The 144,179-nt window shown below is 42.3% G+C and overlaps 2 protein-coding genes across 3 annotated transcripts; one reads left to right on the top strand and one right to left on the bottom strand.

Moving 5' to 3' along the window:
• Nucleotides 7,004-34,131, top strand: SRPX2 (sushi repeat containing protein, X-linked 2). Its single transcript, XM_001924519.5, has 11 exons — nucleotides 7,004-7,353; nucleotides 9,034-9,265; nucleotides 14,340-14,420; nucleotides 24,460-24,651; nucleotides 25,370-25,546; nucleotides 25,799-25,925; nucleotides 26,087-26,208; nucleotides 28,214-28,393; nucleotides 28,733-28,866; nucleotides 31,932-32,053; nucleotides 33,610-34,131. Exons 2-11 carry the CDS (start codon nucleotides 9,184-9,186, stop codon nucleotides 33,788-33,790), a joined length of 1,398 nt encoding a protein of 465 aa, XP_001924554.3. The 5' UTR covers nucleotides 7,004-7,353; nucleotides 9,034-9,183; the 3' UTR covers nucleotides 33,791-34,131.
• SYTL4 (synaptotagmin like 4) lies at nucleotides 37,809-107,702 on the bottom strand. Of its 2 annotated transcripts, none has more exons than XM_021079898.1 (17): nucleotides 107,548-107,702; nucleotides 75,361-75,539; nucleotides 74,895-75,110; nucleotides 73,630-73,739; nucleotides 73,322-73,424; nucleotides 55,135-55,236; nucleotides 54,271-54,346; nucleotides 53,859-53,949; nucleotides 53,645-53,748; nucleotides 52,525-52,617; nucleotides 50,770-50,948; nucleotides 50,370-50,472; nucleotides 49,689-49,850; nucleotides 44,716-44,824; nucleotides 42,567-42,666; nucleotides 41,602-41,810; nucleotides 37,809-39,453 (listed from the first exon to the last, which is right to left on the bottom strand). In XM_021079898.1, the coding sequence occupies exons 2-17, from the start codon at nucleotides 75,468-75,470 to the stop codon at nucleotides 39,305-39,307; spliced, it is 2,016 nt and encodes a 671-aa protein (XP_020935557.1). In that variant the 5' UTR covers nucleotides 75,471-75,539; nucleotides 107,548-107,702; the 3' UTR covers nucleotides 37,809-39,304. The 2 variants fall into 2 exon arrangements, with proteins under 2 accessions (XP_020935557.1, XP_020935558.1); XM_021079899.1 differs by lacking the exon at nucleotides 107,548-107,702 and adding an exon at nucleotides 106,969-107,221.

Below are 144,179 nucleotides of genomic sequence, written 5' to 3' on the forward strand. Positions count from 1 at the left end.
ATGTGACCCCCTTTTAAATGCTAAAACTGAAAGGTACTGTTGTATTTCAACCCCCCTGGTTTTTCAGATCAAGAACCAGCTGATCACAAAGAGGCTGAAATCTGATGTCACAGATAATACTTGAGTTCACACAACTAACAGCAAAGCCAAAACTAGAGATAACTGTGTTTTCCAATCCCTTCTCCTATTATACAAGCTGTATGGGCTATTTGGTATCTGCTCATCCCCAAGAAATTCTCCCAATTGCTTAGATCTTCCTAGAACTTGAGGCGTGTTCCTAAGGAGTTCAACTGCTTACAGGATGGGAATGAATCATCAAGAAGTTTCCTGTCCCCTGTGTCCACAGACAGCCCTGAGTCAAGCTTTGGGGTAAAGTGGAATCAAAAACAAAAAAACAAAGAACAAACAAATAAAAAACCTAGCCCTCTTCACCTGGTCTCCGAAACAATGAATAAAAGCTTATCTTTGTTCAAGGCTTGACTTTAGGAATGATTAAATGGAAAGACAAGTCTCCAGAGAATGGAAAGGCCTTAGAAAATGGATTATGCAAATCAGCAGAGCCTGATTTTTTTCCTAGGCTTTTTTTAGGCTTCAAGAGTGACCAAATGACTTGGAGTTCCCGGCATGGCACAGCGGAACGAATCTGACTAAGAACCATGAGTTTGCAGGTTCTATCCCTGGCCTCGCTCAGTGAGTTAAGGACCTGGCGTTGCCGTGAGCTGTGGTGTAGGTCGCAGACTCAACTCAATCCCAAGTTGCTGTGGCTCTAGCTCCAATTAGATTCCCTAGCCTGGGAACCTCCATAGGCTGCGGGAGCGGCCCTAGAAAAGGCAAAAAGACCAAAAAAGACCAAAAAAAAAAAAAAAGTGACCAAATGAGCCATTTCAATTGTCCTTAATTTAAATAGGTGATTTCACTTCTCAGGGAAACCTCAAGAAAGGAATGTCTTTTTCATTTATTAAGGTCTGGTTTCTCAAAGTGTAAGCTCTTTGAGGGGAGAGACTGTGTCGTGTGTGTGTGTGTGTGTGTGTGTGTGTGTGTGTGTGATATTTCTAGAGGGATAGGATTAGAAGGCAGCATCAAGTTCCCTCTCCAACCCGTTACATCATCAGCTGACATCATCACTGACACAGAGTAATGTCACAAATGGGCATCTGCTGCATTGCTATGGCAATAAGTCCTGCATTAGTGAAGAAGTGGATGCCTAAAACTTTTTTGCCTGAAACCTTGCTTTAAGCATATACCACAGAACCAGAAAACAGGAAAGTTCCATTGACTTGGTTACACAGAGCTTCCCTGTGCTTCAAATATTGACCTAGGACCAGCTCCTACAGCATCATGCCAGATGTCTCAGGTCCAAGAGAGCAACTATTAGAGAATGAATTATTGCCCTGCCACGCTTTAGACTAAAATTTTACCCTAAAATTAGAAAAACCTAACACATAAGTACCTGGGGAGAATGGGTAAATGATACATCTATACACCTTGTAAACACTAAGGCAAAGGTCAAGGTCATCAGGAAATACAGCAGACACCAATTTATATGCCACATATGCCATTGCTAGAGGAAATGAGGTTAAGGGGTGCTCTGAGTTACACAAGGCTTTCTCCCTGGACTGAATAGCACTATCTAAGAGGTTCTCATATTAAAACAAAAAAAGTATAAAAGGAGGTCTTGCTAACTTATTTTCATTTAAATGGAAGGTTCCTCTGAAGCTTAGGTTTGTACCATATCCTCAAAGGGATTTTCGTTGTGAGCCTGAGAGCAAATAAATATTTCTCTGACTGAAGCAAAAAAAAAAAAAAAAAAAAAAATGTAAAAAGCCACATCTTATTTCCAAGAATGTGTTGATTTTCCTCCTCTCCCTTCCTCTGCCACTCACAACGCTGCTTTGTTTGAATAATAGTTGGTGCCAAATTAAACCAAAAGCTAACATGGAATTTAATATTCCTAAGGCCACAACACCTTGCACCAGTGCCTTCCACCCTGCTAGCCCCACCCCGCCCTCGGTTGCCATGCCAACAAACCCAGAAATTCCGTTTAGTTCAAATCTAAGCCTAGGTCTGGGTCCAAACCCAGACAAAGGGGCATCTAATTCCATCTAAGCAATGTAGAAAGTCATTCTCTAGGTCATAAGGTAAATTTAGTCTTTAAAATATTAATAATGACTGCAATATTAAGCATTGACTCTGTACTAACCACCGTTGCTAAGCGCTCCACGGGACACGTGTTACCTCATGCATACATCACAAAAGCCTTTATTGTGAGGTCAAGACTACCACTGCCCACATTTTACAGATGGGAAGACAGGTTCAGAGAGGCTCAGTAACTTGCCTAGGACTAAGTTCTGGCAATTTCTGTTTCCCTCATCAGCAGTGAGGCCCCGCTCTGTGATGAGACATGGCTGCCATTGTACAAACAGCTGTCTTGGCTGGGAGTAACCCAAGCCAAGACAGCTGTACTCAAATGTTTAACTACAAACAAGGTCTCCTCGGAGCCCCTGAAGCACAAGAACCTCAGTGGTTTCCCCAATTCTGCCTCATACTTGGGGTTTTTGTTGAATTTTATTTTTGCCTTCTCTCAATAGCCCAAGCACCTAGAAGAGTAACCCTGCCTGTCCCAGAAAGTGGAGAGTTCAACATAGTTTTTCAGATTCAACGTCTTAATTTCTCCCCCTTTCTGATCACAAAAACACATGCCAGATGCTGAAAATGTAAGAAAAAAGGAAGATACTTTCCTTTTTCCTTATGTATTGCTGTTCCTTGTTTCACATTCAATATTTAGTATAGAATAATGTCCCTTCCCCATTACCTCTTGAACCCTCAAGATTAGTTTTAAATGTTTTCCTTTGGCATTTAAACAAGTCCTTCCCCAACACACGTATCAACTTATTTCCTACAGCTTTTCGCAAGTGAATTTTCTGTACAATAAGCCAGTATGATTATCTCCCCAATAAAAATCTTCCCTACTCCCCTCCCACTCTCCAAACTCAAAATCCCTGCCCCCAGCTTAAGGTTCAGCTCAACCCCAACTCAATGAGATCACCCTCCCCCAACCCCCACCCCCCCACCCCCCTGGCCACACATATACCTCTTTAACATCAGGGCTTATAGTCTGACCACTCACATTAACCCCTACCTTAAGTCAATTACTATGGTACCTGCTTGTAGTACCCACTTGCTTCACTACTTACCTGTCCTACATCCTGTTGTCTACATGTTCAGAAACTACTGAAGAGCCAGTTTGGCAGGGCTCCTGCACCCCCTTTTATACTCTCCAGTACCCTAGGACACAATGCTCAATTGATGAGTTCATCTGGTGCTCAGCCAATCCCTGTCCAGCTCATTGGTCGTGGTCATAGCTGGTCTCTGAGGCTAACCACTTAGTGGTGACTTAAGGTTTGATTAATTCAATGAAATGAAAAACTAAATAGCTAAGCCATCCCAGTATCACATCGACATAAAACAGAAAAATTAAGTTGAGCTGCTAGCTAATGTCTAGGGACATTGCTGCTCCCTGTCTTAGGAAACAATAAAAAGACATGAAGCATTTCACACAGAATACATCTTATCTCTTATTCACATAATGATCTTACCCTTTTCATTTGCTAATACCTTTTTGAGACTCCCTCCAATTACCTTTGGCTAAGTGCTTCTCATAAAATTTAAAAGCACCTTCCACTTATTTTCTTAAAATCTCATGTTTTACATTACAACCATTAGATAAACATCATTTAAACAGATAATTTAAACATCATCATTTAAACATAATTCACAGGTACAGTTTTACAAATCAGTTTCCTAACAAGGAATATTTTTTATTCTTCTTGTCTCTTGTGTATCCTCATTATTCCTCCTCTGGAATTCTCTTCTGTGTCTTTTTTATTCAGTTTTTTTTCCATCTACTCTTTTCAGGTTTTCCAAGAATCCTTTTCCAGCCCTGCTATTGCCTTTTCTGAAAAGGCTCATAATATACAACATGGGACACATAGAAATGAGAAATACTCCTAAATGGTATTAAAATTCACATTTCCATGTCAAATTGCCTCAGTCCATTTTCTAAGAAAGATGTTTCTAGTCTAGGCTTGTTAAGCTTTGCTGAGACCTCAGCTAGGCAAGTCAGTTTCCATAGCTAATATTTCTTAAAATAATATCTCATTGAGGGCTGAGGGGCTTCATACTAAAAGTCTTGAACTTGAAAATGATACCGAACTTTAAGAATTTAAAAAAATCTATATTTGTCCTGCTGCGTAGCACTGGGAACTATGTCTGGTCACTTATGATGGAGCATAATAATGTGAGAAAAAAGAATGTATACATGTATGTTTAACTGGGTCACCATACTGTACAGTAGGAAATTGATGGAACACTGTAAACCAGCTATAACAGAAAAAAAATAAAAATCATTACATAAAAATAAAATAAAAACCTAGATTTGTATGAATGCAGTCAATCTTTTTGTTTCCCTCATCTTCGCAACTAAATCATACAGAGGTGTTTTATTTAACTTTATATCCCCACAGTGTTTAATACAGTGTTATCCACACATAGTAGGTGCTGAAGAAATGTTGGTTTTTTAAAATGACCCCACCTATTTTGGGTAAGGACTTCATATTATTGACCCCAGTGCTTCATAGGAAAGATATCCTTCTCATCTCATTAATCCCTTACTCTGATCTTCCTATGATTTCCATAATCTTCCCTTTCACTTTCTTCTTCAGCATCTCTGCCACCCCTCTGTCCTGCTCCTTCCATCTCTATGCAGTTCCTCATCTTAGCACATGCTGGGCTTTGTGTTTGGTGCTGGAGGAATGAAGAAGACTAAGGCAAGTTCCCTGACCTCTAGGCATTCACAGTCTAGTAGGGGACAGGCATGAATCTGAGATGGAATAGACTAGTATAGTAGGGGACAGAGATTGTCATGGATCAAGAGTGAAAATTAGTGTGAGAAATCCTGTAATTGAGACATGCACAGAGTGATATGACAGGAAGGAAGGTGAAGTAAACCAGCTCCGGCTGGGGTGGGCTGAGGGGAGCTTCTCAGCAGCAAAGATGAATAATGTCTCAACAGTCCAGGAAAGAAAGGAAAGGGATACAAGATAGAGTAAACATATCTATTCTAGCCCACCAGGGTGTGAAAGGAAGAGCAAGAAGTTCAGTGTTTTCAGAATGAAGAGTAATGGAGTGAACGTTTAAAACTAGGCTGAGGATATAGGTGAGGTTTGTTTGTGCGGGGTATGTTATGCCCTCCTAAAGGCTTGTTCTGTACTCTTTGGCAAGAGGGAGCCAGTGAGGGGTTTTTTTTTTAAAAAAGCAAACAACCCTGGTAGAATTCATTCCTTAGCTTACTCACTCACTCTCAATCTCTCTTTCTCAATTTCTCTGTCTCTCTGTCTCTCCCTCTCTCTCTCTGTCTCTGTCTCTCTCTGTCTCTGTGTCACACACACACACACACACACACACACGCGCACACACACACACACACACACACTTAATAGATTCATTATTCCCTACCACATAAATTTAATATAAACTCCTATATCTGATTTCGAGGGCCCCAAAACTGGCTCTACCATATTTATTCAATGTTGTTTCTTACTGCTCCCATGAACCTGCTTACCGGTTAGCCCATCCCCTGCTGACCTAACAAGGAGCTCTTGTTTATGTCATTTCCCTGGCCTGAGAGCAGATTAAGGCCCATATCTTCCCACTAAGTCCTCACAGTGTATATCATAGCTTTTGGAAATGTATATAGTGTTATATAATTTGTGTCCCCTTTCTCTCCCCTAGTAAATATCAACCCTTTGGGAGCTGGAGAGTAAGTGCCACAAGATCAAAAATCACACATTTCTTATTCACCACGCCTCCCGGTCCTTAGCTTATAGGAGATACCCAATGAAGCTCAGTCTGCTAAACACACATAATTGTCATTAAGATCACTTTTTGTTTAATGTCTATCTCCTTCAGTACATGAGGGCAAGGGTTTACATCTATTTTGCTCACTGATGTCTCTCAAGTACCTCGATGTGTGGCACATAATAGATGCTCAGCAAGTAGTTGTTGAATTAATTATGGATTAGGATGTCAGGGATTTTTGTCCACCATCCTTAATCCAGTAAATGCCTGATAAATGTATTGAATGAATGAGGCCAAAACCATGTCTTTGGCTTTTTTTACATAACGATCACACTGTCGAACACATGTTAAGCACTCAATACATATTTGTGATTGATGGATGGGAAAATGAAACAGACTTGCTACTGAACATTTTATTATCGTAAGCACAATTCTCCCCTTCATAACTGAGAAGGGGTTACCAACTTTCTTGCACACACAGGAAGAAATCTTTACTACAGCAGCTAAAAATTTTCTTCTACAAGCACTGCATTTTCAAGGATGGAAATGCAACGCCGAGGGGAGGGAAACTACCAGGAGCTGGTCTGTATCATGGTAGAACAGTCTCATTATCAGATACTAAAATGAAGAAAGCTGGCTTAGTGAAGAGAAACACAGCCCTCCATCAGAAACCACTGACAAACAGCTTAGCAATGGCTGTAACCTTGCCACACACAGATAGATCATCTAGATTCACTTAAACAGCCACCATCTAAAGCCACTCTAAGCATGCTTTCCCTCCACGCTTATTACAGGAAATCAGTTTTGATTCTGCAGGCTAGAAGCATATGGTATTTTTTTTGGCAACAACAAAATTTTATCAGTAACTGAAGTCCGAAGAAGTTAGGTCATCAGAGAGTGTTTCCAAGTGGGTTTGACCCTGTGCATAGAAATGTCAGGGCAACTTGGAAATGGGGAGTACAAAGAAACTACAGGGGAAATCTCCAGGGAATGTCAAAATCAGCTCTACTCTCCCCCTTTCCCAGGAGTTTGTGGAATTGTTTTCATTCAATCCTGATGTCGTGCTGAGTCATTAAAAAAAAAAAAAAAAAAAAAAAGTGTTCTTCGGTGCGCCACATCTCTGGAGGCCCTTTAGCCAGCCTGTTAGTCATTACTATACTCATGGGCTCGGGGCCAGCACCATTCACACTTTCCTCTGCTCTGCAGCAGACGAACTGAGCTCCTCTCATCCTTGTGTTCCTTCTCCCCCACCTCTCAAAAACTCTTCTCCGAGGGAGGAACTGCTATATCTTGGGGATAGTATAGCTTTAAGGAAACTTCTGGCAGATGTTGATGTCCTAACATCTGGGCAGTGTTAACAGAATCCTGGAGTCCTGGACAGACCGGGAGCCACTCGTTCTAGGAATGTTAAAGTAGATGTTTTTCTGACTAATGAGAGGAGCAGAGAGGAAGGAGAAAGAGAAAGAGAAGGAGAGCACAGAAAAACCCCAACAACAGGTAAGATCTGCTGCTTTACCCCTCCACACCATGCTACTCCATTTCACAACCCCTGGGCAGTAACAAGACCCAGGACTTGGGTGAAGTGGCTTGGGAGGGGTAGTGGGGGGAGGTCGAAGTTCTTTTATGAAACTGGACTATATGCTGCTTTCCATTTGAGCCGTGACCTGGCTGCAGACACAAGTTCCCCCTACATTCCCAGCCCGGAGCAGAGGGATGGCCGACTCCGGTAGTGAGACAACTTTTCAGTCTGAGATTGGGGACAAGGTGGGCAGGGAAGGGGTCACTGACTCAGAACTCTGGATCTGCAAAGGAAAGCCTCCCTCGATCCCAAATCAAGGAACTGGATGGGAACTGCATGTAGGAGAGGAGTCAATGACTAGTGCCTCTAGCAGTTCATTTTCCTAACTCTCTATTTCATATCCTGTCTCATCCTTTCATTCCCTCTTTCTGCTTTTATCTCTTGCTTTCAGCTCTGGCATATTTTTTCCTTTCATTCTTTTTTTTTAAATTTTCTTTTCTTTTTGCTGAGCTTCCTTCCTGCAACTTTCCTTCTATGCTGCTTCCTTGCCACTCTCTAGACAAATCTGAAGCCAGGTAGCAATGAATTGGAAGATGAATTTTTGCCATTTTTGGATTTCTCACGTCCCTTAGGGATGCTAGCCAGAATCTGCCATCTTTTTGTTCCTCCGTTCCTGGGACTGACTCCTCCCCTGAGCATGGCATTTCATTGAAAGCCTGTGGGTGAATGGGTGCTTGCTGAGAAGTAGCCAGTTTATACCAATGGACAGCAAGTTTTAATACTGTCATTTACAAAGTATTTGCCTACTGGGAACCACAAAACTCTCATCCCATTAGAGTGAGGATAGGACTGGAAGTAAGAGGGCAGCTGGAGCTTGCTTACCCTCTCCTCACGTACCTCAGTAGGCTCTTTCCAACCTCACTGACTTCCTGCTGGCTCAGCGGGGTAAAACCAGAAGGTTAGGCTGGACTCGAAAGCCAGAAGCCACTACCAAACCACTAAGCCTCAAAACCCAAAGCTAAGAACAGAGCCAGGGTGTAGTTACTGCCTGAGAGACCAGAGAAAGGAGACATCCAGTCCTGTTCAAGACAGAGTTGGCAATGATATCTAATATATATGGATCACTTCCCTATGTGCCAGACAATAATCTATTCTATAAGGTTGATACTATTATTATTCCCATTTTATAGGTGAGGAAACTGAGGCTCAGAGAAGACCCCATAGTAATAGGGACAGAATTGGATACACATCCTGATCTGTGGGACTTCAGAGTTCCAGCTCTTAGTCCATATACTCTAACACTTTCCCAGATTAGTGATTAGGAAGTACTAGCTAGACTTCCTAACTAGTAAGTCTAGGTTAAACTTACTAGTCTAAGATTTAGATTGCATGATTCCCTCTTGGTTCTATATGACTTTATGTTGGCCCTTTCTCGGTATTTCAGTGTCCCTCTCTGTAACTTAGGCCATGGGAACATTGGCGTCAGGTATCACCAAGGCCAATTGAGAATGGGTTGTTTTAGGTCCTCCTCCTCCTGGGAGGAAAAGAGACCATGAATAAGAAATAGGGTCTTGTTATCCTATAGAGTGGAAGATCCTTACAAGGGGGACCATGTAACAGGCATTCATTAATGTCGGAATCTCTCTTCTTCCTCGCAGATCCTGCATTTCTGCTCCCTCTCACTTTTGGAAGTTCATTGACAGCTGATTTCTAGAAGTCATTTTCCTTTGCCCGGGTACTTCTGGCCACATCCCTCTATTTCTCTCACCCTACCTCCACCACCGCCCCAACTTCCCCACTTTTCAAGGATGGCCCTTCAACTAACTCAAAGAGGAGCTCTCTCTCTGCTGCTCTTCCTCACTCCAGCCGTGACGCCAACGTGGTATGCAGGTAAGTTCTAGGAGCTGTTGTTCACTATTTCCAGGAAGAGCAGGGCCTAGACCAAGTCTTGGAGAAGCGAGGAGTTAGACTGCAGTAGGAGGCACTTCAATGAGATACAGAGAACTATGCTCAACAACAAAGGTGGTTAAACAGGCTAAGCCAAAGCAGGCTTTTGAGGCACACTAATAAGAAATATTTGAAAATAGACTGCACCAGCATAAAAATGAGGTCAGTCAGTGTATCCTTGTAGCTTATTTGTACAACACAGGAAATATAGCAAATATTTTATAACAACTATAAATTGTGAATCACTGTATTGTACACTGTAATTTATATAACATTATACGTCAACTATACTTCAATAAAAAATAAACTTTAAAAATGAGGTTGGTTATCGTGGCTTTTGAGGCCATTATCTTACCTGCTTCTGCACTTAGGTTTCTCTCTCTCTCTCTCTCTCTCCATCTCCCTCTCTCTTTTTCCCTCACAGACTTATTTATAGGGTGAGATCTATATAGCCCCTTCCTGCTAAAGATTGTTAATGACAATTCAGATCACATTCTCTTAAACAGGAATTCTTCAGTTTCTTCTGACTTACTTCTTACTTCAGAAGGGATGGAGATTTCTTGATCCATGAATGTTTCATTCTTTGCCCCTGGAGACATAGGGAGCTCAAGAGAACAGACTCAGCAAGGAGAGGGGAAAGAGGAGGGGAGGAATGAAGGAACGGTAATGAAGTGGCAGACAGAGGTTCTCGATGGGCCCCAGCTGGCATTCCAAGTGCTAAGAATATTCTGTGGGCTGCAGTGTCTGACTTCATGGGGGCTGGGGGGAGTAGGGGAAGGAGACAGGCCCAACTAATGGAGTTAGAAAAACATCCAGAGATGAGTAAATAACAAATTGCTTCCATCACAGCTGCAGTCCTTGTAGCTAAAATTTTCCACATGCCCTTAGCTCCTGGTGGAGGCCTCTGGCAGTAGCTCTGTTTGCAACAGCTGCATTAAGCTTTCAAACAAATATGCGAACTTCTTCCCCTCTTTGGCTTAACCTAGCTTTGTAGGGGGTGAAGCACAAGGGCTGACATTGAGATGGAGAAATTCAAGTCTAGCCCTTGGCAGAGTACACACTCTTTGGGGTTAGAGGAGCCCCAAGTCCCCAGGAGATAATATGTGCAGCCATCCTCCCTAGCCTCCGCCTAGCTTCAGTTCAAGTACATGAGCCCAAATCCAGCCAAAGTCCACAAGACTATGGAGTGGAGGTTAGATGGCTCAAGCGAGATTTTGAATACCTGTAAGAAACGTCATAGCATGCAAGGGACTTTACCTTCCCCAGGGGGGCAAGCCTGAGCTATTGGAGTCTTGAGGACAGTGCAGTTTGAAAAAAAAAAAAAAAAAGCAACCTAGATTTACTCAAAGCTCTCAAAGGGTTTGCAATGGTGGCCACTGCCCATTTTCCACAAGAATCACCATGCTCGCCACTCCTTCTCAGGGGTCCAGGTTGGGGAATTCTCTGACAGGCCTGCAGACACACTCGTTCTGCCCTCTTCTGTTCTTAGGAGGCTATGTGATGAGAAAAAAATTGTAATTTCCCAGTACTCCTCCCCACATCACTAGCTCATCTGTTCATTTCTTCATTCAGTAGCTATTTTGTCATAACTCCCTACGTATCCAGCACTGTTTTCTTCATGGCTAGAGCCTTGTCCTCCAGGGAATAGTACAAGAAAGTGGCCAAATGTGGATTCGGGGCTAATTAGAAAAAAAGGACCCAGGGAGTTCCCGTCATAGCTCAGCAGAAACGAATCTGACTAGTATCTGAGAGGATGCAGGTTCTATCCCTGGCCTCACTCAGTGGGTAAAGGATCTGGCGTTGCTGTGAGCTGTGGTGTAGGTCACAGACACAGCTCGGATCTGGTGTTGCTGGGACTGCGGTGTAGGCCAGAGGCTACAGCTTTAATTCCATCCCCTAGCCTGAGAACCTGCATATGCCACAGGTGCGGCCCTAAAGAGAAAGGACCCAGGAATAATCAGCTGGGGGTGGGAAGGGTTAAGAATATAAATCATGCCAATAGTGGGTTAAAAGTGTGCATTGGCATATCTGTGCCTTTCAGGAAGTCAGACAGTATTTCTTACAATCTAAGCATTAGTGTGGATCTTAAAATAGTCGTCAAGTATCAGTTACATTTCCAACCACACCTTTGTGAAGGGTAGTGCTTAGAGGGTCTGACTATGCAATGAAGTTGGAGGAACCCAGTAACAGACCACATAGTAACCACTGATTGGTCTAAAGAAATCATGGCCCGCTGCCCAAATTTCTCCCCACCAGGGCTGAAGAGGGACAAAAGCAGATAGAACAAGTTGAGAAAGGGGCCACCTCTGGTTTCTTAGATCTCATATCTGTATCCTAATAGTTGCAACAACAACAACAAATACCCCAAAACTGGCAAAGAGGGAAAACAGAAAGGCTTAAACTGGTAAGGTGAATCTAAATTATTCCCATCACAAAGCAGACTTGGCACTGGACCAGCCACCTCTGTCCCCTGCTGGAGACTGTAATTATCTGACTGAGTCTCCCCCTCAGCTTTCCCACATCCCCTGTAATGCTGGAATGATGTGAAATGCTCGGTGGCCTTCGATCCCACACACGCAGAATAAAAAAAAAAAAAACTGAATTGCAAGAAAGATTTTGGATTTTTATTTCTGCTGAACATTGTCCAAAGCTCTCCCCTACCACCATCTTTGATGGAGAGTCAGGGTTTGGTATCCAGGGGCTCAAACAGCCCTGGGCTGGAATGCCCCCTCTGCTCCTTAGTAGCTGGGAGACTTGGGCTGTTCCTTTAACTCCTCTGAGACTGTTTATTCATCTACATATTAGAGAGCGATGAGGATGTCTCCCTTACTGAGATGTCAGGATGATCTAATGCCACAACATATGCAATGGGCTGAACACAGCATAGGTCTGAGTAAGGTTAGCAGTCGTTGTTGTTATTATAGTTGTTGTCCAGCCCTAGCCCTCAGACACTGCTGTCTGCTCCTCTGGTAAACAGAGGCTTGCTCCCTGCTAGGCATTTCTTCACAAGCGAGCTCTGGAAGAAGAGTGCGGGGACTAAATCCTTTAGAAAAACATGCACATCTGGCCTCCCGTTTCCAGGAGCTGCAAGGCTTTAAGGCTGATACTAAATTGAAAATTGAAACAGCTGACAAGAATTCGGTTTCTGGGAGCTCCCTGGTAGCCTGGTGGGTTAAGGATTTGGCATTTTTCACTGCTGTGGCCAGGGTTCAATACCTGGCCCAGGAACTTCTGCCTGCCGTGGGTGCAGCCAAAAAAAAAAATTAATTAATTAATAAAGTCCTTTTAAAAAAAGAATTCTGTTTCTCCCACAAAGAGACCTTTCAGGTGGGAAAGGGGCGAGAAGGGAGAGGACGCCTGAGGAGAAATAGAGGAAAGCCAGGAGAAGCACTGAAGTGGAAAAATGGAAAAATAAATAAATAAATAAATAAAGGGAAGGAGAAAAAATGAACTCTTTCCTCTGGAATGAGGGCAAACCAACAAGGACATGATTTCATAAGGCAAACTTTCAGTTTGATTCATTCCCTTGTTCATCAAGTCCCTGGTTTCCCAATACAACCCCTCCCCCAGTCTGGGGCCTGTGGGGAATGGTGGAGCCTCATCATCTACCCTCTGCTCCACCCTTTAGTGCAAGGGGCCCCCCCACCCCCGACGTGCCTCTTCCCAGAGAGGAGGCAGGCAAGCTTGTGGTTGGAGTGTTTACACAGGCCAAAGGGCTTCGGCACTAAAACCCAGCCCTGTCCTGGTAGCACACCCCTCTCCTGGAAATGAGGAATTGTCTTCTGACTCCAGCAGGACTAGCTGCTCTATTCCCGTGCGTGCTTTAAGGCTCCAGGAGGCTGGAAAGAGAGCTTCCGGAAACTTCCCTCCGGAAAGAACCGAGTTGTATTCCAATTAGTTCAGATTCATGACCCATTTCCTGCCGTCTGGTGGAACACACTGTTTAGTCTCCCAGACAGCCGCAGACCCGCCTCCACCAGGACGGTGCCGCTAAATGGGATGGGGGTGGATTCAGAATGTTCTCTAGCTCAACAGCTCCCTACTAAAGCTGCTGCCCATTGGAGGAACTGGATATTTCCCCAAAGGACTCTGCCTTCTTTTTTGCTTCAAACCAGGACAAACTGCCCAAGATGTGAAACTCTTTTCATGCCCTCTCACATTTTGAGCCCTCCCTCTTGCAAAACCTTGGCGAGCCTGGTTTTGCAGTGGCAACCAGGTGGCAAAAGGCTGGTGTCCTGCAGGCTGGTGGGAGCTTTAGTTATTATTTCCCTTTGAGGACTGTGAGAAGGCCTGTCACTAACAGAAAGACTTCTTGCCCTCAGGCTCTGTCTTTCCCTCCTATCTTGGACAATGGTCCATCCTTAGAAGTTGGTCAGCAGTGTCTCACTAAGACTCATGTGCTGCATCAAGTAAATGGGTCATGATACATTGGCAGGACTGATGGGTGGTTTTAAAAAGTTTGGGGATTTTTTTTTTTTTTTTTTTTTTTTTTTTTGCTTTTTAGGGCTGCACCTGTGGCATATGAAAGTTCCCAGGCTAGGGGTCAAATCAGAGCTGCAGCTGCCAGCCTACACCACAGCCACAGCAACTCGGGATCCCAGCCATGTCTGCAACCTACACCACAGCTCACAGCAACACCAGATCCCTGACCCACTGAGTGGGGCCAGGGATCAAACCCGCATTCTCATGGGTACTAGTGGAGTTTGTAAACCTCTGAGCCACAAATGGAACTCCCTGGAACTTTTTTTTTTCTTTTGAATGGAGGCTTCTAGTGCTACCAGTAAACTCTCACCCCTCCCCCATCAGGAGCTCACACTCCATGCACCTGAGGTGTTGAGGTTTGCCCACGATAGTTCTGTTGCTTTCAGGACAGGATTTTCCCCACTAAAGAGCCAGCTGGCTCCCCACCCACGGAACGCCTTGTCTTCAGAAAGGGACCAAGTTGGAAAGGGGAAAAGGTGGGGAAGGACTTCCGTGGGAAACCAATGTCCTGTTAATATTGTCTTCTTTGTTCTAGGTTCAGGCTACTACCCAGATGAAAGCTACAATGAAGTATATGCTGAAGAAGTCCCCCAGGCCCCCGCCCTGGACTACCGAGGTAATCCTCACTGCTTCTCAAGCTCAGGCAAGGCCTTTTCTGGCCTAAGGCCTAGGCCCTCCTTGAAGCATCCTCACCTGGCTTGGCTCATTCGTGTCAAAGCTGAAGCCCAGAAGGGATGTTCTGTTGTGGCTCAGTGGGATAAGGACCTGATGTTGTCTCTTTGAGGATGCAGGTTCAATCCCTGGGCTCGCTCAGTGGGTTAAGGATCCGGCATTACCGTGAGCTGTGGTGTAGGTTGCAGATGCAGCTCGGATCCCAAGTTGCTGTAGCTGTGGCGTAGGATGGCAGCTGTAGCTCTGATTGAACCCCTAGCCTGGGAATTTCCATAGGCCACAGGTACAGTCATAAATAAATAAATAAATAAATAATAAAAATTTAAAAAGCTGAAGCTCAGGAAATCAGGGGTGTGGTTTCCAGTCATGAACATGATTACCACTTGCTGTGTGATCTCACCTCTCTAGCAGTAAGATTGTCATTAAGTATTGCCTGAGTACCTACTGAATGCCTAATCCTGTGTAAAGTAAGCCTTGGGCGATACAAAATCTAAGATAGGGTTTTTTCTGCCTCAAGAAGCTTACATTCGGCTGGAGGATGTGGGTGAAGGGGCAATCAAATTAGCAAGGAAATGTGAAACCCTGTGGTAGCAGTAAATCCAGTAGGAGTTAAGAAAAAGAAGTGCAGTTCCCATCGTGGTTCAGTGATTTAACAAACCCGACTGGTATCCATGAGGATGTGGGTTTGATCTCTGGCCTCCCTCAGTGGGTTAAGAATCCAGCATTGCCATGAGCTGTGGTATAGGCCATAGACACAGCTTGGATCTGGTGTGGCTGTGGCTGTGGCTGTGGCTGGCAACTGCAGGTCCGATTCGACCCCTAGCTTGGGAGCCTCCATATGCTGCGGGTGCAACCCTAAAAAGACAAAAAAAAAAAAAATTCATAAATTCAGGGTTTTTTTAAAAAAAGAAAATAAAAGAAAAAGAAGTCAAGGGAGGGGTCATGAAAGATGACATTTAGACTAGCCCTTAGATGATGGGTAGATTTCAAGAACTGGAAGGGGTGTGGCATTCAGCAGAGCAGATGGCCACAGATTTTAGGGGTAAGATTAAACCTGTTAGAGGAAGGAAATAGGAAGAATCCAGTCTGACCAGAGGCGATGGGATGTGGAGGGAGTAGCAGGAAATAAAGTTGAATATAAAGAGTGAGACCAGGAGTTCCCGTCGTGGCGCAGTGGTTAACGAATCCGACTAGGAACCATGAGGTTGCGGGTTCGGTCCCCGCACTTGCTCAGTGGGTTAACGATCCGGCGTTGCCGTGAGCTGTGGTGTAGGTTGCAGACGTGGCTCGGATCTCGTGTTGCTGTGGCTCTGGCGTAGGCCGGAGACTACAGCTCCGATTAGACCCCTAGCCTGGGAACCTCCATATGCCGCGGGAGCGGCCCAAGAAATAGCAAAAAAAGACCAAAAAAAAAAAAAAAAAAAAAAAAAGAGTGAGACCAGGAGTTCCCGTCATGGCTCAGTGGTTAAGGAATCCAACTAGGAACCATGAGGTTGTGGGTTCAATCCCTGGCCTTGCTCAGTGGGTTAAGGATCCAGTGTTGCTGTGAGCTGTGGTGTAAGTTGCAGACGCGGCTCAGATCCCGCGTTGCTGTGGCTCTGGCGTAGGCCGGTGGCTACAGCTCCAATTCGACCCCTAGCCTGGGAACCTCCATATGCCACAGGAGTGGCCTAAGAAATGGCAAAAAGACAAAGTAAAATAAAATAGTGAGACCAGATTAGAAAGGGCTCCATGATCTAGGGACCCTTCTAAGGAAAGGCAGAAGGAATATCTATGAAAAATGCTGAATAGCGATTCCTGCGTTAGAAGCAAAGTTAGACCAGTTGATGTCTACCATCCCTGTCATTGCTAAGGTTCTTTGTTTCTGTGCTTTGCAAGCCATGCTGAAGAGTTTAGCGGTTGTGCTAGGAGTTATAAGGAGCCATCATATGTTTTGGCACAGGTAGTGTACTTTCAGAACATCAACTTCATTATTGAGGACAGAAAGTGGGAGTTTGGGAGGGGTAAAACCAGAGTCAGAGAGATTCTCCAAGAATCGGTAATAGTAATGTTTAGGTTAAAAATGATGGAGGGTAGTGAATAAGAAATGAAGAGTAAGAATGAGCCCTGGAGAGGTTTCAAAGAAAGATGGCATGACCTGGTACAGATTTAATGTACCAAGAGGTTAAGAAACAAATGACTCTCTGAAAGCATCCAGTCTTAACACCTGGGAGAACTGTAAGACCCCTCTCAGAGATCCAAGGTTAGAAAAGAAAAGCGGTTTGCACCCTATAGGCAGCAGGAAGTAGAATGATGGAGGCTTGCTAGTCATTAGCGTAGATGGCTGAGCTGTCTGAGGGAGCAGGGGAAGAGTACCAACAAGGAAAAAGGCGATTGTCAGAGGCCAGTTGTGTAGGAGGAGATCGGGGTAGCATCTGTCACATTACAGAAGCCCTGGGAGAAGAGAATTTTAAGGAAGGGGAAGGGATAAAAGATCTACTGTGTCAAATATTGGAAAGAAACAAATGGAAGGTGTTGCAAACAGTATATTTGGCAACAAGAAGGTAAATGGTGACTTTTGAGAAAACAGTTTCAACAGAGAATTGATCAGAGTTTGGGGTCCCTCTATGCTTCTCTCTAGCTACCTTCTACCTATCTTCTCACTGCCAAATGGTCCACACACTGCCTATCAGTCCCAGCATCTGCCAACTCCCAAATTCCTCTCCATCCCAGCATCTGCCAACTCCCAAACTCATTATATACTGCCTGTTTGGTTCATTTTTCCTTACCATCAACAAAACAGTTACCTGTTTAACAGAAAGAGCCATGTCTGACACCCCATAAAGCTATGTCAAAAGTAGATGGCTCAAGAAATGTTTACTAACCTAAATGTCCATTGACAGAGGAGTGGATAAAGAAGATGTAGTACATATACAAATGGAATATTACTCAGCCATTAAAAGGAAAGAAATAACGGCATTTGTAGCAATGTGGATGGAACTAGAAATTATCATGCTAAGTGAAGTCAGTCAGACAGTGAGACACCAACATCATATGCTATCACTGACACGTGGAATCTAAAAAAAAGGACACGATGAACTTTGCTGAACAGATACTGACTCACAAACTTTGAAAAACGTATGTTTTCTAAATGAGACAAGTTGGGGGTTGGGGAATGCACTGGGGATTTAGGATGGAAATGCTATAAAATTGGGTTGTGATGATCGTTGTACAACTATAAATGTAATAAAATTCATTGAGTAATTTTAAAAAAGAAATGTTTACTGGCTGGTGGGCATTCTGGGAGCAGAAGCCAGATTGTAGGAGACTGTAAATGGGAAAAGTAGAATGGAAAAAGAGCAGCTCCAAAAGGTATTTTCAAGGGGTCCAGAAGCCGTGTGATTAATATTAACCTGCCTCATTGGTTTATTTTTAAATGTTTATAAAACCATTTAGAAAAATGTAAGTCACATGGCGGCCTTTGGCCTTGAGGTCAGGTATTTCATGGCTCATTTGGGACTTAAGTCTCAGAGCGTAAAACTAATTCAGTAAGGTTATCTATGTTGAGGGAGGAGGGGTGGCCAGAAAAGTACAAGCAGAGGTCCCAGCATTCCTTATAAGACCTTGTGACTTCATAATCAACTCTGCAACTGCAGTGCTTAAGAGAGTTTCTGTAATTTGGGGATGGCATCTCCAGATGGCAGCAGCGTGTTTTTGCTTGAAGCAACATGGGCCAGGGGCTCAAATCCAGAAACTGATCCAGGGAATATTACTCCCATTCCCAGAGCTATATATATTTACACATTCATTTTCATTTGATCCTCAAAACAGTCCCGTGAAACTGGTTTTATTATCCCCATTTTACAGATCAGTAAACTAAGCTCAGGTAAGTTCAATTTCGAGAGTCACAGAGCTAAAGAGTGGCAGAGCAGGAATTTAAACCCAGGTCTGTCTGACTTTAAAGCCACGGTCATTCCATCTCTTTCAGTAAAAATGTAACTCATTGGGGTTTTTTTAAGTTTTTTTTTTTTTTTTAAAAAAGTGTTAACCAGTAAAAACCAGATCATTATTTTAGAGAAAAATGTCCATGTACTTTGGTGCCATTTTCACTAAGCTTGCACTTTCCTTCATCTCCTTAAACTGACTCCTAGTTTGGAGTCAGAAACCCTTCTCTGGGGTATGTCTCAGTCCTCTGAGCCACCACTTGCCCCTCCCCCCACCCCAGATTGCCAGAGCTCTTGAGCAAGCTGGTAATTCTGCCTGAGTTATCTGAAGATAATCACAAAGAAGGTGCTTTCAACCCTGTTATCAGCACATTGTTTCCTATACAATCTCTAGAAGGAGATAGGTGGAGAGCAGAGGCCACAGGCCTAAATTCATTGTTTTTTTATCTTTTTAGGGCCATACACCTGCAGCATATGGAGGTTCCCAGGCTAGGGGTTGAATCGGTGCTACAGCTGCCGGCCTACGCCACAGCCACAGCCACACCAATGCAGGATACAAGCCACGACTGTGACCTACACCACAGCTCACAGTAACGCTGGATCCCTAACCCACTCAGGGATCGAACCCACAACCTCATGGTTCCTAGTCAGATTCGTTTCCACTGCACCACAATGCAAACTCCATGCAAGCCTAAATTCAAACCCAAGCTCCTCCACTTTCCAGCAATTTTGACCCTGGACAAATACAAATTATGTGCCAGTCACTGTGCTTTGTATTTTATAAATGTTATTTAATTTCAATAAATGTCATGCTTGCTATGGAGAGATGGGGAAGACCCCTAAAATACATTAAGTTTACTTTTAAAAGCATTGATGGGAACAGTGGACATAATATGCTACTCTGTGTAATAAAGCAGAAGGGAAAGTGAGATTTGCTTTATGTGTGTAAAGAAACTATTCACAGTGGTCCTGATGAGGCAGGACTAAGTGAGGGTAGGCATGGGAGCTGGCTGGGAAGGAGAATTATACTGTATAACTTTTTTTTTTTTTTTTTGCTTTTTAGGGCCACCCACACAGCACATGGAGGTTCCCAAGCTAGGGCTCGAATGGGAGCTGCAGCTTCTGGCCAACACCACAGCCACAGCAATGCTAGATCCAAGCTGTATCTGTGACCTACACCCCAGCTCACAGCAATGCCGGATCCTTAACCCACTGAGCGAGGCCAGGGATTGAACCCTCGTCCTCCTGGATACTGGTCAGGTTCATTACTGCTGAGCCACAATGGGAACTCCCTGTATAACTTTTTATATTTGGGTTTTGAACCATGTAGCTGTATTACCTATACAAAAATGTTAATGTATACTTCAAAATAGTAGCTTAACATGCTGCAATAACAGATATTGTGGTTAGAAAAAAATGGGTTTGAGATCCAGACCAAGCTTGGGTTCAAATCCCAGATCTGCCCCTTATTTGCTGAGGGATCCTGGGCAAGTTACTTCCTCATCTGCAAAATAAGGGATAAACACTTATGTACCTTATGGGGCTGTTGGGGGAACTATATGCGATGCTGGATGGGCAAATGAGAATATAAAGCATGAAGTCTAGCACACTATAGCTACTCCATAATGACTAACACATTTCTTATCATGTTCTCGGTTTCAATTTCCCATCAGCATTCTTTGGGTACATTGGTTCAACCAGTTATGAATCTCCCTAACTGTACTGTCACCTCTCCTATATTTCTTCATCTCATCCACATCCATGGCATGACAGGCATTGTCACATGCCTCATTTACTTCCATGGACTGCACCCACCATGTTCCATGCTCTCCCAGTCCGGTGAACATACCTCAAAAGGAAATGAGGTCAGCCTGGAATTACTTGTTCTCGAGGTCACTTGGAGATCATCACTTCTCTATCTAACTGCTCGTAAGCCTATGTTTAACTGTTCTAGAACACTTTGCTATCAGTGCTGTCAGTCTCACGAGGCTGTAATTCCCAGAGGCTGCCTTCTTCCTTCTGGGGATCTAATGTACAGCATGGTGACTACAGTTAATAGTTCTATGTTGCATACTTGAAATTTACGAGGAAAGCACATCTCAAATGTCCTCACTACCCCCAAAACGGTAACTATGTGAGGTGAGGGATGTGTTAATGAACTTGGTTGCAACCATTTCACAATGTATTCGTATATTAAAACATCACGTTGTTCACCTTAAATATATACAATTTTATTTGTTGATTATACCTCAATAAATCTGGGAAAAAAAGAAAATTGGGATAGTGTTTTTGCTCTTTCCAGCCTTCCAACATGTTTTTTTTTTTCCCCCTTTGGTAAACTTCCATGCCTGTAGTTAAGTCTATTTTTTCCCTTCCAGTTTTGTTGAGAGTAAATGCTAAGCGTTCTCATCACAAGGAAAATGTTTTTCCTCTTTCATTAATGTTGTATCTGTATGAGACGATGGATGCTCATTAAACTTGTGCTGTACACCTTAAATTGATAGAGTTTAATGTTTATTGTGTCATACGTTACATCCCTAGTACTTATTTATCTTATTTCTGGGAGGTTGTACCTTTGACCACCTTCATCCAATCCCCCCTCCCCTCACTCCCTGCCTCCGGTAACCACAAAATTTCAATGTTCTCTTTATGCCGGTATTCCTCCAGGCCAGCAAATTTCAACTTATTTACAAAATAGCTAGATCCTCTATTACTGTCTCAGCATTTATCCTGAGGTTTGTATTTCCCTTTACTACAGTTCCTTGTTCTATCCATTCCAATTTTATGGACATTTTCCTTGGCAGAATGTGGGTGAAAAATAGGACGGGAGTGATTGTTGGGGTCCCAGCCTTGAATGTAACGTCTTGATATGTGCTGTGACCACATAATCAACAGATCTGTAACAGTCATGCTTAAGAGACTTTCTGTCATTTGGAGATGGTGTCTCCAGATGGCATCTGTGTGTCACAGCCACAGGCTCAAAACTGATGCTGGAAGCCACAAGCCTGTTGAGACTTAAAGGATAGTTTTCTCACTGTCATCTGTCTTCATTCTCCAGCTGCCCTCAAACTGAGGCTCTAGCCTTTCTTTGTTCCTTTAGCTCCTGAAGGTTTTTTTCAAAGCCCCCCCCCTTTGTTGTCTTAAATTATTTGGGAACTAAATGAGCTCCTATGGGGCTTTAGGCTTCCTGACCCCAGGCTATGAAATCTATTTCATCCTGTGTATGCATCCTTGAGCAGGTGGCCCTCTGCTTGTTTAAAGTGTTTTTATTTATTTTTATTTATTTATTTTCTGACCACAGCATGCAGCAGTTTGATGTGGGATCTCAGTGCCTAAACCAGGGATTGAGCCTGGGGCAACAGTGCTGAAGAGCCAAGTCTTAACAACTAGGCCACCAGGGAACTCCCTGACCTCTGCTTGTTTATTTGTACCCCTTTAAAGTCTTAACCCATGCAGACGCGGCTTGGATCCCACGTTGCTGTGGCTCTGGCGGAGGCCGGTGGCTACAGCTCCGATTAGACCCCTAGCCTGGGAATCTCCATATGCCGCGGGAGCGGCCCAAGAAATAGCAAAAAGACCAAAAAAAAAAAAAAAAACCAAAAATAAAATAAAATCTTAACCCACTGAAGAGTTGTTTATTTTGTGTAGCCTATGAGGCATCTTTATGAGGCCTTTATAATTTAATGGCCCTGTTACCTTTTGTGCTTGATACTGAAGTGGGATCAGACTTTTCTTCCTAAGGAGCCTTTGATAATTGCATTCCCTTCCTCTCTCTAGCTTACATCTTTGTGTTATTTTTTAAATTATTGTAAATGCATGCACTGTAAAGTTCACTCTTCTTGGCATACAGTTCTATGAGTTTTGACATACATGTAGAATCAGGTCACTAGCACCACAGTGCCAAAATAGTTCCATCACCTCAAAAATTGCCCCTTTGACGTTATCCCTGCCTAGAATCCCTGATCTTTGGCAATCACTGATCTCTATCTCAATATTTTTTGGCCATGCCCAGGGCATATGGAAGTTCCCAGGCCAGGAATGGAACCCACGCCACAACAGTGACTCAAGCCACAGCAGATAACGCTGGATTCTTAACCCACTGAACCACCAGGGAGCTCCCTATCCCAATGTTTTTTGCCTTATCCAGAATGTCACATACATGGAATCTGCAGCCTTTTGAGTCTGACTTCTTTCATTTTACAAACCACAATGGAGATTTGTGCAAGTTGTTGCATGTATCAGCATTGCCTTCTTTTGTATGGATAAACCACAGTTCGTTTAACTGTTCACCCACAGAAGGGCATTTTAGTTGTTTCTGGTATTTGGCAATTATGAATAGAGATACTTTAAACATTTGTGTACAGGGTTTTGTATAAACACGGGTTTTTGTTTCACTTGAGTAAATATGTAAAGTGAGACTGCTGAGTCACCTGGCAATTGTATATTTACCTTTATAAGAAATGACCAAATAATTTCCCAAGGTAGCTGCATCATTCTGTATTTCCCCAGCAATGAAAGAGAGTTCCAGTTTCTCTCCATCCTCATTAACACTTAGTATTGCCGGTTTTTGGCCATGCTCATGGCATGTGGAAGTTCCCAGGCCAGGGATTGAACCTGAGCCACAGCAGTGACAGAGCTGGATCCTTAACTCCCTGTGCCACCAGGGAACTCTCTTACCAGTTATTTTTTAAGTTTAGTCATCCCCATGGGTATATAATAGTATCTTTTTGTAGGTGTTGTTTTGTTTTGTTTTGTTTTGTTTTGTTTTTTGTTTTTTGTTTTTTGTTTTTTGTCTTTTCTAGGTCCACACCTGTGGCATATGGAGTTTCCCAGGCTGGGGTCAAATCGGAGCTACAGCTGCTGGCCTGCACCAGAGCCACAGCCACACCAGATCCGAGCCACGTCTGCGACCCACACCACAGTTCATGGCAACATCGGATCCTTAACCCACTGAGTGAGGCCAGGGATCGAACCTGCAACCTCATGGTTCCTAGTCGAATTCGTTAACCACTGAGCCACAACGGGAACTCCTCTTTTTGTAGTTTTAATTTTCATTTCTCTATTAGCTAATGATGCTGAACATCTCTTCATGTGCTTATTTGTCATCACCTCTTCAGTGACATGTCTGTTCATATATTTTGCTCATGTTCTAACTGGATTGTTTTACCTTTTGACTGTAGAGTTTTCCCAGTTCTTTATATATTCTAGATACTAATCCTTTGGCTGATATGTGGTTTGCAAAGATTTTCCCCCAGTTTGTGATTTGTCTTTCATCTATTAACAGTGCTTTCTACAGAACAAAAGTTTTTAGTTTTAACAAGGTTCAATTTCTTTCTTTCTTCCTTCTTCCTTCCTTCCTTCCTTCCTTTCTTTTTTTTCTAGGGCCGCCCCTGCAGCATATGGAGGTTTCCAAGGCTAGGGGTCTAATCGGAGCTGTGGCCACAGTCCTACGCCACAGCCACAGCAATGCCAGATCTGAGCTGCGTCTTCGACCTACACCACAGCTCACAGCAATGCTGGACCCTTAACCCACTGAGTGAGGCCAGGGACCAAATCTACAACCTCATGGTTCCTAGTCAGATTCGTTTCTGCTGTGCCATGATGGGAACTCCACAAGGTTCAATTTCTTGATTCTTTTCTTTGGTGAATTATGCTTTTGTTATCATGTCTAAGACCTCTTTGCCTAAGCCCTAAATCCTAGAGATTTAAAAGTTTTATAATTTGATTTTTTTCACTCAAGTCCATGATCCATTTTGAGTTAATTTTTGTTTAAGATATAAAACTCTTAGGTCAAAGATCTTTGCTTTGCTTTTCCTTTTTATTTACTTATTTATTTTTTGCCTAAGGAAGTTCAATTGCTCCAGCATCATTTGTTCAAAAGGCTATCTTCCGTCCCCTGAATTGCTTTTGCACCTTTGTCAAAAATCATTTCAGCGTATTTGTGTGAGTCTGTTTCTGGGTTCTTTATTCTGTTCCATTGATCTATGTGTCTGTCCTTTCACCAATACCATGCTGTCTTGATTACTGTACTTCTAGCTTAATTTTCTTCTATTGCTACAGTCCCCCGATGGTGTTATACATTAAATATCCAGGATGGAGAAGCCACATGCTACTCACCGAGAGGAGGAAATTATCACAGCAGCCTGGGCACTCGTTGTGAGCTCTCCTGCGATCGGGGCTTTCGGCTGATTGGACGGAGGTCGGTGCAATGCCTGCCAAGCCGCCGTTGGTCTGGAACTGCCTACTGCAGGCGTAAGTGGTGTGTGTGCATATGCTGACATGTGCATGTGAGAGAGGCTAGATGACCAGCCAGCACGCCACCCAGGATATATGCCTGGAGGTGTTACTATGCCCTCTGTCAAGTGCAAATTGAAAATTATCCATGGGCTCCCAATAGGGCTTTTCTCCATCCTAACATTCTAGCTCATTTTCTCTCCTTGTGGTTATTGCTTAAGCAACATGGGTATTTAAGTAGCAACCAGCCCTCCTGGCTCAGGGGACCAGGGAGTGCCCAGAAGGCTTACCCCTAGAGTCTGCAGTTAAGGATTTGGCATTCTCACTGCTGTGGCTTGGTTCGAGCCCTGGCCTGGGAACTTCTGTATGCCAAGGGCCCGGCCAAAAAAAAATAATAATAAAATAAAAAATAAGAAGGCAATTAGGGTGCTTGCTTTGGCAGCACATATACTAAAATTGGAACAATACAGAGAAGATTAGCATGGCCCCTGCACAAGGATGACACGCAAATTCATGAAGCGTTCCATATTTTCTGTACTTTCCTTCACAAAAAAAAAAAAAAAAGAAGGCAATTAGGGAAAAGAGGCAATTAGACACAAAAATGTCAGGGCAGTTTGGTGTAGGGTTTTCTGTATTTTCTGCTGTCTCCAATTCAGTTCTCCATGTGCTACATGCCCAGGCCTCACTTTCATGTCATCCCACAGGCAACTGAGCTTGCTACTTGATTCTTTCTTAGAGATGAGATGCCACGCCTTGCCGATCATCACAAGTGGCACCTACACGTGCACAAATGGGGTGCTTCTTGACTCCCGCTGTGACTACAGCTGTTCCAGCGGCTACCACCTGGAAGGTGACCGCAGCCGAATCTGCATGGAAGACGGGCAATGGAGTGGAGGCGAGCCTGTATGTGTAGGTAAATGCTCCCGGTTGTCCTGATGCAAAGAGCCAGCCGGGCATTATGTCCATTGCAGAAGGCATTCCTGCTCACTGTGAGGGTGGCACCCTGGGTGCAGGCAATCGCTTTCCTGGGAGCTGGGCCTCCTCAGTTCTGCTGAGCATCTTGAACTGAGAGGCACCTTCTACCTACACAGTGTTGCTTCTCTGAGTTCACCCCAGGGAAGGCAGAGGGAACTCCAAGTCAGCACTTGATTTCTGATCTTGGCAGACATAGACCCCCCCAAGATCCGTTGTCCCCACTCACGTGAGAAGATGGCAGAGCCAGAGAAACTGACTGCTCGAGTGTACTGGGACCCACCCCTGGTGAAAGATTCTGCAGATGGGACCATCACGAGGTGAGTAGGGGATGCCTCCTGTGCCCGCCACCAGCTTCTCCCAGGTGCTCAGGCTCTGCCCACATCGACCCACAAAGGCTGAGAGTACAGTGATGACATGCCACAGGCCCCAGTTCTAGGAGTCACTTTCCTCAGTGGCTCTCTCACCCTGTCCCATGCAGGGTGACACTTCGGGGCCCTGAGCCTGGCTCTCAATTTCCCGAAGGAGAGCACGTGATTCGTTACACTGCCTACGACCGAGCCTACAACCGGGCCAGCTGCAAGTTCATTATAAAAGTACAAGGTCAGAAAGAAGCCTTCCTTTTCTCATTGTTTATTATTCCTGCTCTTCCCTGACCCTCTAGATGCCCATCAAAACCCTCTCTTCTCTGTCCCTGAAACAGACACCTCATGTATATTGGGATTGGGGAAAAAAACAAGTTCACTACACAGTTCATTCAAGAAGCCTGCATTACATGCACAGACACATGTTCCAGAAACTCAACTCTCCATCAAGATTTTTCATTCTCCTAAATCTAGATAAAATCCACAAGGATTGGAGTTCCCGTCGTGGCGCAGTGGTTAACGAATCCAACTAGGAACCATGAGGTTGCGGGTTCGATTCCTGGCCTTGCTCAGTGGGTTAAGGATCCAGTGTTGCCGTGAGCTGTGGTGTAGGTCACAGACGTGGCTTGGTTCCTGCATTGCTGTGGCTCTGGCGTAGGCCGGCAGCTGCAGCTCTGATTGGACCCCTAGCCTGGGAACTTCCATATGCCGCGGGAGCGGCCCTAGAAAAGCAAAAAGACACAAAAAAATCCACAAGGATAGTCTGCATCCATTTCTTTTCTTGGCCTTCTGATGAGCAAAGCTAATCAGCCTTCATTCTTCAGCCTTTCTCCTCTGCTGAAATTGGTGGTATTGGCTGCCTGATTCTTGCTCTTTGTTTTGTTTTGTTTTCATCATAAAATTAATTTATGCTCATTATGGGAGCATGAATACATATGGGAAATTAAGAAATATACAAAGGGGAAAAAAAAAACTATTACCCTGTCATCCAGAGGCAATTGTGAATCTTTTGGTATTTTCCTTCCAGTCTTTGATTCACACATATTTAAAAAATATACAGTTGAGGTCATACTGCATATCCAGTCTTAGGTCACCTGTGTTTCATTATAACACAAGTCACTTTCTCACATCCTTTAAAGTTTCTTCAGAAATATTTTAATGACAGTATGATAATCTACTTCTAAGAATATATCATACTCTGCTTAACACTTCTCCCACTGATGGATATTTAAATCTCTTCCAGTTTATTTTTGATATTAAAAAGTCATTTGGGGAGTTCCCTGGTGCCTCAGCAGGTTAAGGATCTGGCATTGTCACTGCTGTGGTGCAGGTTCAATCCCTGGCCCAGAACCTCTGTATGCCATGGGTATGGCAAAAAAATAATAATTTTGTAAGATGGTCCTCTTTATTCAGGGTGTCCCCAAAGTATAAATACAAAAAAACAGCAATTTTTTTTAAAAGATTGGTCATCTTTGATAGCAATCCTTCCACGTTTTATGAACATCTTTGTCTAATTTCAGATTTAATTCTGTAGGAAAGGAAACTTATGGTTCCATCCCTGGCCATTAAAAACACAGAGAAGTCATTCATCCTGATCATCCTGGGTCTGCTAATCTAGGAAACCCAGCATGGGCACCCTCTTAGCCTTTTTTTCTTTGTTTTTCTTTTTTTATTTTTTATTAAAGTATAGTTGATTTACAGTGTTGTGTCCATTTCTGCTGTATAGCATAGTAACCCAGTCATACATACATATATATATATATATGCATTCTTTTTCTCATACTATCTTCTATCATGTTCTATCCCAAAAGGTTGGACATAGTTCCCTGTACTGTACAGTAGGACCTCATTGCTTATCCATTCTAAATGTAATAGTTTGCATTTACCAACCCCAAACTCCCCATACATCCCACTCCCTCCCCACTGGCAAACACATCAGCTCTCCATGTCCATTTTGCAGGTAGGATCATTTGTGTCATATTTTAGATTCTACATATAAGTGATATCATATGGTATTTGTCTTTCTCTTTCTGACTTATTTCACTTAGTATGGGCATCTCTAGCTGCGGCCATGTTGCTGCAAATGGCATTATTTGTCCTTTTTATGGCTGAGTAGTATTCCATTGTATGTATATATACATATGTCACATCCTCTTAATCCAGTCATCTTTCAGTGGACACATTTAGCCTTTTTTTTTTTTAAAGAGATGCAATAGCCCCTAATTTGAACTCCTCCCTGACAGTGAGACGCTGCCCAACTCTGAAACCACCGCAGCACGGCTATCTCACCTGCACCTCAGCAGGGGACAACTATGGTGCCACCTGTGAATACCACTGTGATGGAGGTTATGAGCGCCAAGGGACTCCCTCCCGAGTCTGCCAATCCAGCCGCCAGTGGTCAGGGTCACCACCCGTCTGTGCTCGTGAGTGAAACTAGGGCATGGGGAGAGTAGACATAGTGACCAGGGCTACTTTGGGGGATCTCCCAATGTCTATGGCACAAGGGCCAATAGCAGTGTGTATGGTGTGGGAATGGGGGTTCTGAGATGGTTAAGGGCCAGTGTTCCCCTTAGAACACTCCATCTCTAAGAAAAAAAAGTTTTAAAATCTCTAAGTGCTCTTTCAGGATTTACCCCCAAGAGAAGAGAGAAACAACCAAAAAAGTTTAACCTGAAAGCCTGGAACACCTCAGGCTGTGGTGACCCACCCTGTGATAAAACAGCAGACCATTCTCTGACCCCAGCCATGTGCTTCTACCCTAGCTATGAAGATTAATGTCAATGTCAACTCAGCTGCTGGCCTTCTGGATCAGTTCTATGAGAAACGGCGACTCCTCATCATCTCAGCCCCTGATCCCTCCAACCGATACTATAAAATGCAGATCTCTATGTTACAGGTGAGAACCAGTCCCCCAATCAGGGCTCAGCTCCTTCACATACCCCCCAACCCCGCTCCATTGCTCCCTGACCTCTTGTCAATCAAAGACTTTTGGTGGACAGCATTTAATCAGTTGTACTGTGGACCTGTTTAGCTCATCTTAAAACTGCTACATTTTACTGAAAAGGCAGTGAGGCCACTGGAATGGTGGGTTGCAGTGGGGCCTGGTGAAGGATAAGGCAGTGTGGCAAAGCTCTCTGGAGATATTTCTAGGATGTATGATCAAATGTAAATGGGTGGGGTGGAGTTCCCATTGTGGCTCAGTGGGTTAAGAACCCAACTAGTATCCATGAGGTTGTGGGTTCGATCCCTGGTCTTACTTGGTGGGTTAAGGATCCAGCGTTGCTGTGAGCTGTGGTGTTGGTTGCAGACATAGCTCAGATCTGGCATTGTTGTGGCTGCCGTGTAGGCTGGCAGCTGCAGCTCCAATTTGACCCCTAGCTTGGGAACTTCCATATGCTGCAGGTGCAGCTGCAAAAAGGGAAAAAAAAAAAGTATATGTGAGGGATTATGCTTCTGTTTTTCTTTTTTTTTTTTGTCTTTTTTTTTTTTTTGGTCTTTTTTTAGGGCTGCACCTGCAGCATATGTAAGTTCCCAGGCTAGGGGTTAAATTGGAGCTACAGCTGCTGGCCTATGCCACAGCCACAGCAACACTGGATCTGAGTGGTGTCTGCAACCTACACCATAGCTCACGGGAATGCCAGATCCTTAACCCACTGAGCGAGGCCAGGGATCGAACCTGCAACCTCATGTTTCCTAGTTGGATTCGTTAACCACTGTGCAATGATGGGAACTCCCAGGATCTGTGCTCTTAACCATTACTAGTGGCAGACAGAAGTGTCATAATATTTCAAAGTAAAAGGAGGGAGGTGAGTGATATATATTTTTTTCTCTTCGGCCACACCTGGGCATGCAGAAGTTCCTGGGCCAGGGATCAAACCCACGCCACAGCTGTGACCCACGCCACAGCAGTGACAATGCCAGATTCTTAACCCACTGAGCCACAAGGGAACTCCATGTGATGATTTTTAACTTTCTACCAGATCCCTAGTTATAAAGCTACATGTGGGGGAAGGAGAAGTGAAAAGGACAGAATAGATATGACCAGTGGGACTTATAAAAAGAATAGACTAGGTTCTATCCTTATCCTATCACTATGTTGTACACCTGAAACTTATAAAGTATTATAAATCAACTATACCTCAATAAAAAAATAAATAAGTATAATAATAATAATAAATATGGAAGTTCCTCACCTAGTGGTTAAGGACATGGCATTGTCACTGCCGTGGCTTAGGTTACTACTGTGGATTGGGTTCGATCCCTGGCCTGGGAACTTCTGTATGCCCCAGGTTCAGAAAAAAAAAAATAGACTAGGTTCTTGAAGAGAATTCAAGGTTTGCTGACAAGACTCCAAGAACCAGCTCTGATGAGCCACAAAGGGCTAGATACCCAGATAAAAGAAGAAGCTATTTAGGGGGTTTCTAGAGGTTGAGTCTTATAAGTTACCAAGTCAATATTCAGAGGCCCATGATGAAAGCACCTACATCAAAATAATGACCCTGATTATCTAGACCAGAAAGGACCTCGTTCCTCCAGGGATCCAAAGTAGGAACAGCAGTAAGTACCTCAGCTTGAAGAGAAAACAAGAACAGGAACAGGAATCAGCCAGGAGGGACTGTGACTTTGAGGGCCAGATCTAGAGGAATAGCCCAGATATTAAAGAAGGGATTGGGGAGTGCCTGTTGTGGCTCAGCAAGTTAAGAATCCGACATAGTATCCATGAGGATGCTGTTTAAATCCCTGGCCTCGCTCAGTAGGTTAAGGATCTGATGTTGCTGTGAGCTGCGGTGTAGGTCGCAGAGGTGGCTCGGATCCAGCATTGCTGTAGCTGTGGCGTAGGTCACAGCTGCAGCTCCAATTCAACTCCTAGCCCAGGAACTTCATATGCCACAGGTGTGGCCATAAAAAGGAAAAAAGGGGGGGGGGCACCAGGCAGTGTTCACTGATGCTTTAAACTCCACCCTAGGTAACTGGCTAAAACCTTGTCCCTGCTGGATGAGGCAGGACAAAGAGCCAGAATAGAGTTATGGGGTGTTTTGCTCAGTTAGGAGGCAACAAGGGGTAAGGAAAAGAGCACTGACACTATTTTGTAGAAATTTTGGAGACTGAGAGAAGACTGTGGCCACCTAGCCTAATGGTGAGGAGCACACACTTGGACAGGCAGCTTCTGCCCTCATTTTGAATTTTGCCTGGGCATCTTATTGTCATGCAAATGTGAGCAAGTTACTTTCTCTTCTACAGAATAAGAATGTACTACCTACCTTGTTAGGGGTGTTGTGAGGATTAAGTTAGATTATTCTGGCAAAGCATTATGCACGTGTGTTCAGTAAACAATAGGCATTATTATCCTAGCACATTAGCTATCCATCAAGAACCTATGTAGCTTCCAGTTATAAAATAAATAAGTCCTGGGGATGTGATATATAGCATGGTGACTATAGTTATATTGTATATTTGAAAGTTGTTAAGAAAGTAGATCTTCAAAGTTCTCAGTGCAAGAAAAAAAATTGTGACTGTGTGATGATGGTTGTTAACTAGACTTATTGTGGTGATCATAATATAGACAAATATCAAATCATGAAACTGTACACCTGAAGCTAATATAATGCTATATGTCCATTAGTATCTCATTTTTTAAAAAAGAAGTTATGTAGTTTAAAACCTATGCAAAACTAAGCGAGAGAGATGATGTTTCTGCAATTTGTCATTTACATTTCTCTTTTCTACCCCACATGGTGTAACCAGTTTCCACACTTTGTTAGCGTAAGGGAAATATTGTTAGGACAAGTGCTTTAGGAATGACAGAGGGAAGAGGTCCTAGATCCCCTGGTGTGATGGTTGGTGGGGGAAGAAACCCCTCCTTCCCCACCTTGCCTCCACATGGTCCCTGGAGAAATCGGCTAAGTAGCCTTAGGTTTGAGCCTGACAGCCTATTGCAAAAAACCTTCTATCCCCTCCTAGCAATCCACGTGTGGACTGGATCTGCGGCACGTGACCATCATCGAGCTGGTGGGGCAGCCACCTCAAGAGGTGGGACGCATCCGGGAGCAACAGCTGTCAGCCAACATCATCGAGGAGCTCAGGTCCAGGCCGGGCAGCGACCGGGAAGGGGTGGGCAGAAACCGTAGGCAGGACACTGGCTCCAGGAGGGTTGTGGGACAATCAGCAGACACTAGTCTCTTGGGGCGCTCCTCGTACTTGAACTCTTTGGGTGTGTTAGGTAAGACCAGAAAGTGGCAGGGCATCAGAATCAAATGGGGGGGGGGAGCACTTAAAATACAGATGACCATGCCAAATCACCCGAAGAATGTGCCTTTTTTTTTTTTTTTTGCCTTTTTGCCTTTTTGCCATTTCTTGGGCCACTCCTGCGGCATATGGAGGCACCCAGGCTAGGGGTCGAATCAGAGCTGTAGCTGCTGGCCTACGCCAGAGCCACAGCAACGTGGGATCCAAGCTGCATCTGCAACCTACACCATAGCTCACGGCAACACCAGATCTTTAACCCACTGAGCAAGGCCAGGGATCAAACCCGCAACCTCATGGTTCTTAGTCGGATTCGTTAACCACTGACGGGAATTCCCAGAATGTGCTTTTTTTTTTTTTTTGGCTGCCCCATGGCATAGAGAGTTCCATATGCCAGGGATCAGATCCAAGCCGCAGTTCCGACCTATGCCACAGCTGTGGCAAAGCTAGATCCTTAACCCACTGTGCTGGGCTGGGGATCAAACCTGCGTTCCAGTGCTCTGGAGATGAGGCGGATCTCACTGCACCACAGTGGGAACTCCCAGGACTGTGCTTTTATAAGACACCTCAGATGACTCTGAAGCAGAGCCAGAGCTGAGACACAGACCCAAACATGACTAGATAAGCCCCAGATCCCGTTGCCTTAACAACCTTTTCCCTTCTCCTCCAATCTCCAAAGGAGCAAAAGGCATCTTTAGGCACTGAAGTCTGAATCATAGCCATCTTCCTACAAGGGAAGAGAAGACTTGAGGGGACAGGTGGTAGAAGCTGACCTTTCTCATGATCTATCCATTATCACCCTTCCAATACCTCCACATATACTCAGAGCAGTAAAGCCATCACTGCTCTGTGTTCTACAAAACAACACCTGCCCCTAGAACTCAATCTCAGTAGGGCCAGATTCAGTCCGCAGTAGAGCAGATGCTGGGAACCACTCAGAGGAAGGAAACTGCAGACTTGGTGATATTGATCAACCTCAGAGCTGTCATGTATGGTTGTGTGGGCTATGCCCAGCCCAGCTCTAGGAAACACTAGTCATGTCATAGTGCGTGGGACTGGTGCTCCCCGGAGTTATTCTCTGTGGCCTGCATTGCTGTGTGTGATAGACCTGCTTAAGAGGGCCTGCAAGGACAGCACAGCCTGGTAATAACAAAGCTGCTCCATCGGGGCTGAGGAAAGGCCAGCTGAGCAAAGCTGGACAGGTAGGGACAGCAAGACTTGGGTCTGAGCAGAGAAAAACAAAGGGTCTTGAGATATGCAGTGGAGGGAATGGGGCCAAGGGATTGGGTGGGGGAAGGAATCAGTCCATCATTGGAGCTGTGTAAGGTCAGAGGTCAGAGCCTGGCAGGATGACACCCAGACAAGGTCTCACATCTCCCTGGGCTCCTCTCTCTAGGCAATTTCAGCACCTCACTCGCTCCTACTTCAACATGGTGTTGATTGACAAGCAGGGAATTGACCGCGAACGCTACATGGAACCTGTCACCCCCGAGGAAATCTTCACATTCATTGATGACTATCTACTGAGTGACCAGGAGCTGACCCAGCGCCGGGAGCAAAGGGACATGTGCGAGTGAACTTGAGCCGGGGCATGGTTGAGGTTCAAGAGAAAAATCCCCCCCCCCAATCAGCCAAAACTGGGGCCTAATAAAAGGGGAAAAGGACTCTTAGGGACTCTTGAGGTGGGTAAGTTTCCTTGATCCTGGGACATTTCCAGGCACTTTTAAAGAACCATGTAATAGTTTCCCTATGCAAGTCTCTGCTTTAGGTAGCACTGGAGGAACATAAGAAGCTAGGGAGGGACTGAAAACAGGCCCTGGGCAGCAGGCTGTGGACAGAAGGTCTTGCTTTTCTAACCTGGGCCTCTGCCCTACTCTCCAAAGTCTTCCAGATAAGTAAATCCTGATTTCATTCTCTACCCGGCTGTGTTTTAAATGGTTCCTCTACCTTTAGGTGACAGCAGAGGGCAGCACCATCATAAGAGACAACCAGGACACTTGAGCCAGTGTAGCTAGATCTTCCTTAGGGGTTAACTGTGTGACTGGAAGTGGGAGGAGCGACAAAACACTCTTGAACTTTTGTGTCCCCCTTTTAGGGTATTAACATGTTCTGTTAATAATTGCTTCACCTAAGAGTTAGCAAAATGCTGCAGTGGGAGGGAGCTTGGGAAGAAAAATCTGGCCAGAGCTAGCTCTTGGGTAACAGTGTCTTATTACTGAGCCTCCAGTTCCCACAGCAAGAAGGGAGCCAATGCTGCCCTTTCCTCAGAGGAGCCCCCAGCTCGTGATCTAGGAAACCTCAAAACCACCAACCACAAACTAAACCCATGAAAAAGGCAAAAAGACAGACCCAGCCTCATGTAGCAACTTACACCCACTTGGAAGAAATGAGCACAGAGCAGGTGGAAGCTATGGCAGCACAAAGGCAAGCCTTCAGAGCCAGGCCTGCAAGTAAATTGTGGGTTCTTTGGGCTCTCGTGAAGCAGAACCACACTCAGACCCCTGCTCTGGCATCGGCCACACCTGAGCATGTGCTGGTGTTTGAAAGAAAAGCATTCTTGGCATTCCCACTGTGGCTCAGTAGCTAACAAATCTGCCTAGCACCCATGAGGATGCAGGTTCGACTCCTGGCCTTGCTCAGTGGGTTAAGGATCCGGCATTGCTATGGGCTGTGGTGTAGGTCGCAGATATGGCTCAGATCCTGTGCTGCTGTGGCTGTGGCATAAGCCAGCAGCTACAGCTCCGATTAGACCCCTAGCCTGGGAACCTCCATATGCCACTGGTGCAGCCCTAAAAAGCAAGAAGAAAAAAAAGAAAGAAAAGCATTCTTCCCCCTGCTGCTGGGAACCTGCTTTTCTACACTCGTGGAACCTAGTGTCATGGTTCAGACTCAGCAACCACTGACCTTCAACTTTACCCAGGGGGTCATCGGTAGGAAATTAGAGGGCAGAAGGAAGCAGGTTAGGTGGAAAGGAAGAGCTAAAATGCTCGCACACTCACTATGTGCCAAGGGCTCTTCTAAACACTTTTAACTGAAATCTTCACAAGAACTGTATAAAGTAGGTCTCTTGTTATGAGCACCATGGCACAGACATGGGGATGGAAGCACAGGGAGGTTAGAGAACTTGCCTAATATCACACAGCTCCGAAGTGGCAGAGTTGGGATTGAAACCCCAACAGCCTGGCTCCAGAGTCAGTGTCCTTAAATATGATGCTATGCTGCCTCTCTACTTTTCATTTAAAAACAGCTGACAGCTCCAAGCAAGGAGAGAGGGTTCATCTTTATAATCTCACTCAGACTGAATACTCAGAGTGTGCCCAAGAGGTAAGAGGGAAAAGAAAAGCTCTCAACCCAAGAAAATTCACTCTCAAGCACAGTGATGGGACAGAAATCAGGAGCCCAGGACCAATGGTGGTGGGCGGTGGGCAGTCGGGGAGGAGTCATGAGTAACAGAGGCTGTTTTCACTGGGTGGTTAACGGACATCTCATTTTTAAAATGCAAAATTAAAAGTCAGGCAGTTTCTGGGTGAAATGGAACATGGAGGAAATGATCAAACTTGGAGCAAAAAGTCCCCTTCTCCCCCTTCCCTCTAGGGAAATATAGGAGCTCTGAAAGACAGGAAGCAAGTTATGGGCAGAAGGCAAAATACAATGAGTTAATGTGGGAAATCTTCGGTCAGACAGGGTCTGTGGCTCCAAAGTCAAAGACTGCACATCAGGCAAAATGAATGCCCTTCCTTGTCTTTATCACTAACCCTTCAGCGGGTCCAAGTCCCAGAGTGATAACATGAGAAGGCCCACTGTCCCCCAAGCAGAATTCCCACCTGGGTCTGACTCTTGCATATAAATGCTCCTCTAGCTCCAAAAAATTAAGAAGCTTTTGTTTCATCTAACTGCGTAGTTAAGGCAAATCAATCTTGCTTCCTTTAGGTCAAGCTTTACTGTTACCTCCTTTGGATTACAATTTAAGAAACCCCAACTCCTAAAATAGTGGAAGGAGACAGCAGTGGAATCAGGCCAACAGCCATACCCAAAGGGGCTAACCTCACTGGACCCTGCACCGCCTTTGTTCCTGGGTTTCTCCTCTTCCCTTCCTCCCCCCCCCCCCCTCCAGGGAGCAGGCACACACAAGCTATTCAATCAGCTGACATCCAAAGCATTCTGATAGTCCTACCCCATAAAGTAAACTAAACTTATTTGAGGGTTTTTTTTGTTTTTTGTTTTTTTTTTTTTGCTTTTGCAGGCCACACCCGCAGCATATGGAGGTTCCCAGGGTAGGGGTCTAGTCGGAGCTAGAGCTGCCAGCCTACACCACAGCCACAGGAGCATGGGATCTGAGCTGTGTCTGCAACCTACACCACAGCTCACGGCAACGATGGATCCTTAACCCACTGAGCAAGAACAGGGATCGGACCTGCATCCTCATGGATACTAGTTGGCTTCTTAACCTGCTGAGCAAGGCCAGGGATCGAACCTGCATCCTCATGGATACTTGTTGGATTCTTAACCCGCTGAGCCACAACAGAAACTCTGAGTTATTTTAGAAGAAAGGAGTCAACGCTTCCTTTGACTCTTGGCACATAACACACATATCCTCACAAGAGTCAGCATGGTCCAGTAGAGTCAGACCTCGATTCAAGTCCCAACTCTGTTGCAAGATAGTGAGTTTGACTTTCTTTACCTGTAAAAATGGAGGGTTTCCTACTTCATAACATGCTTAGAGAAATTAAGGAAATAATATATGCCTAGGAGAAAGCTTTGTACGCAAAAAGAATTCAATATGTATTAATGTCCTTTTGTACAAGAAGTCAAGAATCACCTGAGCTCTACCTAGAAACCCAGAGCCTTATTTCTGAGATAAGTTATTTGGCATCTGGATTATTTATGTCTCAAAATTAAATGGTGGGTGAGTTCCCGTCATGGCTCAGTGGTTAACGAACCCTACTAGTAACCATGAGGTTGTGGGTTCGATCCCTGTCCTCTCTCAGTGGTTTAAGGATCTGGCATTGCCATGAGCTGTGGTGTAGGTCACAGACATGGCTCGGATCTGGTATTGCCGTGGCCATGGCATAGGCCAGTGGCTACAGCTCTGATTTGACCCCTAGCCTGGAACCACCATATGCCATAGGTGAGGCCCTTAAAAAAAAGAAAGAAAGAAAATTAAATGGTGGGAGTAGGAGTGAAGGAAAAGGCCGTACCTTCTAGAGAAAGAGAAGGATCCAGAAAGAAATGGCACAGGATATCTTCTCTCCCCGTGCACTCTTCTCTCCTTCCTGCAGCTGCAGAGGTGGGGGGAGGGGCCACAAAGGTAAAGGGGTGATCACCTTGGTACTTTAGATAAAGAAAGAAAAGTGGTGGCACTTTTAAGATAGGCACTGATTCTCTTCCTAGATACCAAACACAAAGGTCAATGGATCAGAACTCAGCTATCAGGTAGCGATGTAGGGACAAGAAACTGTCTTCAAGCCAGCACAGGATGGTTAGGGAACGGCATTTGTCACTTTGGTTTCTATCCTTAAAGCCATGTGAAAAGCAACAAGAGTAAGTCAGGACATCAGAGACAAAAGCATCAATAGAACTAACCGATGCAAACGCTTGACAAGGGAGAAAGCTTTATTGAAACACACATACATTTCATGGGGTGGAGAACAAAGGAGGAGCAGGTGACAGTTCATGATCCCAAGTTATGCCTTCCATTTCAGTATCAATCCACACGAGATAAACCTTTCAAAAAACACTCTTCCATTCACTTCAAACGTACAACAGAAACCGCAGGCTTCAATCCGGTATAGGCTTACATACAGGAGAGTCCGCTAGCAGCCGACTCCACTGAAAGGGATTTCTTCTCTAGTACAGGCTCCTTTCACAAATGACTTTGTGTAGATACAATTGTGAGACTAAAAAGGTCAGTTTGCAACAGTGAGTTTCAGAAAATGAACCTTAGCTTGCTAGACCCTTCTTAGCAAAGTTTCAACCTATCACACCCAGGTTATATCGAGGTCAAGTTCAGGAAACAATAGAAAAAATGGGAACTGAAATCACTTCAAGAAGGGAGTCAGAAAAACTGGGAGATGCTCTGAACATGTTGTTTGGGACATGTTCTCAACCTGGAGAATCCCTGGACTGGTTTTAGACCATACGTGCCTACACAATAGCATACAGACCATATTATTGATGATATTCTGTGTGGTAACACAAGGTAGACACAGGAGCTAAGAAAGGTGTGATACATGTGAAGATACCTTTCATTAGAGAAGTTAGAAGCTCTCTAATAACTGCTGTATCAATTTAAAATGCAAGGAATTCAACACAGGCTGGGAGACACTCAGTCATTGGTCCTCAGGGACCACTGAGAAGCACTCACCGGGCATGCCGGTGACCCCATCCAAAGGCCATTATCTACTTAAAGTGCTTTTCTAAAGTGGCTCCCTTGTAAGGGTCCCCCAAGAGTCTAATGAAGGTGTCCAGAATTGGAAGCAACCTAGACATTTTCTTAGCATTTCCAGGAAAACCATTAGACTCAAGCAAGGTGGAAACTGCTATGAACAAGGAGTTAAAAGCCGACTTCCAGGAATGTGTCAAGGTAGAAGTGGAGTTAAAGGCATAAACTGGAGAGAAAAGAAAGGACCTACTCACCTCTCTTCCACCTTCTTCTGTCTTTAGTAGCCCATCCCTGCTTCCTGGAGCCTTGGCCTCAGACCAGGCACACCTTGAAATACAGACCAGTACAAGTGCCAAAGGCAGCCAGGGCTCCCTGAGGAAGGAGGAACAAGGACAGCAAGACAGGTGATAAAAAGGTGTTCTAAAAGATAAGTTAATTGAAAATCATAAAAAGAAAAATGGACTCTGAAAATATATACTAGTTTATGCACAAATAAAAAAATTTTGAAGAGACCCTTATTCTTGAGCCTGCTTTAAAAAGGGGAAGAAGTCTACATCACTCTAGCATAATGAGAGTTGTCGAAATACACGTTTATACACACACATACATAACATACACACACACATTAAATTAGAAGTCTTTGCCTTGGTTTCTTCGCTTCCTCTGACTTGCCCTGGACAGGGCTGGGCCTGCAGTGAAGGACAGGGGCTCACAAGCCCAGCTTCTGCTTGGCCATTGAGGCACGGAGCTGTAGAGTCCCTTCCGCCCAAGACCCTGGGTACTGTCGCATCTTCTGCCACAGGCTCACTTCTTCCCCAGTGGAGTCCATCCAGTCCACCACTTCCCCATTACTGATTCCTGAGGAGAAACACCAGAGGAAGCTCAACAGGGATCCCACTCCTCAGCCAAATGGAAAAGATGGGTTGCTACAAAGATGGACTGATGGGGAGAGCACTTTGGGGATGCTCCCTGTTGACTCTGCATGGCCATTTCTGTGCTCCTGAGACTCTATCAAGAGACTTCGAGTTGATAAAGTGGGTCTCTAAATAGCACATGGTAGTTCAAGACCCCTTATTCTGAGGCTGTTACAGCTACAGCTCTTCTGTTACTGCCATTTTGACTTATAATGTAAGGGAAAGAGAGGGAAGGGAAGGGAGGGGAGGGGAGGGGGAAGTGAGGAGAGAAGAGAAAGGGGAAGGGAAAGGAGGGGAGGGGGAGGAGAGGGAAAGGAGAAGGGGAGGAGGGGAGGGAGGAGAGGAGGGAGGGAAGGAAGGAAGGGAGCTGAATGACTTTTTTTCTAGCTGTAGAATCCAGGCTTGAAGTTTAGACAATATGGGATCATATGTGGCCTCATTTCTATTCTCTTACATGTTCATTTCATTCAACACACATTTACTGAGTGCCTACTGTGTTCGAAGTACCCTTCCAGGAGATGGAAATACAGTGGTGAACAAAGCAGAAAAAGTCCTCCCTGAAGGCAGCTCACATTTGAATAGAGAAGACAGAAAATACAAAAGTAAATCCACAGGAAAAAAAAAAAAAAGTAAATCCACAGGAGTATTTCAGATAGTGAGGTAAGTGTCATGAAGCAAATAACCAGGATGATTTGTAGTGCCTAGATCACGGCCTCCCTTAGATGAACTGGTCTGAGGGTCCCTCTGCAAAGGAGACTTTTGAGTCAAAAGCTAAGGAATGAGAAGGAGCCAGCCATTCCAGGCAGAGGGAACACTAATTGTGGAGAAGCTTGATACATTTGAAGACCAGAAAGCAATCATGGTGTTTGAAGCACAGTGAGCAAGCAAGAGAATGTTACAGGATGGATCAGGTAACAAAGGGTCCAGATTACACAGGGGCCTGTGGGCATGATGAGAAATTTGGATTATCTTCTAAGTACAGGAGGCGACCCTGAAGGGTTTTAAGCAAGAGACTGACATGAACTGGCTTACATTTGTAAGCACATCATTCTAGATGATTTGTGTTAAATGCTTTATGTGAATTATTAATATACAAGCAATATTTCCAGCCACAGGAATGCAGAGACTATAGAGAGAGAAAAAAAGGTTTAAGACTAAGTCTTGGAGTTCCCTGGTTGCCTAGTGGTTAAGGATCTGGCACTGTTACTGCTGTGGCGCAGGTCACAGCTGTGGCATGGGTTGGATTCTTGGCCTGGGAACTTCTACATGCCATGGGTGCAGCCAAAAAAAAAAAAAAAAGCCTTGAGAAGCACCAATATTTAGAGTTCGGGTGAATAATAAAGATGCCACAAAGAAAAATGTGGTGTCAGTTGAAGCTAAGCATTTCAAGAAAAAGGGAGTGATCAGTGAAGTTGAATGGCCTGAAAATTCTAGGAAGAGGAAAACAAAATTTTGGCATTGCTCAGTGGCATGGTGGGACAGAAGCTAGATCACAGACTGAAGACTGGACTGAAGACTAAAGAAGAGGTGAGAACATGGAGACAACTCTTCTTAAGAAATCAGAAGTGGGGCACAGGGTCAAGGGAAGGTTTGTTTCTATGTCTTAAAATGGGAAATACCAGAGCATATCTGCTTTCACCTCCAGGAGGGAGGCAGAGAATGAAACTGATCAGACAGGAGAGAGAGGAGATTCCAGAAGCGAGGTCATTGAGAAGGTGATGGTGTGATCCAGAAGGCTTAGAAAGAGCATAACCTTTGCTAGGACCTTTCTTTCACTGTCACAGGATAGAAGGCAGAAGTCAGAGGTACAGCTCCAGGTAGGTTTTTAGATGTTTTTGGTGGGATGATGATGGAGTTCCTGGCAGTCAGGGTCCTGTTTATCTGTACACATGACAGTGCATGACCTCAGCCTCCCCCTAGCCCTGTACAGCAAATACTGGTTGAACTCAGTAAATACAGGTTGAACGTTAACTGTAAGGAAAGAAGACAACTCTTGAGGCAGTGGAGCTGTGTAGGGAGGGGGATGGGTCTATTCAGAGTGAACTACCCAGGAAGCTTTGAGGAGAGTGAGGGTCGGGGGAGAGGCTCTCACCAGTGCCAACACCCAGCCTGACCCCTCCCAGGAAGTCATTGCTGGCCAGGGGCTCCCGGTCCCACACAGTCAGTTCCAGGCACATGTGTTGGAGATCTTCCAGCCTCACACCATTGTAGACAAATGTATGGTTGTAGTGGGGATTCAGGGTCTTCTTCATCACGGGAGTCTTACGCTTACTGGCCTTGTTCCTCATAGGAAGGAGGTATCTGGTAGAGGGCGGGGAGGAATCAACAGCCTATTCGAAGCGGGTGATATCTATCTAAATTCCCTTCTCCCCTACCCTAGACCTAGCCTAGGAAGCTGAGTCAATGCTCAGATCCGAGGACACACACTCCCTCCTTTGAATCTGCTGAAGCAGAGTTCCTAGTACCTCCACTAGATCATTCACCTGATTCACTTCCTTTAACCTGAAGAGAAAATTAATACAATATTGTTAGGGAGCTATTGTCTATACGCCACCAAAAATGGGTTTAAAATACTCGATTCCGTTTCCATTGGGTGACGTCTCCTTTAATAAAACCAACAGAAATAACCGTAGGCATAGCTAAACATGATGTGCTAGAGAACTTAAGTCAGTGGGGTGAGCTGTCACTTGGGGAAAGCTGGCACTGCTTAAATATTGTGGGGAACAAAGTCCTGAATCCCCAGGTCTTGCCAGTCAGGGACACAGATTTTTATTCAGGATCAATTAAGAGTGTAAGTCTGTAATAAAGGGAAAGTCAGACCTAACTGTCTCCTCTCCTGTCTGGAAATGACCCCTACAGCCCAGTCCAAACTGAGCTCAGACCAGTTGCAAACGTGGTAGTGGGGGTTGGGCCATTACCTAATTTCAGGAACAAAGTTGGCTGCTAGAGGTGGCAGGACACACGGGGATAATATCCACAGAGGAAAGTTAAATTGGGTTCCTCTCTTAGCTCTCTGGTCCTGAAACTGGTTAGTTTGGTGCTGGTCCAGGGACTCACCCCTTCACAAAGCTGTCTGACGTCCCTCCTGATTTGGCAGCCATCAGGTTCTTGGCTTCTTTGATCCACACCTGGAGCTCGCCACCTTCCCCAACTTTACCTGGAAGGGATGTCAGCCATAGCAAGTGAGCCCCAATACCCCCAGATTTCTTTTGAGCTTCATCTACATAGTAGTTCCTCTCCTTGCCCCTGAAGACAGCAAACTCCATGATAATTGAACCACATCTGCCTTCGATTCTCAGAACCTAGCACAGTGCCTGACAGTGAGCAATAGGTACTCAATTCATAATAACAATAGCAATAAAGGCTTATTGAAAGCTGGCTACATGCCAAATTCTACATAAAGCATTTGTTCCTCAAAACAATCCTATGAGATATACACTTATTGTCCTCATTTTATCCATGAGAATATTGAGGCATAGAGAAAGTTGCCCAATATTTGTTGAATGATTGGAAAGGGGAACTCCTCCTCTTGTATCCTGGATCCCATCCCCATGTCAACAAGACTTATCATGATTTCAATGATTTCAATCCCCACTTCCCATTTTTAATATCTCATTCTCTACTGATCCCATCTCCTCAGTCTAAACATATGTGAATCTCACTTCCTCTTTTAAAAAAGTCCTTTTAAAAGAAAATCTCCCTTCAACCTTATCTCCATTTCAAGCTCTCTTCCATGGCTCTCCTCTCTATCACCATCAGTTATCCTGGAAAAAAAAGTCCTCACTCATTGCCTCTACTCCTTTGCCCCATTCACTCAGCCTAGTTTCTACTGAAATCTGGCTTCTGCTTCCACTAATCCACTGAAAATGCCAACTAATGCCAATGAGCTGTGTCTTTTCATTGGGCTGACATCCCAGTGGTATTTCAATTCTGTTGACAACCCCCACTCCCTTCCTCAAGCTCTCTCCTGCATTGTTCTCCCATGATAACCCTCTACTGCCCTGGCTTCTCTTCCCTTCTTCATTCTTTAAAATGTTCCCTATGATTCTATCCTGTCTCTCTTCTCTAGTCATTCTGCACACCCTTCTTAGGGACCTCATTGATTTCCCCAAATCCTCTAGATCAGACCTTGCTGCAGGTAACTTTTTAAGAACTTTGGCACCCCGTGGTCAGTGCATCAAGTTCAACTCCTTACCATTATATTCATGGCCCTGTTCAGCCAGGCTCCAGGCTCATCAATAATTGTAGCACCACCCCCACATCTGCATACCATAACTCCAGCCCCACTCAACTAAGAAGTTCACTGCCTCACACTCACATATAACCCCACATTTACCAGGCCTTTTTCAAACCTTCTCCCACACTATCTCCTCTTCCAGAAATGCTCTCCTCACCCCATCCTCTTTTCTGCCTGGTAAAGTCTTAAGTCCAGTATCATTATTACTTCCTCTTTAACTCTTCCAAATGTAACCAGACAGAATTCATCACTGCCATCTTAGCATATGATTGTCTTTCTTTCCAAGGGGCGGAAAATATCATGTCTTATTCACCTCCATATCCACAGTCACTAGCACCGTGCCTGGTGTGTAGATTTACTCTTCCTCAGCCTTCCACTTCCTGCCCCTTATACTTATATACCACCCCTTCCAACCACCCCGTCTCAGTCCCAAAATTTCTGTTCTGTTCTGACCTCTTAGTAGCTTGCCAGAGCTGGACCAAGACCGAGTTAATGGCCTCAAAACAACAACAACAACAACAACAACAACGAGTTCCCACCATGGCACAGTGGGTTAAGAATCCGACTGCAGTGTCTAAGGTTGCTGCAGAGGTATGGGTTCTATCCCCGACCTGGCACAGTGGGTTAAAGGATCCAGCATTGCTATGGCTGCAGTGTAGGTTGGAGCTGTGGCTCGGACTCAGTCCCTGGCCCGGGAACTTTCATATGCCACAGGTGCAGCCATAAAATTTTAAAAAGTAAAAACAAAATAAAAAGCAAAACAAAAAAAAAGTATTCCAACTTTAAGGCCTTCCCTTCTGGTTGAAAAACAGAAATGTCTTACTGAGTAAAGAAATCTTCCCTAGAAGATGATCTCGTGCACTTTGCAATCCGGTCTCTCCCACAGTGCTAGTCGCTAGCCACCACCACATCACACAGATCTTGTCCAGAAAACTAAGAACTAAATCCAGGGCCCCAAAGAAAACTCACTCTTTTTCCGGTCACTTCCAACAGGGAGCTTGGAGGCTGGGATGTATTTCAATGAAACCACCAACTCGCCTTTGTGTGATGGCAAGCCAGTTGAGGCCTCAGCACTGATCTGAAACACAGAAATCCAACAGGTCAAGACTTGTTGAGACCTCTTGCTGAGGAGATTCTAAAACTACTCCCCAAAACAGCTTCATAGCATAAAAGCACCCTCCTCCTTATGAATATCTGCCAGGATCACTAGGCCATGGCAGCCACAGATTCTAAGGCAGTTTCTTCAAAAGGAGCTGCAGAAGAACTAACAAAGAGTCTTCCGCAATGCCCACTATTTCGCTATTTAGGGGATATAGTTACTAGATCCCAAATACCCTCAAAGGTCTTCCAGTAAGGCTGTCCATACAAACTCACAGGGGACTGACATTATGATGAAGAATCTTACTACCAACATTGTTAGTAATAGCTGCAAAGTGGGAACAACTGAAATGTCAGTCAATGCAGGAAAGGTTAAATGAGTGATTATAATATCCTCATATAGCATGTGGCATGCAATCATCAAAAAGGATGCAGTGAACCTCTATTTGCTGACATGGAAAGATATCCAAGATGTACTGTTAAGTCAACAAAGCAAGATGCATAAAAAGTATCCCACTCATATTAATATATTCATATCTGCACATGTGAATATATATGTGTATAAATAACAATTATTATCAATATTATTTCATATAGAACTGTGTGCCAAGTAATGTCGTCAATACTTTAAGTATATCATTTTGTTTAATCTTTTTTTTTTTTTTTTGTCTTTTTGTTGTTGTTGTTGTTGCTATTTCTTGGGCCGCTCCCGCGGCATATGGAGGTTCCCAGGCTAGGGGTTGAATTGGAGCTGTAGCCACCGGCCTACACCAGAGCCACAGCAACGCAGGATCCGAGCCGCGTCTGCAACCTACACCACAGCTCATGACAACGCCGGATCGTGAACCCACTGAGCAAGGGCAGGGACCGAACCCGCAACCTCATGGTTCCTAGTCGGATTCGTTAACCACTGCGCCACGACGGGAACTCCCATTTTGTTTAATCTTAAAGATAGTCCCCATGAGTACTACTATCCCCATTTTACAGATTATGGAACAGAAAAGTTGAGTAACGTGCCAAGGTCACACAGCAATTGACAGAGCCAGGATTCAAATTCAGACAGACTGGTTCCAGACTCCAAGCTTTTAACCACTATATGACATTATATAGAAAAACCCAGAAGGATACAGACAAACTTAACACTTGTGTCTCCTAAGGTGGGAAGTAGAATGGAGAAATGAAAAAGGACCTTTGCTTTTTACTCTGTGTATATCTAAAGGGTTTTTTTTTGGGTTTTTTTTGTTTTTTTTTTTTTTGCTTTTTAGGGCCACATCTGCGGCATACGGCATTCCCAGGCTAGGGGTCGAATCAGAGCTACAGCTGTGAGCCACAGCCACAGCCACGCCAGATCAGAGCGGAGTCTGTGAGGTACACCACAGCTCACAGCAATGCCAGATCCTTAACCCATTGAACGAGGCCCAGGATCGAACCCACATCCTCACAGATCCTAGTCAGGTTTGTTAACCGCTGAGCCATGAAGGGAACTCCTAAAGTGTGTTTTTAATTAGAATAGCATGTATCACTTTTATGATTTTCAGACATAAAAAGTCCTTTTTTTTTTTTTCCGGCTGCACCCACAGCACGTGAAATTGTCTGGGCCAGGGACCAAACCCGTGCCACAGTAGCAACTCGAGCTGCTGCAGTGACAACGCTGGATCCTAATCCACTGCACCACCAGGGAAATCCAGTTTATGTTACTTCTGATTAATGACTGTCTCTACCACCAGGATCCAAATGCCAGGAGGACAGGAATCAAGCCTTTTTGTTGTTGTTGTTCATCCTAATATGCCTGACACTTAGCAAAGTACCTGGCACATAGTAGGTGCTTCACAAATACTTCCTGAGTGACTACAAGCATGAATGAGTGGGTGTCTGGGATGAGTAGCAAGTGGCCTTGGGCAGCAGCACTCTTCACTGTATCGGCCCTGTGTGACTTGCTCCTTATGCTTTGGTACCCAGAGCATAAGTTGGTGCTCTTGCTGATCACAGGTACTCTTTCACTGGCCTGTGTTCACTGGGGCTCCTCTAACCTAGGGCCTCAGTTCTGAACATAGTATGTCAGGAAGACATAATCCCCACTGGTTTGGAAAAAGGCACCACATACCCAGAATACATAGAAGTGTAGTATATGGGAGAGATATGAAAAAATTGTGGAGATGGAGGCCAAGAAAAGAAAACTGAATGGGAGCAAACAGATCACTATGGCAGAAAAAAAAGAAAACTCTGAGTCAACAAATGTAGAATGCTTTTAGTTAAAGTAGACATGTAATACTGGAGTGGTCTTTTTGTTGTTTATAAAATGTCTACACAATTTATTAGGCTCCAGATGTGAACTTCAGTGGACTCTTAAAAATTGTTGGAGTTTAGCCTTAGCTGGAAATTGGAGTATTTGTTTCAGTAGCAGATTTTCATCCTGGCTCAAAATAATTGCAATGAACACACAGCTCCATTCTAGTGCATCTTTTTCTTGTGATGTAAGGCATTTTTTACTGGCAGTTTACATGATGTTTTACAGTGATATTTTCAATACAATTTTATCAACTATAGGCCCCTGAGAGAATAACTTACATGCCAAATGCTTAAGAAACTCTAAATTTCCAATAATGTACTATAGTTTGGTAATAACTGCTTTCCCGTTTTTATTAGTACTTAAAGGGACATCTTTAATGTCAGTATTTTTGGAGGGCAGTAGCTATCAAAACACTAGATGTACATGTCCTTTGACTCAGCAATTTCACCACCAAAAATTTCTCCTACAGTTACATTCACAAATGAAAGCCAAGATATATTATTACCGCAGAGCTTTGATAGCAGAAAGAAAAAAAAAAGAGGTAAACAATTTTCATGCCATCCGTGGGGGGACTGTAAATCAATTCTAATACAGGCACATGAAGAATACTCTCCAGCAATTAAAATGAGATAAATCTATTAAATGATGGCCTAGAAAAAATGTCCATGGTAAATAACAAATTGTTAAATAAAAAAATCAAGGAGTTCCTATAGTGGCTCAGTGGTTAATGAATCCAACTAGGAACCATGAGGTTGCAGGTTCGGTCCCTGGCCTCGCTCAGTGGGTTAAGGATCTGACATTGCTGTGAGCTGTGGTGTAGGTTGCAGACGCAGCTCCAATCTGGCACTGCTGTGGCTGTGGCATAGGCCAGTGGCTACAGCTCCTTTTCGACCCCTAGCCTGGGAACCTCCATATGCCACAGGTGAGGCCCTAAAGAAGACAGAAAAAAAATCAAGATCTATATACACAATGAGGTTTACATGAGTCCATTTGTGTAAAAAAGAAAAAATATAAATTCATGTGGGTCTATCTGTGCTGTTTAATACAAAACTTCTATGAAGATATCCAAGTCATGGTTATTTCTAGGGAATTGAATCTGCTTTTCTTTTTATATACTTCTACATTATTTCAAAAAAAAATTTTTTTTGGCCATGCCTGCAACATGTGGAAGTTTTTGGGCCAGGGATCAAACCTGGCCACAGCAACTTGAGCCATGCAGTAACAATGCTGGTCCTTAACCCACTGAGCCACCAGAGAACTCCTGTTATTTTAATTTTGAGCCATGTGTGTCTTCTTAATGTTCTTAATAAGCAATATATGTAGACATGGTAAAAAGTTCAAACATTATAAAATGTTATAAAAGGGCATACACATAACTAAATGACCCTCCCACCTCAGTTTCTCTTTCTAGAGGCAGCCACTACTCCTAGTTCCTTGTCTATTTTCCAAAGGTATTCTATGACCATGTATTGTTTTTAGTATTGAAAATGCTAGTGTAAAAAAGTTTTATAGAAAAACCCTGCCAGGGAACAGTTTTGATAATTAAGGTGTCAAAACTCTGCCTTATTTTTTTACTTTTTGTCCTTTTAGGGCTGTACCCATGGCATATGGAAGTTCCTGGGCTAGGGATCCAATCAGAGCTGCAGCTGCCAGCCTATGCCACAGCCACAGCAACGCAGGATCCAAGGGTGTCTGTGATGTACACAACAGCTTGTGGCAATGCTGGGTCCTTAACCCACTGAGAGAGGCCAGGTGATTGAACCTGCATCCTCATGGATACTAGTCGGGCTCTGAACCCACTGAGCCACAACAGAAACTCCAAACTCTGTTTTAGCAATTTCATCTTAACCAGAATGACAGTAACCTACTAAATGTCCTTTATGTGCCAGGCACTGATTAGTACTTTGTATATGATCCTGCGGAAGAGGAATATTATTATCTCTATTCTTCATCTATTATTTTACAGATGAAGAAATAAGGTTCCCAAAAGTTAGGTGACTTACCTAGCTGGCAAATCCCAGAATCAGGATTCAAATCCAGGTCTGCACTCAGTTCCCAGGCACTATTATGCACATTGCTACACTCTCACCTGAGATGCCAATTCCAAAGTAAAATTGTTCCTGGCTTATGTGACCAAGATTATGGCCATTGGAATTCCATGAATTGCTTTACTTCCCACCTCTTTAGTGAAAAGGATAGCTTGGAAAAGGAGTGCAGATTAGGATAACCAAAAGGTTAGCTTGCAGAAGAGGCATAAGTTAGGATGTTATGGCATGCTCAAACTCTGGAAGATTAGGAGGCAAAGCCTGGCATGCATATGAAAGACTTCAAAGGAAAACCATGACTTTGTCCTTTGCCTGGCCTACGCGGAGATTACTCACACTTGCCATTCCAGTGCATCTGAAATGACTGTTAAACTCAGAACCCCCAGCAGAGTGTGCTAGAACTCCACACAAGGCTACATTTCAAGACTACCAACATGTCCCAGTAGAAATCAGTGCAGACAATTCTACCTCAGATTCAAACTCTGCAAGGAGTTGTTAAAGTAGACTACCTTGCCATGTAAAGGGAGGCAATGATCCAGTTTCTTATCAAGCATCCAGGAATCCATCTGGACCTCTGCCTCTCCAAGGAAAGTGTTTCTGCCAAAACGACCATGATGCCAAACCGAGAACTTCAAAGTCCTTTGGGACAGGACAGATTCTGGGATCTCATACTGTGAAAGGAAAGAAGCCCAACATGATTAGTTCATGGTAATTCCTCATGAAAAGACTACTCCAAAATCTGAGCAACCAGACCCAAAGTGAATATCAAATTACTTTAGTCCTTAAGCACTTTGAGGTTCCTCACTCAGAGCTTCCACTTACCCTATTTCACAAAAAACCTACCACATTCTGTGGAAGGGTCTAGAATATTCATTTTTTCCTTGAGTGGGCAAGAGAACACCAGAATATTCAAAAAGAACTGCCTGGGAGACTCCTGACCCCAACTGGCTTTTCAGGTTTTCAGAATGAATTTGTGGCCACGTGGAGCTCAACAGCACAGCAATCCAAGAAAGCTAGGTCCACTTTTGTCTCTTCTCTAGGAGGCTGGAACATGAAGAGATGCCTATAGGATATCCTCATACACAGACACAGCCATGGAAAACTACGTGGACCAGCTAGGTAACAGAGACATAGCTACAGCTCAGCACACAAGACAGAACAAGTTCTACTCTTGGGCTCTAGATACTTACTGTGAGGATCTCATCATAGAGCGGGTTAACGGTGTCCCGCTTGATGCTGGTTTTTCTTTTGCCTTGGCGGGATTTGTCAGGCAGAAGGTAAGTCTTCACATAGCTAAAAACCAAGGAAAACATCAAGTAATTTCCTGTCTTTTCAGAAGCTCACTCTTCACTTCCCTGCTCTCCATATACATACACCATGACAAAATGAAAATGTCACATCAGGCCCTCTCAGACATGTCATTATTGCATCTTCACAATTCTGGTCCCCTTCCCACATCTCCTTTAACCATCCTCAATCCCACCTCCCTGTCCTCCCAGGAAGTGACGGCCTCGGTTCCAGGGTGCCCAGAGAGATGCCGGGGTCTGAGCCATCATCTCCGAGCACCACATCGGGTCCAGAAGCACTCACGGGTTCGAATGCTTCTTGGCTTCGTCGGCATAGGCCAGCTGCTGGCACTCTTTCACATGAATAACCAGAGTCTGTGTTTGCTGCTCATACTTCAGTGAAAAGGTAACCTTGCCCGTCACAAAGATGTTCCCGAAATCACCAGCTTCGCTGTAGATGCTCATCATGCTGCCAATGGTACTCTGAGGAGAAAGCACCCACAAACATCTGGCGAAGGTATGCTCCCCCGCCACACTGCTCATATTTTCTCTCAGGAAAAAGCCCCCAGTCACAGAACAAAACAAAAGCCCCTTCAATAAATAAGCCAGTACCACCAACCATCTCGTACCCAGAATATAAAAGACAGTGCACACTCCCAACTGCTTAGGGTCATCTATCAGCTCACGGCTCCCCTAGACTCCAAGCTGCTCTTCTTGCCCTCTTCCTACACATTTTATTGTTAATTTTCAACTGCCCCAGAAGGTGTGCAAGGAAGAAAGGTAAGGTGCAGCTGAGTCCAATTTTGGTATATGTTATATATGCTACAATGTTAGCTAGAAGGAGTCAGTTACTAATTAAAACAAGGGGACTTCATTATCTGTGGGTTTCTTTTATCCACCTTATTCCTCTCAAGACGTATAAAGGAAAGTGCCTGTATCAGAACTGGCGGGGGGATCTCAGTAATAATCCACTCTGCAAGCCCACCATTCTCTTCCAGGAACATCCTGTTTCCCCTAAACATTAATCTTCATACTTTAGACAGAAACTAGTCCCTGATTATTTTTTAAAAAATTGTTTTCTTATTATGGCCACACCTGCAGCCTATGGCAGTTCCTGGGCCAGGGGTCAAATCAGAACTGTAGCTGAGGAGTTCCCGTCGTGGCGCAGTGGTTAATGAATCCAACTAGGAACCATGAGGTTGCAGGTTCGGTCCCTGCCCTTGCTCAGTGGGTTAAGGATCCGGCGTTCCCATGACCTGTGGTGTAGGTTGCAGACACGGCTCAGATCCCACGTTGCTGTGGCTCTGGCGTAGGCCAGTGGCTACAGCTCCAATTCGACCCCTAGCCTGGGAACCTCCATATGCCGTGGGAGCGGCCCAAAGAAATAGCAAAAAGACAAAAAAAAATAAAATAAAATAAAAATAGAACTGTAGCTGAGATCTACGCCATAGCCATAGCAACACTGGATCCTAGCCACCTCTGCAACTCCGGATCCTTAACCCACAGAGTGAGGCCAGGGATCAAACCCACATCCTCACAGAGATAACATCAGGTCCTTAACCTGCTGAGCCACAATGGGAACTCCTCCTAGGCTCTGATTCTTAAAATGTGCCTTTAACTTCATGATTCTGATTGGTACTGCTATTTCTTAATCATATCCTTATGCCAATTAACCCTTGCCAAGGCCCTTCTCATGGCAGTTACTGCCCTTAAATACAATATTTGGAGCATGCCCTGATGAAGAAATATGAACTTGCTCACTTCCTGGCCTGGGACCTTTTTAGGGGAGAAGTTATGGGTTACTGTTGACAAAGCTATGATGAACCTCCCTAGCCCTAACTACCTGATATAAGAATCTCCAGGGCAGAATCTGAGAAAGTCACCTCACTGCATACTAAGCAACTACTGTCCAAATTGAGGAAAAGAACAAACAAATGCATTGTATTTACTTGGAAAGAGTGACTAGAATTTCCCCAGATCCTGACTCTGCACTAGGGAGGTCCTTCCTTCCTTCCCAGTACCCCAACATGTCTATAGCCACAGAACTACTACAACTTACCATGGAGGAGCCACTTCGCATGCTGCTTCTGGCTAGCTTCTGACGATGCAACTTTACCAGGTGGTCAATGTCTTCTTCTTCCTCTTCCTCTTCCTGAAACAATGAATATAGATTCAGAGTTAATAAAAATAAGAAAAAGTTCAGGAATTCCCATTGTGATTCAGTGGAAATGAATCTGATGAGTATCCAGGAGGATGCAGATTTGATCCCTGGCCTCACTTAGTGGGTCAAGGACCTGGCATTGCCATGAGCTATGGTGTAGATCACAGATGCGGCTGGAATCCCGCATTGCTGTGGCTCTGGTGGTGGCGTAGGCCAGCGGCTATAGCTCCGATTCGAACCCTAGCCTGGGAACCTCCATATGCTGCAGGTGTGGCCCTAAAAAGACAAAAAAAGAAAAAGAAAAAGTTCAAAGACTAATCTCCTTCCTTGAGTAGGGGCCTTAATTGCTGCTAAGCCCTAAGGTGTCATGTGCCCATATACATACTTATTCTTATGTTTCCCCATTTCATGCTTCTAAACTATATTCCAACCATCCTTCTCAAATTTCAAAATAATATCTTTCTCATGAGGCTTCCCCAACCCAACCATCTCTACATTTTATTAAAAATAAGTATTTATTTGAGCCCCTAATTGTATATCAAGCAATGTGTAGAAAATGAAAGAGACAGTCTGTTTCTTTAAGTAATTCAACAACCAGATTTACTTTAGAAATTTCGGGAAATCAAGATTCATGTTACCTTTTCCTAAAGAATTAAACACATGAATTTAGAGCATCAGGTAGGAAAGTCAACTTTAGGTATATAAAATTTCTTTCTTTTTTTTTTTTCTTTGCTTTCTAGGGCTGTACCCACGACATATGGAGGTTCCCAGGCTAGGGGGTCGAATTGGAGCTGCAGTTGCTGGCTTGTGCCACAGCCACAGCAATGCAGGATCCAAGCTGCAGCTGAGGCCTACATCATAGCTCATGGCAACGCTGGATCCTTAGCCCACTGAGCAAGGCCAGGATCAAACCTGCAACCTCATAGTTACTAGTCAGATTTGTTTCCACTGAGCCAGGACAGGAACTCTGGTATATAAAATTTCATATAGCAAGCAAATGAAATACCAGGGTACTTACCATATCCACACTGAGGCCTGGGACAGATTTGCTTCTGTCTCCTAAGGAGCCACTTTCATGCCCCACATCTTCTGGGCGAAGATCGATCACAGATTTAGTGTATTCTGAGTGGAAAACCAAAAACCAAATCAAAGAAACCTACTCTTCTCCACACCAATAACCCAACAAGTACTCAAGAACTTCAATCTCAAGGCCATGAAGGGCAACCGGCTACCTGAAGGCCTGAGGATTTTTCTGGTGTTCTTCTTGAATATCATTTCACCCTCATCGATAGACACCACATTTTGACCCCCAGGTTGCGTTTCCTAGGAAGGGATAAGGGCAAGGAAATGGAAAATGACAGTTGAGTAGGTGGGAGGGTGGGAGTAAGGAAGAAGGCTCAGATTTTCACTAAACTATGACAAATCTTAAAGATTAATCTTAGGAATTTAATTTATTCCTAGGAAGTAATACAAAACCTATTATTCTCACGTTTCAACCAAAACCTTAGCAAATGCTCCCAAGGGAACTGGACCTAAAATTTGTTTACTTGAATTCTTGATTTAAATTCTTCTTGAGAAAAGAAGAAGAAAGAAACAGCAACAGAGAGACACAAGACACATATCAACCAACCAACTAAAACTTACCATTTCTACTTGAAATTTGGGGGCAGACATCTTCTTCCATTCTGGAAAAAGGCCAGATTTATCCAAAGAGTCTCTCCTGAGGCAGACATAGAAGCTATAATAAAATCACCTCCTCCCCTTCCCCTTCGATCTAGTGACCCAAGCTCTATGGAAGGAGAGACACTGGCTTGAGGTCACTACAGTAACCAAATCCAGAAGGTAAACCTCACATCTCATTTACACTGAAGGAATGCAGACCATCAGATAAGCAACTTTGCGCAAACACAAACACACTCACACCCCATGCTGCTGCTGGTCCAGGAAGACTCCTCCAAGGTGAAGCAGGCTGTGGAAGTTAGCAAGTTCCAGAACTCTGTGCTCAGAGCCAAGAGCAAAAGTGCTACTGGAAAACTTGTTGGCAACGTTGAAGAAAATACTTCATTCACCTTGCTGAGGACAGAACCAAGAACACTGAAGGCAGCAGATCCCCACACCCTGGTGCTAGAGAAATGGTAGGTCAAGGATTTCTCTTGTGGCCTGTGGCACAGCAGGTTAAGGATCCAGGATTGTCACTGCAGCAGCCCAGGTTATCACTGTGGCGAGGGTTCAATCCCTGGCCCAGGAACTTGCACATGCTGTGGGCACAGCCAAAACAAAAAACAAAAACAAAAAGCAAAACAAACAAAAAAACTACGAAAATTTTGGAGTTCCCATGTGGCACAGCAGATTAAGAATCCAGCATTGTCACTGTTGTGACACCCACGGTGTGGGTTCAATCCCTGGCTCCAGAACTTCCACATGCTGAAGTGCATGTGTATGTGTGTGTGTGTTAGGGGGTGGAAGCAGCTCGGCTGAGTGGAGGGGCAGAGACTGGGGGCATCTCACCTGGACATGCTATCCGAGTCAGCTGTGTAGCTATCCAGACTCTCACTCTCAGCCTCCAGTGCGCTCTTTCCACTTTTCAGCTTGGGCACATCAAATGGCACACTAGAAGAAAAACCAAGAGGCAGCCCATAAAGGAAGTGGGTTCTCCTGCCAGAAATCCAGGCTTCCTTCCAGCTCTTTCACAATGGTAGCTTAAATGATCTTTCTAAGAGCTGAATATATATATATATATGGCATGTGGAAGTTCTGGGGCCAGGGGTCAAACTTGTGCCACAGCTGTGACCAGAGCCACTGCAGAGACAACATTGGATACTTTACCTGCTGTGCCACAAGAGAACTCTTGAATATACTTTGAAAACTGCTCAGCAGTTCTCCATCGCTCTTGGGAATGAGTTCAAACTCCGTAGCATGGCAAGACGATCCTTATGATTTGACCCTTGTTCAACTCCTCAGTCATCCTCCACTTCTCCTTATACTTTACGTTACACAATGATGTAGCTCTTTTGGTTCCCTGAATATGCCAAACCTCTTCCTTTTCCCTCTTTTCTCTGCCTGGGATGATCTTTACACAATGGCCATTTTTCTTCATCTGGCTAAATCTACTCCCTCTTCTGGTCTTTCTCGTCCATTCTTCCAGATCTCTCTGGCCATGCCACCACCACAAGTCTAGATTTCTAACCTTCCTATAGGCTCCTAAAGCACCCTGATGTCTTGGTAGCAGTCATCATATGCATAATTATTTATGTCTTTTATACAAATTATTTAATTTGTTCAATAATTTAAACAAATCATTTGTTTAAAGTCTTTCTCCTTGATTAGACTAAGTAAGATCTGGGAAATCAATGACCACATATTTTGTTCACTGCTGCATTCCCAATGCCTAGAAGAGAAATTAGCATAGAGCAGGCACTCAATTGCGTGTTGACTGAATTCTTAACTAAATGCCCTCAGTGGGGCTTAAAGTATACATATACATATATAGAGAGAGTATGCTTTTAAGATATTATTCACAATGCCAGAATTCTTTTTCTGCTTAATGAAGGATGAACCTGGGTGTTAAAAACAGCAGTTCTCATCTCTAAAGGGAAGATCACTATTCCTGGACACTTACCTCAAGAATCTGTGAGAATAAGAGGAAAAAAATCATTCTTCCTCAAGTATCTCAAGAAAATTCACTTGGCTGCCAGGCTACCACACTCTCCTGGTCCTCTGACCTCACTGGCTGCTCCTTTTCAATCTCATTTGCTGGTCTCTCCTCATCTCTAAGACTTCTAATCTTTGGATTAGGACCACAGTTATTCCTTGGAATGCTTCTCTTTACTAATTAGAATTATCCTTAAATGATCTCATCTAGTCTCATGGCTTTGAATATGCTACATAGGGAGTTCCTGTTGCGGCACAGTGGAAACAAATACTAGTATCCATGAGAACTTGGGTTTGATCCTCAGCCTTGCTCAGTGGGTTAAGGATCCAGCATTGCCATGAGCCATGGTGTACGTCACAGATGTGGCCCGGATCCCATGTTGCTATGGCTATGGCATAGGCCAGCAGCTGTAGCTCTGATTTGACCCCTAGCCTGGGAGCGTCCATGTGCCGTGGTGTGGCCCTAAAAAGCAAAAAATTAATTAAAAATAAACAAATATGCTTTATAAACTAACAATTCCCAAATTTATCTCTTACTCAAATACCAGACTTCTACTTCCAGTAGCCTACATAACATCTCTGCTGGGATGTTCCAAACATAGCAAGTCCAAAACTAAAGCACTAATCCTTCCCCAAACCTGATCTTCCTTCAATGTCACCAAATGGCAACTCCCTCCTTTCATTTTTCAGGTCAAAAATCTTAAGAAATATCCTTGGGTCCCCTCATTCTCTCAAAATACAAATACAATCTGTTAGCAAATCCTCTTGACTTTACCTTCAATGGATATCTAGAAAATAACAAGCCCTCACTCACTCCACTGCAACTGCTCAAGTCCAAACCACCATCACCTAGCTCTTGGATGGCTGCAACAGTCTCCGAACTGAACTCTGCCCTTGTTCCCATACAATCTATCCTCAACAAAGCAGCCAAAATGAGCTTTTAAAATATAAATCAGGAGTTCCTGTTGTGGCTCAGCAGGTTACAAACCCAACTAGTATCCATAAGGATGTGGGTTCAATCCCTGGCCTCGCTCAGTGGGTTAAGGATCCAGAGTTGCTATGAACTGTGGTATAGGTCACAGATGCAGCTCAGATCCTGCATTGCTGTGGCTGTGGTGTAGGCCAGCAGCTACAGCTCGGGATTCAACTCCTAGACTGGAAACCTCCATATGTTGTGGCCACAGGTATGGCCCTAAAAAGCAAAATAAATAAATAAACAAAGTCTAATGCTGCAGAAAGATCCACTTTCTTTAAATATATATATATATATATATATATATATATATATATATATATATATGTAAATATACATATATATATATAAATCAAATACATCATTACCACATGACCCAGCAATTCCACTCCTCAGTATCTATCCAAGAGAACTGAAAACATGTGTCCACACAAAAGCTTGTGTCCCATCCCAGTGTTCAGCACTATTCACAATAGCCAACAAGTAGAAACAGTCCAAATGTTCATTCGTCAACAGGATGAATGAATAAAGGAAATGTGGAACAGCTATACAATGAAATACAGATGGTAAAAATTATTGAATAAAGTTCTGACACATGCTATAACATGGATGAACCTTGAAAATATTATGCTAGGTAAAATAAGCCAGATACAAATGGCCATATTCTGTATGCTGCCATTCATATGAAATGTCTAGGATAGGAATATCCAAAGAGACAGAAAGTAGATTAGTGTCTGGGGGAAATAGGGAATGACTGCATAATAGGTGTGGGGTTTCTTTTTGGAGTGATGAAAATGTTATGAAATTAGGAGTTCCTGTGTGGCTCAGCAGGTGAGGGATCTGACATCATCACTGCTGTGGCACAGGTTCGATCTCTGGCCTGGGAACTTCCACGTGTCACAGGCACAGCCCGCCAGAAATGTTCTGAAATTACACAGTGGGTATGGTTGCATAACATTCTGAAAGTACTAAAAGCCACTGAATTGTATACTTTGTTAAAAATTATTAATCTTATGTTGAATGAATTTTACCCCAATTTAACAAAAGAAAAAATAATACCATGTCACTCAGAGCCCTCCTCATAGAGGAGTCCTTACAAGTGCCAACAAAATCTTACCTGATCTGCTTCTCACCCCATCTGTCTTCATCCCCTACCCTCCCCCCTCTCTCACCATTCACAAATGATTCAGACATGCCAAACACAAACTCATGTTAGGTCTCTACACCTGCTTTCTCTGCCTAGAAAGTAATCCTTTCTCCCAGACACTCTCAGGGTTTCCGCCCTCTTTGCATCATATCTTTTCTCGAATGCCATCTTATTGTTAAGGCTTTCCCTTCACTGGCCTAAAAGAAAACATCCTATATATACACAGGCTTTCCTGGCACATCCTTTTTTCAGTCTACTTCATTTTCCTCCAAAGAACTCATCAACACCTCATGTACGACATATTTACGTGATTTGTCATTTATTGTCTGTGTCCTCGCTCTCAAATTTAAGTTCCTCAAAGCAAAGGATTTTGTCATCTTCACCTGTGCCTAAAACAGTGCTCAGCAAATAGTAGGCATTTGTAGATATTTGTTAAACAAATGAACAAACTAATAAGAAATGAACAAAGAGTGAAGTAACCAAAATCTGTACTGTCTTAGGCAGTAGAAAGTCAACTCTCCAAGTTATCTTAACGTGATATTTAAGAAAGCTCTATGAAAACAGACACCCAGGGTTGAAATCCTAGGGCATGCCAGAGGTGAAACAACGGCCATTTCTTGAAAGATGTATTAGCTTTCGAGTTCAAAACACAGCAAGGAGATTGATTTCATCTTTAACTTTAGAATCATTATTTTTTGCCCTTTTCTACAAAGAATAAAGAACCCAAAGTAGAACCATTCCTCTAGAGATACAGTTTAATAATGGCCCATCGAGAGTGTTTTCTGCTTGTATATTTTCCTAAAGATTAATACATACTGATCCAGAGCTGATACAAACTACCCTAGGGCAAAAAAAGCAATTATTTGACATCTGTGCAACAGAAAAATAGACTAAGAGACAGGAGTCCTGGGCTCTAACTATCTCTATGATCTCACTTATCCTGCTTTCTTTTCTGTAAAAATAAGGGAGGTAAATTAGCTTATCTCTGAGGCTCCATAATTTTATGGAAAAGATCATTTATGGCCATTTAATCTGTTTCCATGTTTAGGATAAATACGAGTTTTCTGGGTCCAATAAGACAAAGAGGTCATAGACAGCCAGAAACAGTTGGCTTTAGAAATTACATTCTGACCAATGATGTCAGATGTGTTAATCAGGTTCAGGAAATAAAAGCCATTCTTATCCTATCCACAAAGGAAAAGGGGGGCCTCATCACCTAGAACAGATGAGTCACCTACCCAAAGCTGTGTGGATAAAGTCATAGTACATACATACAATGCAACACCATGCAGAAAGCAAAAACAATGAGGCAGATCCTTGGTGCTGATGTGGAAAGATAACAATGTCACATTTTTCTGTCATTTTTTTCCTTTGCACCTTGAGCTGTAACAGACATAAATTGCATGTGTTGAAGAGTGCATTTAATGAGCTTGACATATGTATACACCTGTGAAACCATCACAGTTAAGTTAGTGAACACATCTACTATCCCCCAGTTTCCTCATGCCCCCTCATAATCCATCCCTCCCTTCTCGCCCACCCCATCTCCAAGGAAGGGATGATCTGCTGTCACAAAAAAAAAAATAGCTTGCATTTTCTAGAATTGCATATAAACAGAATCACGCAATATGTTCTCTTTTTTCTTTAGCTTCTTTCACTCAGCGTAATTATTCTGAGGTTCATCCCTGTTGCTGCATGTATCAGCAGTCCATTACTTTCCACTGCTGAATAGTATTTCACTGTGTAAACAAAGCAGAGTTTATCCCTTCTCCTGTTGATAGACATCTGGGCTGTCTCTAGGGGTTTTTTTATTATTATTTTTTTTTAGGGCTGCACCTATGGCATATGGAAGTTCCCAGGCTAGGGGTTGAATCGGAGCTACAGCTGCCAGCCTACACCACAGCCACAGCAATGCTGGATCCTTAACCCACTGAGCAAGGCCAGGGATTGAACCCGCATCCTCATGGATCCTAGTCGAGTTCGTTAACCACTGAGCCATGAAGGGAAATTTCTGTCCCTAGGCCATAGCTATCCCCAATAAAGCCATTATGAACCTTCATGTACAAGTCTTTGTTTGGACATATGCTTTTGCTTCAAGTCTTTGTATGGACACATGTGTTTGCTTGTCTTGAGTCAACACCTAGAAATGTAATTGCTGACTCACAGGGTAGGTGCACATTTAATTTAAGACACTAATAAACTGTTTTTCAAAGTGGCTGCACCATTGTACATTCCTACCAGCAAAACTCCTTCCAATATGAAGGTATAGAGATTAAATAAGCAAATAGGCAGTCCTAGGGTGAGACAAGGAAAACAAAAATCCTCATGATTTGCAACCGCATGTTGCACAGGGGACCATAACAGAGGTAGATAAGCCTGCTGAAGGACGTCATCTCTCAGGGCACTGGTATAATCTAGAGGATGCATCCAAAGCAGGACTGAGTGAGCCCAGACATTTAAGAGAATTTCAGGAGACTGAAAACCAGAATCCCTAAGTTATCTTTTGCTCCTCCCCTCGAATTACAGAAAAGTATACAGAAAGCAATTTTTTTGTCTCAAGTAATTTTTTAATTTTTTTAATTTTCTAGGGCTGCACCTGCAGCATATGTAAGTTCCCAGGCTAGGGGTCGAATCAGATCTACATCTGCCAGCCTTACATCACAGCCACAGCAACACAGGATCCAAGCCGCATCTGTGACCTTCACCATACCTCATAGCAGCACTGGATCCTTAACTCACTGAGCAAGGCCAGGGATCAAACCCGTATCCTCATGGATACTAGTCAGGTTTGCTACCACTGGGCCACGGCAAGAACTCATTTCCCAAGTTTTTTGAATTCTTTATTGAAGTATAGTTGATTTATAATGTTTCAGGCATACAGCAAAAAAAAAAAAAAAAGATATATATATCTTTTTTTTTATTCTTTTCCCTTATAGGTTATTATAATACATTGAATATGGTCCCCTGTGCTATACAGTAAGTATTTGTTGTTTATCCATTTTATATACAGTAGCGTATATCTATTAATCCCCAACTCCTAATTTATCCCTCCCCTCCTTTCTCCTCTGGTAACCATAAGTTTATTTTCCATGTCTGTGAGTCTCTTTGTTTTATAAGTGAGTTCATTTGTATAGTTTAATTAGATTCCACATATAAGTGATCTCATATGATATTTGTCTTTGACTTCACTTAGTATGATAATCGCTAGGTCTATCCATGTTGCTACAAATGGCATTATTTCATTCTTTTTTATGGCTGAGTAAATATCCCATATCTATATCTATGTGTGTGTGTGTATACACACACACATATCTTCTTTATCCATTTATCTGACAATGGACATTTAGGTTGCTTCCATGTCTTGGTTATTGTAAATAATGCTGCTATGAACAACAGGGTGCATATATCTTTTCGAATTAGAGTTTTCATCTTTTCCAGATACATGCCCAGGAGTGGGATTGCTGGATCATATGATAACTCAAATTTTAGTTTTTAAAGGAACCTCTGTACTTTCTCCATAGTGGCTGCACCAATTTACATTCCCACCAACAGTGTAGGGACAGTTCCCTTTTCTTCACACCTTCATCAGCATTTGTCATTTGTGGATATTTTGATGATGGTCATTGTGACTGGTGTGAGGTAGTACCTCATTGCAGTTTTAACCTGCATTTCTCTAATAATTAGCAATGCTGAGCACCTCTTCATATGCCTGTTGGCCATCTGGATGCCTTCTTTGGAAAAATGTCTATCTAGGTCTTCTACTCATTTTTAAATTTTTTTAATATATTGAGCTATATGAGCTGTTTGTACAGTTTGGAAATTAAGCCCTTGTTGGTCACATCCTTTGCAGTTCTTTAATGATTAGTGATGTTGAACATCTTTGCATGTGCCTATTGAGCATATGTCTTCATTGGAAAATGTCTATTCATGGTTTCTGCTCACTTTTTAATTGGGTTGTTTGTGTTCTTGATGTTGAGCTATATGAGCTGTATATCTATATATATTTTGGATACTAACTCCTTATCCATCATATGATTTGCAAATATTTTCTCCCATTCTGTAGGTTGTCTTTTCATGTTGTTTATGGTTTCCTTTTTTGTGCAAAAACTTTTAAGTTCAATGAGGTCCCATCTGCTTATTTTTGCTTCTGTTTCCACAACTGTAGGAGATGGGTCCAAAGAAATATTGCTGCGATTTATGTCAAAGGGTGTTCTATGTTTTTCTTTTGGGAGTTTTATAATATTTGGTCTTACATTTAGGTCTTTAATCCATTTTATTTTTATATATGGTATCAAAGAATGTTGTAATTTCATTCTTTCACATATAGCTGTCCAGTTTTCCCAGGACTACTTATTGAAGAGATTGTCTTCTCTCCACTATATATTCTTACAACCTTTGTTGTAGATTAATTGACCATAGGTGGGTTTATTTCTGGACTTTCTATCCTGTTCCACTAATCTATGTGTCTGTTTTTGTGCCACTATCACACTATTTTGATGACTGTAGCTTTGTAGTATAGTGTGAAGTCAGGGAGCCTGATTCGTCTAGCTCCATTCTTTCTCAATATTATTTTGGCCATTCAGGGCCTTTTGTGTTTCCATACACATTTTGGAGTTATTCATTCTGGTTCTGTAAAAATTGCTGTTGGTGATTTGATAGGGATTGCATTGAATCTATAGACTGCCTTGGGTAGTATTATCATTTAAACAATATTGATTCTTCCAATCCAAGAACACAGTATGTCTTTCCATCTGTTTGTGTCATCTTCAATTTCTTTCATTAGTGCTGTATTGTTTTCAGAGTACAGGTCTTTTGTAGAAAGCAACTTCTACCCTTAAACTGAAGTATAACTGAGTGTGGGGAAGAAATAAATCTTGTCAACTTAAGGTGAAAAGCCTATCGAGAATTCTATTATCAGAGCAAACAAAAATATAGGTAGTACATCTTATGCTAAACATGAGTGGAATGAAAAGAGGTTGTCTGGAGGATATATAAATAGGCGATAGAGTGAGGAGAAATAGAAAAAACTTGCACAATGGACAAAGAACCCATTCTGGAGAATATAAACATAGTAAAATAAGTAGCTTTCTTGTGAATGCTTTACACTTACAGAGGAACTTACACTTACACAGGAACTTAATAAAAATATAGATTTGATAAAGTATAAGAGCTCAAACACAATATGATGAAACAACAAAATTAGAGGAAAAAGGAAAATGGAGAGCAAAGAATAAATTAAAACCTCAACAAGATCATTCATTCAAATAAGTAAATTAGATATAGCAAAAAGGAAGGGAGGGAGGGGAGAAGGGAGGAAAGGGAAGAAACAAAATGGCTGAAAATCAACACAACAGCACAGAGGAAAGGGTTGTGCGATTATGGTTAAAGCCTTCACCTTTCTTTCTCTTTTGCATTTGATAGGGGAAAAAAGGACCGAAATGGAAGGTAAAGAAATCCAATGACCCTGAAGTGGAGAACTTAACCAGTGAAATAGAAAGAGTTCAGAGGATACAATACAGAAAAATTTTCCAGCAATGAAGAAAGAACTCATCAAGGGTACACTGCATATTAGGAAAAATGAAACAGGATGAGCACCACTGACATCTATCCTTGTTAAGTTACTAAACTTCAAGGAAAATAAAAGGAATTTTTTTAGGCTTATTCACACATGCATGCATGCACATGCATGCAGGTGTCTGCGTGCGTGTGCACATACACATACACACACACACACACACACACACACACACACACACACACACTGTAAGTTACCTACAAGGGAGAAAAACAAAATGCTAGCTGGCCCCAGACGTCTTTACAGTTACATTCAGTGGCAGAAGACAGTGGAGTAATGTCTACAACATTCTAAGATTAAGAAAGTGTGACCCAAAAATGTAATCTCCAGCTGCAACATCATTTAAATTCATAAAGGGACTGGGCAGATATTCTTAACATGACAGAATAAAATAAATATAGCACCCACAAGCCCTTTTTTTTTTTTGTCTTTTTGTCATTTCCTGGGCCACTCCCACAGCATATGGAGATTCCCAGGCTGGGGGTCAAACTGGACCTGTAGCCACCAGCCTACGCCAGAGCCACAGCAATGCGGGATCCAAGCCAAGTCTGCAACCTACACCACAGCTCACCGCAATGCTGGATCCTTAACCCACTGAGCAGCGAGGCCAGGGATCGAACCCACAACCTCATGGTTCCTAGTTGGATTCGTTAACCACTGAGCCATGATGGGACTCCCCACAAGCCCTTCCTGAAGGAACTTCTCAATGGTAAAATCCAGACAATCAAGAAATAGGTCAAAGTAAAGGATTCAGAAATATAGATAAACCATGGTCCAAAGCCTGGTTGTAAGCACATAAGCCTTCCAAATATGAACTAAAACTAAACAGACAAAAAGCAGATGATTTATGGTTTCATAACAGGATACAAATGTTGTAATTCCTGACAAAGAAAAAATAATGTGACAAATAGAAAGTGGTAGTGGGGAAAGTGTTGGGAGGAAGTGTAAGAAATCTAATCTCTTCCTCTTTCATAGCATAGTCCACAGGTAATGTTGAATATTGAAAAACATTTACAAAACTACATTACAAAATGACTGAATTACTGTTTGACCCAGCAACTCAACTCCTTAGGTATATTTCTTTTTTTTTCCTTTTTTTTCTTTTTTTTTGTCTTTTCGCCTTTTCTAGGGCTGCCCCCACAGCATATGGAGGTTCCCAGGCTAGGGGTCTAATCAGAGCTGTAGCTGCTGGCCTACACCACAGCCACAGCAACACCAAATCCGAGCCGCATCTGCGACCTATACCACAGCTCACAGCAACTCTGGATCCTCAACCCACTGAGCAAGGCCAGGGATCGAACTTACAACCTCATGGTTCCTAGTCGGATTCGTTAACCACTGCGCCATGATGGGAACCCCCTTAGGTATATTTCTAAGAGAAATGAAAACATATGTCCATGCAAAAACTCATAACAAATGTTCATAAGAGCATTACTCGTAATAGCCCAAAAGTGGAAACAACCCAAATGACCATCAATAGATGAATGGATAAACAAATGAGGGTATGTACATACATGGAATATTATTTGGCAATAAAAAAATGAAGTACTGACACATGTTACAACGTGGATGAACCTTGAAAACATTACATTAAGTGAGAGAAGGCAGTCACAAAGGATCACATATTTTATGATTTGATTTAAATGAAATGCTCAGAATAGGCAAATATATAAAGATTAAAAGTAGATCAATGATGGAAAAGAATCTGAAAAAGAATGGATGTGTGTATATGTAGACATGAATCACTGTGCTGTAAAGCAGAAATGATCACAACATTGTAAATACACTACACGTCAATAAAACTTTAAAAAATGAAATAAGTAGATCAGTGATTGTTTAGGGATGGGGAAATATATGGAGGTGGTGGGGGCAGTGATAGCTAGAGGGTACAAGGTTTCTTTTTCAGGTGATAAAAACTTCTAAAATCAATTGAGATGATGATTGCACAATTCTGTGTATATACTAAAAACCAGTGAATTGTACCCTATTAATGGGTGAATTCTATGATCTGTGAATTATAGCTCGATAAGGCAGTTACTAAAAAGATACTACAAAAAATGACTAACTGCTCAATGGTTTTCATAATATTTTTTTCTTAAGCTTAGAGGGATGTTAATAACTAATATCTTTTACGGTAAAGAAACATTTGTTTGAAGATTAGCAATTCCTGTATTTTATTTCAATGTTTTATTCTATTAAAATTCAATTTAAAAAACAAAAAAATTCACAGCAAAAGGCTGAGCAATCTTCTCCTAAATGGACCAGAAACTTTAAAAAAGATATCCTACTCCAGAAGACAAAGAGGAGGGCACATCAAGAGGTAGGATGGGTGATCACATGATATAAAAAACCCCATGCCTCCCAGAAACTAACTGCTTCACAGAGACTCACCTACAGGAGTGAGAGTTCTCAGCCCCACATCAAACTCTCACATGTGGGGATCTGGCACTGGGAGAAAGAGCCCCTGGAGCATCTGGCATTGAAGGCCAGTAGGGCTTGTGCACAGGAGCTCCACAGGACTGGGGGAAAAACAGACCCCATTCTTCAATGGCAAACACAGACTTTCACATGCACTGGGTTCCAGGGCAAAGCAAAGGCTCCATAGGAATCTGGATCAAACCTGACTGCAGTTCTTGGAGGACACCCTGGGAAAACAGGAGTGAATGTGGCTTGTTGTGAGGGAAGGACATTGGAGGCAAAGCTCTCGGAATATTCAGCAGTGTGCCTTTCTCTGGAGGTGGCCAATTTGGGAAAATCTGGCACCACCCATCAGTCAGTGCTGAGAAGCCCCAGGGCAAACAACAATCCAGGTGGGATCACAACCACGCCTATCAGTAAACAGGCTACCTAAAGACCCCTCAGGGACATAGCTGCCTCTAATCCCATCCAGAGACTAAGCCCCACCAACCAGAGGGATTAGAATCAGCTCCACCTACCAGGGGGCAGGCATCATCCCCTCCCATCAGGAAGCCTACAGCAAGCCCTTGTACCCACATCAGCCATAAGGGGGGCAGACACCAGAAGTAAGAGAGGCTACAACTCTAGTATCTGTAAAAATGTCACCACACCAAAAACCTATAAAAATGAAAAGACAGAGAACTATAACTCAGATGAGGGAGAAAGGAAAAACCCCAGAAAATTAGCTAAGTGATGAGGAGATTCTTGGCCTCCAGGAAAAAGACTTTAGACTGTTGATGCTGAAGATGATGCAAGACATTGGAAATAAACTGGAGGCAAAGATGGATAACTTACAGGAAACACTGACCAAAGAGATACAAGATATAAAACTTAAACAAGAAGAGATGCAAAATATAATAACAAATAAAAAATTCACTAGAAGCAGCCAACAGCAGAATACAGGAGGCAGAAGAATGAATAAGCGAGGTGGAGGACAGATTAGTGGAAATCACGGATGTGGAACAGGAAAGAGAAGAAAGATTGAAAGCAAATGAAGAGAGTCTCAGAGAACTCTGGGACAACGTTAAATGCATCAACATCCATATTATAGGGGCGCCAGATGGAAAAGAGAGAGAGAAAGTGACAGAAAAAATACTCCAAGAGAAAATAGCTGAAAACTTCCCTAACATCAGAAAAAAGCCACTCGCTCAAATCCAGGAAGCACAACAAGCACAATATAAAATAAACCCAAGAGGAACACCCCAAGACACATATTAATCCAACTGACCAAAATTAAAGACAAGGAGAAAATCTTGAAAGCAGCTAGGGAAAAGAAACAAGTAACATACAAGGGAACCCCAATAAGGTTATTGGCAGATTTTTCAGCAGAAACTCTGCAGGCCAGAAGGGCGTGGCATGATATACTTACCGTGATGAAAGGACAAAACCTCTGACCAAGATTCCTCTACCCAGCAAAGCTCTCATTCAGATTTTAAGGAGAAATCAAAAGCTTCACAGACAAGCAAAAGCTAAGAGAATTCAGCAACACTAAACAGCTTTATGACAAATACTAAAGGAACTTCTCTAGGCAGAAAAGAAAAGGCCACAACCGGAAACAAAAATTCCACAAATGACAAGGCTCACCAGTAAAGGTATATCTACAGTAAAGATACAAAATCATCCAGGCACAATTATACCACCAAAACCAGAAATCGTGAGAAGAGGAGGGTACAAATGCAGGACACTGGAGATGCACTTGCAATTAAGAGACCAACAACCTAAAACAATCTCGTGTATACATAGACTCTTATATCAAAACTTCAGAATACCTGCAAACCAAAAATCTACAATTGATACACAAACAAATAAGAAAAATCAACGCAAGTACAACACTAAAGATAGTCATCAAACCACAAGAGGAGCGAACAAGAGAAGAAGGGAAGAAAAAAGAGCAACAAAAACAAATCCAAAGCAATGAATAAAATGGCAATAAGAACATCCATATCAATAATTACCTTAAATGTTAATGGACTAAACGCCCCAACCAGAAGACATAGACTGGCTGAATGGATACAAAAACAAGACCCATATATATGCTGTCTTCAAGAGACCCACTTCACTTCTGGGGACACATACAAACGGAAAGTGAGAGGATGGAAGAAAATATTCCATGCAAACGGGAATCAAAAGAAAGCTGGAATAGCAATACTCATATCAGACAAAATAGACTTTAACATGAAGAATACTTTAAGGGACAAGGAAGGTCACTAGCTAATGAGCAAAGAATCAATCCAAGAAGGAGATATAAGAATTCCTGTTGTGGCTCAGTGGTTAACAAATCCAACTAGGAACCACAAGGTTGCAGGTTCGATCCCTGGCCTTGCTTAGTGGGTTGAGGATCTGGCGTTGCCATCAGCTGTGGTGTAGTTTGCAGACACGGCTCGGATCTGACATTGCTGTGGCTCTGGCGTAGGCCAGTGGCTACAGATCTGATTAGACCCCTAGCCTGGGAACCTCTATGTGCTGCAGAAGCAGCCTTAGAAAAGACAAAAAAAGAAAAAAAGAAGGAGATATAGCAATTTTAAGTATCCACACACCCAGCATAGGTTCATCACAATATATAGGGCAACTGCTAACAACCTTCAAAGGAGAAATCAACAATAACACAATCATAGTGGGGGACTTTAACACCCTACTTACAGCCATGGACAGATCATCCAGACAGAAAATCAATAAGGAAACACAGGCCCTGAATGATGCATTAAACCAGATGGACTTAATAGATATTTATAGGACATTCCATCCAAAAGCAACAGAATACACATTCTTCTCAAGTGCACATGGAACATTCTCTAAGATTGATCACATCCTGGGCTACAAATCCAATCTCAGTAACTCTAAGGAAATTGAAATCATTTCAAGCATCTTTTCCGACCACAACGCTATATGACTGGAAATCAACAAGAAAAAAAATCTGCAAAAAACACAAACACGTGGAGACTAAACAACATACTACTAAACAACCAATGGATCACTGAAGAAATCAAAGAGGAAATTAAAAAATACCTAGAAGCAAATGACAACGAAGTTATGACACTCCAAATCCTATGGGATGCAGCAAAAGCCGTTCTAAGAGGAACATTTATAGCAATACAAGCCCACCTCGGGAAACAAGAAAAAGCTCAAATAAACAAGCTAACTTTACATCTAAAGCAGCTAGAGAGAGAAGAACAGACAAGACCTAAAGTTAGCAAAAGGAAAGAAATCATAAAGATCAGAGCAGAAATCAATGAAATAGAAACAAAGAAAACCCTAAAAAAGATCAATGAAACAAAAAGCTGGTTCTTTGAAGAGATCAACAAAATTGATAAACCCTTAGCCAGAATTATCAAGAAAAAAAGAGAGGACTCAAATCAATAAAATTAGAAATGAAAAAGGAGAAGTAACAACAGGCATCACAGAAATACAAAGGATCATAAGTGACTACTATATGAAACCATATGCCAATAAAATGGAAAACCTAGAAGAAATGGACAAATTCTTAGAAAAGTACCATCTTCCAAGACTAAACCAAGATGAAATAGAAAAGATGAAGAGACCAATCACATGAACTGAAATTGAAGCTGTGATAAAAAACTTCCAACAAACAAAAGTCCAGGACCAGATGGCTTCACAGGTGAATTCTATCACACATTTAGAGAAGACCTAACACCTCTCCTTCTGAAACTATTTCAAAAAATTGCAGAGGAAGGGACACTCCCAAACTCATTCTATGAGGTCACCATCGCCCTGATACCAAAACCAGACAAAGATTCCACAAAAAAAGAAGACTACAGGCCAATTGCACTGATGAACAATGATGCGAAAATCCTCAACAAAATACTAGCAAACCACGTCCAACAATACATTAAAAGGACTGTACATCATGATCAAGTGGGATTTATCCCAGGGATGCAAGGATTCTTCAATATCCACAAATCCATCAGTGGGATAGACCACATTAACAAACTGATGATCCTCTCAATAGACGTGGAAAAAGCCTTTGACAAAATCCAACACCCATTTCTAATAAAAACCCTTCAGAAAGTGGGCATAGAGGGAACCTACCTCAACATCATAAAGGCCATATATGACAAACCCAGAGCTAATATCATTCTCAATGATGAAAAGCTGAAAGAATTCCCGCATCTGCTCTCGCCACTACTCTTCAACACAGTTTTGGGTCCCAGACACAGCAATCAGAGAAGTGAAAGAGATCAAAGGAATCCAAATTGGAAAGGAAGAAGTAAAACTATCACTATTCCCTGATGACATGATACTATACCTAGAGAATCCTAAAGACTCTACCAGAAAACTGATAGAGCTCATCCACGAATTTGGCAAAGTCGCAGGATACAAAATTAATACACAGAAATTGACGGCATTTCTATACACTAACAATGAAAGATCAGATAGAGAAATTAAGGAAGCAATCCTGTCTACCATCACATCCAAAAGAATAAAATACCTAGGAGTAAACCTACCTAAAGAGACAAAAGACCTGTACTCGGAAAACTATAAGACACTGATGAAAGAAATCAAAGATGACACAAATAGATGGAAAGATATGCCATGCTCGTGGATTGGAAGAGTTAATATTAACAAAATGACTATACTACCTAAGGCAATCTACAGATTCAATGCAATTCCTATCAAATTACCAAGGGCATTTTTCACAGAACTTGAACAAAATACTTTAAAGTTTGTTTGGAAGCACAAAAGACCCAGAATAGCCAAAGACATCCTGAAAAAGAAACGGAGCTGGAGGAATCAGGCTCTCGGACTTCAGACTACACTACAAGCAACAATCCTGAAAACCATGTGGTACTGCCATAAAGACAGACATATAGATCAGTGGAACAGGATAGAAAGCCCAGAATTCAACCCATACACCTACAGCCAACTCATCTATGACAAAGGAGGCAAGAATATACAATGGAGAAAGGACAGCTTGTTCAATAAGTGGTGCTGGGAAAACTGGACAGCCACATGGAAAAGAATGAAATTAGAACACCCCTAACACCATACACAAAAATAAACTCCAAATGGATGAAAGACCTAGATAGAAGACCAGACACTATAAAACTCCTGGAGCAAAACATAGGCCAAACACTCTCCAACATAAACAACACATCTTCTCAGATCCACCTCTTAGAGTATTGACAATAAAAACAAAAATAAACAAATGGGACATAATCAAACTTCAAAGTTTCTGCACAGCAAAGGACACCATAAACAATATGAAAAGACAACCCAAAGAATGGGAGAAAATCTTTGCAAGTGAATCGACTGACAAGGGATTAATCTCCAAAATTTATAAACACCTTCTGCAGCTCCATTCCAAAAAAACAAACAACCCCATCCAAAACTGGGCAGAAGATCTAAACAGACAGTTCTCCAAAGAAGACATACGGATGGCCAAAAAACACATGAAAAGATGTTCAACATCACTCATTTTTAGAGAAATGCAAATCAAAACCACTATTTGATACCACCTTACACCAGCCAGAATGGCCATCATCAAAAAAGTCTACAAACAATAAGAGCTGGAGAGGGTGTGTGGATGAACCCTAGTACACTGTTGGTGGGATTGTAAATTGATGCAACCACTGTGGAAAACAGTGTGGAGATTCCTCAGAAAACTATAAATAGAACTACCCTTTTATCCAGCAATCCCACTCCTGGGCACCCACCCAGAGAAAACCACGACTCGCAAAGACACATGTACACCGATGTTCATTGCAGCACTCTTTGCAATAGCCAAGACATGGAAACAACCTAAATGTCCATCGACAGAGGAGTGGATCAAGAAGAAGTGGTACATATACACAATGGAATATTACTCAGCCATCAAAAGGAACAAAATATGGGCATTTTTAGCAACATGGTTGGACCTAGAAACTATCATGCTAAGTGAAGTCAGTCAGACAATGAGACATCAACATCAAATGCTTTCGCTGACGTGGAATCTGAAAAAAGGACAGACTGAACATCTTTGCAGAACAGATGCTGACTCACAGACATCGAAAAACTTATGGTTTCCAAAGGAGACAGTTTGGGGGGGGGGATGTGCTTGGGTTGTGGGATAGAAATCCTGTGAAACTGGATTGTTATGATCATTATACAACTACAGATGTGATAAATTCATTTGAGTAATAAAAAAAGAAAAAAAAGAAAATTCAAGTAAAATTGAACAGTTTTTAATTTAATGTATAATGATCCAATATTATAATGTTTTTTCAATCTATCCATCCACCTACCCTTGTATCTACATATATGCACAAGATACCTGAAATAATTTTCACATAATACGAATATGGGGTAAGAGTTCCCATCATGGCTCATCGGAAACGAATCTGACTAGTATCTACGAGGACGCAGGTTCAATCCCTGGCCTCTCTCAGTGGGTTAAGGATCTGTTGTTGCCATGAGCGGTAGTGTAGGTCACAGATGCAGTTCGTTCATTCATTCGGATCTGGCATTGCTGTGGCTGTGGCGTAGGCCAGCGGCTATAGCTCCGATTCGACCCCTAACCTGGTAACCTCCATATGCCGTGGGTACAGTCCTAAAAAGACAAAAAAAGACAAAAAAAAAGGAATACTGGGGTAGTAGGAATTTGGGTGATTGTTGCCTTCTTTATTGTTTCCTACACTGGCTAAATTTTTAATAATGAGTATGTGTTATTTCTATCTGTCTTCAAATTGTTCTTACAAAGAACAAAGTAAATATGCCAAAATGTTAATGTTTATATGTGGGTTGCAGGACTAGGGATGTTCTTTCTCTTCCTCGTTTATCCTCTGTTATACTTTCCAAATTTTCCTATTATGAATGTCTATCATTTTATAAATAGAAGCAAAAATACAAGAATTAAAGGAATGTGTGGCATTTCTTTAAATGGTTGCTTGGTCCTTACCTGGGCTCCTTCTGTTGCTCCTGAATGATCTTTCTTCCTGGCCAGACATCACCCAGCTGTGACTGATGGAGGAGGGACTGTCCCACTGTCTCTCTTTTATTCACTTCAAGACAAATAAAACCATGGCAGAGAGGTGGTGATGAGGGGGGAAGGGAAACACAGCATGCTTGCAGAAAGGTTGGCAACACCATCTTAATATTCCCCACAAATGGGCTGAGCCCACGGAGGAACGCCACCACCAGTAGGAATGCACTGGATTCCACACAAGAGGATCTATCCCTGAAGTCAAGCACCTCAAGGTTCAATACCTGCAGGTTTGCGGCGCAGGGACATCCTGATTATCTCACTGCCTGTGCGGTAAGCAAAGCGATTCACTTTCTGGTCATAAAACCAGTCTCCAGTTGCCTTCTTCAGCTCTCTGGGAAGAAATAAAAGAAAATGACAGATGAATTTTTAAAATGGGGAGCTTGGAGTTCCCGTCGTGGCGCAGTGGTTAACGAATCCGACTAGGAACCATGAGGTTGCGGGTTCGGTCCCTGCCCTTGCTCAGTGAGTCAAGGTTCTGGCGTTGCCGTGAGCTGTGGTGTAGGTCGCAGACGCAGCTCGGATCCTTCGTTGCTGTGGCTCTGGCGTAGGCTGGCAGCTACAGCTCCGATTCAACCCCTAGCCCAGGAACCTCCATATGCTGCAGGAGCGGCCCAAGAAATGGCAAAAAAAACAAACAAACAAAAAAATAAATAAAAAAAATAAATAAAATGGGGAGCTTGAGGTTGGTATATGCAAACTATTACATTTAGAATGGATAAGCAATGAAGTATACTGTACAGCATTGGGAATTACATCCAGTCTCCTGGGATAAACCATAATGGAAAAGAATGTAAGAAAAGGAATGTGTATATATATATACATATATATATATATATGTATATATATATATACATACACATATATATATGACTGGGTTACTTTGCTGTATAGCAGAAGTTGGCACCACACTGTAAATCAACTATACTTTAATAAAAAATTTAAAAAATAAAAAATAGAAGTTCCCGTCATGGCTCAGTGGTTAACGAATCCGACTAGGAACCATGAGGTTACGGGTTCCATCCCTGGCTTCACTTAGTGGGTTAAGGATCCAGTGTTGCTATGAGCTGTGGTGTAGGTCGCAGATGCGGCTCGGATCTGGTGTTGCTGTGGCTGTGGTGTAGGTTGACGGCTAAGGCTCCAATTAGACCCCTAGCCTGGGAGCCTACATATGCCACAGGTGCAGCCCTAGAAAAGACAAAATAAAATAAAATAAAATAAATAAAAAATAAATAAATAAAATGCCCCTTGAGGAGTTCCCTGGTGACACAGAAGGCTAAAGATCAAGCATTGTCACTCCTGTGGCTCAGGTCACTGCTGTGGTGCAGGTTCAATCCCTGGCCCGGGAACTTCCACATGCCATAGCCATGGCCAAAAAAAATTTTTTTAAATGGCCCTTGACATTTAACCAAAAAAGTCCAAGGGGAGAAATCCTAACAACAACTAGGGCTCCATTTCTTCTCTCTTCTCCGCCATAAGTAACACTCACATTTCCTTGGCGCACACCTTGCACCTCCAGGTACCATTGCTTTCCTGGATGCGGCAGTCCCGACACACTAGGTGATTACAACCCCGACAAGTGTTGGTCTTGGGAGTCAAACGGCCCAGGCTCTCCTGGCACCGGGCACAGGTCCGATCACTATAGTGTTGGCTGCCCCTCTTGGCCCCTTTCCTTTTGATCTCCAGTAACTCATTCTTCAGTCTCCTGCCAAGACCCAAAAGAGAAATACAAGTGATTCAGGATGTGCATAAGTCAGACAGAGAGAGGTTGAGGGGTAGAGACAGTAAGACTATTTGGCTCTGCGAAAGCAACAGCCTCAGAGCCCAACCTGACCCAATGAGGAGTTGTAAACATCATATACAAGTTCCTCAGAAAGTCACATGAGAAGTATAAGAAAAAATTTGGGTATCATTGGTGAAAGGCTGGGCACCCATGCTTTTGCGGGGATTCTTACCTAATCCTTTTCTCATCTGCTTTTCGGAGCTCCTCATCTCGTTGTAGAACATTAAGGATCAAATCCCTTTCCACCTCAGACAGAAAGGAGAGGTCAAGTATCTCTGACATGATGGACTCTATTTTTCTTCTCCTCTTCTTTCTTCAAGGCTACCAGACCAGGAGAGCTACCAGAGTTGCCTGAAATAAGATGAGAACTAATTTCACACAGGGAGTTTATTCCAGAAGAGGCCCATGGCCCTAGAGCCTTTTGATAGCCTACTTCCCCCCAGCCAAGCTCAAGAAATAACATAGAAGTATCTGAGCTATTTAACATACCTATTTCCATATGAATCCTATCCTGAAAATAAAGAAGCTTTGGTTTTTCAAGAAGAAAATCTTATTCATGACCCTGGCAAAGGGTTGGGTCTTTTAGCATAAGCATCTTAAGTCTGAAAAGAGCAAAATAGCTGAGTCAAACTCCCCCTCCACCAAGTGGATCTTCCATTGCTCAATTTTCAGTATTTTTAAGGTTCTCAAGTCACAAGTCTCTTAAACCAAATAATCAGTTAGTTGGTTTCTATAGTGGAGCAAACCACACAAGGACCTCTGCCAGTGAAGCCCATTACACCTTTCCTGACCAGCTTCCAGGTTCCCAGGATGTGGTCAGCTTCCTGCTACACTTCCAAACTTCTAGCACCTACTGTCTTCCAAAGTTATTGCTACCACAACCTCAAAAACATGTTTACCTATTTCATGCACATTTGTTGAGCATCCATTCCGAGAGGCATTGTGCAAAGTGCTGGGGATACAGAGATGAGAAAGACACAGTTCCTGTCCTTAAGAAGTTCACAGAGTAGTAGGGGAGACAGATTCACACAAATATAGTACAATGTACTAAGCACTATTAGAGGGATAATACATTGTCATGGGAACTTAGAGAAGGGAGTAACTAATTCTATCTTGCCTAGAGAGAGAGCTATACATGTAGAAAGTTCTTACAGAATAGGTGGATTTTACCTTATAGTACAGAATATGTATTTGTTGGCTCAGGAGAATGGTAGGAAATATAGGTTGGGGCCATATTAAATATCTCTAAAATACTCTTAAAATTTAGGATTTCTAAATTGATTACACAGACAATAGAAATCCACCAGACATCTTTGTTGTTGCTTTGTTTTTGTTATTAGGAAAACACATCCTCGAAATCATTTTACAAAGAACACTCTAGATATACCACAGAAGACTGATTCAAAAGACAAGTTGGAGGAGTTCCTGCTGTGGTGCAGTGGGTTAAGAATCTGACTGCAGGAGCTCCTGTCGTGGTGCAGTGGAAACGAATCCAACTAGGAACCATGAGGTTGTGGGTTCGATCCCTGTCCTCACTCAGTGGGTTAAGGATATGGTGTTGCCGTGAGCTGTGGTGTAGGTCGCAGGCGTGGCTTGGATCTGGTGTTGCTATGGCTGTGGTGTAGGCTGGCAGCAACAGCTCCGATTAGACCCCTACCTAGCCTGGGAACCTCCGTATGCCTCAGGTACAGCCCTAAGAAGCAAAAAAAAAAAAAAAAAAAAAAAATCTGACTGCAGATAAGCAATGAAATCCTGCTGTATAGCACTGAGAACTATATCTGGTCACTTATGATGGAGCCTGATAATGTGAGAAAAAGAATGTATATATGTATGTGTATCTAGGTCACCTTGCTGTACAGTAGAAATTGACAGAACACTGTAAGCCAACTATAACAGAAAAAATAAAAATCATTTAAAAAATAATAATGTTAAAAATTTTCACATTAAAAATTTTAATTTGTAGTGGTAAGGTTTTAACTAATACAAACTACACCAAAACTTAAAATTGTGACTATAAAGGAACTGAAAACAAAAATTTCTTACTTCAAAACTAAATACGAAGGGCTCGTTTTTCAAATGTTTTCTAATAAATAATGCATTTTTTTTAAAAAAAGAACCTGACTGCAGCAGTGCAGGCTGCTGCGGAGGCAAGGGTTCAATCCTAGGCCTGGCACAGTGGGTTAAAGGATCCGGTATTGCTGTAGCTGCAGTGTAGGTCACAGCTGCAGCTTAGATTCAATCCCTGGTTCTGCAGCTTCCATATGCCACAGATACTGCCATTAAAAAAAAAAAAAAAAAAAAAAAAAGGGAGTTCCCGTCATGGCGCAGTGGTTAACTAATCCGACTAAGAACCATGAGGTTGCGGGTTCGGTCCCTGCCCTTGCTCAGTGGGTTAACGATCCGGCGTTGCCGTGAGCTGTGGTGTAGGTTGCAGACGTGGCTCGGATCCCGCGTTGCTGTGGCTCTGGCGTAGGCCGGTGGCTACAGCTCCGATTCAGCCCCTAGCCTGGGAACCTCCATATGCCTCGGGAGCGGCCCAAGAAATAGCAACAACAACAACAACAAAAGACAAAAAGACCAAAAAAAAAGACAAATTAGAGTACAATTGGTAGCACATACACACTATGAAACATGCATACTCCTCGGCCAAGCAATATCGCTTCTAAAAATCCACCTAGTAAAAATACTCACATAAATGTGTATGCCAGGTATATGATACAAGAAAGTTACTGCAACATTATTTATAAGAGCAAAAACAAGTTCTTTAACAGAGAAATAATTCAATAAAATAAAACTTCCATATGATGGCACACTATGCATCCATTTTTAAAATGTGGTAGATCTGTATGAAAAGATGTTCCTAGGTGGGAAAAAAGAGTCACTTCAGGACTAGAAGGATCTCTTTGGTAAATTATTTATCTATACATCTGAATAGGCAAAGAAAATGGTCTAGAATAAAACCCATCATCACTGGTTTCTCTTGGGGAACAGAATTGAAATGGGGCAACTTTTACATTTTACTTTACATAGTTATAATGTTTTTTACAGACATGTCTTACTTTTTTTTTTCTTTTTGGCTGTGTTCACAGTTTGTGGAAGTTCCCAGGCCAGGGATCAAACCTGTGCCACAGCTGTAACCAAAACCACAGAAGTGACAACACCAGATCCTCAATCCATTGCGCCATGAAGGAAATCCCAGACACGCCTTACTTTTAAATTTCAAAGAAAGAAAACAATTCAAAAGAGACAAAGGGATTATTGTAGCATGCAACAACCCAGACAAAAAGACAACCTCGGTTTACTAACTATGCCTCTAACCAACTAGGCAAGTCACTGTATTTCTACCATCCTCTGATTTCTCATCTACAAAATGACCTACCTCACAAAGTTGTCAAGAACATTAAATAATGTGTGTTAAAGGGCCCATCATCGTGTTTGGAACACATGTTTGGAGTATACTCACTCGCCAAATCTGCTATAGGGCAGGCCTAAACCAGAATATCAAGGAGAAAGAACACAGAATAGGTTTGAGAAGTAGAACTGACAGAATGGAGTGACATGAGTGCAGGGGATGAAAAAGGCGAAGGCAAAGATGCCTACCGTGCATGTTTAGGTTAAACAACTGACTAGCTAGTAACTATTAATAGCGGTAAGGGCTATAAGAGAAGAAAGAGGTGTGGCTGTAAAGCAAGAAGTTTTGTTTTAGTCATTGACTTTGTGCTGCATACTGGATATCCAGATAACTCGGTTTCAGAAGTAGTTGGAAGTATAAGGCTAAACCTCAGGAAGAAATCTGAAGATACAGTCGGGGAGTCAAAGAACCCAGTCAGGAAGAAATCTGAAGATACAGTCGGGGAGTCAAAATTTCTTTCAGTATGGACAGAAAGTGAGAAAGGAAATAAGGATCATGCTTCACTCTCTGCTTTCCCTTGAAACTAGACAACAAGCCCTTTTCACTTTTTTAAAACTAAATTTTTTTTATCATTTATCTATATATATTTTTTTTCTACTGTACAGCATGGTGACCCAGTTACATATACATGTATACATTCTTTTTTCTCACATTACGTGTTCCATCATAAGTGACTAGACAGAGTTCCCAGTGCTACACAGCAGGATCCCATTGCTGATCCATCCCGAAGACAACATTCTGCATCTATTAACCCCAAGCTCCCAGTCCCGACAACTCCCTCCCCTTCCCCCTTGGCAACCACAAGTCTATTCTCTAAGTTCATGATTTTTTCTTTGGAAAGGTTCCTTTGTGACGTATATTAGATTCCAGATATAAGTGATATCATATGGTATTTGTCTTTCTCTTTCTGACTTACTTCACTCAGGATGAGAGTCTCTAGTTCCATCCATGGTGCTGCAAATGGCATTATTTTGTTCTTTTTTATGGCTGAGTTGTATTCCATTGTGTATATATATACACCACATCTTCCTAATCCAATCATCTACCAGTGGACATTTGGGTTGATTCCATGTCTTGGCTAGTGTGAATAGTGCTGCAATGAACATGTGGACATGTGGGTTCATGTGGCTTTTTTTTTTTTTTTTTGTCTTTTTGCTATTTCTTGGGCCGCTCCTGCGGCATATGGAGGTTCCCAGGCTAGGGGTCGAATCGGAGCTGTAGTCCCCGGCCTACGCCAGAGCCACAGCAACGCGGGATCCGAGCCGCGTCTGCAACCTACACCACAGCTCATGGCAATGCCGGATCGTTAACCCACTGAGCAAGGGCAGGGACCAAACCCGCAACCTCATGGTTCCTAGTCAGATTCGTTAACCACTGCGCCACAACGGGAACTCCTCATGTGTTTTTTTTTTAAGGAGAGTTTTGTCCAGATATATGCCCAAGAGTAGAATCGCTGGGTCATATGATAGTTCTATGTATAGTTTTCTAAGATACCTCAATACTGTTCTCTGTAGTGGTTGTACCAGCTTACATTCCTACCAACAATGCAGGAGGGTTCCCTTTTCTCCACATCCCCTCCAGTATTTGTTATTCATGGACTTATTAATGATGGCCATTCTGACAGGTGTGAGGTGGTATCTCATAGTAGTTTTGATTTGCATTTCTCTAATAATAAGTGATGTTGAGCATTGTTTCAAGTGCTTGTTGGCCATCTGCATAACTTTTTTAAAACTAATTACCACAGGACAATAAAGAGTATAAACAACATAGCAAAGCTATGCAGGTTCTTGAAATCTCAACATGTTCTTGACTTGCCTATTTTTTTTTCCAAGTTTTAAAAAAATGTTTTCTTATAGTTGATTTACAATGTTCTGTCAATTTCTGCTGTACTTGCCTATTTCTTGATCTTTATTGAATTGAAAGATGCTAAGCTTCTTTCCTGGGCCCTTGCTTAGGTAGTCTTGAGGAAACCTTAGTTCTTATCCTGAAGGAGAATATATACTCTTAGGTAGAACAAGGACTTTTTAATATTCTTTCATGTATCTATGCCACCACTGTTGCTGGTCACCATCACTGTCATCATCACCCCAACAGTTCCATTCATTGACAAATTTATTATATGCCAGGCAACAATATGCCTTACATATATTGATTAATTTAATCCTCACAACAACCTCAAGAATGAGGTACTATAATTATCCACATTTTATAGATGAGGACTCAGGAGAAGTTAGGTTAAAACTTGCATAAGAATAAACAGCAAGTAATTGCAATTGCTGGGACTCAAGCCTAGGCAATGTGATTCTAGAGCTAGTGCTCTACTGGCTCTCTCTAGGCAGGATCATGGCCAAAGCAATTATAAAATATTGAACAGAGCAATCAAAAGCATTGTGGAAATGAATGTCCATATGTGTAATTATGGCTTGAAGCGCTGGCCAAAAAATCAGCGGCTCCTGTATAAAACAGGTATTACCAATTGACTGGCAATTAAAGACCAGTGATGGCACAGGAACCCTGGAAATGAGAGCAAAACCAGATTTATTAGAAAATTGATGTTTTGGGAGATGGAGCAGAGTTCTGTAATGAGACAGGCACACTGGCACAATAATGAGACCAAGCAGTGTAAAAGCTAAGGAAGTAAGAGCATCACTGAGGAAACAAAGATAGCACCATAAGAAAATAGAATTAAATATTGTTCATCCTCCCTTTATTTTTCACTCATGGACTTGATCAACCAGAACTGCTCCCCTCTGAAATCTTAAATTCAAGAATCCCTACTTTTTAGGAACCCTCCTACACTGTTGGTGGGAATGTAAGTTCGTGCAGCCACTGTGGAAAACAGTATGGAGGTTCCTCAGAAAACTAAAAATGGAGTTGCCATATAATCCAGCAATCTCACTCCTGGGTATATACCCAGACAAAACTATATATGCACCCCTATGTTCATAGCAGCACTATTCACGATAGCCATGATATGGAAACAACCTAAATGTCCATTGACAGATAAGTAGATTAAGATGTAGTAAATATATATATATACAATGGGATACTAATCAGCCATAAAAAATAATGATATAATGCCATTTGCAGAAATATGGATGGAATTAGAGACTCTCACACTAAGTGAAATGAGTCAGAAAAAGACAAATACCATATAACATTACTTATATGTGGAATCTAAAATATGGCACAAGTTAGCCTATCTACAAAACAGAAACAGACTCGCAGACATGGAGAACAGGCTTGTGGTTGCCAAGGGGGAGAGGGGAGGGAGTGGGATGGACTGAGAGTTTGGGGTTAGTAGATGGAAACTATTACATTTAGAATGGATAAGCAATGAGGTCCTACTGTACAGCACAGGAAACTATATCCAATCTCTTGGGATAGAACATGATAGAAAAGAACATTGTTAAAAAGAATGTGTACATACATATGACTATATATGTGTGTGTACATATATATATATATATATATATATATGGAAAAGAATATTTTTCATCAAGATGGAAAAGAATATTTTTAAAAAGAATGTGTGTGTGTGTATATATATATATAATATATATATGACTGAGTCACTTTGTTGTACAGCAGAAATTGGCACAACATTGCAAATCAACCATAATTAATTTTTTTTTTCTTTTTAGGGCCACATTCATGGCTACGAAAGTTCCCAGGCTAGGGGTTGAATCGAAGCTACAGCTTCTGGCCTACACCATAGCCATAGCAACGCCTGATCCAAGCCGCATCTGCGACCTACACCACAGCTCACAGCAATGCCAGATTCTAAACCCATTGAGTGAGGCCAGGGATTGAGGCCAGATTCTAAACCCACATCTTCATGGATACTAGTCGGGCTTGTTACTGCTGAGCTACAATAGGAGCTTCCTAATTTTAAAAATTAAATTTAAAAAAACAGAATCTCGGCAGTTCTCTTGTGGTTCAGCAGGTTAAGGATCCGGTGTTGTCACTGCTGTGGTGTGGGTTTGATCCCTGGCCCGGGAACTTCCATATGCCACGGGCATGGCCAAAAAAAAAAAAAAAAAAAAAAAAAAAAAAAAAAAAATCCCTACTTTTCAATCACAACTCATTACACTATACCTATTCTTCAACCTCATCTAAACCACAGTCTCTTGAGCCCACCCTCCATTTTCTCATGGTCTTCTTGTCTCCTTCTGATCTGTCTTCCTTCCCTACCCTAGATTCCAGATGGCTCGACATTTGAGCCACTCTCACCAGTATCTTCCCTATCTATACATCTTCATCCCTCTGCAGCAACTGCCCATCAAAATCCCAAGCCAGTACCAATGCTACAGTCAGCTTTGTCTGTTCCTATACCCTGGTCCAGCATAATTCCTGGTCTACAAGCTCAGGTGGACCCTCAGTATCACTCATAAATATTTTTACACGCCTTTAGCTTAGTTCCCTTACCCAGTCCCTCCAAGTTCTATTTTAAACCTTCATTCATCTCACACTCCCATGCTCCTTTCCCCCAGTCCCCATCAGAAATCCTTGTTTCATACTTGTAAAAAAAAATGGTTTTAGAATCCATCATCCATGACTTCCATCAGCTCCCTGCCTTCTCTCCCCCGTCACTTGCTAATCTGACTCCTTTTAGAAAAGCCACCCTACCTTTGACCATTGGCTGCTATTTCTGACATTAACCCTGTTACCAGGCAGCTCACTTGAGATGATGCTATCTTGCAGAATCAGTAGTGGGGGAAAATAGAATAAGAAAGTTTTTTAAGGCAAGGAGAAAAAGCACAGAAAAAATGAAACAAATAGAAAGCGAAAAGTAAGATGGTAAAAACAAGCTCCAATATATCAACAAACATTAAAAAATATATATGAGGAGTTCCTGTCATGGCACAGCAGAAACTAATCTGACTAGGAACCATGAGGTTGCGGGTTCCATCCCTGGCTTCACTTAGTGGGTTAAGGATCTGGCGTTGCCATGAGCTGTGGTGTAGGTCACAGATGCGGCTCAGATCTGATGTTGCTGTGGCTGTGGCCGACAGCTATAGCTCTGATTCAACCCTTAGCCTGGGAACCTCCATGTGCCATGGGTGCTGCCCTAAAAAAAAAAAAAAGGAAGCAAAAAAATACATGAGTAAAACTCATCCTTTAAAACACAGAGATTAACAGACTATATAAAATTTAAAAATCCAAGTCTGTATAATTTTACAAGGGACACATCTAAAACACAAAGAGCAGGAAAGATTGAAAGTAAAAAAGATATACCAGGTAAATGCAAACTAAAGAAATTTGAGCTAGCTATAATAATATCTAAAAAATAAAACTTCAAGACAATAAAAGCGTTAAAAAAGGTTAGATCATTACATAGAGTAAAAAATATCTAGTATGTTCTATTAATATGCTTTAATAAAACATCTCCAAACATATAAAGGAAGATTGTACAACTAAAAAAAGAAACTGAAAAACTGACCATCAAAATGGGAGGTTATATAAAATAAGTTACAAGGATACAACATAGGAATATACCAATATTTAACAATAACTATAAATGGAATATAAACTTTAAAAATTGTGAATTACAGAGTTCTCTGTGGTTAGAGACTCAGTGTTGTCACTGCTGTGGCTTGGGTTACTGCTGTGGTTCGGGTTCAGTCTCTAGCCCAAGAACATACCACAGTTACAATGTTAGATCCTTAACCTGCTGAGCCACTGAGGAATTCCTGAAATGTCTTAATATAGCATCCTTGTGGGACCTCATGCCTATAAGAAGATATTTTAGAAAAGATGGCTTGTTTAGTTAGAAAATTACATACATTTGTTGCTCAAAATTCAGGATAATATTTTAATGCAAATGTTTACAAAGGCAAGATGGAACTGAAAAATACAGCATTAAAATGGGAGGTCAATATACCCCTCTCAATTACTGACAGCACAAGCAGATAAAATGACCATAAGTAGATTATTGATCCAAATGGATACATCCAATTTATACTGTAATCCTGTAGATTAAGAGATAATAATAATTAGTTAATGAACATTAATGCTAACACAGCTAAGTTTTCAAGAAGGCATGAGAAGAGCTCTCACAAATTATTTTAAATTCTGAAGATGAGCAGAACAAAACAGAGAGACATTTATTAGTTATATGACCTTTGGCAAGGGCCTAAGACATTAAAAAATTATCAAAAATATAGAATTCCTTCACTTAAATAAGCCAGCACACAGATCTAAACATGAAGATGTTAAAAAAAAAAAAAGATATCAAAATCATACAATGTGGGGAAGGAAAGTAAGAAAATATAGATTCTTTTTTTATTTTAATGATGTATGTAAGCCTATATGACTATCAGGCTAAAGCAAGCAGATATAGGAAGGGGTTAACATACTTAAAAAACAGGGCAACCACAAATCAAAACCTAACATTACATTCACAAAAATATAGAATTCCTTGTAAGAATAGTATATAGCTTTAAAATCATTGTGCTGTTGGAGTTCCTGTCGTGGTTCAGTGGTTAACGAATCCAACTAGGAACCATGAGGTTGTGGGTTCAATCCCTGGCCTTGCTCAGTGGGTTAAGGATCTGGTGTTGCCGTGAGCTGTGGTGTAGGTTGCAGACACGGTTCGGATACCGCGTTGCTGTGCCTGTGGCATAGGCTGGTGGCTACAGCTCCGATTGGACCCCTAGCCTGGGAACTTCCATATGCCGCAGGTGCGGCCCTGGAAAAGACAAAAAAATAAATAAAATAAAATAAAATCATTGTGCTGTTCCCAAAATGGAAACTGATGTGTATTATAAAAACATCAAATAATGTCCCTGCACTGGGCAGCAAGTAAAATAGATTTAATTTGTTGAGCACATCATTAGCCCTCCCTGTTCCAAATATTCAATGTGCATTTAAATGTGAAAATGTAATACTTACACTCAAACTAGAAAGTTCCACCAGATGGGGCCTCTTTGAAAACAGGCACTGTATCTGGACTTCATACCCACAGGAGAGTACTTGGCACAGTGTCTGATAGACAGTATGAGTTCAATAAACGTTTACTGAATGTTTTCACCTAGAAATCTCTCTGTATTTATATGTTTAAACTTAAACTCAAAGTAAACTGAGAGTAATAGAGTTGAAAGAAAAGTGTTTTTATTTTCCTGAGGCAGTAGAGTGTCATGGTTAAAAAGCATGACCTCTGCCAGACTGCCTGAACTTGAATCCCAATTTCACCAATTACTTGCTGTGTGACCTTGGGCAAGTTACTAAACATCTCAGTGCTTCAATTTTCTCATTTGTAAAAGGAAGATAATAACTGTACCTACAGTCTTGGGCTTATTATAAAGATTCGGTGAGTTCTTAAAATATGTAAAGTGTTTAAAGTAATGTGAACACAGAGCATATGCTCTTAAGTTTTAGCTATTTTGATTTTGTCAGTTTTTATATGTGCATTTCTGCTTGAAGACTTCAATTGATCTTTTAAAATTGCATTTATTTTCTATTAAAGAATACAGATGAATTGTAAGTTAAACTGAATTGAGACACCATTTAAAGTTTTAGGGAGTTCCCGTCGTGGCGCAATGGTTAATGAATCCGACTAGGAACCATGAGGTTGCGGGTTCGGTCCCTGCCCTTGCTCAGTGGGTTAACGATCCGGCGTTGCCGTGAGCTGTGGTGTAGGTTGCAGACGTGGCTCGGATCCCGCATTGCTGTGGCTCTGGCGTAGGCCGGTGGCTACAGCTCCGATTAGACCCCTAGCCTGGGAACCTCCATATGCCGTGGGAGCGGCCCTAGAAATGGCAAAAAGACCAAAAAAATAAAGTTTTAGGCATTTTTTTAAGTGAGAACCTATGCTGACAACTTAAGAGATGGCAGAGAATTCCATAAAAATTGACCCATGCTTAAGGGCAAAAAGGCTGAACTGGCATTAAATTATTCCTCTAAACCTACAAGTAGTAATTATATGGTAGTTTTGCATATAAATTCTATTCCATCATCAGTCATGTCCCACTAAAGCGATATGATAAAAGCATTTTGTTGTTTGGGCCAAGGGCAATGGACACTTTTGGTAAAATTTATAGCTCGCTGAAAATGAAAGAGAACCAGCATCTTTCAAAGGTTATTAGCTTAACCAAGAAGCTCTGAATTAAACTGCTACTATTAAGCAAAGGATACTACGTTTTACACAGAAACTGATGAGTGATGTGAAAAGATTCACACTACTGCATGTTGGGTTCTGTGTACTTCTGAACAGACATTTAGAACTGAATCTAGCCATATCAAGAAACATGATGGTACATACATTTTTGAAAAATCAGAATTGAAATTGGGGTACAAATTATAATTAATTTGTCATGAAAAACTGGGATTATAAAATGTCAGGGGCCTTGTACTTCTGGCCAAGAATGGATTTTTACCCTGCCTGAATCTCCCCCTGCCCAATGGATAAAATACATAAAACAATGGTGGTTTTCAAGACACTGAATATCAGTCAATGGAGGGCTGTGATCCCTGAGAGACAGGAAACAAATAGGGTGAGCCCTCAGGTTTTCTGGCTCACTGTCTTGAGAGAACTGCCAGGCCATGGTGCAGGGAGGAGGAATATAGACAGAGCCTGGTGAACTCCTTGCATTGAGGTGACATAGCTGAGTCTGGCTAGAGTTCATAGGCCAGGGTACCTGAGAGAGCCACACAGAGAAAGGTCTTCAGAGAGCCGCAGAGGGTCTCCCTCAAGTATTCAGCAAAGGACTGATCAGGACATGGCATGGCTATGAGGAAATTACCCTAATCCAAAGAAAGAACCAGCTGAAAGGATTCAAAAAAACAGTGCCCATCACTCATACAAGACAAAGAGTAGTGCCTGTTCCACCAGTCAAACTGGAAAACCTCATGATTCACAGGGCACTGAGTACTCAGAAGAGTCTTTTGCCTCCACAGTGGGAAATAATTAGCCTTAGACTGTGCACTGCTTTGGTCCCACATAACAAATATAAACAGAAAAGCCTGAAAGGATCAATCTGTTTCAAGTAATTCAAGCACATTTCAGAAGGAGTTCAAGTATATTTGTAGTAATATAAAAACATGCGGCATCCAACAAGGTAAAACTTACAATATCTATTACCCAATAAAAAATAAATAGACATGCTAAAAAGCAAGAAAATACAGTCCATGATGAATTGACACCAATGTTAGAATTAGCAGTCATTAAACAGCTATTACAACCATATTCCATATTGCAAAAAATTAAAGACAGACATGAAAGATATTTAAAAGGACTCAAATGAAACCTAGAGACAAAAACTACAATGTCTGAGATGAAAAATAACACAGAATTGGATTAACATCAGATTACACATTGTAGTACTAAAGATTATTGAAGTTGAAGACAGTAATAGAAACTATCCAAATGAAACAGAAAGAAAAAAGAATGAAAAAAAACCCAGAACATTAATGAGCTATGGAACAACTTTAAGCTGCCTAATATATACACAATTGGGGTCACCAAAAGAAATGGGGCACTGAAAAATATTTGAGAAAAAAATAATGACCCAAATTTTTCTATATTTGATAAATACTATGAATTCACAGATCTAAGAAGCTCAATGAACTTCATGCACAAGAAATAGAAAACTAGACCACATGGCATAGAATAATCAAAAATTTTAAAAACAGAGATAATGAGAAAATCTTAAAAGCAGCCAGTGGGTGGGTGGGGCAGGAGGGAAACAACACATTACATACAGAAGAAGAAAGACAATGATGAAAGCAAATTTATCATTGCAAACAATGTAAAAGAGAAGATAGTGGAACATCTCTAAAATGCTAAAAGAATACCTGTCAACTTATAATTCTAAACCCAGTGAAATGACATTCAGAAACACAGGTGAAATAAAGACTTTTTCAAACACGCAAAAACTGAAAGAATTAATCACCAACACACTTGCAATTATAAAAATTTTAAAGGTAATCCTTCAGGGAGAAAAAAAAATACAAAATAGAAATATGGGTCCATAAAAAGTAATGAAGAACACATGCTACTGTAACTATGTGGGTAAAAATATTTTTTCTTTTTTAAGTATCCTTTAAAAACATAATTGACTCTTTAGGAGTTCCCGTCGTGGCACAGTGGTTAACGAATCCGACTAGGAACCATGAGGTTGTGGGTTCGGTTCCTGCCCTTGCTCAGTGGGTTAACGATCCGGCGTTGCTGTGAGCTGTGGTGTAGGTTGCAGACGCGGCTTGGATCCCGCGTTGCTGTGGCTCTGGCATAGGCCGGTGGCTACAGCTCCGATTCGACCCCTAGCCTGGGAACCTCCATATGCCGCGGGAGCGGCCCAAGAAATAGCAAAAATAAAATAAATAAATAAATAAATAAAAACATAATTGACTCTTTAAAGCAAAAAATACAAACCAATACATTATAAAGTTCAAGACATATGTAGAACCAAGTTAGAAGACATACACAATCTGATTTCAAGAGTTATTATAAACCTACAGTAATCAAGTGAGTGTGGTAGTGGCATTCAGATAGACAAACAGATTACTAGAAAAGAACAGCATTCAGAAATAAATCCTTATGTTTAGAGACACTTGCTTTTTGATAAAGATGCAAGGAAATTCCGTGGAGAAATGAGAGTCATTTCAACAAATGGTGCAGGGAAAACTGGATAGCTATATGCAAAAAAAAAATTTCTTAAATATGACACCTAAAACATGATTCAAAACTTGCTAAAACAGACTTCATTTAAAACTAAAAACTCTGCTCTTTGAAAGACTCTAAGAAAAAGACAAACCATATACTGGAAAAAACTATTTGCAAAATAGTTTATCGATAAGAGCTTGTATCCAGAACATATAAAGAACTTTTGAAACTCTAATAACTAAAAAAAAATAGAGTTTTAAAAACGGACAAAAAAATTAAGCAAATACATCACCAAAGAAGACATATAAATATCAAATAAGCACCTGAAAAGATGCTCAACATCAATAACAATTAGGGAAATGCAAACTCAAATCACAATGAACTACTACTACACACTTATTAGAACAGCTACAATTAAAAATGTAACAAATGTTGGCCAAGATTTGAAGCAACTGGAACTCTCATACACTGCAGTGGGAATGTAAAATGGTACAACCACATTGGAAAACATTTTAGTAGTTTCTTAAAAAGTTAAGTATATATCTCCCCCATATGACCCAGCCTTTCCACTTTTAGGTATTAACCCAAGAAGAGCAACAGCATATGTCCATGGAAAGACTTGCATGTAAATGCTAATAACGGCATTATTTATAATAGCAAAAACTGGCAACAACCCAAATGCCCATTAAGAGAACTGACACAGCAATATGGATGAATCCCAAAATAATTATGCTGGCTGAAAAACTCAAGACAAAAAAGAACACATACTATGTGATTTCATGTATATAAACCTCTAGGAAATGCAAATTAATCTGTAGTTACAGAAAATAGATCAGTGCTTGATGGAAAAGTGGGGTATAATACAGAGAGGAACAGGAAGGAAGGATTACAAAATGGCACAAAGGAAAAGTTTTGAAGGTGATGGATATGTTTACTATCTTGATTTTGCAAACAGTTCCATGGGTACATAGAGATGTCAAAATTTATTAAATTGTATAATTATTTTTGGCTGTGACCACAGCATCTAAAAACTACTGAGCCAGGAGCAACGACCGTGCCATAGCAACAACCTAAAACACTGCAGTGACACCAGATCCTTAACCTGCTGTGCCACAAGGGAACTCCTCAAATTGTATACCTTAAATATGCAGTTTTGTATGCAAATTATACCTCAATAAAATTGCTGTTTAAAGTTTTAAGATTAACTGTGACTAAACCTTCTTGTAATCAGCAGTTTTACAATCCTGAAGTACCTATAAGGCAGTAGGAGACTAAATGAATTCAAACAGTAAAATGTTTTATGTCAAAAGAGATTTTTATAAAAAATATATAATACAGAGTAGATTCGAAAATGTTTCTATTATTTAATTTTGTTGCCTAAAAAGTGTATTTTTATCTTCTAACTCTTCCAAATGAAGAATTTCAGTGAGTTTTGACCATTTGTTAAAAATGGCAAGACATTATGCTCAGAGCTGAGAGGACAGAACAGCAACAAAATGTTTGTATAACTGTTTCTTGAAACTGTATCATGCTTTAGTAAATGCATCCAACAATGCATTTATTTTATTTTTAGATTTATGTTTTGTGAGATATCATTTTTCAGTCATTAAAATCAAGTATAAAAATAAACAACTTAGAATCAGACCTTCAGGTAGCTGTATCATAAACCAAGATTTTGTTTAAGCAAAGCACAAAATGTCACTGCTCTAAGATGAGAGCAAAGGCTGTTACGTTATTAAATATAAAATTAACCTTAAACAGGGTTCATTTCACATCCTTCTTTCTACTTCTGTAAATATATAATATTAGTAAATATACAGCTTGTGAATAAATATATGTATATTAGGGGTGATCAAAATTTGGGGTGGTAAGGGAGAGTGATCAAAAAAGGTGGGAAACGCTTTGTTTAAAGGAGGGTGAGGGGAAATCATTCTTATGAACTGCCATGTGTTATCATGACTCTGCTTGCATATAGTTATGATATATGTTAATTAGGTAAGTACAAGCCCTCCTGATGACTGTAATAAAGTTGCCCTGATGTAACTAGGGCAGCTTAATGAATAAGGATTTGTGCTGCCATAAGGTACATTCCAACGTGGACTCCATTAACTAATTGTGACCAAGGCCATTACAGCATCTGAAGCAGGCCAATCTAGCACTGTCAGAAGTAATCCCTATTATCTGTGTGGGTTTCCAAACACAAACGAGGCATAGCTAGCAAAATAGAGCCCACTCTGGAGGGAAAAAAAACCTTAATTACTTGAAAATCTAAAGGTAAAAGGGAGTGGATTTTGGAGCATGGAAAAACGAAACCAAAACAGGTTATGCGGTGAGTCTGCAGAACTCAAAAGAAAAGAAAAAAAAAAAAAGACTCTATGTAGAAAAGAAAGCTTCCTGGGATGAAGGGCTTCCCCAAATCCCCTTGTTTGGATCCAGCCACCTATGCACAAAGGCACCAACTGAGAACATCTTTTTTGGTTGGTAACAGCTAAATGAGTGTGCAACATTGCTTATAGTTAATGAAACATTCACAACCGGATACCATGTTGGTTATGTTATCAAGGGTCCATTTTATTTTAGGATCATCTCCCTCTTACGAAAACAACTCTATGTTTTTTTAAAATGTGCCTCTCATAGTTCCCGTTGTGGCTCAGTGGTTGACGAATCCAACTAGGAACCATGAGGTTGTGGGTTTGATCCCTGGCCTCGCTCAGTGGGTTAAGGATCCAGCATTGCCTTGAGCTGTGGTGTAGGTCACAGATGTGGCTCGGATCTAGCATTGCTGTGGCTGTGGTGTAGGCCGGCGGCTATAGCTCTGATTAGACCCCTAGCCTGGGAACCTCCATATGCCGCAGGGGCAGCCCTAGAAAAGGCAAAAAGACAAAAAAAAAAAAATGTGCCTCTCTTAGATATCTAGTCAAGACCACTCAGGCAGATTTAAGGTAGATTCAAATTGCAAAGCTACTAAGTCTCAAATCTTTCCAAGTTCTCTTGGATATAGACCCCTACTCCCATCCCTGCAAACCCATTCTGGCTCCTGGATTAAATAATGTAAATGCAGAGAGTTCCCCTTGTGGACCTGGCATTGTTGCCATGAGGATGCAGGTTAGATTCCTGGCCTCACTCAGTGGGTTAAGGATCTGGCATTGCCACAAACTGTGGTGTAGGTCAAAGATGTGGCTTGTTTCCAGTGTGTACCATGGCTGTGGCAGCTGCAGCTGTGTTTCAACCCCTGGGCCAGGAACTTCCATGTGTGGCAATGGCAGCAGTTAAAAGAAAAAAAAAATATGGAGTTCCCATTGTGGCTCAGCGGGTTAAGAACCCAACTAGTATTCATGAGGATGCAGGTTCAATCCCTGGCCTCACTCAATGGGTTAAGGATCTGGTGTTGCCACGAGCTGTGGTATAGGTTGCAGATGAGGCTCGAATCTGGCGTTGCTCTGGCTATGGTATAGGTTGGCAGCTGCAGCTTCCATTTGACCCCTAGCCCAGGAACTTCCACATGCTGCGGGTGCGGCCCTAAAAAGAGAGGAAAAAAAAAATAATGGAAATGCATCTGGCCCCAAAGATTCTTCTGTGAGACATCCCTTTCCTGCCCTGGTCCTTATCTCTGAATGTCTGTATGGTTTCAGGCCTTCAAAATCCCACTTCTTTCCCTGACCTGGAGCTCTGCATTCTACACTGTTTACAGAATGCTCACTAGTTAGGAGGGCCAACTATGTGCTAAATGCTGTGCTAGCTAGCTAAGGACAAAATAATACTGAGTACGTGCCCACAAAGAATGCACGGTCTACTCAGGGATACTCAGACAATCATAAAAGAATATGGGAGTCAAAGAAATATACACACAGGGTATTATGAGAATGCCAAGGTGGGGCACCTCTTCCAGTTTGGAGAAAGGGAACCAGAAAGAAATACCAGCAATAGCACATGAACTGGTTGTAAACAGTATCTACCATTGGTTAACTAGGTAGAGGGCAATGCATTTACAAAAGTGAAAGCATGGACCATAAAGCAGTGTGTATACGCAAGCAGTGCAGTGACACTGGATAGCAAATTGTAAGGGAGGGTACGGAAGAGGTGAATGGGGATCCTATCACATGGGGGGATATGCTACATTCAGAAACATGGGATAATTAGTCTCTGACAATGGGAATCACTGAAGAGCTTTAGGTAAGGCAAGGACTTGTTAGATCACAGTTATGCAGAATATAGATTTGAAGTGGAAGTGATATAAACCCTGGGGGAAGATGATGAGAGCCCAAAGTAGAGGACAATGTCGGTAGAGTTGGAAAGGGACATACAAAAGACACAACACTGAGGTAAAATCTGCAGGAGCTATGAATGCTCTGTAACACAGAACAGCCTCTTCTACTAAGACTTGGAGTTCTGCTGTGCTAGATTTGTAATTAAGTGCAGTATGGCACAGAAATGTACCTACAAGTGCTGGATCTGGAGGCAGGTTCAAATCATAGCTTCACTACTTTTAGCTGTGTGACCTTGGGCAAGTTATTCAACCTCTCTGAGACTCAGTTTCCTCATTTTTAAAAACAGTGATTAGGAGTTCCCATTGTGGCTCAGCAGTAATGAACCCAACCAGTATCCACAAGGACACAGGTTCAATCCCTGGCCTCGCTCAATGGGTTAAATGATCTGGTGTTGCCTTGAGCTGTTGTGTAGGTCGCAGACACGGCTTGGCTCTGGCATTGCTGTGGCGTAAGCCAGTGGCTACAGCTCCAATTTGACCCCTGGCCTAGGAACTTCCAATGCTGCGGGTGCAGCCCTAAAAGGCAGAAAAATTAAATTGAATTAAATTAAAAACAATGATTAATAATAAGAGCTCCTGCCTAAGGCTGTGAGGATTCAAGTATATGTCATGAGTATGCATAGCATAGTGCCTGGTCTAAAATAAGCAACCAACTTTAGTAGATGTTTAGTTTTATTATTATTAACCACAGGTTTTAGAAAATATATACACATGTTGCAGTTTTTGACATCTCACTATGAAATTTGAGAAGACTAATTAGTATTTTTGCCCAGATGGAAAGTCACCATACCTCTCTGCAGGGAGGTAGCTGACAAGCATAAATATTAAGCAAATGTTAGTAATTAGATATGATCAGTTTATACCGTTCCAGACAGAATTTCAAGTGACTTACAAAGATACATAAAACATAACAAAACAGCAGAACGTTTAAAAATAGGATCAAAAAGAAGAGAAGCAAGAGGGGAGACAAAGAAGAGGAGTGAGAATCAAGGCTCCAAAACCAAAGGGTAGCTGAGGCTTCCCAGTGGCTGGGGTCCAGACCTGCACAAGCCCACCCTTGGATCAAATTCACATCTCAGAGATCGGCCCGGACCTGCCCACCCTGGGGTCCCCTCTCAAAAGTGTTATGGGAACCATGGTGTTTTTTATTTTTCCCTAACAATGAGAAATGTATGAAAGTTCTCAATTTTAAAAGATTCTGATTTTGGTTTTTGCACAAAGGTTCTCTTGCCCCCTACAATCCTTCTCAAAATAGGTTCTACCAAAGTGGAGTTTGCAGGTATCAAGGCATTTTGCAATTTTAGTTCCTTTTTTTTTTTTCTTTTTAGGGCCACACCCGCAGCATATGGAGGTTCCCAGGCTAGGGTCGAATCGGAGCTATAGCCACTGGCCTACGCCACAGCCACAGCAACGTCAGATCTGAGCAGTGTCTGTGACCTATACCACAGCTCAAGGCAATGCCAGATCCTTAACCCCCTAAGTGAGGCCAGGGATTGAACCTGCATCTTCATGGATGCTAGTCAGATTCTTTTCTGCTGAGCCATGATGGGAACGTCTTGGCTCCTTTTAATATATCTACCAACTGACAAAGATGAAGGAGAAGAAAAAAAGAAAAAGAAGAAAGTGGCTAAGACTTCTACAACATCTCCCATGCACCAGGCACTTTTCTAAGCATTTTACATATGTGGAGTTGTTAAGTCCTCACAAAACATAATATGGGATAGGTACCATAATACCATTTTTCACAAATGAGGAAGTGAGACACCCACCAAGTAAATAACTTGACCAAGATCATATTCCCTATAACAAATAGTCTGGTTTTTGAACCCAGGCAGTCTGATTCCAGAGTCTGAGTTTTTAACCTTGTATTATATGATATCTTCATTTTCTGATAATATTGCTTGTACATGGTAATATTTGGAAAAGGGGAAAGGGGACATCCTTCCCTCAGGAACTGGAGGTAGAGGCTTTTTTTTTAAAGTCCTCAGCTAATTTCATATGAATGTTTAAAAGGCCCATGGTCTGGCTTCTCAGTCCCCTGACCTCCCCACATAGTAGTGTGTGCCAGGCTCAAAGAGACTCTACACATGGGGAAGGACACATTCTCCTCATCCAGGACACTCATTCTAAAGTTGGTAGGAGCAAACATAGGAGCAGTAACTAAAATATAATCTCTGGGAGTTCCCGTCGTGGCTCAATGGTAAGGAACCCAACTGGTATCCATGAGGATGTGGATTTGATCCCTAGCCTTGCTCAGTGGTTTAAGGATCCCATGTTGCTGTGGCTGTGGCTTAGGCTGGCAGCTGTAGCTCCAATTCGACCCCTAGCCTGGGAATCTCCATATGCCGCAGGTGTGGGCCTAAAAAAAAAAAAAAAGATATATATGTACACAAAATCTCTTTGGTTAGAGCTTGAAAATGATGTAATTGAGAAAAGTGGGGACCATTTCCCCCAGACCGAATCCACATGGTTACCTTTCAATACCACCAAATTCTGTTCATCAATGGTTTGAAGAAATTCTCACTTACAGGACCAAGAGTAGTGCCTGTTCCACTTACGATAATATATACTTCTCTAAAGTAAGTCCCAGAGGGAAACAGGATGTCTTAATATATTTCTCCTGCAGAGTGGTTGTCTGAACACATGAAAGTGGGGTCTTATTTTCATGATTTCACTTTTCCCCTTGTTCCTCAGCAACTCCAGGTATCTTAAACCAGCTGTAGCTGCCATTTGACCATTAGCCTGGGAACTGCCATATGCCGCAGGTGAGTCCCTGAAAAGAAAAAGAAAAAAAAAGAATCCTGAAGCAGCTGTGGCGTAGGTTGCAGCTGCAGCCTGGATTCAATCTCTGGCCAGGGAACTTCCATACACCATGGCGTGGCCATTAAAAAAAAAGTAAGAAAACAAGGAGTTCCTGTTGTGGTACAGCGGTAACAAACCCAACTAATATCCATGAGGATGTGGGTTCAATCCCTGGCCTTGCTCAGTGGGTTAAGGATCTGGCATTGCCATGAGCTGTGGTGTAGGCTGAAGATGCAGCTTGGATCCCGTATTGCTGTGGCTGTGGTGTAGGCCAGCAGCTGCAGCTCCAACTTGACCCCTGGCCCGGGAACTTCCATATGCCTTGGGTGTGGCCCTAAAAGGCAAAAAGGAAAAAAAAAAAAGAAAGAAGAAAAGAAAAGAAAACAAGACCATATGTCTAAACACTCCCCTCAGCAATAGGGGAAATTCACATATTAAGACAAATTCCATTTGGCCTTCCAGCTTGTAAGACCTACATGAGCTTTCTCTCACATGAGCCAGGCATGCTCACAAGAGGCCTGTGAGGTTAATGGGGTAAAGAATGGCCAGTTCATCCTCTTCTCTGCCAAAGTCCCTTTCCTTAATAGCCCAAAAGCTTAAAAAGATAAAAAATCCCCAGCTAAAAGAATAGAATGCTTTAAAATCCAGGTAATTTACATGCATGAAACACTTTTATTTTTTAAGTCTGGTGAGAGTTGACACATTGTCGTTTTTCAATAAGCCTCATCACTGTGTGAAACACCAGATCTTTCCTTAGTCAACAAGCTTTGATGAACCAGCACCTCTACAGGGGAAGACCCTCTCCTCTCGCCTGGGTCACAGATGGTGCGGCTTTCTAAACTGAAATCTAGCTAGCATCTAATTCTTTCTTGAAGGCCACATTACCTAAAAATCACCCACACAGTCCCCTTAAATGAGAAATCATGACGGCTCGTGACTAATCCAGCCCATGTTCACACATAACTGTGATTTCATGCATTTGGTTTCTTTTTTAATTTTAGGGATGCTGTGATCTTGCTATGGCCACAAAAGCCTTAAACACAATGAAATAACCTGTAGTTGAACTTAAAATTGAAGTGTATATGTGGCAGATAATTTTAAGGCGTTGTTTAAAGCCTATAAGACATAAAGTAAATGATAATTTCAAATAAAACATTAGTAGGCACATGAGTATGTATACACAAAAGAGTAGGTACAAATTGGAAAATACAAAGATAAAATATTAACTACTGCAAGCTCTCCTTCCCTCCTGCTTGACCATAATTACTTTACACATTACATCAAATCCCTAGAACAGGATTAGTACATGTGTTATCAATATCTGGTCTATAGCTAGAAGCAAGTCCTAATAATAAAAAAAAAATCCAAGTATAAAAAACTTAAAACTGCTAAACTGTTCAAATTGCATGTGTATATATTTGTTTTATCTTCAATTCTGGCACAGCATATAAAAATACCTTAAAGGAGTTCCCGCTGCGGCACAGTGGAAACAAATCCGACTAGGAACCATGAGGTTGCAGGTTCGATCCCTGGCCTCACTTAGTGGGTTAAGGATCTGGCATTGCCATGAGCTGTGGTGTAGGTCACAGATGCAGCTCGGATCTGGCATTGCTGTGGCTGTGGCGTAGGCCTGCAGAAACAGCTCCAATTAGACTCCTAGCCTGGGTGTGGGGTGTCTAGGGCTGTCGTGGGTGTGGCCCTAAAAAGACAGAAAAGACCAAAAAAAATATTTTTTTAAAATAAAAATACCTTAAAAAGTTCAAAGGGAGGAGGATATATGAATTTTCATAATTCAGGTAATATAACCTACAATACAGCATAGACATTTGACCTTCATATTATTATTGGTTCTAAATAGACCTATACATTCAGAAATCAACATTATCAATGAGCTTGCCCTTTTATTTTATAAAAATGAATAACCTCTCCCACTAGATAGTAAATTGTATGAGAAAAGGGACTTAGATTTGCTCATCTCTGTACCCTTCAGTGCCTAGAGTACTGCCTGGCACATAATACAGACACAATAAATATTTGTTGAATGAATGAACTGGCATCAAAAATACCATATATCACATTCAGCCACGCCCAAAAGCTTATCACCCAGGACTTTTCAATGTTTACTATCATTAATTCAAATACCCGACTCTAACTACAACCCCCCGTCCTTCCAGCCTGTTCACTCCATGATGTCCCCTACTCCACACAGGTTCTCATGGCTGGGAGGAAGTCCTCCATAGACCCTTCTACCTCTGCCCTGTCAGCTCCTTCCTGTCTTCACCTCCTTTCCTAGACAGTTTAGATTCTATTGCTTTGACTGTACTCTTGTCAATATCCTCAATAACCCATTTTCATTGCAAATACCTGATAAAAACATTACCATAGAAAAGCCCAACTGTTGTGCTTTATGCCTGCACTGGGACTACTGAGTTCTACTGGAGAAAGAAATCACAATCTGGTAGGTTATTATCAATATGAATTCTCGGTGGCCAAGCTCACTTCAACAATGCCTGACATTTTAGCTATGCTTCCCTGGTCCTAGTGTGCTCTCCCACTCACCACAATAACTATTTCAAGCCTTCCTCAAGCATCTCAGTCCTGCAACCCAAACCCCGCCCCCCCAACCCCTTGCTCTAAGAGGATGACCTTTCCGCTTACATCACAGGGAAATGTAAACGGCCTCAGACAAGTTTCTGCCACCAAATCTATAAACATATTCCCTCTATATCTATCCACTTTTTGTTCTTCCCAACTGTGATGTCCTTCATTTGTTTAAGGGTAATCTCCACTTCATTCTTTATCCTCTCCTATCTGGCATGAAGACTTTACCCTGTAAGGACTTTGCTCTATCTATTATCCCTTCCTTCCCATCAGCCTTTAAAGACATCTAGGTCTTCCTAAATTGAAGAAGAAGAAAGAAGGAGGAGGAGGAGAGGTGGAGGGGAGGGAAAGGAGGGGGCGGGGAGGAGGAGAAGGAGAAGAAGGAAAAAAACCTCTTGTATCTCAACCCTCCACCCTCTCTTTGCTCTTCAGAGACAAATTTCTCTAAGGAATTGTCCATATTCACTACCTCCACTTCATCATATTCTTAAATACTTCTCAACCCACCAAAGTCTAGCATTCCACCCCCTACTACCTTAGAATTGGTCTAAGGTCACCAAAAACCTCCTAAATCCAATGGACAGTAGTCAGTCAGTATCATCATAGACCTCTCTGAATCTTTAGCAACACTGACCATTTTTTTTCTTTTTTGTCTTTTGAGGGCTGTACCCGTGGCATATGAAGTTCCCAGGCTAGGGGTCCCATCATAGCTATAGCTGCCAGCCTACACCACAGCTACAGCAACGCCAGATCCAAGCTGCATCTGCAACCTACACCACAGCTCATGGCAACACCAGATCCTTAACCCACTGAGCAAGGCCAGAGATCAAACCTATGTCCTCACAGATACTAGTCAGGTTCGTTATCACTGCGCCACCATGGGAACTCCAACGCTGACCATTTTTCAACGGAGCCATTCCATTTTGAAAAACTTATCCTACTGATATTCAAGTAGATGAATAAATACATACCTCAAGGATGCTCAATGTTTGAACCAGCAAAAAAAAAAAGGTCATACAATTTTAACATCAATAGGAAACCGATTAAATAAACCATGGTACATATATGTAATGGAATACTATGTCACTGTTTCAAAGAAAGAGGTAGTTCTATATATACTGACATTGAAAGCAGGGCATGAATATTAAGTAAAAAATACATCACAGGAGTTCCCACTGTGGTGCAGTTGGGTTAAGAATCCGAATGTAGGAGTTCCCATTTTGGCACAGTAGAAACGAATCTGACTAGGAACCATGAGGTTGCGGGTTTGATCCCTGGCCTCGCTCAGTGGGTTAAGGATCCAGCATTGCCATGAGCTGTGGTGTAGGTTGCAGACGCAACTCAGATCTGGCGTTGCTGTGGCTGTGGCATAGGCTGGTAGCTGCAGCTCAGATTCCACCCCTAGCCTGAGAACCTCCGTATGCCACGGGTGCAGCCCTAAAAAGCAAAAAAAAAAAAAAAAAAAAAAAAAAAGATCCAACTGCAGTAGCTGGGGTCACTTCGGAGGTATGGCTTCGATCCCCAGCTCAGCACAGTGGATTGAAGGATTCATCATTGCCACAGCTGCAGTGTAGGTCACAGCTGTGATTGGATTCAATCCCTGTCCTAGAGACTCCCATGTGCCATGGGTGCAGCCATTAAAAAAATACATTGCAAAACATACTTATCATAATTCCATTTGTATTTTTTAACATATAATTGTAGACAAGATGGATGGATGAATGAATATATGAATGGAAGGAAGAAAGGCAGTCTTTCATGGGGGCATGGAAAATGTCTGAAAAGGAATACAAATTTAATACTGTTACCTCTGGGGAATGGGATATGGACAGCAGAACTGAAGACTTATATTATCTTTTACTGGTTCAAGTCATAAAAATATACTCAGGTCCCTAAGTGCACCAACATTTCCAAAGTGGGTAAGAAAGAAGTTCAAAGGAGATCAAAAGAGAATGGCCAGGGAGACTGTATAAAATACATTTTAATGTTTCCAGAACTGAGGAAAGAGAGAAGGGTGGTTAGTGTTTTCGAACATGGAAAGAAAGATCTACTAAAAATAAGGAGAGGTAAGTGTACAATAAAAACAAAGAGCATGAACAGATAATTTTTGAAAGGGGAAGATCAAATGGCCAATAGATGTAAAACAGAAAAAGTTTCACTCTTACTGGTAATAAAGTGTTTTTTTCTTTTTGTTTTTGTTTTTTGGCTGTGCCTGTGGCATGTGAAAGCTCCCGGGCCAGGGGTGGAACCCACACCACAGCTGTAACCAGAGCCAAAGCAGTGACAACACTGGATCTTTAACCTGCTGAGCTATCAGGGAATCCCAACAGAGACTTTTTTTTATGTTTGTCTATCAATTCAGCAAAAATTTCAAGACAATACTCAGTATTTAAAAGGGAAGGTATTAAGAAGTATGCTCATACTTTGTTAGCTAATGTAAATCAGTTTTAAATATAAATTTGATTTTTTTAAAAATTGAACTTCATATAACTTACTACAATTGTGATTAAATCATTGATTATATAATATATTGGTTTTTTAACACATACCTTCCCTGCTAAAATAATGAAATAAGTTCCATACACAAAAGACCATCATCTACCTTTTTCTCTACTGTATCTTAAGCACCTAGCCTAGAAACTTGGCACATTGTTGGCTCTCAATAAGTCATACTTTCTGGTAAGTTGTAAGCAATAGTTTAAAGACACTGATATTAAAGCTGTTCTGATGCTTTACTGTGACCTGAGAGAGCTATAAACAAGAAACAGTGTAGAGATTACAGAAATTTTCCATCCCTTATGAATTACTCAAGTTCAAGGTAGGTTTAGATAGACACAGATATGAAAATCACTGTGGTCCATCATTCCAACTATTCTGGCAGCCCTGCCCAATCTCCTGTCCTCTTTTATTTCCTTCCCAGACACCCGGAAAAATCCCCCAAACTAGATTGTCTACACTCTGTTTCTATACCTGAGCTGATGAGCGCTGTTGGAGAGCACTCAGACAGAGTTCTGTGACTTCCTGGGAGACAAATTCAAGTTATCCAATCCATTCTGGGCTCACGATGATGTGGCAATCTGGATGATTTGCCTCTAAAGCACTCCTCTATCCATCCCTCTCAAATGCTGTTACAATCTCTCACCTCTCTCATTTGGATGGAACCTCCCTCAAGATCTTGTCCTTCCACACCGCTTTCCTTCTCCACAGCTTCACCAATCCTGCCCTCTCTCCCTCCTGTCTCAATGGAAGAGCTACAGCCCTTTCTCTAAGTCCCACCTTTTCATCTCTTCCTCTTGGAAGCCCCTACCCTCCTGCTTCCTCAGTGACCTTGCATCACCAAGCTCTGTCTACACATAAATGGGCTCATCTCTCTCCTATATTTAAAAGGAAAGGAAATTAACATTTTCTTCTCCCCTGTGCCCCACTGTCTATAGGAAACACTAGGAAAGACTCCCCTTCCCACTGTAGCCAAGCCTCTTTCACATGCCTTTTTTTTTTTTTTTTTTTTTTTGCCTTTGGTCTTGTTAGGGCCATACCCATGGCATATGGAGGTTCCCAGGCGTGGGGTCAAAGTGAAGCTGGAGCTGCTGACCTACACCACAGCTGCAGCAACGCCAGATCCAAGCTGTGTCTGCAACCTACACCACAGCTCATGGCAATGCTGGATCCTTAACCCACTGAGCAAGGTCAGGGATTGAACCTTCGTCCTCATGGATACTAGCTGGGTTCCTTAACCACTGAGTCACGACAGGAACTCCTGTAAACCGTAGTCCTTATTAGTCCCACTGAGCTCCCACTCCCCAACCCTTTACAATCTGCCTTCTCTCCTCCTGCTGCAGCGATGTCGTCATTGACCTAATTGCCAAATCTAATGAACATGTTTTTAAAATGTTTTATAGTATGTTTTATCTGATTACAAGAGGAGTACACATCAGGAACCAAGTTACAACATATGACAGACTAAAGAAAAAAACACTTGCACTCTATATAACAGGCAATGGGTAAATATCCCTAATAAATCTAGTGCTCTTATAAATGAATGAAATATATACGCCAAAAGAAAAATGTGCAGGGAGTTCTCTTGTGGTGCGGTGGGTTAAGGATCCGGCATTGTCACTGCAGTGGTATGGGTTGCTGCTGTGGCACAGGTTCAATCTCTGGTCCCAGAAACTTCGGTATGACGCAAGTATGGCCGGAAAAAAAAAAAAAAAAAAAAAGCACTGTGCAAAGATGCTTATTGCAGCCTGTGGTAGCTTGGACTAAAGTGCTAGGCAGAGGAGATGGAGACATGGCTGAATATCATGACATGTCTGGAAGTTTAGGATGACAGGACTTGCTGATGAATTGGATGTGAGGAGGGGGTGAGAGGAAAAGAGGAATCAAGGGTGACCTTAGGTTCTTTTTTTTATTTTTCTTTTTATGGACACACCTGTGGCACAAGGAAGTTCTCAGACTAAGGGTGGGATCAGAGCTGCAGCTTCAGGCCTACATCACAGCCGCAGCAACGTTGGATCTGAGCCATATCTGCAACCTATGCTTCAGCTTATGGCAAGGCTGGATCCTTAACCCACTGAGCGAGGCCAGGGATTGAACCTGCATCCTCATGGATAGTAGTCAGGTTCTAATTTTCACAGAGCCACAGTGTGAACTCCTGAACTTAGGTCCTCAGTTTGAGCAACTGAATGGATGATGGTGCCTTTTTACCCAGATAGGGGAGGCTGTGGGAAAGGCCTGGGGATCTGAGAGGAATCAGAAGTCCTGTTTTGGCCAAGTTGTGTTTGAGATGGCTATTTGAGATCCAAGTGGAAATGCTGAATAGGCCATTGGATATAAGAGGCTGCAGCTTAGAAGAAAGGCTTGGATCAGGGGCATAAATATGGGAATAATGTGTACAGACAGATGGTATTTTAGAGCCATGAGGCTGGGAGAATGCTTCTAGAAAGATTCCAGATAGAGAAAAGTCCATGGACTGAGCCCTGGGTTCACTCCACTGTTGAGAGGTTAGGGAGATAAACTGAGTAGAAGAGAAGGCTGAGGAAAATTGTGTACAAACTTGAGTTTCAAAGACATTAACATACATCAAATGGTGGAGAATCACATATTTACCACTGTATCAATGATCCAACTCCTTCTAAGCCTGTCCTTTAAAAGACTTTAGTCTTATTTTTTTCTTTCTGAACATTTCAAAACATTTAAACAGAATAGTATTTTTTTCTTTTCTGTTACATAGTGGTTTCCTCACACTGTAAAATTCTCCTAGTATAAAACTCGTAAAGTGCTACACAAGTAGTAATCAGCCAATGGCTTTTCCATAAACTTCATAAGCCAGTAACTGCCTCATGCCTAAAAGGCTAAGAGTGACTTGAGGCTAGAGGCTTAATTTGTTTGGCATCTTTAACCTTTGGGGGCTGTTCACTTCCTTATCATACAGCAACTTTCTCCAGCATTTTAGTATTTGAGCTGGCCAAATACCTAAAACACCTCAAGACATCTGACAATCCAGGTCCCCTCCACTTAGTGCAGCCCCTCTGCCTACCACAAGCACAGCATCTTTACATTTCCACTTTAAACTTCAGAAGTTTCCATCCAGAGACTCATGCCTTGAAAAAAGAGAGACAGAAAGTACTTCCAACCAAGTCAAAGTTGTCACCAGGCATGCAATCTCAAAGCAAAGCTCTATGAGATGAGAACTGGGCCTGGGGCACACTGGGGACACTTAGTTTCAGGTCCAGGAAAGCAAAAAGGAGTACTGATTGATTCCTAGAATGGTAGTGTCATTCATTACTTCAATTAACAAATTAGCAAGCACCTATGATGTTCCAGGCTCTATGATGGATGCTGGGATCCACTGGTGAATAAAACAGACAGAAATCTTTGCCCACATGGAATTTACATTATGGAGGGGGGGAGCAAGACAGGCAATAAGAAAGAAAAATGAATAAAATACACAATATATTACATTAGAGTAATAAGGTAAGGAAAGGGCATATGGAATGCTCAGGGAAGGGGTTCTAAGTTTAAATAAGGAGAGCCTCACTAAGGTGACATTTAAGTACAAACTCTTAGCTGTCAGATTTCAAGTGCCTCCATAAGGTGTCCTCTGTCCTTCAATCCCACCATCACCTGACCTCAGGCCCTTACAGGTATGGCATCCCCAGGTCCTAGCACAAATATTTGTTAATCTCTTGCACTTAAGACAAAGGGAGCTCCAAGATCCAAACCTTACAGAGGTTACAACCTTCCAGGTGGAAAACCAACTAACAACAGCATTAAGGGATTTCCCTGAGGTGTAAACAAAGTACATTAGGACACAGGATAACTGCTAATTCTGCTCAGGGGAAGGAAATGTGTGTTCAGTAAGGTGGTCCCAAAGGAGATGACTTTAGAGCTAAATCTTGAGAGATGAAGAGGAATTAATGGCACGGGAATGTATACAGGTGGCAAGTTATCTCTTCAGGAATTAAAAAAAAAAAGAGTAATTTGAGCAAAGACCCAAAGATGGGATCAAGAAGGGCATTTTCTCATGGACTGTCCCTGCCTAAGGTACTTCATCCACCCCACAATAACACAAGCACACACTCACACTCAGCTTCAGGCTCTCTGGTCTGGCTGTTGGGAAATCCTTATCACTTTCCACCCCCTCACTTCTCCACTAGCCAGCAGGAAAGGAAAAAATTGAGTCAGGCGCACATCCCTAGAATCCAGGGTCACACTCTCAGGACAATTCCTACTGAGCTGAGAGCCCCAGAGGTTTCATTCAACAACGTACATTCAGGGGTGTGTGTTTAGAGTGGCAGTGTGGCAACCAGCCAGCCCCACATTGGAAGTGAAGTGGATAACACATCAGTGAGCTAAGGGGTCCAAAATCTCTGCAGCGCCTCTGAGGTCAAGCCAAAGACCAAAAGTTAGGCTTTGGCTTGAAAGGAAAATTTTTAATCATTGAGTCCTCACCTGTGAGCAATTTAGTGTTCCTAACATCTAAGATAGCAGAGGTGGTGTGGCAGGGGATACAAACAGAGCTCTACAATCAGATGGCCCCACTCTTCCCCCAACCAGTTGGGTGACTTGAGGCAAGGTACTTCAATTCTCAGAGTCTCCCTTTTATCCTAGCATGGTTATAATTGTAGTGCCTAGCAATTGAGTTGACATTAAGATTATGTGAGATAATTATGTAAAGAACTTATCACAGTGCCTGAATCAATGGATTCTAGCAACCATGATTAGCAGCAGCCTTTAAGGGGAAAAGCTCAGAGAGCGTCAACGAGAATGCCACATATACTCGCAGACCAACTATCCCCGAACAGGTCTCCAAACTCCATTTCAAAGCTCTGACCTAGAGTGAAGCACCTGAAATTGTGCTACCAGCAACATTCATCCCCTGCCAGGAAAGGTCTCACAAGCCAAGTTGGTGTACAGTCCTTTTTTTTTTTTTTTAACAAGGTTTTCAAGCAAGTTCTTAAAAAAAATAACATTTACAACTACAGCAGAAAACTTCAACTCTTTGCATTAAACATTGTTCTCTCCACAGACCAGCGAGTAAACACATAAGGTAATTAAAACCTTAATATTAATGGATTTATGAGAGGTGGGGTGGGGAGCTGAAAGAGCAGAAAAGAAGCCAGTTAAAAATAGAAGATACAAGATGTACTGAAGACTAATTTCTAGCACAAACGTACAAGGTCTAGGGTCAACCCTGCCAAAAGCAGTATTCTGGAATGCTAGGTCCTCTGGTTTTGAAGCAGGCAAGATCCTGGGGGAAGAAAAGGTTTGTTAAGGAGAAATAGATCACCTGTTGAAGTCACCAAAATTCTAACCACATGACTTCACCACCAATAAACCCAACCATCTTATTCAACTTTAAGGGCTGGAGAGACAGCTTTTCTGCCCTTTTACAAACCATCACAGTAGGCAGAAGCGTTCGGTGCCCCTTCTTAGGGCTCTGAGGACCCTCTTCCAGGAGCATACCCCCACAGCCTGATGTAAGGGTGACAAGATAAAGCGGTTCAGCTCCAGACCACACAGCTGGGTCCTCAGCCCCAAGTGCAGACGGTGCCCACTGTGGCAGGACCTTGGCCAACCGGCCTCCAGCGTTTACCTGAGGCGGATCAGCCCAGGCTAGGGAAGTGGACGCCGCGAGGTCCGTGGTCCGGAAGCAGTGCGGGGCAGAGACCACGCGCGACGGCCGGGCGCAGCGGGAGACACCGCCGAAAAGGTGACTCGACACCTCGGAAGGCGCGGTTCCCGCTAGGAGCTCGGCCCCACCCCCGCCCCCAGGGCCAGCTCTCAGAAGGGGCCCCAGGCTCTGGAGGGCGGGAAAAGCCAGCCACTCCGGAGGAGGCAGAGTCCCAAGGGGCACAACCCGCGGCGGCGACGGACTGGCCTGGGAAGCGGCCAGGGAAAGGACCTGGGGTGGGGGCAGGGGGAAAAGGCAAAGTGGCGGGGAGGGACTGCCCCAGCAGACGTGAGTCAAAGCGTGGGGGTGCGGTCCGTAGAGGCGGACCGGAGAGAGGGAACGGGGGGTCAGCTAAGACGAGACTGGGAGAGTGGAAGGGGGTAAGGAAGGGTGCAGGTCCCCGAGATGGGGGTGGGAGCGCCCAGGCAGCGAAATGGGACTGGGGGCCCAGGAGACGTCCCGGACCAAGGGCAGAGGGGCGGTCGAGGGCCACGGACCTACCTGTCACCTGCAACAGGTGCCGCAAGAGGGCGAGACGTCCCAGTGCCAGATTCAGGGTAGGGTCTCTGGCTCCGGGAAGACCGCCACCCAGCTCCAGCGGCCGGCCCTTCTCACCCTCCCGGGAGGCGGAAAAAGCTGCAACTTTCCCTGGAGCTGGGAGGAGCTGGACTCTTAAAGGGGCCGCACAGAGCTCCGGGCTCCTTGGTAGGGGGCCGCACCACCCAAGTGGAGCTCTGGGAGCCCAAGTCTTAAGGCACTTAAGGAGTGCTGTCCCAGGTTAGCAAACGGGGCTTGAGGACCGAGGATAAGAGTCTAAGACTAGACTCTCGGTGGTCACTCTCTCAATGATATACATCTTTCTCTTCAGTTCAGCTGAGCCAAAAGTTGTGTACTTCTAAGAAGATGAAGACTCAAGAGCATATAATTGGGGGAGATAAAATATGATACCATTCTCATGCTTTGACTTTCAGCTTTTTATGGCAAATAAAAGCATCTGTCTAAAATAGAAACTTTGGGGGGGGAAGACAGAGACTAAATGCACACATGGATACAACTGATTAAAACATTCAACTCCCTAGTCCAAAAAAGAGCAAATTAGATCAATAATGAAATTCTTTGGCAAAGGTTTTTGTTTGCTTCCTTGCTTATTTTTATAACACTTAAAGAAGACAAAGTGGCCACCAAACAAGCTCTCTCATAATTGCCAGTAGGAGTGTATGCTGGTTAAAAACTCTTTTAGAAAACAGTGAGCAATATATATCAATTGACTTTAAAACGTTTATTTTTACCCAGTACTTACAGACTCCTCTCCCTCTCTCTCCTCTCCCTCCATTCTTCTCATCAGCCATTTACCACACTCAAGTCCCTCTCATCTGTCATCAGCAATTAAACATGCTCAAGTCTCTGCCATATTAAAAAAAAATCCTCTCTATACACTAGGTACCTTTCCAGCTCCTCTTTATGGGCAAATTTACTGAAAATGTACTTTACAGGTACATTTGCAATCTCTATCCCCTTACTTCTTACTCAGCAATGTGGCGTCCTTCCCTCAACACTCCACTGAAACTGTGCTTAACAAGATACCCAACCAATGATCGCCATGTCAAAAAAAAACTATATTAAATAAATAAACAGAGCATTTTCACTCCTTATCTTGCTTAACCTTTCCCCTACATTTAGTGCAGTTAGCCATTTCCTCCTCGAGTCTTCCTGTGGCATCTAAGACGCCATACACTTTTGTTTTTCCTCCTACCACTTTGCTCTCTCCTCAGTCTCCTTTGCTGACTCCATTTCAGCTTTCTAACCTCTGAAAGATGGACATTCTCAGGAATAAGCTATATATACCCTCTCCCTAAATGATTTTTCACTCACTTGGCATGACTTACCATCTGCATGACCACAACCGTATTTTTATAGCTCCATCCAGAACTTTTCTCTGAGCTCTGCTTTCTTGACATCTCCACTTGGACATATTGCAGGCACCTCAAACTCAACACATCCAAAGCTGAACCCACCACCTTTTATCTTAAATTTGCTCCCACTCCAGTGTTTCTTATCTCAGGAAATGACAACGTGCCACCCAAGGCCAAAACTTGGCACCTAGCATAGTACCTGGCATGTATACCTGACTTACTATAGTAAGTTCTCACTAGTATTTGTATAAAGAATGAATGTCACAGCAACATGGATGCAACTAGAGATTCTCATACTAAGTGAAGTAAGTAAGAAAGAGAAAAACAAATACCACATGATATCACTTATATGTGGAATGTAAAATATGGCACAAATGAACCTTCTACAGAACAGAAGCAGACTCACAGACATGGAGAAAAGACTTGTGGTTGCCAAGAGGGAGTGGAGAGAGAGTGGGATGGACTGGGAGTTTGGGGTTAGGAGATACAAACTATCATATTTAGAATGGATAAACAACAAGGTCCTACTGTATTTAGCACAGAGAACTATATCCAATCTTCTGGGATAGAACATGATGGAAAATATTATTTTTTAAAAATGTACGTATACATATAACTGAGTTATTTTGCTGTACAGCAGAAATTGGCACAACATTGTAAATCAACTATACTTTAATAAAAAAGAACAAGAAAAAAGAATGAATGAATTTTTCTCTTTTTTTGGTCTTTTGTATTTTTAGGGCCACACCCTAAAAAGATTTCCAGGCTAGGGGTCCAATTGGAGCTGTAGCTGCCGGCCTACACCAGAGCCACATCAACTCTGGACCAGAGCCACGTCTGCTACCTAAACCACAGCTCATGGCAACACTGGATCCTCAACCCACTGAGCAAGGCCAGGGATTGAACCACATCAGGTTTGTTAACCACTGAGCCACGACAGGAACTCCTGAATGAATTTTTCTTAAGGAAACAGAGGAATACACAAACTTTTTCTATAATGATGTTAATCCCATTATTGCTTAGAATAATAAAGTACTAGGAAAAAACTCTAATGGTTCAATGGTTAAGTAAATTACAGTATAGTCATATAATGGAATATTAAATAAACAATAAAAATATTTACATGTAGTTCATGACAGGAAAATGCTCATTCTCTGGCATTAAGTGAAAGATACAATATTAATATAAAATATGATCACAAAAATTAGTGGAAATGAGTATGTGTGGGGGAAAGGCTTAAAAGAAATATGCAAAATATTCATAGTGGCTGTCTGTAGGTTGTGGAACCAAAGGAATTTTTTTCCTCCTACTGTTTGTATTTTTCAACTTTCTTATAATGAGCAAGTATGGTTTTGATAATATAATTTTTTTGGAGAAATCTTAAAGGGGAAAAAATCATTTTAATTCTAAAAGACAAAAGAGTAAAATTAAGCTTCCAAGTTCTACCCAGAGTTTTCTTCCATAGTTTACCCCTTCAATAACTCGCCCACAGCCTAAAGTATAAAGGAGCCACATCAAATAGGAAATCTTTTTTTCTGTCTAGTTTGCCCAAATCAGCCCTCAGGGCCCCCTCTGCTCATCCCTTAGTTTTGAAATTGTTCACCTCCCTAACACGGCCTGTAGGAACTCAGACCAAGCACTTCTCTGCTCCTTTTGAAGGTGGTCTTTGGCAGAGCTGGAAACATCCTCAGGCAGAATATATTGAGAAGATATTTAATCCAATCCTCTTCTTACTCAGTAAAATTTCCAGATTTTTTTTTATGTTTTTAACTTCTCTCTACATGTGCAGTTTCTCACCAAAGTCTACCTCATTGAGGAGAATGTGAGGATCTGACTCCTTTACACGGTCTCAATGAACCAGCTACAAATACATAGAGACAAACATAAACGATGAACCAAAACAAAGTCAGCGGCCTGTTTACACAGATTCTATGCTTTGCAAACTGCTGTCCATTTCTGTTTGATCCTCCCTGTTTGTTACAAGGATACTGTGCTCTAATTCTTATGCCAAATATTGTGAGAGGTCCAATGCCAGCAAACCCAGACACTAACCTGCTGCAACAATGTAAACAGGGGCTTATGATTATCCTCTGTAGAGTATGTAAGCTCCTGTCCCATAGTGAATTATTAGCTTCAATGAATTTGATTTTACTGTGTTGCAGGAGTTCTGATTAGTGCAAACTAATAAGATGGAGATTTTCCTCAGCCATAGGTAACAGGATGCTTCAATATTGAGCAATTACTCAGAGGTAATATAAAAGTATTAAATATTTCAATAAGATATAAATGTATAAAAATAATATGACAACAAGGATATGCCCACTAGCAAGCTTAAGAAATGAGGCATTATCAATACAATGAAGTCCCCTGGGAGTCCCGTCTCAGAGCAGTGGAAACAAATGCGACTAGTATCCATGAGGATGCAGGTTCGATCCCTGGCCTCACTCAGTGGGTGAAGGATCTGGCGTTGCCTTGAGCTGTGGTGTAGGTCACAGATGCAGCTCGGATCCTGGGTTGCTGTATCTGTGGTGTAGGCCGGCAGATGTAGCTCTGATTCAACCCCTAGACCCCTAGCCTGGGAACCTCCATATGCTGTGGGTGTGGCCCTAAAAAGCAAAAAAAAAAAAAAAAAAAAAAGTCCTCTGTATACACCTCACTCCAAGGTTCTCACTGTCCCAGATTTGATCTTATTATTTCCATATATATCTTTATATATTTACGACATAAATGTCTATTCCTAGACAATATGTAGTGTTGTACTTAAGCAATATCACTCTGTATGTCCCTTCTGCAATTGCTATCTTCAACCAATATCAAGCTTAGATTTACCCTTGTAGCTTTAATTCATTCATTTTTCACTGCTAGAGAGCATTCCAGGCATAAAAGTATTGTATCTTATATATGTGTTCTATCAATGGTACTTCTCAATTGCCAAAGTCTAAATTCTGGATCCCAGGACACTCCCTCTATTTCCTGTTGGATAATCATTTGCTTTGGTTAAAAAAAAATAGTGCACTAGTGGTCTACAGTACACATAAGGTGTAAAAAGTGGATTCAGTCTCTTATTCAGGCAAGACTAGAGTGTCCCCACCTCTACACTATTGGCATTTTGGACCAGATAATGCTTTGTGGTCCAGGGGAGGGTGTGTCTTGTGCATTGTAGGATGTTTAGTAGCATCTCTGGCCTCTACCCACTAGATGCCAGTAGTGACAACCAAAAATGTCTCCAGATACTACCAAATGTCCTCAGTTGAGAGCCATATATACTGAGTACTCATTACATGTGAGGCACTTTAGCAGGTGCTATGGGAAGAAAGCAGATGAATAAATATTGAGAAAATGTCCATTTATTCAAAGATATGTATTCAGCATCTACTATATGCAAAGTATACTGCGCTAGGCACTGAAATTTTGGTGATCTTTTCCTCAAGGAGTTCACAGTTTATTGCATGGGGTGAGGAAAGGGAGACAAACCATAAATATAAAATTATAACACAAACCATAAATATAAAATTATAATACAATGTGGGAAGTGTGAAGCTGGGGAGATGTACAGGATATGTGGGAGCACCTAGGAAGGCTACCTACACTGGGCTGGTGGGGAGTGGTCAGTAAAGGGTCCCTGCAAAATGTGATAGGTTCTCCGAAACTTAAAAAATGAGTAGGAATTAGCTAGACCAAAAAGGGCATTTCAGGCAAAAGAAAAGCATAGGAAAAACCAAAAAGACTAGAGAGAGTTCCTGCTGTGACTCAGTGGGTTACAAACCGGTTCGATAATCAGTGTGTTAAGGATCCAGCATTGCCACAAGCTGCAGTGTAGGTCACAGATGCAGCTCTGATCTGATGTCGCTGTGGTTGTGGTGTAGTTCTCAGCTGCAGCTCTGATTAGAACCCTAGCCTGGGAACTTCCATATGCCACAGGGGTGGCCCTGAAAAAGAAAAAAAAAGACTAGAAACAGTAGGTCTATACAAAGGAAAAACAGGAAAATTGGTGTTTGCTACAGCATAAAGTGTAAGGGAAAAGTGATCACAGAAGAGGCTAGAAATATGGTATATTAGTTTGCTTTGTGGTAACAAAGGACCATAGAGTGAGTGGCTTAAACAACAGAAATTTATTGTCTCAGTTCTGGAAGCTAGGAGTCCAAGATCAAGGTGATTGAAGGGTTAGTTCTTTCTGAGAGCTGTAAGAATAAATATCTGTTCCCCCTTCCTAGCTTCTGGTGGTCTGTTGGAAATCTTTGGCATTTCTTGGCTTATAGAAGCATCACTCTGATCTCTGCCCTCATCTTTACATGGCATTCTTCTGGGATATGTGTCCCTCTGTCCAAAATCCCCCTTTTTATGAAGACACTAGTCATAATACATTAGGGCCCACCCTAATGACCTCATCTTAACTAATTACATCTGCAATGACTCAATTTCCAAATTAGGACACATTCTAAGGTAGTAGGGGTTAGGACTTTAACATATGAATTTGGGGAGGGATATAATTCAATCCACATCAAATGGGTAGGGACTAGAACTTCAGAAGCCTTTTAAGTCATGTTAAGAGATTTACTTTGTTCAGGAGCTAATTACAGCCATTCAAGGAGCCCTGGGATTCTCCATCATTTTTGGTGATGTCACTCAAATTATTTTTCATTCTTTTTATGGCTGGATATTTTCCTATATAGATAGGCCACATTTTGCTTGTTCCTTCATCACTTGATGGATATGTGGGTTGTTCCCACATTTTGGCTATTATGAATAATGTTGATATAAACATTCATGTATGAGGTTCGTTTGAATATGTTTTTAAATCTCTTGTATATATACCTAGGAGTGAAAAGCTGGGTCATAGTAACTCTATGTTTAATCTTTTAAGGAATAGCCAGACTGCTTTCCAAAGTGGCTGAAAAATTTTGCAGCCCCTCCAGCAATGTATGATGGTTCTGATTTATTCACATCCTCCACAACACTGATTACTGTGTTTGTTTGGCCACACCCACAGCATGTGGACAGACTTGTGGTTGCCAAGGGGGAGGGGGAGGGAGTGGCATGGACTGGGAGTTTGGGGTTAGTAGATGCAAACTATTGCATTTGGAGTGGATAAGCAATGAGATCCTGCTGTATAGCACAGGAAACTATATCTAGTCACTTGTGATGGAACATAATAGAGGATAATGTGAGGAAAAAAATATATATGTATATGAATATATATGACTGGGTCACTTTGCTGTACAGAAATTGACAGAACACTGTAAATTGACTGCAATAGAAAAAATAAAAATCTTTAAGAAAGCAAGTTTCCAGGCCTGTGATCAAACCTGTGTTGCAGTTGCGGCTTGCACCACTGCTGCGGCAACACTAAATCCTTAACCCGCTGTGCCACGAGGGAACTTCCTACTACTGTTTGTTTGTTTTAATTAGACATCCCAGTGGGTGGAAAGTGTATCTCACTGCAGTTTTGATTTGCATTTCCCTAATAACTAATAATACTGGCTATCTTTTCATGTACTTATTAACCATTAGCATATCTTCTTTGAAGAAATGCTTTTCGAATCCTTTGTCTATTTCTAAATTGGGTTGTCTTTTATTATTGTGTTGTAAGGGCTCTTTCTGCTTATACTCTTGAAAAGAGAGTGTGTTGGGGAAAGGGAAAAGGGAGAAGGACATTCTTAGAAGAAGTAGCATGGAGTTGTAGACATATGTTAACAGCAGGTTTTGCTGTTTGATTCAAGAGTAGAGTCCACGTGAGGGGGAAAGTGTACTAAATTGTGTTGAGGATGCATCCTTTGTGGTTATGGTCAAAGCTAAGTAAGTGCAGGACTGGTTTGTTCTTTGGAGGCTGATAACTTTTAAGACCTATTCAAAGATTTATTCTGAGTGGTCATTCATTCTAATAAAAGCATCTCTGATGGAAGGAAAACCATTACTTACCAGGATGTGAAAGTGAAAGATAGGGGCGTCTTGTTACAGAATGTAATGGCTGTATCTGTTTTATTTTGCTTTGCCACTTTAGCGATGTTTAATGCTGTTGCCTACTCCTTCCTTATTAAAGTCTCCACTCCTATGATTTCTGGAACACAGCCTCCTGGTTCTCCTGTCTCTGCCTTTCTTATTCTTCTCAGACCCCACTTCCTCTGCCCACACCTTAACATTTAAGGCTTAGACATCACATTAATTTATCCAGGGGAAGTCTGAGAGCACTAATATTTACTAGACCAGTGCCTGTTAAATGCACTGTTTTTAGGAGCTGGAAATGCAGCAGTAAACAAAAACAACAAAAAGATCTTGCATGTGTGGGGCTTACATCCTAAGTCAAAGAAAGATAAACAGTAGCACTAACAGCAAGCACACGGTGCACTTACTATCATTATAATTCCTGTTCTAAGATATCAGTCTAAGAGACACATACACATTTGGTCCTCACAAAAATCCTATGATGTAGATAACATTACTACTCCCATTTTACAAACAAAGAAACTGAGGCACAGAGAGGTCAAATAGTTAAGTCCAGATTTGAAGCCAGACAGTACGGCTCCAGAGTCCATGTTCTTCACTAATACTTTCTATGGCTTCTCAGTAATAAATAAACACATCAAACAAGACCAGCTAAGAAGTAGCTAAACTGGTATTTCAATTATCATTACTCACCAGTCATCTCCATTCCATATAGGAGAATTCTAAAGATTAAACGGATACTTTTTTTTTTTTTTTTTTTGGTTTTTAGGGCCACGCCCTTGGCTATGGAAGTTCCCAGGCTAAGGGAGCTGCAGCTGCCAGCCTACACCACAGCCACAGTGACGCCAGATCCGAGCTGTGTCTGCAACCTGCACCACAGCTCATGGTAATGCTGGATCCTTAACCCACTGAGCGAGGCAAGGGATCAAACCCACATCATCATGAATACTAGTTGGGCTCATTACCACTGAGCCACAATAGGAAGCCTCTAGAGATTAACTGGAGGAAGAGAAAGAAATTTGTGAAGGGAATTCATGAGCATAGAAAGCACTATGGTTTCCCTGCTCAAGCCAAGCAAAAAGGTCCCAGTTAAATTTTTCAAGAGGGGAGACGGGAATCTTACTCCCAGGCTGAAGTTCTGCTGTACGACAGACATTTTTAGGCCTGCCTGTGTTGCCACTGAAGTAGGAAGAGTTCATGGGAGCTCATATGTGTCCTATGGTATCTAAAGTAGATAAAAACTTGTGCTTGACTTTTAACTGTAGAAATCTGAATGCAGAAGACTGGTTGAAATTGTTCACAGCAGCATGGCAAAGAAAGAGGTATAGGAGTTCCCGTCGTGGCTCAGCAGTAACGAACCTGGCAAGTATCCATGAGGATGCAGGTTCGATCCCTCACCTAGCTCAGTAGGTTCAAGGATCCGGTGTTGCAGCAAGCTGCAGCATAGGTCTCAGACGCAGCTCGAATCTCTCATTGCTGTGGCTGTGGTGTAGTCTGGCAGCTACAGCTCCAATTTGACCCCTAGCCTAGGAACTTCCACATGCTGTGGGTGCAGCCCCCTAAAAAGGAACAACAACAACAAAAAGAGGTCTAGGCTTTCAGGGTACCATGTTTTCTATGGGCCAGGTAGTTTCCTCAGAGTGTATCTGGCAATTCCAGCGGAAGAACGAGGATCCCATGAGAAGAGAGTTGTGTGGGCGAGAACCAAGGGTAAAGACTGTCAGAGCATACATTGTCCCCATCAGGAATGGTGCAGGAAAGAGATCCATTGGGGGCAACAGGGAATGAAGGAGTCTCTGAAGAAACCACAAAAGTACATTACAAGAAAAGGCAGTATTCGGGCAATACGGAGAGCACTGACAGCCAGATTACACCAGTCCCGGTCAATTAAGCCTCACTCTCTCTTTAAGATCCCCTCTTCCAGGAGTTCCCACTGTGGCACAGTGGGTTAAGGATCTGGTGTTGCTGTAGCTGTTGGCGTAGGTCGGCTCGGATATGTTCCTTGGCCCAGGAACTTCCATGTGCCTCCAGTACAGCTGGAAAAAAAAAAAAAGACCCCCTCTTCCCAAGTACCCCACCCCATCAATACTGGAGAAGCCAGAAGCAGGTGAGCAAGCAGGGGAAGAAGTGGAGCAAGGAGAGTGAAAGAACCGAGCAAGTCACTTTTTTTTATTCATTGGAGACCTATGGGATCTCCAGTCAAGCTGTCCTGGAGGTTGAGGGTGGAAGGAGAAGCTTTATTTTATTTTTTGTTTTTAGGGCTACACCTGAAACATGCAAGTTCCCGGGCTAGGGGTCAGATGCGAGCTGCACCTGCCAGCCTACACACAGCCACAGCAATGCCAGATCTGGGCCACCTCTGCAACCTACACAACAGCTCACGGCAATGTCGGATCCTTAACCCAATGAGGGAGGCCAGGGATCAAACCCAGGTTCTCATAGATACTAGTCAGGTTCTTAACCCACTGAGACACAATGGGAAATCCTGAAGCAGAAGCTTTAAATTGAATGTAGATAGAAATTTAATTTTTGAATAGTTGAACTTTTTAATGCCTGCTAATTAAACTAGTATAAATACCTGAGAGTAACCAAAAAGCTAATGGGTTATATACCTAACATAGTATGGGATAGTAATGTGTTACCAAATAAAAGCTGGGTAAAGGAATGATGAGGTGATATTTTACATAAGTTAGTTAAGGAAAACTTCTCAGAGGGTGGATGCGAATGAAGTAAGAACCAAGCCATAGGCATATCCTTAACCCTCATCCCTTTTCAGAATACACATTCTCCTTGGATGATCTCATCCATTCCCAAAGCTTCAATTTCCCATGATGACTCACAATCTTGTATCTCTACTGTAAATCTTCTCCTGATCTTTAGAATTATATATTTAATGCCTACCAGATATCCCCACCTTAATGATCACAACTACTTCAAATTCAGCTTCTCCAAATTTAACCTTAATCTTCCTTCCAAACTTCTGTCCCTAGTGTTTTCCATCCCAGTGAATAGCTTAACAAGTGGCACAAGCCAGAAACTGTCCCCATTCCCAACTATTCCCCAAATCCTATTGTTCTCATCACCTAAATAGATCTTGAATTCCTTCCCACTGCCACTACCCTAACTCAAGTTATAATCATCTCTCACCGGGACCACAATAATAGCCTCTTGAACTGTCACCCTACTTCCAATCTATCTTCCACACTGCAGCGAAAGTAATCTTCCCTAAATCTACACAGGATAATGGAGAAACTCAATAGCTCTTAATAGTTCTCAGAACTGAGTGTTTCATATGGCTTAGAGGAACTTCCATGATCTGCTTCCTATCTATCTTACAAGCCATCTTTCCCACCATTCCTTGTTCTTGAGTGCTCCTTTCCCAGGCAACCTAAATGATTTGCACTTACCTCCAAATCCCAAGTTCTCTTATGTTTCTTCCATCCTTCCTTTATTTTTGCCAGGCTAACCCTTACTCATGCTTCAACTCAAATTTGATCTCTTCTGGAAAGTGTTCCTTGAATCCCACTAAGATGGGTTCCTGTCCTCTGTGCTCCCATTGTCCCATAGCACCTTCCGTATATTTCTGACATAGCACTCCCTCCATGGTGTTCTCATTGTTCAAGTGGTAGCCTCTCCCATTAAAATGTGAGCTCCTCAAGAACAGTACTTATGTCTTATTAATCTCTCCATCCATAAGACCTGGCCTATAACATAGGTTCTCTTTCAAAAATCCAGACTGTTCCTCTGCCTGAACTCTTCTTTTCCTCTTTCCTCCTTTTTTTTTTTTTGTTTTTTTTTTCCACTCTTGCAGCAGACAGAAGTTCCCAGGCCAGGGATGGAACCTGAGCCATGGTAGTGATCTGAGCCACAGCAGTAACAACACTGAGTCCTTAACCACTAGGTCACCAAGGAACTCCTCATCTTTGCCTTTTAAATTTCCAATCATTCCTAAAGATTTATTAGCCCATCCTATGGGATATTCGCATGCTAAATAGCTAGCACATTCATTTCTCCTAGGGCTGGTTCTCAACCGGGAACAATGCCCCCCTCCCCAGGGGACATTTGGCAATGTCTATAGATACTTTTGATCATCACAACTTAGGGAAGGGATTGGGTGCTACTGGCATCTAATGAGTAGAGGCCAGGGATGCTTCTAAACACCCTGTAGTACATAGTACACCCCCACACACACACAACAAAGAAGTATCCAGGTGAAAACATCAACAGTGTAGAGGCTAAGAAACCCCACCTGAGGGCAAGCAAAGCCTCTCAGCTATAGTAGACTTTCTAGCCTTGTGTCTCTTAATGCTAAATTACAGAGCTGCTTGTGAATTTCAGTCCTGTCTTCTGGGGTCCAAGATAAAAGAATAGGAAAGGGGAGTCATAAAGATAAAGTTCTTGCGGTTTGGGGGTTTTTGCTGGATGAGAAAAACCATGTTTGAATGTGTGCTAAAACCCATATTTGGGAAAATACAGAGACAAGCCATTCTATAAAGGGCCTAAAGGGCTTTAACTAAACTTAGAGAACTCTTTAGAGCCATTATTTTGACCCAAGCTAAGTTCACTAGGCAGACTCATGTACAAGTGGAAAGGGAAAGAGTAATGAACATTTGTTGAGCTATTTCTACATGCCAAACACTGTATAAAGTGCTTTAAATGCATTACCTCTTTTAACTCTCAAAATAGCATTATAAATTAAGCACTGTTACTATCTCCACTTTAGAGATGAGGAAACTGTGCCTCTGAGAAGTTAAGTAACACATTAATGCCAAGTGAAGAAATAAGTACTTAAATCCAAGTCTTTCTATTACACCATGAGAGCACGTTTCAGTGCTGAAGGCACATAAAAATCAAGTTCTCAAGGCAGAAGATATCTTATAATTCTTTCAACATTTTTTTCTGTCAAACTTAAGAAAAAGTAAGGCGTTCCCGTTGTGGCTCAGCAACAGTGAACCCAACTAGTATCCATGAGGATTCGGCCTGGCCTCACTCAGTGGGTCAAGGATCTGGTGTTGCCACAAGCTGCAGTGCAGGTTGTAAATGGGGCTCAGATCTGGTGTTTTTAATGGCTGTGGTGTAGGTTGCGGACATGGCTGTGGCATAGGCCAGCAGCTGCAGCTCTGATTCGACCCCCAGCCCAGGAACTTCCATATGCCACAGGTAGTAAAAAGAAGAAAGAAAAAGTAGTTTGGCATCCACTCTAAGTCCAGTTAACCCTTTGTTTAATTCTTCACCTGGGGCATATGGAAGTTCCCTGGGCCAGCAATCCAATCTGAGCCACAGCTGTGACCTATGCCATAGCTGCAGCAATGCCAGATCCTTAACCCACTGTGCCACAGCAGGAACTCCAAGAGTTCTTTTATATAGCCTGTTATATCATCAAACTAAAACCTTGTTGCCAAAATATTGGCTGCCTCTGTATACCGATGCCAAATAGAATTGCGGAGATAGAGTTGGAGGAAACAGAAAAAGTAGCTTTAATTGCCAGGCAAAGAGGGGAACACAGCAGACTAGTGCCTCAAGGACTGTGTCACCCCCGCCCCTCGCGGGGGTAGTAAGGAGTCTTAGAGTGTTTGAGGAGCAGGACCTGATCAGCTCATGGACATTTTCCTGATTGGTGAGTGGTGAGGTGATTGGGAGTCAGGAGTCAGTGTCATCAACAATCTGGTTCTAAAGGGTCTGGGGTCTATGTGCTTGTGGGCAGTGTACAGTTGACTTTTCCTACCTGGTGGGGGTTTCAGCACCTGCAGAACAGTTCCAAGGATGGCTCAGAATATTATCTATAGTCTTTGAAGAACTGAAGGTCCTTGACTTTTCTGAATGACTAAATTCTTATTACTCTCTCTTGCTTGACTCATTTCCTTTTTCTCTGTATTTTCTCCCTTCTCTGGTTAAATTGATTCTTTGACTAAAGTTTTTCTATAGATAAAAAGGCAGGTGGAGGACATGAGTGGAGGTCCACTCTGGGAAGGCCTCACAGGGTCCTGCTCAGTTACATCCTTCCCTTACAGGAAGTGACTACGGCATGGGCTAGAATCAAAGGAAAGCATGGATCATACAACTTTTCTGCTGTAAACAAGAATACCACTGAAGACTGCTCTGGCATCATATATAATGCTTCATAAGAATGGTGGTCATTGTTAATAGGATTGTTCCTGCCTTATGATGCCTCAATTACTCAAGCATCAACATGTCTCAACGCAAAGGACAGTTTTTACTGACATTGTAGCATATAGTTCGACCGACCATTTCACACCACAACCTGCATTAATTGCCTCTTCTCCATTCTCCTTATTCATACTCTAATATCACAGGCTTCATCTTCAAGGATTTTGAGGTCACATCTCCACCTACCTTGCTGCTGACATTCCTTATTTATTTTTTATTTTTTATTTTTTTGGATTTTCTAGGGCCACACCCACGGCATATGGAGGTTCCCAGGCTAGGGGTCTAATCAGGCTGCAGCCAACGGCCTTCATCAGAGCCACAGCAACGCCAGATCCGAGCCACGTCTGCAACCTACACCACAGCTCACAGCTACGCCGGATCCTTAACCCACTGAGCAAGGCCAGAAACCGAACCCGCAACCTCTGAGCCACGACAGGGACTCCCCCTTTTTTTTTTTTCTAATGGCTATACCTGCACCTGCAGCATATGGACGTTCACAGGCTAGGGGTCAAATCAGAGCCACATCTGCAACATAAGCCACTGCCCACAGCAACGCTGGATCCTTAACCCACTGAGCTAGGCCAGGGGTTGAACCTGCATCCTCATGGATACTAGGTGGGTTCTTAACCCACTGAGCCACAACAGGAACTCCTACCATTCCTTTTTGATAATGCAAAATTTCTCTCTTTAGACTTACAAGGAGGGACTGTCTGCACATCTCTTCACCTGGGTTTTAATCCCAGCTTCTTTCTCCTAAAATTCTCTTTGTGCTTCTTCTTGTACTCCTACTTGATAATCTTGAGACTGTTTTAATGTGTAGCCAAAGGTATGTGAGAATGAAGCCTGACAAAATTAAACAGCAATTACATGTGCGGGCGGTTACTAGGAAGCTTCAGCAAATTTGTTGAGTCCTGGCACTTATTTTGAGTAAACAAACAAGTTTACTAACAGTCCACCCTTCCCAGATACCTTTCTATTTGAAGTTCAGTAAAATTACAACTATCTCACCTTTAGTTTCAGCATGAACTGAAAAGGTGCAATACGATTTCCAAAAGAAAGATACATGACTAACAGAGTTAAAGTGAAAAGTGGTCTTCTTTTTTAAATAAGATTGATTCCCCCTGTGCTCTAAGTCCTATGATTGGCCTGTGTCAAATTTTTCATGTGGTATCTCTCTCTCACTCTCTGGTTGCTCCCATGACATGTGGAAGTTCCCCAGCCAAGAACTGGACCCAAACCCACAACACAGCTGTAACCAGAGCCACAGCAGTGGCAACGCCAGATCCTTAACCTGCTGAGCCACTGGTGAACTCTGGTATCTCTTTAGGTCTTCAAAAAAAATCACATCAGGAACTTTCAAGAGCGAAACTAGGGCCTTGGAGCATAATAAAACAAGAAAGAAAGAACAAGCAAGGACAATGTCAAAATTGCATCCTTTTGATGCTACTGTTAACTGTCAGAGGAGGAAACTGGTAGAAAGTTGATGCTTCTGTTGCTCTGAAGCAGTGAGACAAATAATCAGATAGGACACCCCCCAGGGGAAAAAAAAACGTGTATCAGCACCAATCATCTAGCTCAGAGTAGCCTCTCCTCTGCATACATCTCTGCCTGTGCAGAGTCACACCCACCCACCCCTGCTCCGAGGTTTGTTTTACAGCCTAATTTATAAACCTGATGACAAAAAGAGTTGATTATTTGTGGTAAGCACAACACTGGGCAATGGAAAAGCAAATACAGGGAATAAGGACAAGATGTTATATGCGTACATAAGAGTGCCATTTCTTTTGAGGAGACATAGGAATCAAACAGCAGGATTTTTTGGCTCTTCGGATTCTGGGGGAAAACAAAATGACCTTGGTATCTAGAAAATAAGCTCCAGTTCCAAAGACTGAAGTTATTACCCACAATAAGATTAGATTCTGCCTTGTGGAAACACATTTGTGTTCAGCAGGCCATTTAAGATTAACCTTTTCAGGGCTGCTGGAGAATTAACTGGTTCTTAACTTCTCTCTCTCTCTCTCTCTCTCTCTCTCTCTCTCTCTCTCTCTCTCTCTCTCTCTCTGGGCTGCCTTTAGGCTCTAGAGGGTTCCATGTATTACAAAGGAAAGGAGCTTTGTGTAGAGCAGCCAGCTGTGCAACTGAGGCTTATTTACCCATGCTTCCGAGGCGGCGGCGTAGATTCCTCAGAGTGTGAGAACTGGAGAAGGCAGCCCCTCCCAGAGAGCACACAACCCCAGCCCAGCCCAGGAGGACTTAGTGTGGGTGGGGTCCATCCAGTGCATCAAATAAGACCGACCAGAAAGGGGCTGAACTATGGAACCACTCCAGGTCTGTGTCCTTCTCCACTGTGCTTCTCTTTTCTCCAATTGCTCCTGCTTTATACATCCTACTACAGATGGGGCAGTTGTGAAAAATACCAAAAGCCCAAGAATTCAAGCTAGCACTGCTTCAGGAATTGTGGATGTTTTAAACAAGTGTACAACTTAGTTTAAAAAAATATTCATCAGAGTTCCTGTCATGGCTCAGCGGTTAGCAAACCCGACTAGCATCCATGAGGACGCGGGTTCAATCCCTGGCCTCGCTCAGTGGATTAAGGATCTGGTGTTGCCGTGAGCTGTGGTGTAGGTCACAGACATGGCTCGGATCCTGCGTTGCTGTGGCTGTGGCGTAGGCCAGCAGCTATGGCTCCAACTGGACCCTTAGCCTGGGAACCTCCATATGGCGCAGGTACAGCCCTAAAAAGACAAAAAAAAAAAAAGCATAATAATAATAAATAAAAGGAAAAAAGATATTCTTCAAAATGTTAATAGCGGTTATTTCTGTAGAGTGGGATTACTGAAGACTTTTTTCCTTTTGGGGGTGGCTCCCACATCTGCACATGCAGAAGTTCCAGGCCCAAGAATCAAACCCACACCATAGCAGCAACCCGAGCTGCAGCAGTTGTGATAACTCTGGATCCTTAACCCGTTGAGCCACTAGAGAACTTCCGATATCTTTATTTTCTCTTTGTGGTTTCCTAAGTTTTCCATCATGACTATGTATTACTTGTGTAGATTATTTTCAACTTCTTGTTTAAAAAGGTACCCTTCCTAGATGAGTCATTTTTATTTCCCAGGTGCTCTATCTCTGAGTACTAGAGAACAGCCCAGAAAGTGCACAGAAAAACACCCAAAAGGGGAGTTTTCCACTACCAGCACTGTTGTTCTTTAAAATCTTGGTGATAAGGCAAAGGATGAAAATATGAACAGACTTTATCAGCAGGGCCTTGGAAGGAAAATGATTCACTCCAGATGGTTCAGATGACTAGAGTTTGTGAAAGGACTATTTACAGTGAATGGTCAAGGTTACAGGAAGAAACAGGGAGAGTGAAGTATGAGTGGGAAACTGTTTACCACCCCTAGAGCCAAAGGAAGTAATAGAATTGCCAGAGCCCAGTTAGCGCTGGAACGTTGAGGAGGAGGAGGAGGAGGGGGGGGAGGGGGAGGGGGAGGGGGGAGGAGGGGGAGGAGAAAGGGGGGGAGTGGGGAGGGGGAGGGGGAGTGGGGAGGGGAGGGGGAGGGGAGGGGGGAGTAGGAGGCGGAGGAGAAGAGGGAAGGGGAAGGGGAGGGGGAGGAGAAGGGGGAAGGGGGAGGAGGAGGGGGAGGGGAAGGGGAGGGGAGGAGAAGGGGGAGGAGAAGGCAGAGGCAGCTAGTAGGTCCTCTAGTCTTGAAGGTGTACAGCTCCTGCCAGAGGTGCAGAGCCAGAGCAGGGAAGGAGTGGGGGAGAAATACCCTGACCCCCCCCTTTTCTACCTACTATCTGGTCTCTAACCATTTCTACCCCTTTACCAAACCCAACTACAAAGCAACAGGTAAGGGAGCCAAGAATATACAGTTTCCTAGGGTTAAATTTCCTAGGAAACAGAGAAAGGCTGTGAAGAATAGAAATTGGATGGGGGTAGAAGGCAAGGAATAATCAGCATGGTCTACCCCTCTTGTTACTCAGAAGCCATTCCTGTTCTTTGCACAAAAGAAGAGCTATCATCTCCAACACAGAGAGACACAAAATCTACGAGCCACCATATCATCATCAGGTGGTAATGATTCAATTATATTTCTATCTGGAACCTAATTATAACAGTTGCCACCAGCTGCACTCTTCATCAAGGAAGCAAGGAAAGGGAAGTGAGAAAAAGAGATAATTGATTAATATAAAATATGCACAGCTTTTTAGAGTCCCTACTTGCTGAGAAACTAAGACAGCACTCCCTTGTTCCCCCCCCCAACCTCCCAACCCCCACCCAGGGAACAAGGCCTCCTCTACATACAATCCTTTCAATAAATGCCCTTGGGGAAGTTGCCAGGCAAGCCGGTGCTTAGGTTCCACTGGATCTACATTCTCAACAGCTCCAAGTCCAAAAGGAGAGTTACATCCCAACATAGCACAAATTAGAGCAGTTAGGACTGCTCCAAGCTCGAGAGCCTCATCCTCAAGAAACTCATAAGACTGTAACCAAACAGGACCTTGTGAAGCTTCCTAGAGTGGACCCTCCTGACTCATGTCTTCCACCTGCCTTTTTATCTATAGAAAAACTTTAGTCAAAGAACCAGTTTAATCAGGGAAGTGAAAAAAAATACAGAGAAAAAAGAAAACAGTAATAATTCAGCCATTCAACAAAGTCAGGGACCTTCAGTTCTTCAAAGACTATAGATAATATATTCTTTTTTTTTTTTTTTTTTTTTTGCTTTTTAGGGCTGCACCCACCGCATATGGAAGTCCCAATAAAGGATCACAGATAACGAGGGAAACTTAGGCTATGGGTCTAACTGGAGCTGGAGCTGCCAGCCTACACCACAGCCACAGCAACTCGAGATCTGAGCCGTGTCTGCGAACTACACCACAGCTCATGGCAACACCGGATCCTTTACCCCCTGAACGAGGCCAGGGATCGAACCCACAACCTCATGGTTCCCAGTCAGATTTGTTTCAGCTGAGCCATGACAGGAACTCCAAAGACTATAGATAATATTCTGAGCCATCCTTGGAGCTGCTTTGCAGATGCCGAAGCACAACTCCCAGGTGGAAGAAGTCAACTGTACACTGCCCACAAGCACATAGACCCCAGACCCTTTAGAACCAGATTGTTGATGACACTGACTCCTGACTCCCAATCACCTCACCACTCACCAATCAGGAAAATGTCCATGAGCTGATCAGGTCCTGCTCCTCAAACACTCTAAGACTCCTTACTACCCCCTCGAGGGGCGGGGGTGACACAGTCCTTGAGGCAAGAGTCTGCTGTGTTCCCCTCTTTGCCTGGCAATTAAGGCTACTTTTTCTGTTTCCTCCAACTCTGTCTCTGCAATTCTATTTGGCATCGGTATACAGAGGCAGCTGATATTTCATCAACAAGACCTCAGCAGTCTGTATTGACAGGAGCACAGGAAGAATATAAGGAACTGAGTTCTATGGGTGTTGACCAAGGGGGAAAAAGTGTTAAGACTCGATAAGGTTAAATTCACTGATTAATTCATTCACCCAGAATTTGAAATTTTAAGTAACTGCTGAAGCACTGAGGTATTGAAACTGACAGCACTTATGGCCTGAACCCAGCCTAAACCCAGATTGGGACTTGAACCCACAGTTTTAAATTAGAATCACTCACCCTGTGTCTGGACTCACTGAGGTTCAGGTTCTTCATGTCTCTACACAGAAGGAATTCAGCGAGAGACAAAGTGATAGGCAAGAAATAGATTTGGATAGGACACTTGTGAGAGAAGCAAGCAGGCAGGCAAGAAAGCTCTGCCCCGAGGATTTGGTGGGCTACAGTTTTATCTTCCAAAGGGAGTAGGGGTTGGAAAAGCCCGCCTCTTCCTTTCTGGGAGTAGTACGTCTCCTTGGTATCTGGTAAGGTATGTATTCAAATCAGCAGAAGGGTGGTCCTCAAACTGCTGCCCTTGGTCTGAATCTGAATGCAGGCCTCATCCCACCACCCACCCAATGACCTGAGGCAATTCTTGCACTTCCACTAGTCAGGCAAGCCTGCCTTATGCTGACGGCTTTTTTGAGCAATTTATTTACTTACGGTGATGTCCCAATTTCCCCTAAATTTCCCTCATTATCTGTGATCCTTTATTGGGACTTCTAAAACTACCTGTGCCTACTCCATTCCTATCAGTATGTTGTAATGGTGTTTTGTTTTGTTTTGTTTGCCGCACCCATGTGATGTAAAAGTTCCCAGGCCAGGAGTCAAACCTGGATCCTTAACCTGCTGTGTCACATGGGAATTTCCTATAATGGTCTATTAAATTGGCTAATCAAAGCTTGGACTCAAAAACCTGCCTGCAGTCATTGAAATCAAGATGCCTGAACTCTGACATCCTCTAGGAATGCAGAGGTTCAGGGAAATGAATACGGTAGAACAGATTTACTTGCAAACTGTTTGGCTACCCCTAACCATACCTTTTAGAGCACACACAGGACACACCCTTCACTGAGGCATTAAAAAAAGTATTGATGCCCTTTCTCTTCCCTCCCATTCCTGAGCAATTTAATCTAAAAGCTGTTAGGTGAGAGCAAAGCAAGGTAGGCATCTGGAAGGTGGGGCATTAGAGCTTGAGTGGAGTAAAGAAATGTGAATGGAAAACACTACCTGCCATATCAGCAAACAAAGGATGCTGCACATCCTCAGCCCTTGCAGCCACCTCCAGTGATGGACCCTGAGGGGAGTCAGGATGGGAAAGCACAGGATACTGGCCCCAGAGAGCTGAGGTGCATATCAAAGGAATGATTTCAGTGAGCCCAGACTCTTGCATCTTCCCATACATAGAAAAGCACTAAATTCATTAACTTGAGATGCCTGGTTTCCTTTAATCAACAATAACCTTTTGATGTTCCCCCTATCTTGTTTTTGTTGCAAAACCGCTATATACCCTGGCTCCTTCCTCCCTTATCTCTTCAGAACATCCTTCAGAGCTCTCGGAGAGGCTGTCTTCTGGGCTTATGTCCTTGGACGTTCCGCCAAATAAAACATAATTCTCAAATTTTAGGTTGTGCATTTTATTTCAGTTGACAGAAGGCATGGCATATGGTTATAAAGCCCAAGCAGGGTGTTAAGGGCCCTTATGCACATGGAGGGCATCACACACAGAGGCATTCTGGCATAGAGTGTCAAAGCCAGAGTGGAGAAAGGAGGAAGTTCATGCAGAGGGATGGCCTGGCATGGTGTTCTGGTACCCAAATAGGGTTAGGAGAGTGTTCATTCTAGAGGGCAGTCCAGCGTGGGGAGTCCCAGCCAAGGCCAGATGAGAAGAGCATCCCCGAGGAGAGGTTCTGGCATGGATTAGCAGACTAAGGACAGTGAGGAAAGCATGCACACAGAGTTAGGCGGGCTGCATAGTGTGGTGAATCAGAGCCCCTCGCAGAGGGGTGTTGGAGCCCAAGGGGGATGAGAAAGGCATCCATGGGGAGAGATAGCCTAGCATGGGATGTTCCAGCTTGAGTGGGATGAGGAGGGCGTCCACCCTGGGACACAACTCAGCATGAAAGTCACAACCGAGCAGAGTGAGGAAGGGATTTACGTAGAGATACAACTTGGCAGGGAGTAAAAAGGGTGTCCCTGATGGTGAGAAGCCTCATATAGGATGTCAGATCCTGAGCAAATTGAAAAGTGTATCCACGAAGTAAAGTGGTCCCGTTAAAGCAAGATGTCAACACCAGAGCAGGAAGAGTGTTAGAGACCACTGAACTGCTGAACTCTGCAGAAAGCAAACTTGGTAGTGCAAAAGCACGATAAGCCAAGGAATGCTTGTGATGGCAAAAGCCAGATAAGCATGTTTGACGATGCAGAGTTCTAAAATGCAGGGACTCCTGTCAAAATAAAATAAGGGGCTTATACATTAACTATGTTGTTCTTTAGGCAGCTGCACTATATCCTAGATGTATACACCTGTGACTTTTATTGCTAGTAGTCTCCCTAAATCTCACTAAGAGATAGCTTCGACACTCCCTCTGCCTGCTTTTGTTCACTAACCTAAACACGTCACTTTCCCTAATAAAAGTCTTGTGGGCTAGAGCCTAGAGGCCTTTGTTCAGAGAAACGGAGTGCCTCCTGGTCCCCCACTTTTAAAATGTAAAAGAGGAGTTCCTGTCGTGGTGCAGTGGTTGATGAATCCGACCAGGAACCATGAGGTTGCGGGTTCGATCCCTGGCTTTGCTCAGTGGGTTGGGGATCCGGCGTTGCCGTGAGCTGTGGTGTAGGTCGCAGACGTGGCTCGGGTCCCACGTTGCTGTGGCTCTGGCGTAGGCTGGCAGCTCCAACTCCGATTAGACCCCTAGCCTGGGAACTTCCATATGCCATGGAAGCGGCCCAAGAAATGGCAAAAAGACAAAATAAATAAATAAATAAAATGTAAAAGAGTCTTGTTTGTTTTGTATGCCACGCCATCCCTCTTTCAGGATCTCCTGTTGACCTGCAGTGTAGGATGCAGCAGAAGATGAAGTCATATATGCAGGGGTAAGGCTTGGCATGGGGTGTCAGATGCAAGAATGAAAAGGGTGTCTATGAAGGGAAGAGACTTCCTAGTACAGGACGGAAGAACCCATGTGGGGGGTGGAAAGTTTCCATACAGGTGAGGAAGCAGCCTAGAGAGCGGCGTGTGAGCCCAAACAGAGTGAAAATGATGTCTCCAGGGAGAGGCTGCTTGTTGTGGGGTGTCAGAGCCCAAGCAGTGTAAGAAGAGGGGCAGCCTGGCATTGAGGGGCGGCCTTGTCTGGAATGTCAAAACCCATGTGGTGTGAAGAGGACATCCACCTAGTGGAGGAGGAGTGGAGTGGGCAGTGTAAAGTGTCAACTAAAAAAAAAAAAAGCACAACCTAAGAGTTGAGAGTTCAGTTTTATTGGGGGCAAAATGAGAACTTAAGCCCAGGGGGCAGCATCTCAAGTAACCTTGAGAAAACTGTTCTGAGGAGGCAAGGGGGGAGCTGGGATATATAGGGATTTTTGCAACAAAGGGCAGGTAGTAGGAACAAAAGATGACTGCTAATAACAGAAAACCAGGTATCTCAAGGAATTTAGAGCTTTTCCATGGGAAGATGTAAAGGTCTGGGCTCATAAAATCTTCTCCTAAAAATATCTATCCGAAGACCTTTTCTGCCAGTTTTCCCAGAGCGCAGAGTGCTTCACTCCTGTTCTCCACCCTGAACTCCAGTTGGGGTGTTGTGAGTTGGCAGCTGCAGTGACTCGTGATTTAATCCATGTAGAGGCAGATGACAAGGGATGACAAGTGCCAATTTCCAGTTCACAGTACCAGCAGAGACTTAATGGGATGGAATGGGTATCCCCACAAAAAGATAGCCCGCTATGGGGTGTCAGCAGCCAAGAAGGATGAGGCTGCATGAAGGGCCATGCAGAGGGATGGCTTGACATTAGGTGTTGAAACCAAAATGGGCTTGAGAGGGCATCTTCAAAGGGTAAGGGTTAGTGGGGAAAATGCAGATTAATTACATACAAAGGGCCTAATCAAATTATTAGGGATAAGCAAAGCCAGGTTTTGCACTGTCAGAGAAGAAACTTACCAACATAGTAAGGGGAAAAAAAAACTATAATGAAACTTATGGTATTGGATTGAAATTGGAGGTATCAATGAGAAGTCATGGTTTTCAATATAAAATAAATATAGAAGTATATGTGTATTTATACACATTTAAATAGTTAGCCAGAGATAAATACACACACACAAACATAATGCTTTTCTACATACATTTCCTAACTCTGTCTGCTGAGAGGACCTGGAAGCAATGACACCTTAGTAGCAATGACCACACATAGCACCTAGATCTTACTTTCTATAAACCATTTTCTGCTAAAAGAAATCAGAACTCCTTGAAGAAGTGATTTAGTACAAACGCTGGACCAGGAAAATGTAAGATGAGCCTGGAATTCCTTTTCTTTGTGCCAGAAACTAAGGAAAAAAGGAAGTGCTAGAAGAATGGGTTATTTGCATAGTTACTATTTCCTCACAAAATACTTATCAAGTACAAAAGATAAGAAAAGTAACTTTAGGAGTTCCCTGGTGCCTAGTGGTTAAGGACATGGCATTGTCACTGCTGCAGCTCGGGTTCAATCTCTGGCCTGGGAACTTCTGCATGCCATGAGTGCTGCCAAAAGAAGAAGGAGAAGGAGGGGAGAGGAAGAGGGAAGGGAAAGGAAGGGGAAGGGGAGGGAGAGGAAGAGGAAAGAAAAGGAGAAGAGGAGGAGGGGGAGGAGGGGAAGGAGGGGAGAAGGAGGGAGGGGGAGGAGGAGGAGGAGAAGGGTAATTTTACGATAGAGAAGCCTGGCAGATACCACCTTAATCAAGTGATCAAAGTGAACATCATTAGTAATGGGACAAATAGAAATTATTCACCACCCAATAGGACACAATAAGAATGCAGTATCACTTCGGAGATTTTCCTGCTAAAGATGTTTTATCAGTCAGGAGTCGATGAGGGAAACAGAACCATGAGGAGTTCATCATAGAAATTTGACCTTATGCAACTGTGGCACCTAGTTAAGTGTGTATGCAAGGCTATTTTCTTTGTGTCTGATGCTGGAGCTTGCAATCCAGAGGTCTAGCAGTTGGAAAGCTAAGATTGATTTAAGGCAGGGGGGAAAGCAAGGACAAGCTGGAAGCCATGAGCATAAACTGACAGTTCTTGTGGCCTCTGTCCTTAGTGGTGTGGGTATCCCTCAGAAGCTGGGCCCTTCATTGTAAAGCTAAACCTACACCTGGCGGAGAGAAGCTGAAGGGAGGCCTAGGGGAAGGTGGAGCAGTTGGTGTTCCCACACCAGTAAACTAAGCCAACAGATAAGCAACAATGTGTGTAAACTACAAAATGGCTGCTACTTCATTTTCACCCTTCAAATCTCCCATGGGAATTGCCTTCATGGCCCACCTCAGCAAGAAACATACCGAAAAGGGAATTCTGGAAAATGCAGTTTACCCTAATCAGTTGACATATTACAAAGCCACAAGAGACACATAACATCAACCTAATCATGAGGAAATAAAAGAATAATGATAATAATAGCAGAAAAATCCAAACTGAGGGACAGTCTACAAAATAACTGTAATCCTCAAAAGTTTCAAGATCAGGAAAGTTAAGGAAATACTGAAGAATCACTTCAGACTAAAGGGAACTATAGGTACATTACAATTTAATGCAATGCATAATTATGTCCTGAATCCCTTTGCTCTAAAGGACAGTTGGCACAACTTGAATGGGGTCTAAATATTAGAAAGCAATAATGTATCAGTGTTTATCTCCTGACTGATAGTTGTTATGTAGTTAGTTATATAGGAGAATGTCACTATTTATAAGAAATACACACTTAAATATGTGGGGAAATACACACTTTAGTATTTTGAGGTAGAAGGGCAGTGGGTTGGCAACTTTCTAAAATTTCTTGTAAAAAAAAAGCTACCTCTATTTGCCACTTTTCTATAAATTTTCTTCCCACTTCTGATTGTTTCCCCCCAAATTTATAAAAAGTATGCATTGGGTAAGGGGAGCATATTCATCCTTAACAAGCTAAATAATGGCCATACTCTGAAGGCCTGAGATGATAATGAGAGATTCTGTAATGGAACTGGATTCCCTCATTGCAAATGGGACCTAATAGGGTCCCAAAGTGATAAAGATCAGATGGCAATCTAACCACAAAATAGGAAATTTTCACCACAATGACATACAGGGACAGAATGGTAACTTGAGTGTTTTGACCCACAAGGATCTGTAGTAATGGCTAATTGATCATAGGGTCCCTAGAAATGAAATATATGTTTAGCTTACTGGAGTGCTGCTTAACATATATAGGAGGAAAAATTACAGGTCTGCTAGGCAGAAATATAACTTCCTTTGGTCACCACAAAAAAATCAGGGCATCTTACCCAGTGTCCAGTCGTAAACCAGTTCACAGACACACAGCCTGCTGATGGAGGAAGGATTCTGCAATGCAGCCACAGATACATATCATGAATCTTTCCCCAAGGATTTTTGTGGCAATTTATCAGGGTAACTGTGCTCAGCGAAATGAAATACTTAGAACTTCTGGGGACTATTAGATACTAGCTCTGAAGGTATGCTGATCCCTAAACAACTGGAATAACCACTATTATCCACGGATAACAATAACAGGGAACCTATGAAGTTTAGGTGACAGAAGGAATTTTGGGTTGAACACTGGACTAAGGATGCATCCTATGGTTATTTACCAAGACTCAGAAAATATAGTGAGACTAGGTATGCTTATTAATTGGCAGAACTCCCAACTTGATTCTCTGACCCCTGGAGTGAGAACTATTATGGGAGGAAAATCCATAATTTCCTGGAACAACCCTCACCCCTACCATGATAGTTAAACCTAAAGGAATATTGTGACCCTGGGGGACTGCAGAGATAACCCATATCAAAAATTGAGAGATATTAGGAGTTCCCGTCGTGGCATAGCGGAAACGAATCCAACTAGGAACCATGAGGTTGCAGGTTCAATCCCTGGCCTTGCTCAGCGGGTTAAGGATCTGGCATTGCTGTGGCTGTGGCTCTGGCGTAGGCCTGTGGCTACAGCTCCAATTAGACCCCTAGCCTGGGAACCTCCATATGCCATGGGTGCGGCCCTAAAAAGACGAAAGCCAAAAAAAAAAAAAAAAATTGAGAGATGTTATAAAGGCAATTTCTACCAAATTCCATTTGACTCACGTGCTTGGCCACTGCAAGTCAGATGATTTGTAGAAAATTAAATTATCACCAATTTAATCAAGTGATAGCTATTACAGCTGAGGTTCCTTGTGTGCCATCTCTATTGGTAAGCAGTTACCTGGAAAATACATTCTTTTTCATATCAATAGACAAACAAAATCAGAAACGTTACATTACAGGGCAAGGACAACAGATTATGTATCTTTACCTTGCCCCAGAGTTCTGTCAACTCTTCTACTCACTGTCTTAGGCCAGAGGATAACTGATTGTCTTGATATCCCAAAGAACATTAACACTGGTCCATCATATTGATGATATTATGCTAAGTGGACCCAGCAAATAGAAAATAGCAAATAATTATATACCTTAGCAAGAGATGTATGCCAGAGGATGGGCGATGAACCCTGTAGAAGTTCAAGGGCCTCCTACATTGGTGAAGTTTCTAAGGGTCCAGTGGTATGGGGCATCTCGGAATATTTCTTATAAAATAGTATATAAGTCCCTGTACTTGTACCATCCACCATGAAGAAAGACACAAGGTGTGGTGAGCCTCTTTGGATTTTGAAGGTAATATTTACCATATTTGACTATGCTCCTCTGACTAATTTATCAGGAACCTTGCAAGGCTCCACTTTCCAGAGTTGAAGGCCAGAGAAAGTAATGAATTTGCAACAGGTCCTGCAATGAAAACTGACCTGCTGCTTGAGTCTGAGGATCCAGCAGACCCAATGCTATTCAAAATATTGTGTCTGTGGCAGGAAGAGAAGTAGTATGAAACCTTTGACAAGATTCCATAAGAAATCGCTGTGAAGATCACAATGGCTTATGAGTAAGGCCGTGCCCCCCAGTGTTGACAACTATTCGGTATTTGAAAAATTACTACTGGTTTACTAATGGGCCCTGGTAGAGGCTGCATATCTGACCATACAACACAAAGGAATTATATAAACCAAACTTGTTTTCGTGAACTTAGTGCTGATTCACCAAACCATAAAATCTCTCACACAAAGCAACATTTTGGTGAAGGAGGAAGTGAAGGAATTTCACATCCAGAATGACATATGAGGAGCACTGCAGATCCACTCCAGAGTGAAACAAGCATAACTGATGAAAATCGTTTAAAAAGCCAACAGTTTAAAGTCCTTGGATATTGCCCTAGGGCAAAGAGGAAATGCAGAAACTTTTTTTTCCAAGAAAGTCTACTAAAACTCAGTAAGATAGCAAGAATCTGTGACAGTTCAGCCAAGACCTATTCCTTCTCTCTCCGTCTCCCACCTAGGTTTAATGGAAGCTTCACTCCAGGAGGAAATGGCCAAGAAGACAGGTCTCTCTTACCCTCATCTCTCAAGGGTTACAATATCTCATTGGTTACAATATCTCATTGGCAGAGACAAGCCACCTGCACTTCTAATTCCCTCCAATCCAAGCTAAAGAAGCCAAATTCCTGAATAATATGGCTGCGAAGTTGGGACACCATTTCTTACCCAGCTTCCACTTATGGGGCATTCTATCTATATCAGGCATGGCAGGCCAGAACACTTGGGCCCCAATCACCTTTGCTCCAGCTAAGCTGAGAAGACCATACACTACCCACACTGTGCCCAAAGAATGGCTCAGAGAATTTTCCCAAGGGGAGAGACTATCCTCATAGAAACTGATGTAATTTGAAACAGTAGTGGAAAGACTAAGGGTACTCTTAGAAACAATGGACATGTTGGCAGTAAGCAATCAAGATGAGATTGATAACTCCATGAGAGCTCCATAAACTGTCGGCTAATAAATTTTCCAGAAAGAATGAGGAAAAGAGGAAGCTAAGACTAATCTTTCAGGGATAAAAGCAAACCTCTAACATGTGCGTCAAAAGCTACCCCTACGAAGGAGCCCAAATTTAATTGGATCAAACTATGGAGCAATTTAAGCCCCATAGCTAACACCATACTTAATAATGAAAGACTGCATGCTTTCCCTCTAAAATCAGGAACAACAAAAGGATGTTGCTCTTGCCACTTCTACTCAACACTGTACTAGATGTTCTAGCCAGGGAAATTAGGCTAGATGAAGAAACAAAGGCATACAGTTTGAAATGAAGAATTAAAATACTCTATTTGTAGATGGCTTTATCTTGTATATAAAAAACTCTAAGGAATCTACAAAAAAAAACTAATAAAACTAATAAATGAGTTCAACAAGGTTTCAGATACAAGAGCAGTATACGAAATCAACTGTATTTCTGTAAATATAATTGTCTCTCTGTAAATTCAAAAATCTATTGAGGAATACCCATCGTGGCTCAGTGGTAACAAACCCGACTAGGATCTGTGAGGAGGTGGGTTGGATCCCTGGCCTCGCTCAGTGGGTTAGAGGATCCAGCATTGCCCTGAGCTGTGGTGTAGGTCACAGATGTGGATCCTGCATTGCTGTGGCTGTGGCGTAGGTCGGCAGCTGTAGTTTTGACCGGATCCCTAGCCTGGGAACATCCATATGCCTCAGGTGAAGCCCTAAGAAGCAAAAAAAAAAAAAAAAAAAAAAAAAAAAAAAAAAAATCAATTGTATTTCTGCAATGAAGGATTTGAAAAGGAAACTAAGAAAATAATTCTGTTTACAAAAACAACCAGAAAGATAAAATATTTAGGGATAATTTTAATAAAAGAAGTGCAAAGTCTACTCTCTGAAAACTAAAATATCATGAAAGAAATTAAATAAGATCTAAATAAATGCAAGGAAATGTTATCTCCCCATTCCAGCTAACATCTTGATTTTCACCCAGTGAAACCCATGTCAAATTTCTGACCTGCAGAACTGTAAGATCATGAATTTGTGTTATGTTACTACATTTGTGGAAATTTGTTACACCAGCAAAGGAAGCCAATGCAACAACCCATGTTCATGAATCAAAAGACTTAATATTGTTAGTATGACAACACTCCCCAAATTGATCTACAAATTCAATACAATTCCTGTCAAAATCCCACCTGTTCCTTTGAAGAAACTGACAAGTAGACTCTGAAATCGACCTGGAAATTCAAGAGACTCAGAACAACCAAAATAATCTTGGAAAAGAATAGCAAAATTGAATGACTCATATTTCCTGACTTTATTTTATTTTATTTTTTGGCCTTGCCTGAGGCTGTATAAGATCCCAGGCCAGGGACTGAACCTGTGCCACATTAGTGACCTGAGCCACAGCAGTGACAATGCCAGATGTTTAACCACTAGGCCACCAGGGAACTCCCATATTTCCTGATTTTAAACTCATTAGAAGCTCATAGAATCAAGACAGTATTGAACTGGCATAGAGAGACAGACAGACCAATGGATGTCAAGAAAATGTAATAGGGGGTGAGCCACAGGGGGAAAAAAAAAAGAAAATGTAATAGGAAAAGAATAGTCTTTTAAACAAATGGTGCTGGTACAATTGCATATCAACATGCAAAACAATGAAGTTAGAACCCCCTACCTCACACCATTTATAAAAATTAACTCAAAACAAGTCAAATACCTAAATGTAAGAACAAAAGCTTTTTAAAGATTTATCTTATTGAAGTATAGCTGATTTACAATGTTGCATTAATATTTACTATACTGGAGTTCCGGTCGTGGCACAGTGGTTAATGAATCCGACTAGGAACCATGAGGTTGCGAGTTCGGTCCCTGCCCTAGCTCAGTGTGTTAACGATCCGGCGTTGCCGTGAGCTGTGGTGTAGGTCGCAGACACGGCTCAGATCCCGCGTTGCTGTGGCTCTGGCGTAGGCTGGTGGCTATGGCTTCGATTAGACCCCTAGCCTGGGAATCTCCACATGCCGCGGAAGCAGCCCAAGAAATAGAAAAAAAAAAAATTTACTATACAGCAAAGCGATTCAGATATATATACATATTCTTTTCATATTCTTTTCCATTATGGTTTATCACAGGATATTGAACATAGTTCCCTGTGCTATACAGTAGGACCTTGTTGTTTATCCATTCTATATATAAATGTTTTGCCTCTGCTAATCCCAAACTCCCAATCCATCCCTCTCCCAACTCCCTTCCACTCCCCCTTGGCAACCACAAGTCTGAAGAACTAAAACTTTTAAGTTCTTGGAAGACACAGACATAAATCTTCATGGCTTTGGATCATGTCATGGCCTCTTGGATATGACATCAAAAGCAACAAAAAACAACAGATAAGTAAGAATTCATCAAAATTTAAAACTTTGTAGTTCAAATGAAAATATCAAGAAAGTGAAATGACAATACATGGGAGAAAATATTTGAAAATCATATCTCTGATAAAAGACTTCTATCTAGGAGTTCTTGCTGTGGTGCAGTGGTTAACGAATCTGACTAGGAACCATGAGATTGCGGGTTCGATCCCCGCCCTTGCTTAGTGGGTTAACGATCCGGCATTGCCGTGAGCTGTGGTGTGGGTTGCAGATGCGGCTCGGATCCTGAGTTGCTGTGGCTCTGGCGTAGACTGGCAGCTACAGCTCTGATTAGACCCCTAGCCTGGGAACCTCCATATGCCGTGGGAGCGGCCCAAGAAATGGCAAAAAGAAAAGAAAAAAAAAAAAAAGACTTCTATCTAGAATATAAAAAGAACTCTTACAACTCAACAACAAAACACAAATATAGGTTACTGAAGGCTGGGGTGACTTGGAAATTTTTTTTTAATTTTAATTTTATTTTTTGGCATTACTCAATGAATTTATTACATTTATAGTTGTACAATAATATAGCATTTCCATCCCAAACCCCTAGCATCCCCCAACCCCCAACCTGTCTCCTTTGGAAACCATAAGTTTTTCAAAGTCTGTGAATCAGTATCTGTTCTGTAAAGAAGTTGTGTCCTTTTATCAGAAATTTCTTAAATTAAGACAATAATGAAGTCTGTTGCATCAACTAACTTTTCCTTTTCCTATAGTGATTTTTCTATAGGATGTAATGCTGTTTGATAGCATTTTATTGACAGCAGAACTTCTTCCAAAATTGGAGTCAATCCTCTCAAAACTTGCTGCTGCCTTTTCAATTAAGTTTATGTAATATTCTAAATCTATTGTTATCAATTCAACAATCCTCACAACATCTTCACCAGGAGTATATTCCATCGCAAGAAACCACTTACTTTGCTTATCCAGAAGAGGCAACTCCTCATCTGTTCAAGTTTCATCATGAGATTGCAGCAATTCAGTCTCATCTTCAGGCTTTACTCCTAATTTTAGTTCTCTTGCTATTTCCACCACATCTGCAATCACTTCCTCTGAGGTCTTGAACCCCTCAAAGTCATCCATGAGGTTGAAATCAACTTCTTCCAAACTTCTACATTGCTATTTCAACCTCTTCCCATGAATAACAAATGTTCTTTTCTTTCTTTCCCTTCTTTTTTTTTTTTTTTTTTTTGGCCACGCCTGCAGCATATGAAAGTTCTCATCTGGAAGTTCCTGTTGTGGCTCAGCGGTAATGAGCCCAACTAGTATCCATGAGAATGTGGGTTTTATCCCTAGCCTAGCTCAGTGGGTTAAGGATCCAGCGTTGCTGTGAGCTGTAGTGTAGATTGCAGATGTGGCTCAGATCCTGCATTGCTATGGCTGTGGTGTAGGCCAGCAGCTGAAGCTCTGATTGGACCCTCAACCTGGGAACTTCCATATGTCCCAGGTGCAGCCCTATAAAGCAAAAAAAAAAAAAAAAAAAAAAAAAACAAAAAAGAGAGAGAGAGAGAGTTCTAGGGCTAAGGATTGACTCCGAGCTGCTGCTGTGACCTATGCCATAGCTGTGGCAATGCCCACTGTGCCAGGCCAGGGATTGAATCTGTGCCACTGCAGAGACAATGCCACATCCTTAACCTGCTGCACCACAGCAAGAACTCCTGTTCTTAGGTGTTCTTAACAGCATCTATAATGGTAAATCCTTTCTAGGTTTTCAATTTGCTTTGCCCATCAGAGTAATCACCATCTATGGCAGCTATAGCCTTATGAAATGTATTTCTTAAATAATAAGATCTGAAAACCAAAATTACCCCATGATCCATGGGCTGCAGAATGGATGTTGTATTAGCAGCCACAAAAACATTAATCTCCTGCTTGCACCTCTCACAAGCATCCTATCTTAATAAATCTATTTCTTGCCTAAAAAAAAAAGAAAAAGAAAACATTAATCTTGCTGTACATCTCCATCACAGCTCTTGGTTGACCATGTACTTTATCAAATGAGCAGTATATTTTGAAAGGAATATTTCATTCTGAACAGTACGTCTCAATAGTGGGCTTAAAATATTCAGTAAAGCATGCTATAAACATATTGCTGTCATCCAGGCTTTGTTGTTCCTTTTATAGAGCACAGGTAGAGTAAATTTAGCATAGTCCTTAAGGGCACTAGGATTTTCAGAAAGGTAAATGAGCACTGGCTTCAACTAAAAGTCACCAGCTGCATCAGCCCCTAACCAGAGAATCAGTCTGTTCTATGAAGCTTTGAAGCCAGGCATTGACTTCTCCTCTCTGGCTACAAAAGTCCTAGATGACATCTTATTCCAATAGAAAGCTGTTTCATCTACATTTAAAATCTGTTCTTTTGGGGAGCCACCCTCATTAATTACCTTAGCTAGAGCTTTTGGATTTTTTCTTTTTTTTTCTTTTTTTTTGTCTTTTTGTCTTTTTAGGGCTGCACCCACAGCATATGGAGGTTCCCAGGCTAGGGGTCCAATCAGAGCTATAGTCACAGGCATACGCCAAAGCCACAACTTGGGATCCAAGATGCATCTGCCACCTAGACCACAGCTCATGGCAATGGCGGATCCTTAACCCACTAAGCGAGGCCAAGGATCGAACCCACATCCTCATGGATACTAGTTGGGTTTGTTAACCACTGAGCCATGATGGGAACTCCTGATCTTCTGGATATCTTGCTGCAGCTTCTACATCAACACTTGCTGCTTCACCTTGCACTTTGATGTTATGGAGATGGCTTATTTCCTTAAACCTCATGATCCAAACTCTGCTACCTTCAAACTTTTCTTCTGCAGCTTCCTCACTTCTCTCGGCCTTCAGAGAACTGCAGAGAGTTAGGGCCTTGCTCTGGATTAGACGTTGCGTTAAGGGAGTGATGTGGCTGGTTTAATCCTCCACCCAGACCTCTAAAACTTTCTCTATAGCAGCAATAAAGCTGTTTTGCTTTCTTGTCATTCATGTGTTCACTGGAGTAGCACTTTTAATTGCCTTCAAGAACTTTTCCTTTGCATTTATAATTTGGCTAATTTCAATTTCAATTTCATTGTGCCTCAGGGAATAGGAAAGCCTTAGCAGAGAGAAAGAGACTGGAGAATGGCTGGGCGATGGAGCAGTCGGAACACACATTTATTAAGTTTGCCATCTTATATGGCATGGTTTATGGTTACCCAAAACAATTACAATAGTAACATCAAAGATAACTGATCAGATGTTCCTGTAGTGGCACAGCAGAAACGAATCTGACTAGGAAACATGAGGTTGCGGGTTTGATCCCTGGCCTTGCTCAGTGGGTTAAAGATCCGGCGTTGCCGTGAGCTGTGGTGTAGGTTGCAGACGCGGCTTGGATCCCGCGTTGCTGTGGCTCTGGCATAGGCTGGGCAGCAACAGCTCCGATTGGACCCTTAGCCTGGGAACCTCCATATATTGCGGGTGTGGGCTAAAACGACAAAAAAAAAAAAGATAACTGATCAGAGATCATCGTAACTAATATAATAATGATGAAAAGGTTTGAAATATTGTGAAAATTACCAAAATGTGACACAAAAACATAAAGTAAGCAGATGCTGTTAGAAAAATGATGCCAATGGCAAGTGCATGATGCAGGGTTGCCATAAATCTTTTTTTTTTAATTTTTTTATTTTCCCACTATACAGCAAGGGGATCAAGTTATCCTTACATGTATACATTACAATTACATTTTTCCCCTCCCTTTGTTCTGTTGCAACATGAGTATCTAGACAAAGTTCTCAATGCTACTCAGCAGGATCTCCATGTAAATCTATTCTAAGTTGTGTCTAATAAGCCCAAACTCCCAATCCCTCCCACTCCCTCCCCCTCCCATCAGGCAGCCACAAGTCTATTTTCCAAGTCCATGATTTTCTTTTCTGTGGAAAGGTTCATTTGTGCTGGATATTAGATCCCAGTTATAAGTGATATCATATGGTATTTGTCTTTGTCTTTCTGGCTCATTTCACTCAGGATGAGACTCTCTAGTTCCATCCATGTTGCTGCAAATGGCATTATGTCATTCTTTTTTATGGCTGAGTAGTATTCCATTGTGTATATATACCACCTCTTCCAAATCCAATCATCTGTCGATGGACATTTGGGTTGTTTCCATGTCCTGGCTATTGTGAATAGTGCTGCTACGAACATGCGGGTGCATGTGTCTCTTTTAAGTAGAGTTTTGTCCAGATATATGCCCAAGAGTGGGATTGTGGGGTCATATGGAAGTTCTATGTGTAGATTTCTAAGGTATCTCCAAACTGTTCTCCATAGTGGCTGTACCAGTTCACATCCCCACCAACAGTGCAGGAGGGTTCCCTTTTCTCCACAGCCCCTCCAGCACTTGTTATTTGTGGACTTGTTAATGATGGCCATTCTGACTGGTGTGAGGTGGTATCTCATGGTAGTTTTGATTGGCATTTCTCTTATAATCAGCGATGTTGAGCATTTTTTCATGTGTTTGCTGGCCATCTGTATATCTTCCTTGGAGAAATGTCTATTCAGGTCTTTTGCCCATTTTTCCATTGATTGATTGGCTTTTTTGCTGTTGGGTTGTATAAGTTGTTTATATATTCTAGAGATTAAGCCCTTGTCAGTTGCATCATTTGAAACTATTTTCTCCCATTCTGAAAGTTGTCTTTTTGTTTTCTTTTTGGTTTCCTTTGCTGTGCAAAAGCTGTTCAGTTTGATGAGGTCCCATGGGTTTATTTTTGCTCTCATTTCTATTGCTTTGGGAGACTGACCTGAGAAAATATTCATGATGTTGATGTCAGAGAGTGTTTTGCCTATGTTTTCTTCTAGGAGCTTGATGGTGTCCTGTCGTATATTTAAGTCTTCCAGCCATTTTGAGTTTATTTTTGTGCATGGTGTGAGGGTGTGTTCTAGTTTCATTGCTTTGCATGCAGCTGTCCAGGTTTCCCAGCAATGCTTGCTGAATAGACTTTCTTTTTCCCATTTGATGTTCTTGCCTCCCTTGTCAAAGATTAATGGACCATAGGTGTCAGGGTTTATTTCCGGATTCTCTATTCTGTTCCATTGGTCTGTCTGTCTGTTTTGATACCAGTACCACACTGTTTTGATGACTGTGGCTTTGTAATATCTTTTTAAAAATAAATCTTTATTTGTAAAAAACAGTTACCCATGAAATACAATAAAACAAAGTGCTATAGGGAGTTCCTGTTGTGGATCAGTGAGTTAAATATCTGACTAGTATTCATGAGGATGTGGGTTCAATCCCTGGCCTCTCACAGTGGGTTAAGGATCCAGCACCACTGTGGCTGTGGTGTAGGCCAGCAGTTGCAGCTCTGATTCAACCCCTACCCTGGGAACTTCCATATGCCACAGGTGTAGCCTTAAAAAGAGGGGGAAAAAGTGAAAGTGCAGTAAAACAAGATATGTCTGTGTTGAAAGTTGCTCTTCTCTTGCTTCTTTCAAGATTTTCTGTGACTTTTGACAGTTTTATTAGATATGTCATGGAGTATTTCTCCTAGTTGGAGTTTTTTTGAGCTTCTTGAATTCATATGCCCATTTCTCCTCAGACTGGGGCAAGTTTTGGCACTTACTTCTTCAAATAGGTTCTCTATCCCTTTTTCTCTTTCTTCTCCTCTGTGATGTCCATAATGCATATGTGGTTCCATTTGATGTTATTTGATGTTATTTCCTATATTCTTTTCTTCTTTTTCTCCTCCTCTTCTTGGTTAATTTTGAAGTCTTTCTTTAAGTTCACTGATTCTTTCTTCTGACTGGTCTAGTCTACTGTTTATCCCTTCTAGTGAATTTTTCAGCTCAGTAACTGTAATGTTCAGTTCCCCAATCTTATTTGTTTTTTCTTCGTAATTCTGCTGTTTTTATTCTAATTTACTTCATGCGTCTTCCCCCGTTTGATCTTGCTTTAGTTGTCTAGCTGTGCTCTTTTAACTCGTTGAGTATCCTTATGGTAGTTTTAAAATATCCTTTGTCTGGAAATTCATTTAGGATTGGTTTCAGGATATTTAATTTGTTCTTTTGATTGAGCCATGTTTCCGTGTTTATTTGTATACCTTGTGTTCTGTTAGGACTCTGGCATTTGAAAAATCAGCCATCTCCCAATCTTTGTGATATGGTTTTGTACGGGTAAGACTTTCCTCAATCACCCAGGTGGAGATTCAGGAGAGCTTCTACAACTTTTCTAGGGACACATTTTCTC

The sequence above is a fragment of the Sus scrofa genome, chromosome X (assembly GCF_000003025.6).
Source record: "Sus scrofa isolate TJ Tabasco breed Duroc chromosome X, Sscrofa11.1, whole genome shotgun sequence".
NCBI lineage: Eukaryota > Metazoa > Chordata > Mammalia > Artiodactyla > Suidae > Sus > Sus scrofa.

Bases quoted from the DNA above. Each gene is read 5' to 3' on its own strand.
- SRPX2 (XM_001924519.5), top strand. From the start codon at position 9,184: ATGGCCCTTCAACTAACTCAAAGAGGAGCTCTCTCTCTGCTGCTCTTC. The intron at 24,652-25,369 runs GTAAGTGGTGTG...ATTCTTTCTTAG, and splicing joins TGGAACTGCCTACTGCAGGC to AGATGAGATGCCACGCCTTG. The intron at 25,547-25,798 runs GTAAATGCTCCC...TGATCTTGGCAG, and splicing joins AGGCGAGCCTGTATGTGTAG to ACATAGACCCCCCCAAGATC.
- SYTL4 (XM_021079898.1), bottom strand. From the start codon at position 75,470: ATGTCAGAGATACTTGACCTCTCCTTTCTGTCTGAGGTGGAAAGGGAT. The intron at 75,111-75,360 runs GTAAGAATCCCC...GGGTCTTGGCAG, and splicing joins GCAGATGAGAAAAGGATTAG to GAGACTGAAGAATGAGTTAC. The intron at 52,618-53,644 runs GTAAGTACCCTG...TCATTGTTTCAG, and splicing joins CAGGCCTCAGTGTGGATATG to GAAGAGGAAGAGGAAGAAGA.